Source organism: Eublepharis macularius, chromosome 9 (genome assembly GCF_028583425.1).
Source record: "Eublepharis macularius isolate TG4126 chromosome 9, MPM_Emac_v1.0, whole genome shotgun sequence".
Taxonomy (NCBI): Eukaryota; Metazoa; Chordata; class Lepidosauria; order Squamata; family Eublepharidae; genus Eublepharis; species Eublepharis macularius.
The window spans coordinates 2,019,003-2,124,366 of NC_072798.1; the positions used below are offsets into that span (position 1 = coordinate 2,019,003).

General features: G+C 46.8%; 8 protein-coding genes across 8 annotated transcripts; all 8 read left to right on the top strand.

The window, feature by feature from the left end:
• The first annotated feature begins 23,539 nt into the window (after positions 1-23,539).
• Positions 23,540-24,475, top strand: LOC129335743 (olfactory receptor 5V1-like). Its single transcript, XM_054988536.1, has one exon. The coding sequence runs from the start codon at positions 23,540-23,542 to the stop codon at positions 24,473-24,475; it is 936 nt and encodes a 311-aa protein (XP_054844511.1).
• Positions 24,476-33,527: 9,052 nt separating this feature from the next.
• LOC129335744 (olfactory receptor 5V1-like) lies at positions 33,528-34,463 on the top strand. The gene has a single exon (XM_054988537.1). It carries the CDS (start codon positions 33,528-33,530, stop codon positions 34,461-34,463), a length of 936 nt encoding a protein of 311 aa, XP_054844512.1.
• Positions 34,464-41,549: 7,086 nt separating this feature from the next.
• LOC129335746 (olfactory receptor 5V1-like) lies at positions 41,550-42,557 on the top strand. The gene has a single exon (XM_054988540.1). The coding sequence runs from the start codon at positions 41,550-41,552 to the stop codon at positions 42,555-42,557; it is 1,008 nt and encodes a 335-aa protein (XP_054844515.1).
• Positions 42,558-55,236: 12,679 nt separating this feature from the next.
• Positions 55,237-56,172, top strand: LOC129335747 (olfactory receptor 5V1-like). Its single transcript, XM_054988541.1, has one exon. The coding sequence runs from the start codon at positions 55,237-55,239 to the stop codon at positions 56,170-56,172; it is 936 nt and encodes a 311-aa protein (XP_054844516.1).
• A 12,108-nt stretch (positions 56,173-68,280) lies between these two features.
• On the top strand, positions 68,281-69,237 carry LOC129335748 (olfactory receptor 5V1-like). The gene has a single exon (XM_054988542.1). The coding sequence runs from the start codon at positions 68,281-68,283 to the stop codon at positions 69,235-69,237; it is 957 nt and encodes a 318-aa protein (XP_054844517.1).
• A 9,902-nt stretch (positions 69,238-79,139) lies between these two features.
• LOC129335916 (olfactory receptor 1F1-like) lies at positions 79,140-80,081 on the top strand. Its single transcript, XM_054988792.1, has one exon. It carries the CDS (start codon positions 79,140-79,142, stop codon positions 80,079-80,081), a length of 942 nt encoding a protein of 313 aa, XP_054844767.1.
• A 9,954-nt stretch (positions 80,082-90,035) lies between these two features.
• On the top strand, positions 90,036-90,986 carry LOC129335749 (olfactory receptor 5V1-like). The gene has a single exon (XM_054988543.1). It carries the CDS (start codon positions 90,036-90,038, stop codon positions 90,984-90,986), a length of 951 nt encoding a protein of 316 aa, XP_054844518.1.
• Positions 90,987-98,472: 7,486 nt separating this feature from the next.
• LOC129335750 (olfactory receptor 5V1-like) lies at positions 98,473-99,399 on the top strand. The gene has a single exon (XM_054988544.1). It carries the CDS (start codon positions 98,473-98,475, stop codon positions 99,397-99,399), a length of 927 nt encoding a protein of 308 aa, XP_054844519.1.
• The last annotated feature ends 5,965 nt before the right edge of the window (positions 99,400-105,364 follow it).

Below are 105,364 nucleotides of genomic sequence, written 5' to 3' on the forward strand. Positions count from 1 at the left end.
TTACAAGATGCGGAGGAGTGATGCAACCTAGGTTTATCGTATTTGAAGCTGCTGCATGGCTAACGTGGATGAAGGAATGGATGCTTCTGAGAAATGAGAGGCTCTTGTCTTTGGAAGGTCATGACCGGAGATTTGGATGGTATGCTTATTTATGTTATGGTAAAGCAAAGGACAATGCGGACTTTAAAAATCATTATATTAGGCCATCTTGAGAATTTGGAACAAATATAAACCGTCCCAGAAGACACCGCTTTGGATTTCAACTAGACATGGGCACGAACCAAAAATTTTTAATGAACCAGCGGATCGTGGTTCAGTGCCAATTACGAACCTGAACCAGCAAACTGCAACAAACATCTCCCGTTGCTGAATCGGTTCATGGTTTGTGGAGGCCAAAGTGGAGCGCGCCGGTGTTCCCAGCGATACAGGAATGGTGGGTGATGCCAGCGGCCGCCGGGCCTGGCAGGCACAGGGAGCGGGGGGGTCTGGTGACGAGCCACCTCCCCTTTAGGGGGCGGGGGGGTCTGGCTGCTCGCTGGTGGCACCCCCCATGTGCCTGCCCACCAGGCCAAAAAGGAGCGCTCTGGTATTCCCAGTGATAAAGGAATGGTGGGTGCTGGCGGCCGCTGCCAGGCCTGGCAGGCATGGGGAGAAGGCGACGAGCTGCCTCCCCTCAGGGGGCGGGGGGTCTGGCCGCTCACCAGCGGCACCTCCCATGTGCCCACCCGCCAGGCCAAGGAGGAGCGCGCTGGTATTCCTGGCATGGGTGGGAGAGGACCTGTCATCATGAGGAGGGGGAGGGGGAATATCCCTCAGCATCCATGGGTCCTCAACCAAAGGTCCCACTGAAGAACAGTGTGGTGGAGGCAGCTGACAGTACCCACCTTCCTGCCTTGATGGGAAGGATGGGAGTTGCGGGACACATTCCCACCCAGCTGAAAGAGGTCCCTTCAGTCCCGTTGACAGGGGAGCCACAACGTTGTCAACCGACTCTACCCCTACATGGTACAATTGGTTGTGCGAGCACAACCGAGCTGTGTAACCAAGGAGGAACAGTAACAGGATAGTCCCTCATGAAGCAGGGGCTAATCTGATCCACTGTCCTGCCTTTGCGGAAAGTAGGGGAAGGGCAGGACAGGAGGCATTGTTTGGATGGGTCAGAGTGGTTCTTGAGAGGGGGAGACGGAAATGGGACAGCAGCAGCAGCAGTTGACATCGGCCACGGCAGGAAGGACATCAGTCGAGCGACCCATTCCCCCCTGCTCAGAGGGCTCTGTGTTTGCGATGGATAGGGGCACTGTGTGGCTTAACTATATGTGAAACAGTTCCTGAGCTGCTGCGCAAGTGCCCAAAGAAGGCTCCCATCAGCAGCATCACCCAGCTTCCTACCTTGCCGGAAAGGATGGGAGGGAGAGGACCTGTCATGTGGGGGGTAAGTGGGAAGATCCCCCCACAACCGCCAGGCCTAAGAAGAGCACACTGGTATTCCTGGTATGGGAGGAAGAGGATGTATCATTTGGACCAGGGGCCTGATACCACAGCCACCACGGGTCCTCACCCGAGGGTCCCACTGAGGAAGAGTGCAGCAGCAGCCCTGGCACCAGAGGGAGGGAGGGACTAGAGCCCTAGCCCACCACTCTCACAGCCCTGACCCAATCAGGCTCTGATCAATAATCAAAGTGAGCCCTCAGCCGAGGTGCCCAATGAGCTTGGCCCCAGAGCCAGGCAGCAGCCCTGGAACCAGAGGAGATAGATCCCTATCCCCCAAAGCCAAGCTCAATTGTACTCTCAGTCTCTCTCCCCAAAGGCTAGCAAGTGGCAAGCAAGAGCTCTGTCCCACTCCACTGCTCGCAGAAAGTGAAACACAGCCTGGGAGACCACGGCTATTTATACGCATGGATCCCATTAAGCAACACAGGAGGTCTGTGTTTGCTTGTCAGAGCTGCCTATCAGGATTTGCAGGGATGAGATTGGAGTGCCCATTGCTACAGAACACCCCCTTCCCCCGCCCTCCCCTGGGTGTCTTCTCCCAACTTGTAACTGCTTTGCTGCTCCGTGGTTGGAAGGAAGCCCTGCTGAACAAGGAACCCGGGCTTCCATTTGGGTTACCAGGGCGACAGAAGGAGGGCAGACAGAGCTCAGGCAGTCCCCTGGCTCCGTTGCCAGGGGAATAGATTGCTGGTGCCTGAGTGTCTGGCTTCCCGAACCGCTACTGGTATTGGTATTGCTACTGGTAGTGATGTCATTACATTGCTGGTACATGTGCTCATGTGTGTACCCCAACATCTGCCATCTCCCCCCTCCCCCGCCACCACTGGTTGCTGGAGCAAACTGACAACCCTGGCAAAAATGCCACCCACAATATTTTTTGGCTGTGGCAATGCAGGTGGTTTTCTTTCATGCCAACAAGTAATAGGATTCATAATTCCCTGGATTATCAGAGAAAACTGTAGCTTCTGAACGCAATGAACCAGGCCTCTCCCAACCGCTGGTTCGTTGGCTGTGGACAATCACGAACCGCTGGGTCCCGATTGCGCGATTACTATTTTCGTGGGTTTTTGAGGTTTGTAATGTGGTTCGTACCCATCTCTAATTTCAACACCGGAAGTGTTTTATAGAGGTGAAATGACAACTTAACGGGGATGGTTGACTTACAGAGATTTATTAGTGTTCTCACAAGGAGACTGTAGATTGAAGACAGTCTCACAGCTAAAGGTTATGGTACTTCTATGCACAGTTGCTAGAAAGGTTTAAAGAGCTTTGTACAAATGAGGACATGTTATTTCCAAAATGCATAAACTTTTGTTGAAATTTGATATGGAAGAAGAATGTGTGAAAGACTATGATTAAATGGGCTAAAAATTCTGGGTATAATCTACAACTGGACCAGTGGGAAAATACGTGGGTAAAGGGGCTCAAATTTACTTTGAGTTCCACACTTAATGAAAACTTTTATGAAATGATGTATCGGTGGTATATGTCTCCAGATAAATTAGCAAAAATGAGTAAAGGTTTGTCAAACAAATGCTGGAAATGTGAGCAACATGCAGGAACATTTTATTACCTTCAGTGGACTTGTCTTAAAGCAAAAAAAATGGTCACAAATTCATATGATAATACAGAAAATGTGAACGATCAACATACAATTTAAACCAAAGCCATTTTGTTGGGACCAATGGACAAAAAGTTGGAAAATAAACATGTGCAAAAATTGAAAAGTACAGTATTGCTTTCAGTGGATGACTGGATTATGAAAATGATGGAGTTAGCAGAGGTGGCTAAATTTACAGCTCTGATCAGAGATAAAACATTGTCTACTTTTATAGTACATTGGAAACCCCTTAATTGACTTTCTGCATGAGATGAGAAAAAATGAACTAATGGTTTGTGGATTTGATTTCTAAGAAAATAAATTTGGGAAAAATAAATAGAAGGGGGGCAGTATTGAAAAGGTAAATTTTGGAGGTATCAAAACTACAAGTATAATGTTTGTAAAGATATGAGACGTTGTAGAGAAAAATGGAACTTGGAAATATGTATTATTTTTTTCTTTGTTCTCTTTAACTTTTGTTCTCTTTTTCTCTTTGCTTTTTTATTTCTTTTTCTTTTTCTCCTCTTCCCTTTTTATTGGGTTTTTAAACTTATCAATAAAATAACAAGTATTAAAAAAAAAGAGGATATAACGAGATTAAAATCCAAGCATGACCTCTATATTCCGCCAGGCATACGGTTGACACTGGCTAATGACTCCCTGCTGGCTGAATAGGGGGAAATGCGCCCTCCCGCCCAGACGCATCTTCCACCCAGCCTTCTGTTAAACATCTGTGGAGAGGACCGGGTGGTGGATCCTCTCGAGAAGTGTTGCTACATTGTTTTAAATATTTATGTGATTATATCTGATTCTAAAGTATATATTTATATTAGGTGTATTATATTGTATGTAATCCATCCTGAGCCTGCTATTGCGGGAGGGTGGAATATAAATCGAATTAAATAAATAAATTGTTACACTGAGAAAGGCAACTAATCCAAATGGAATTTCCTCCACTCTTTACTTTGGATTCATCTAGGTCACATCTTATCATTGTTTTGACAGCTCCATCATATCTCTACCTGCCTTCTCCTTTAGTCTCCCTCTTCCCCACTGTCTTTAGAATTTCCCTTTCTTGGGGCTGGGCAGCAGGAGGGGAGAGGCATGTCTGACAGAGCCCTCCTCCAGCCAGAACCCTTAGCACATTCCAGTAGGCCTTCCTGTGCTCAACGAGCATTTCCTTGAATTGCTGCACCTGCTGAAGGCACTGGGAGGGCTTTCTTGAGGAGTGGGCTTCAGAGATGTGCACATCCTAGGATGAGAGGGGTTAAGGGGTGTCCCCTTATAGTACAAGGTAACCTAAGAACAAACACACACACAGAGAAGAAAGAGCAGTGATGAAGAAGCCCGATCGTGGGGAGGGTGGATTATAAATGTAATAAATCAAAATCACTTCCTTTAAAAAAAATTTTTTTTAATAGATGAGTTAACATACACAGTAATTTAAAATTTTATCTTTCTACCCCTTACTCCTTTGTTTCACCCACCTGCTCCCTTCCCCCTTTTCATACAAGACTTCCAACAACGTTGTAACCCCTTGGTTAACGTTTACATAACTAGTTCTTATCTGTTATTAATTAATACTGGTAAAGAATCTTTCTCCCCCCCTCTTATCTTATTAGTCAATAGTGATCAAAAGACCATAGCTTCCCCTTTACGTCCCATTTTTTTTCTAAATAAGTCTTCAATTTCCGCCAGTCCATTATATATTCTTTCGGATCTTGTTCTCTCAAGTTCCTTGTTAGTTTGTCCATTTCAGCCATGTACAACAGTTTTTGCAACCAATCTTCCACTTTCGGGATTTCTTCTTTTTTCCAATATTGAGCATATAATATTCTTGCTGCTGTTGTCATGTAAAAAAGTCAATAGTCGATCCTTAGGTTCCAACGTTTCTACATTCAAGCTTAACAATAACATTCCCGGATTATTTATAAAATTTTTTTGCAATATATCTGACATAACAGCCACTATTCCAGACCAATATTCTTTAGCTTTTCCACATGTCCACCACATATGATAAAAAGAACCTTCATGCATTTTACACTTCCAACACTTATCTGACATTTGGTTATTATTAAATGCTAATTTCTTAGGTGTCAAATACCATCTATACATCATTTTATACACATTTTCTTTTATATTAATATATGCTGGTATTCTCAAAGTGGTCTTCGAAAGATATTCCCAGGCCCCCATCGTAATTTCTTTGTTACAATTTTTTGCCCACTTAACCATTTGCACTTTGATCGTTTTGTCTTCTGTATACCATTTTAGTAACAAATTATATACTTTAGAAATCATTTTTTTTGAGTCCCCCAATAGTAACTCTTCTAGTTCAGAATTTTTAAGTCTAAACCCTAACTTTCTACTGTCTAAATCATACAAATCTTTAATTTGCATATATTGAAACCAACCATAGTTAAATGGTAACTCATCATTTGATTTAATTCTAAATGTTTTTTGCTCGACTCGTAATACTTCTCTATATGTTATCCAATCGTCTCCCTTATATTCCGACTTAGAATTCACTACTTCCGCTGGTACAATCCACATTGGTGTTTCTTCCTTTAAATATCTCTTATACTTTTGCCAAACCTTGAAGAGACTTTGTCTCAAATAATGATGTTGAAACCTTGCATCTGCCTTTATCTTGTCGTACCATAAGTATGCATGCCATCCAAAAATGTTATTGTGTCCTTCTAATGCTAATAACTTATGATTCGATAATGTCATCCAGTCACTCAGCCAGACTAACTGCGCAATCCTATGGCTGGCCCCAATGCCGGCATGGCTGCACAGGCGGAGCAGCGCCAGCGCCAGGCCGTATCCTGTGCCAGCAAAGCGCAGCGGTGCCGGCGCCGGCAGCGGCGCAGAGATGCAAGTTGGGAGAACCAGAAAGCATTGTGGGCGGGCCTGATGCACGGCCACCACCGGGCGCAGCCAAAGGGCGCTGTTCCCGACAAGCAGCAGGGGGAGGGGCCAGGATAGGTGCAGCCAATGGGCAGCATGCGATCCTGGTCAGGCCCCAGAGCAACAGGCAAACCATGCCCATGCCAGCAGACCGCCCCAGCTCGTGCATTGGGCGGGGCTCGCAGTTGGGAAGGAGAGGGGTGGATATGGTCCGAGGAGCCCCTCCCTCGTTTGCCCAATGCAGCGCCAAGTCCGTGGCGGCCATATCCAGAGATGTTGGCATGGGACTGGCAGGCGCCCTGCCATGAGGATCCCAGGGCAGCAGCCGGTCCCGGCAGCAGGGAACAGCCACCAAGTGGCGCTGAAGGGGAGGGTTGTCCTGAGGCTGCCACCAAGAGGCAGACACAGCAGGCCCGCCCCTGTTCCCATCCCAAGGCAAAGACCACAGACACCCGTCGCACAGAAATCAGTCTTTATTATTATACCATCCCACCTCCTCCAGCAGATGTGAGGAAGGGGAGGCGTGTAGGAGGGGTAGGGTGTTGAGGGACCATGGGAAGGCACAGCCCCATTCGGAAGGACTGGCAGCCAGAGGCCTGTCAATGGCCTGGATGCTGCTTCGCCAGCCCTCCTCCCCGCTCTCCCCCTGCTCTGTCTGGCATGCTACTCTGAGCTGCGGTGCTCACGCAACTTGCCAGTGGGGGGAGCCCTCCCGGGGTCTGGGGTGGCCACCCAGCCTGCATGACCCGGGAGGGGGGGTGCACAGTGGCTGCCAGCCGGGGGACCTCGGGCTCCCGCATTTCGGCCACTTTACGCAGATGGCGTGCTCTCCCGCTGCCCCTGTGGGTGGGGCCTGTGGCCTCCCCTGCAGGATTGGTGGGGCTGCCGGCCTAGGAATGGCCCCCACGCCCCAGCAGGGCAATGCAAGCGGATGCTGAAAGCAGGAGACGGCGCCAGGCCAGGACGGAGCCACTCGCAGCCTCGGACACACCCCTTCCCTCCCAACAACCACGCTGTGTTGGCGCTGGAGCCTCGCAACTGCCCCGCAGGATTGGATGTGAGGCGGGATGCCGCAGGGTGGAGGGTGTTGGAATGACCAATGGGGCTGCCGCACACACCCAAGGGGCTAGACCCACTCTGGGAGGCGGCCGCTCATGGGACTGTGTTGCTGCGGCTGCGGCTGCAACGGGAGTGACCCTCCCCAGGTGCGCGAGACCTCCTGCCCGGGATACGGAATCCGCCTGCCGCTACCCTAGTTTCTTCACTGATGGGGCTCGGGTTCGAGTGAGCAGACCATTTGCCCTGCCGTCTCCTGCCCCCTTGCAGCACCCCCCCCCGGCAACCCTCTCCCTGGCTTATCAGATGCCAGCTGCTTTTCCGACCAGGGATTGAATGCCCTCGGTGGCTCCCCCCTCCCTGCAGACATGCCCTGCCCCAACCCTCTGCCTGAGTTTACCATGAGGGGAGGGAGGGGGCGGGGAGGCAGAACGGGGTCTGTCAGATACATTTGTAGTGATGTGCAGGTGGAGATATGTGACAGGAGTGTTGGGGGAGGGGCTGAGGACGAAGTCAAGCTCGCAGACACAGAAGGTAGTTGTTTTACAATTCGTTTTATTGCACTGGGAAAAGTGGGCTTGTTTTTAGGCTAGCAAGGTTGCCAGAGCATTCCACACGGCTCTCCTCCCCGCCCGGAGGGGCGGAGCTGAGATGCAGGCCGCGGCGCGAAACTGCTTCCTGGGCTGCAGCCAACCGTCTGTCACGGATGTTTGGGGAGGGCGGGACGCGGAAGAGCAGCCATGCCCTGGACATGCCTGCGGGAGAAAAAGACACATGTGTGCTTTGCCTCGTTCCACTGGCGAGGCAAGCCCCGCACTCCGCCATCTGGGAGGGTGCACATAGTCGAGGGCAGCAGCAACCCGCTGATGCACGACAGTCTGGCGAGGATGCACCTGGCCTTGGCATGCCTTTACCTTTACGGGAGGGAATGAGCTGGTCATTACAAACACCTGGTCACAAGTGGTTTTCGGGGCGCCTGCCTTTGAGGTGGCCAGGGGTGGCCATTATCACCCCCCACCCCTGCTTGGCCTCACCTGAAGCGGCAAGTGAGCGAGTGGGTTCATGTGAATGGGCAGTTTGCACTAATCTGTGGAACGGGGCCCCCCTCCCCTACCTCCTCCTCACCTGTCAGCGCTCCGTCACTCATCACCAGGCGGGAACTCCGGAGTCCGGATTCCTGTAAGGAAACAGGAGAGGCTGCAGTTAGTTCGCCAAGTGTCACTCCCTTCTGTCACGGAAGGGTTAATTTGTTTGTGCTTAGTTAGAGGCAACTGGTTTTCATGAGTCCAGTTAGATGTTGAGTTGTTCTTCCTGCCAGGGTGAAAAGGGAGTTAGCCAGACATTTACACTTCTTCCCTTTGACGGGAAGTTTCCCCACTTTTTCACAAATTCCCCCAAGTGCATTCCATGCCTGCCACCGTGAATGCCCTCTTCCCACTTGGTGTTCAAAGAGGCCATGCCACGCAGCACACAGAGAGAGGGACAGAGCCTCCGGCCAAGTGCTCACTTACCTGACGGGTTTGGGCAGCACTGGCCAGATGTTTTGTAGGGCGCGGTTGCGGATGATTGGGTGTGGGGAGGGGGGCTCGTCCACACTGGGCGCGCACGCTGATTGGTCCCTGGGATAGTTCTCATCCTATCCTCCTTTGAGCCACGGGGGCGGGGCTGGGCGCTCGGAGAGGGGGCAGGTTTTTCGCCGTTCCATGGGCGCCTATGGGCTACGCCTAGGGGTGTGCAAGCCAAAAATTTTCGGCTATAGCCGAAAGTAGAAAGCCGAAAGAAGATTCTCTATCGTTAAAGCCGAAAGCCGAAACAAGAATCTCTTTCGGCTTTCGACTTTCGGGATTCTTTCGGCATTATTTTGGCATTCTTTCGGCTTTTTTCTATGGGAAAATGCCTCCGTCTTCCAGGATGCCTGGAGGAGGCATTTTCCCACCAAATAAGCCCAAAATTGGTGGGGACCTTCCTCTAACCCTTCTCTAACAACCACCCAGGTTTCAGACAGATTGGACTTTGGGGGGCCATGTTATGGCCCCCCAAAGCAGGTCCCCCCATCCTCCCATAAGAAAGCGAAGGAGCAGCATATTGTTAGCATGCTGCTGCTGATCTTTCTTCATTATTTCCTATGGGGGAAAAATGAAGAGGCAGGCTTCCTTTGCCAGGGGTGGCATTTTGCATGCAAAATGCCCCCCAGCCCTCAGGGGCCCTTCTCCCACCCCTCCTCCCACCCCCCACCAAGGCTCAGCCTGCTCCCACTTGGGGGGGCCATTTCATGGCCTCCCCAAGTAGGTGCTCTAATCTCTACCACTGACAGCTGGGGGAGGCCTGTGTTGCCAGGCGTGGCATTTTGCATGCAAAATGCCCCCCAACCCTCTGGGGCCCGTCTCCCACCCCTCCTCCCACCCCCCACCAAGGCTCAGCCTGCTCCCACTTGGGGGGGCATTTCATGGCCTCCCCAAGTAGGTGCTCTGCTCTCATCTCTACCACTGACAGCTGGGGGAGGCTTGTGTTGCCAGGGGTGGCATTTTGCATGCAAAATGCCCCCCAGCCCTCTGGGGCCCTTCTCCCACCCTTCCTCCCACCCCCCACCAAGGCTCAGACTGCTCCCACTTGGGGGGGCCATTTCATGGCATCCCCAAGTAGGTCCTCTCAGCCCCTAAAGTCCACCCCTTACAGCCCCACACAAACCCAATTCCCCCCCAGCTGCCACACACAGACCCAAATCCCCACATTAGCCCCTCACAGACCCAAATCCACCCCCACCTGCCCTACACCCATAACCCCAGGAACAGGCTGGCAAAGGCCAGCCCTCTCCCTTTGTTCCCTATGCTGGGAACTTCTAAACTCTCTTTCCCTGGGCAATTCTGCACAGCCCAGGGGTGCCACAATGGTGGGCACACTTCTGAGTGCCAGCTGGTCCCTGTGAAAGAGCACCTGAACCACAGACACCCTCCCTCAAATTCCCCCACCACCTACAGAGATGGCTGGCCAGCCAGCCCCATTGTTCCCTATGATGGGAACCAACTGCACAACAAAGAATAAAACAAGAACAACACAAAATAAAGTTTTAAATTTTTTTTTCTCCCTTCCAAAGTACAAGTAGGCAAAGCATTATGACACATTACACCAGCAGTCCCCCACACAGAAAAATAACACAACTCACTTAACATCAGAGAATCACAAAGCATGATACCTGTCAAAAACACTTTATTTCTTGAACAGCTTTAGGTTACACAGCAGGGGGGAACACCAAAGGGCATGGCAGCACTATCTTACACAAAAATAACACAACTCACTTAACATCAGAGAATCACAAAGCACAATTCCTGTCAAAAACACTTTATTTCTTGAACAGCTTTAGGCTACACAGCAGGGGGGGGGACACCAAAGGGCATGGCAGCACTATCTTACACAAAAATAACACAACTCACTTAACATCAGAGAATCACAAAAACACAATTCCTGTCAAAAACACTTTATTTCTTGAACAGCTTGAGGTTACACAGTAGGAGGGCACAACAGGGCATGATAGCAATGTACTACAAAAAATAATACAACCCACTTCACCGTTTTTGACAGCAATTGTGTTTGTGTGATTCTCTGATGTGAAGTGAGTTGTGTTATTTTTACGTAGTACACTGCTTTCCTGCTCTGCGGTGCCTTCCTACTGTGTAACCTAAAGCAGTTACAGAAATAAAGTGCTTTTGACAGCTATTTTTTGGGGTGATTCTTTAATGTGAAGTGAGTTGTGTTATTTTTGTGTAAGATACTGCTTCCATGCCCTTTGGTGTCCCCCCCCTGCTGTGTAGCCTAAAGCTGTTCAAGAAATAAAGTGTTTTTGACAGGAATTGTGCTTTTGTGATTCTCTGATGTTAAGTGAGTTGTGTTATTTTTGTGTAAGATAGTGCTGCCATGCCCTTTGGTGTTCCCCCCTGCTGTGTAACCTCAAGCTGTTCAAGAAATAAAGTGTTTTTGACAGGAATTGTGTTTTTGTGATTCTCTGATGTTAAGTGAGTTGTGTTATTTTTGTGTAAGATAGTGCTGCCATGCCCTTTGGTGTTCCCCCCTGCTGTGTAACCTAAAGCTGTTCAAGAAATAAAGTGTTTTTGACAGGAATCATGCTTTGTGATTCTCTGATGTTAAGTGAGTTGTGTTATTTTTGTGTAAGATAGTGCTGCCATGCCCTTTGGTGTTCCCCCCTGCTGTGTAACCTAAAGCTGTTCAAGAAATAAAGTGTTTTTGACAGGTATCATGCTTTGTGATTCTCTGATGTTAAGTGAGTTGTGTTATTTTTCTGCGTGGGGGACTGCTGGTGTAATGTGTCATAATGCTTTGCCTACTTGTACTTTGGAAGGGAGAAAAAAAATTTAAAACTTTATTTTGTGTTGTTCTTGTTTTATTCTTTGTTGTGCAGTTGGTTCCCATCATAGGGAACAATGGGGCTGGCTGGCCAGCCATCTCTGTAGGTGGTGGGGGAATTTGAGGGAGGGTGTCTGTGGTTCAGGTGCTCTTTCACAGGGACCAGCTGGCACTCAGAAGTGTGCCCACCATTGTGGCACCCCTGGGCTGTGCAGAATTGCCTAGGGAAAGAGTGTTTAGAAGTTCCCAGCATAGGGAACAAAGGGAGAGGGCTGGCCTTTGCCAGCCTGTTCCTGGGGTTATGGGTGTGGGGCAGGTGGGGGTGGATTTGGGTCTGTGAGGGGCTAATGTGGGGATTTGGGTCTGTGTGTGGCAGCTGGGGGGGAATTGGGTTTGTGTGGGGCTGTAAGGGGTGGACTTTAGGGGCTGAGAGGACCTACTTGGGGATGCCATGAAATGGCCCCCCCAAGTGGGAGCAGTCTGAGCCTTGGTGGGGGGTGGGAGGAAGGGTGGGAGAAGGGCCCCAGAGGGCTGGGGGGCATTTTGCATGCAAAATGCCACCCCTGGCAACACAAGCCTCCCCCAGCTGTCAGTGGTAGAGATGAGAGCAGAGCACCTACTTGGGGAGGCCATGAAATGCCCCCCCAAGTGGGAGCAGGCTGAGCCTTGGTGGGGGGTGGGAGGAGGGGTGGGAGAAGGGCCCCAGAGGGTTGGGGGGCATTTTGCATGCAAAATGCCACCCCTGGCAACACAAGCCTCCCCCAGCTGTCAGTGGTAGAGATTAGAGCACCTACTTGGGGAGGCCATGAAATGCCCCCCCCAAGTGGGAGCAGGCTGAGCCTTGGTGGGGGGTGGGAGGAGGGGTGGGAGAAGGGCCCCTGAGGGTGAGGGGGCATTTTGCATGCAAAATGCCACCCCTGGCAAAGGAAGCCTGCCTCTTCATTTTTTCCCCATAGGAAATAATGAAGAAAGATCAGCAGCAGCATGCTAACAATATGCTGCTCCTTCGCTTTCTTATGGGAGGATGGGGGACCTGCTTTGGGGGGGCCATAACATGGCCCCCCAAGGTCCAATCTGTCTGAAACTTGGGTGGTTGTTAGAGAAGGGTTAGAGGAAGGTCCCCACCAATTTTTGGCTTATTCGGTGGGAAAATGCCTCCTCCAGGCGTCCTGGAAGACGGAGGCATTTTCCCATAGGAAAGCCGAAAGAATCCCGAAACGTTTTGGCTTTTTTCTTTCGGCTACCCGAAACGTTTCGGCATTCCCCGAAACGTTTCGGCATTCCCCGAAAGAAGCCGAAACACTTTTGTTTCGGCATTCTTTCGGCATTCTGAATGCCGAAACGCACATCCCTAGCTACGCCTTCTTCCGTGGCGTAGCTTTTTTGCGCCGCTGTGGGCGTTCCCGTTTCTGGAGGGGCTTAGGGAGCAGACTAACTCTGCCCCCCTCCTCGCTGCCCCCCCACGCCGCGCAGGGCTCTACGCCGCTCCTCCGCCTCCGCCCAGCCGCCTGAGGCTTGCGCCGGTGCCGGCCCGCCGGCGGGCCAGCGCCGCGTCCCAGCACGGGCGGAGGGCCACTTACGTGGGCGTAAGGACCAGATACGCCGTCGCAAGCCTTAGGTCGGTTCCTATTCACTTTCTCCGCCCCTCTTAGGATTGGGCTGTAAACATATTGCCTCATGATATAATTGCAAATTTGGTAATTGTAGTCCACCTCTTTCCTTGGCATCGCATAAGACTTTCATTTTCACTCTAGGTTTCTTTCCTGCCCATACAAATTCAGATATCTTCTTTTGCCATTTGTCAAATTGTTTTTTGTCTTTTACTATTGGAATCATTTGTAGCAAAAAGATCATTCTTGGTAGCACGTTCATTTTTATCACTGCTATCCTACCCAACCATGACAAATTTAGTTTATTCCATTTGATCATGTCTCTTTCTATTTGTGACCAAAGATTTTCATAGTTATTCTTGAATAAGTCTATATTTTTAGTTGTTAATTCTATTCCTAAATATTTTGTTTTCTGAACCACTTCACATTCTGTTAATTCCATTAATTCTTGTTGTTTCTTCTTGTTCATGTTTTTACATAACAATTTCGATTTCTTTTTATTTATGTAAAAACCTGCCAGATCTCCAAATTCTTTTATCTTATGTAACAACTTTGGCATATGCTGAATTCGGTCTTCCACTATAAACATTGCATCGTCTGCGAATGCCCTTAATTTATATGAGAAACCTTGAGTTTTAATTCCTCTAATATCATCATCTTGTCTTATCTGCCTTAATAGTACTTCCAATACCATAACAAATAGCAGTGGTGACAATGGGCATCCTTGTCTTGTTCCTTTTCTTATTTCAAATTTATTTGTTAATTCATTGTTGACACATATTGTCGCTCTTTGCTCTTTGTAAATTGTTTTAACTGCCTCTATAAACTCTTTGCCCATATCCATCTTTTCCATTATAGCAAACATAAAGTCCCAGTTTAAATTGTCAAATGCCTTCTCCACATTCGCGAAAAAGAAACCAACTTCTTTCCCAGGGTGCTTATTGTAGTATTCTATCGCGTTTATTACCACTCTTAAATTGTCTTTTATTTGTCTGTTAGGTAAGAAACCTGCTTGTTCTTTTGCTACAAAGTCTATCAACCAATTCTTAAGTCTTTCTGCTAATATTTTGGCAAACATTTTATAGTCATTGTTTATTAAAGAGAATGGTCTGTAATTTTTCACATTTGTTGATTCCTGTGATTCTTTTGGTATCAGTGAAATGTTAGCTTCATTCCATGTATCTGGTAAACCTTCACCTTTCAATATTCCATTCATCACCTTTTGTAGAGTTAGCAACAGGTCTTTCTTCAATATTTTATAAAATTTAGCCGATATTCCATCTGGGTCTGGTGCCTTCCCTATCTTTGTTGCTTCTATAGCTTTAATAATTTCTTCTTCTGTTATCATGGCATTTAGTTTTTCTCTTATCTTGTTTGGAATGGTTGGTAAATTTATATTTGACATATAGTTGTTAATTGTTTTATCTCAATGGTCTTTTTCTGATAAAATTTTGCATAGTGTTTATAAAAAGCTTGCTTTATCAATTGCTGTTCTATCAATTCTTTTCCTTCTTCTACTATCTTAGTAATTACTTTATTCTCTCTCTCTTTTTCAATTGCCAAGCTAAATATTTCCCTGGCTTATTTGCACCTTCAAACGATTTTTGTCTTAACATCTTTAGTTTCCACTCTCTTTATTTTCCTAAACTTTTATCTGTTCTTGTAATATTTTTATTTCTTGTTGTAGTTTCTTTTTCCCTGGTCTTTTCTTTAGTTGTTGCTCTTTTTCAGGTATTTTTTCTTGTATCTCTCGTAGTTTCCATTCTTTGTACTTCTTGTCTGTAGTACTTAAATCAATAAGTACACCTCTTATAACTGCTTTGTATGCGTCCCATACCTTCTGGATTGAGACTTCTTGGTCTACATTATACTGAATAAAGTACTTTGTTTCTCTTTGGAGGTACTCCACATACTTCTGATTTTGTAAGAGATCCTCATTTAATCTCCACCTCAATTTTTTGTATGTCGTTCCCACTTTCCATAATATAGGATTAAGGTCTGAGCTAATCCTTGGCATAATTTCTGTAACTTTAGTCTACACTAGGGGTGTGCAAAGGCACCCTGATTCGTTTTTTTCCGAATCTGCTAAATCCGAATCGAGAGGCCGATTTGAGTTTAGCAGAAATCCGAATCGCCCAGCCGATTCGGGTTTACCGATTCGGACTGATTCGGATTGATTCGGGTTTTTTTTTAATGGGAAAAAGCCTCCTCAGACTTCTCTGAAGCCTGGGGGAGGCATTTTCCCACCGAAACACCCCAAATTTGGTGAGGGCCTTCCTCTAACTCCCCTCTAACAACTCCCCAAGTTTCAGAACGATTAGACTTTGGGGGCCTTGTTATGGCCCCCCAAACCAGGTCCCCCTATCCTCTCCTTAAAAAAAGCCATAGCTTTAGGTTGCTGCTGCTGATCTTCATTCATTTTTTCCTATGGGGAAAAAATGAAGAGGAAGGCTTCCTTTGCCAGGGGTGGCATTTCGCATGCAAAATCCCCCCCTACCCTCAGGGGCTCTTCTCCCACCTTTCCTCCCACCCCCCACCAAGGCTCATCCTGCTCCCACTTGGAGGGGCCATTTCATGGCCTCCCCAAGTAGGTGCTCTTATCTCTACCACTTACAGCTGGGGGAGGCTTGTCTTGCCAGGGGTGGCATTTTGCATGCAAAATGCCCCACTACCCTCAGGGGCCCTTCTCCCACCTTTCCTCCCACCCCCCACCAAGGCTCAGCCTGCTCCCACTTGGGGGGGCCATTTCATGGCCTCCCCAAGTAGGTGCTCTCAGCCCCCAAAGTCCACCCCTTACAGCCCCACACAAACCCAATTCCCCCCCAGCTGCCACACACAGACCCAAATCCCCACATTAGCCCCTCACAGACCCAAATCCACCCCCAGCAGCCCCACACCCGTAACCCCAGGAACAGGCTGGCAAAGGCCAGCCCTCTCCCTTTGCTCCCTATGCTGGGAACTTCTAAACTCTCTTTCCCTGGGCAATTCTGCACAGCCCAGGGGTGCCACAATGGTGGGCACACTTCTGAGTGCCAGCTGGTCCCTGTGAAAGAGCACCTGAACCACAGACACCCTCCCTCAAATTCCCCCACCACCTACAGAGGTGGCTGGCCAGCCAGCCCCATTGTTCCCTATGATGGGAACCAACTGCACAACGAAGAATAAAACATGAACAACACAAAATAAAGTTTTTTAAAAATTATTTTCTCCCTTTCAAAGTACAAGTAGGCAAAGCATTATGACACATTACACCAGCAGTCCCCCACGCAGAAAAATAACACAACTCACTTAACATCAGAGAATCACAAAAGCACAATTCCTGTCAAAAACACTTTATTTCTTGAACAGCTTTAGGTTACACAGCAGGGGGGCACACCAAAGGGCATGGCAACATTCCACCTCACAAAAATAACACAACTCACTTCACATCAGAGAATCACAAAAGCACAATTCCTGTCAAAAACACTTTATTTCTTGAACTGCTTTAGGTTACACAGTAGGAGGGCACAACAGGGCATGATAGCAGTGTATTACACAAAATAATACAACTCACTTCACCGTTTTTGACAGCAATTGTGTTTGGGTGATTCTCTGATGTGAAGTGAGTTGTGTTATTTTTGTGTAGTACACTGCTTTCATTCCCTGTTGTGCCTTCCTACTTTGTAATCTAAAGCAGTTAAAGAAATAAAGTGCTTTTGACAGCAATTTTTGGGGGTGATTCTTTAATGTGAAGTGAGTTGTGTTATTTTTGTGTAAGATACTGCTGCCATGCCCTTTGGTGTGCCCCCCTTCTGTGTTACCTAAAGCTGTTCAAGAAATAAAGTGTTTTTGACAGGAACTGTGTTTTTGTGATTCTCTGATGTTAAGTGAGTTGTGTTATTTTTGTGAGGTGGAATGCTGGAATGCCCTTTGGTGTGCCCCCTGCTTTGTAACCTAAAGCTGTTCGAGAAATAAAGTGTTTTTGACAGGAATTGTGCTTTTGTGATTCTCTGATGTTAAGTGAGTTGTGTTATTTTTCTGCGTGGGGGACTGCTGGTGTAATGTGTCATAATGCTTTGCCTACTTGTACTTTGAAAGGGAGAAAATAATTTTTAAAAAACTTTATTTTGTGTTGTTCGTGTTTTATTCTTTGTTGTGCAGTTGGTTCCCATCATAGGGAACAATGGGGCTGGCTGGCCAGCCATCTCTGTAGGTGGTGGGGGAATTTGAGGGAGGGTGTCTGTGGTTCAGGTACTCTTTCACAGGGACCAGCTGGCACTCAGAAGTGTGCCCACCATTGTGGCACCCCTGGGCTGTGCAGAATTGCCCAGGGAAAGAGAGTTTAGAAGTTCCCAGCATAGGGAACAAAGGGAGAGGGCTGGCCTTTGCCAGCCTGTTCCTGGGGTTATGGGTGTGTGGCAGCTGGGGGGGAATTGGGTTTGTGTGGGGCTGTAAGGGGTGGACTTTGGGGGCTGAGAGCACCTACTTGGGGAGGCCATGAAATGGCCCCCCCAAGTGGGAGCAGGCTGAGCCTTGGTGGGGGGTGGGAGGAAAGGTGGGAGAAGGGCCCCTGAGGGTAGGGGGGCATTTTGCATGCAAAATGCAACCCCTGGCAAGACAAGCCTCCCCCAGCTGTAAGTGGTAGAGAAAAGAGCACCTACTTGGGGAGGCCATGAAATGCCCCCCCAGTGGGAGCAGGCTGAGCCTTGGTGGGGGGTGGGAGGAAAGGTGGGAGAAGGGCCCCTGAGGGTTGGGGGGCATTTTGCATGCGAAATGCCACCCCTGGCAAAGGAAGCCTTCCTCTTCATTTTTTCCCCATAGGAAAAAAAGAATGAAGATCAGCAGCAGCAACCTAAAGCTATGCCCTTTTTTAGGCAAGGATAGGGGGACCTGGTTTGGGGGGCCATAACATGGCCCCCCAAAGTCTAATCGTTCTGAAACTTGGGGGGTTGTTAGAGGGGAGTAAGAGGAAGGTCGCCACCAATTTTGGCTTGATTTGGTGGGAAAATGCCTCCCCCAGGCGTCTGGGAAGATGGAGGCATTTTCCCATTGAAAAACCCGAATCAATCTGAATCAATTCGGGTTATGGTGATTCGGAAAACCCGAATCAACCCGAATCTGGGTGATTCGGGTTTTTTCGGGTTTTCCAAAACCCGAACTACACACCCCTAATCTGCACTGCTAAATCTTTGGATGTTCATATCATATCAATTCTCGAGAATGACTGATGCCTCACTGAAAAATGCGCATATTCTCTATTTTTTGGATAGCAATTTCTCCAAGTATCTTCTAATCTTTCCTGTTTAACTGGTTTACCAGGAGCAAGATCTTCTTCCTGTGGGACTGGGGAGTAAAACTCTCTCCTGCCCTGGGCCTCACAGATGGGATGCTTTTGCACAGTGTGCTTGACCCACTTCCTAGGGAGAACAGGATTGAAGATGGCCCAAGCCATGTGAAGCTGAGAGGGGGTGGGATTTTGAGTCAGAAGGAATGGGGCTTTCCTTCCAATTAGTTCCCCAATCTACTCTTCCTCAGTAGCAGATATGGAGGGACTGAAACCTGGCCAGCTGAGACAGAGGACAGAAGGGAGCCATGTGGTATCTCCTGTGATTCCACCAGGCACCCCACCGAAGGCTAGCAGGAATATCTAACAGGACTGAAGAGCCTCTTACCCCCAGCCAGTGTAGGGTGCACCAGTTTAATGGAGGCTGCAGTCATTGGACTGCCATGGAGGTATGTAAAGGGACCCAGTGAGGAGCAAACAGTGGCCATCCCTTGTGTTTGGTTCCATCTTGAACCTTCTCTGACTTCTTCCCCTACCCGCCTTGCTCCCTGTGGGCTGAGAGCACAGCAGCATCCCCAGGGCCCACTTACTGAGTAAAATGTTGTCTCCTCCAAGCAGCCTCACAAAGCATGAGCCAAATGTGAGCCAGACAGCAGACACCCTCCTCTGGGTCTTAGAGTGAGAGAAATAGGACCTCCCTTGGAGTTGTGTTTGGAGACTCAGGGAGGTCTGAGATCCTGCAAGTGTTGCCTTGGGCTGTGCTCTACTCTTCTAAAACCCTGCCTCCCAACAGATAGAAGAGATATTGGCCACATAAATAGACATAAATCTCTACAGTGATGGACCAAGACTGAATGTCACCATTTCCTTTTGTGGGGAGAAGGAATCCAGACATGACCACCCCTGTGTGACTTTTATTGCAAGGAAAGGTGAGTCACATTAGGGTCTGAGGACGACCAAGTTTTTATCTTCTCCTTTGATGGGGTCATTTATTCTTGTGAGGGGGGGGGAGATGTCAGCTGTGGAGGCCTGAAGCTGGAGGCAGTAGTCTAGGAGGGAAAATTGCTTAGGAACACACAAAGCTGCCTCGTTGGAGCCATCTGTTCCAGTGCTGGTAGTGATAATAGAAAATGCCATGAAGTCAGAGCTGAGTTACGGTGACCCCTAGTGAGCTTTTCAAGGCAAGAGGCTATCAGAGGTGGTTTGCGATTGCCTGCCCCTACAACCCTGATCCATTTGGAAGTCTCCCATACAATTACTAACCAAGGCTGACCCTGCTTAGCTTCCGTGATCTGATGAGACCAGGCTTGCCTGTGCTATCCCGGTCTGGGTGTGCCAATATTACCTTTTCTAACTGGCACCATGTCTCCAGGATCTCAAGATTACTGTTGCCAGCATGGAGTAGGGGTCAGAATGTTAGACTAGGGTGCAAGTTACTGTCCCCACTAGAGCACAGAGCTCCCTGGGTGACCCTGGACCAGTTATGCTGTCTCTCACCTCAACTACTATCTACAATGATTGTGAGGACACAGTAGCAGACACAATGAAAAACCCTAAACTCCTTGGGCAAGAGGAGGGATAAAACATTCTTGACAGACCTTTTGAAGATGAGCTACGCAAGATCTTTTCATACTGGAGATGCTAACAAAGGACTTAAAGAATGCCAAACCTTTGCTCTGCGCTGAGCCATGTCTCTTCACCACAGGAAATACGAAAGCCACTTCAGGGCCAGATCTAGGGGGGCAGGGGGGTTGCCTGCCCCTGGAACCGACAAAGAGAGGGTGCTGAGTGTGGCTGCCAGCTGGGAGCGCACACCCTGGAGCTGATGGCGGCAGCACTGGTGGCTGAGCGGGTGGGCTGGGAGGTTGCCCGTGCGCCGCCCTGGCCTCCTGCTGTGCCGATGGCCGTGCCTGGCCCGCAGCTGCTGTACCCAGCCAGGAGTGTGCACTGGTGGTGGCAGCGCGTGGCAACTGAGCAGGCAGCCTCCCAGCCGTCCCGCTCAGTTGTCCTGTGCTGCTGCTGCCATTGTGTGCTCCCAGCTGGGCACAACAGCTGTGGACCAGACACAGCTGTTGGCATGACAGGCAGCCAGGGCAGCACATGGGGCATCTAAGCAGGAGGGCTGGGAGGTTGCCCACGCACCACCCCAGCTGCCTGCTGTGCTGATGGGGCAGCCAGCTCGCAGCTGCTGGCCGGGGAGCACATGGAATTGTGGGTGCACTCTTGGGGGAGCCAGCGTGCTCTGTGTGATGACATCACACACAGTGATACGCAGTATGGGTAGGCACGAGCGCGCGCTTTGCAGGCGTGCACTAGTGGTCACAGGGTGGCAACAGTCCTGGAGCTGCCCCCGGGTGCCAGTGAGCATTGCTATGGCCTGGGGCCTTTTAGGCCCACAATAACAGAGGCTCAAACAACAGCCATACTACAAATTAGAAGGGGTGCAAATGTGTCTGAAAGGGATATATTCCTTCAGGACAGGACAGCTGCTCTAGTCCGCTGCAGCCCAAATCAGAAGAGTGTTTTGTGGCAACTTTAGGGTGTCCGAAGACTTGCTTTAGCAAGGAGGGCCCAAGAAGTTTTTCTTTAGAAAGCAGAAGAATTCCCTAATGAAGATATTTTTTTAAAGAATCATCATCTTGCATTAACCTATTTTTTCTCAGGAATTATTTGTATGGTGAATCTACAGTGACCAAGAGTTACAGAAAGATTTAGAGAAATGTAATGAAATTAATTATTTGCATTGGTCTCCATGGGTGTGGAAGCCACCTGTCTGTGCTGGATCCGTTGTTTTCAGGGAGTGGTTGCATCTTGTAGAAAGGACGGCCTTTTAGAACAGGCTGGCTGCGGGTTAATCTAGTCACTACTAGACCTGCAGGTAGCATGAGCTTCTGGAGACAAATGTTGGAAATTCAGGGAGGCAGGGAGCCCAAAAGGAAAGTGTTGCCTCATCAGCCATTTTTTTAAAAAAATATTTTTACTAGGAGCTTTCTAGGAAAGAAAAAAACAAAATACAAATTGCATGAATAAGTCACTTTCTCACAAAAATTGTAATTTATGCATGCAAACACTAAGCTTATAGTTATGATTATAATAACCTCACTCTAAAACATTCGTCTCCTTTTAAAATGCTGGAGATTTCCAATTGACCTGCAATAATGTTTACACCAAAACAGCACAATTTGACTTCTGTAGCACCTTAAAGACCCACAAGGTTTTCAGAGTATAAGCTCCCAAGAGTCAAAGCTCCATCAGATACGACGTTCTGACTCTCGAAAGCTTATACACTAGAAATCTTGTTCTTTAAGGGGCTCCTGGACTCCAATCTTGTTGTCGTACTGCAGACCAACTCGAAACTATGCCCCGAAACAATTCACCCTGGAGGCTGGTCTAATAACATCCATACAGGCTTCCGATAACTATGGGAGTTCTTAAAGAGTAGCATTAAACATGTCGCTGGAACAGAGATGAGCATACTTAGATTTTCAAAATACTAAAATAATTTTAGAACAAATAGGAAGGTTTTATATTGGTACAGATATTTCAGAACAAAAGCTAACATTCAGGTATATCATTAGTCCGTAGTTTGGTGGCATTCAGTAAATTATACTATCAATAAATAGTAATATGAAACAGGAGAAAAAACAGGTGAGACAAAGTTTGGCACTAGATGAAACCATCAGACGGGTGCAGAAGTGCCCTGAGTGCAGCCTGAACAGGGTGTGGTATTGCCTTCTATCCTGCAAGCCATGGTTTGTGTACCAGGTTGCAGGCCAAGCTTGGGAAAGAAAGAAAACCAAGATTTATCTTGAGCCTCTAATTGCACCCCAAAAAGACCACACACAGTTTGCCCTGGAAATTTACATTTTGTGAGGGGGAGAAACCCTAATATGCAGATCGAGGGACTTCAAGGTATTTGCATTCATTGGAGTTTTGATGGAGGGGGAGTTGGGGGTCATGCCACCCCTCACCCCCCAGTCCCAGCTGCACTGTTTCTTTTGGGCAGGCTTGTTTGTTGTTTCTTCCTCTACATAACTCAAGAGAAGGTGCAAAGTTCACCCCTACTCTCCAGTTCTATGTTCACAACAATCCTGTGGAGTAAGTTAGTCTGAGACAGTGGGTATCCTAAGGCCACCCACTGAGGATCATGGCGGGGTGGTAATTTGTACCCAGGTATAGCAGGTGGGTAAGACCCCACCTCACAGGCAGACAGACAAGCCTTTCACATTCCTGCCACTCGGGCAGGTAAAGGCCAGGAGTCCCCCCGCCACTCAGAGAGTCCTCCTGACCCAAACCCTCATAGGGTCCCCTCTCTCCTCTTCCAGAGGCTCCTCCAGACAGGCAGCCACTCCCTGTTTTCGCCTCCCCTCACCCAGCTACAGCCCAGGGCTATCAGCGAAAAGGGAACTCAGAAGTTCCTTATATATACGCTGCTCTTCCGTTTACTTCCACACGGTCAGAGCCTTTGCATGAGTGTGTGTCTTATTTCCCTCTCAGCTAACAACTTCAGGCCAGCCAGGGTTAAACCAAGAAAAAATAAACTTTATTGATAAGGAGGAACATAGGAGTGAATGGGTTTTAAACTAAAACACATACTGGGGTTAAACAGGAAAGGGATCAAAATAAAAGAACAGATTAACAACCAGCTAACTTTCTGCTGCCTCTCTGAACAGCGTCTCAAACCCTTCTCTCCCTCAGTCTATGAGCTAAGCTACAAGTGATGCCAGATATGTGTTTTTTTTAATGCACCAGGGACATAATTTTACCTGGGAACTGTAGTTGAAAACGCTGTTATGTCCCTAGCGTGGGGAGGCAGTGGAGGGGAAGAGCTTTTCAAAGATAGTTTTCAATGACAGAGCCACGTGGGATCACTGGGGGAGAGGAACTTTGCAATGGTTTTCTTGCAATCTCAACAGAGTGCTGAGCTACCAGCACTAGGGACATAATGCTATTTTCAACTACAGTTCCCAGGTAAAATTGTGTCCCCGATACATTAAAAAGACACGTCTGCCATCACTTCTTGCTTAGTTGTATTGCTAAAGCCTTCTTTTCCCTCCAACGGACTCTAACTCTGAATGGCCCAACATTCCACCCACTCCCACTGGCTGTCTCTTAGGAGAGCCGGAGCTGGAGCCACTCCTGTCTGTCACACCAGGTTTTTCTAATCCAAGACATGCACTCTAACCACTACACAATACTGTATCTCATGGAGCATATTTTCTTTCCCCACAGAGGCATCTCCTCTTTGCTATGGCTGTAGAAAATCACACGCAGGTGAAAGAGTTTATCTTCTTGGGCTTCTCTGGCCTCCCAGCCAACCCAACCTTCCTCTTTGTCCTCTTCCTGGCTGCCTATTTGGCCATTGTGGCGGGCAATCTCATGATATTAATTCTGGTCCTAGTGGATTCCTGCCTTCACAGCCCCATGTACTTCTTCCTCAGTCACCTCTCCTGCTTGGACATTTGCCTCTCCACTGTTGTCATCCCAAAGATCCTTGACAACTTCCTGCGCCAACAAAACACTATTTCATACAGGCAATGCCTGGCGCAGACTTTCTTCCTGATTGGCTTTGCTGGCTGTGAGCCCACGCTGCTGGCTGTCATGGCCTATGACCGCTATGCCGCCATCTGCAGGCCCCTGCACTACCCTCTCCTCATGAGCAAGAGGGTGTGTATCCAGCTAGCATCTGCCTCCTGGGTCTGGGGCTTCCTGGACTCGGCCATTCATGCTGCCTTGGCTGCAAATCTGTCTTTCTGTGGAGTCAATCAGATTCCACACATTTTTTGTGATGTCCCGCCATTGCTAAAAATTGCCTGCAGCGACACGCATATCAACAAACTAGTCAATCACATCACAAGCCTCTTTGTGGGCCTGGGCCCTTTCCTTTTCATCATCTTCTCCTACATATACATCTTGGCCTCTATTCTGAGGATTCGCTCTGAAGGTGGCAGGAGCAAAGCCTTCTCCACATGTGCTTCTCACATAATCGTCGTCACTCTCTGTGTTGGAAACGGGTTCCTGAACTACAACAGGCCAAGCACTGGGTCTTCCCTGGAAATGGACACTCTGGTCTCCACCATGTTTTGCATAGTCACTCCTATGCTGAACCCTCTTATTTACAGCCTCCGGAACAAGGAGGTGAAGGGGGCCCTCCGGAAGGTTCTGGACTGCAAGTGGAGAGATTAGGTATCATTTTTGGTAGCAAACTTCACTGAGCTCTACGTTCCTCGGTATGGATGCTCATTCAGAAGGGATTTAACCATGCTGTTTTTGTTCCAGACATTACCTGTTTTAACTTCAGAGGCACCATTTAAACAGTGGCAAAAGGATATCTCAACATTTTCATGGTAAGGGAAAAAACCAAGAGTTAAATACAAAATTTTATAAGATGCGAAGAAGAGAGGCAACCTAGGTTTATCGTATTTGAAGTTGTATTTCACTGCTGCATGGCTAACATGGGTGAAGGAATGGATGCTTCGGAGAAATGATAGGCTCTTGTCTTTGGAAGGTCATGACCTGAGATTTGGATGGTATGCTTATTTATGGTATGGTAAAGGGCAATGTGGACTTTAAAAATCATTATATTAGGCCATCTTGAGAATTTGGAACAAATATAAACCGTCCCAGAAGACACCGCTTTGGATTTCAACACCGGAAGTGTTTTATAGAGGTGAAATGACAACTTAACGGGGATGGTTGACTTACAGAGATTTATTAGTGTTCTCACAAGGAGACTGTAGATTGAAGACAGTCTCACAGCTAAAGGTTATGGTACTTCTATGCACAGTTGCTAGAAAGGTTTAAAGAGCTTTGTACAAATGAGGACATGTTATTTCCAAAATGCATAAACTTTTGTTGAAATTTGATACGGAAGAAGAATGTGTAAAAGACTGTATGATTAAATGGGCTAAAAATTCTGGGTATTATATACAACTGGACCAGTGGGAAAATATGTAGGTAAAGGGGCTCAAATTTACTTTGAGTTCCACACTTAATGAAAACTTTTATGAAATGATGTATCGGTGGTATATGTCTCCAGATAAATTAGCAAAAATGAGTAAAGGTATGTCAAACAAATGCTGGAAATGTGAGCAACATGCAGGAACATTTTATCACCTTCAGTGGATTTGTCTTAAAGCAAAAAAAAAAATGGTCACAAATTCATATGAGAATACAGAAAATGTGGACAATCCAAAGCCATTTGGTGGGACCAGAAGCCATTTTGTTGGGACCAATGAACAAAAAGTTGGAAAATAAACATGGTTGGTATCCCACTTTTATATATGACAATGGCGGCTAGGCTTTTATATGCGCAAAAACGGAGAAGTACAATACTGCCTTCAGTTGGTTGTTGTGGGTTTTTCGGGCTGTATTGCCGTGGTCTTGGCATTGTAGTTCCTGACGTTTCGCCAGCAGCTGTGGCTGGCATCTTGGAAGATGCCAGCCACAGCTGCTGGCGAAACATCAGGAACTACAATGCCAAGACCACGGCAATACAGCCCGGAAAACCCACAACAACCATCGTTCTCCGGCCGTGAAAGCCTTCGACAATACATCACTGCCTTCAGTTGATTACTGGATTGTGAAAATGATGGCATTAGCAGAGATGGCTAAATTTACAGGTCTGATCAGAGATAAAACATTGTCTGCTTTTATAGTAAATTGGAAACCCCTTGTTGACTTTCTGCATTAGATTAGAAAAAACGAACTAATGGTTTGTGGATTTGATTTCTAAGAAAATAAATTTGGGAAAACTAAATAGAAGGGGGGCAGTATTGAAAAGGTAAATTTTGGAGGAATCAAAACTACAAGTATAATGTTTGTAAAGATAAGATACGTGTTGTAGAGAAAAATGGAAAATGGAAATATGTATTATTTTTTCTTTGTTCTCTTTCTTTAACTTTTGTTCTTCTCTTTTTCTCTCTTTGCTTTTTTATTTCTTTTTCTTTTTTTCTCTTCTCTTTTTATTGGGTTTTTAAACTTATCAATAAAATAACAAGTATTTTTAAAAAAGGATATAACGAGATTAAAATCCAAGCATGACCTATATATTCCACCAGGCATACGGTTGACACTGGCTAAGGCCTCCCTGCTGGCTGAATAGGGGGAAATTCTGTTAAACATCTGTGGAGAGGACCGGGTGGTGGATCCTCTCGAGAAGTGTTGCTACATTGTTTTAAATATTTATGTGATTTTATCTGATTCTAAAGTATATATTTAAATTTTAACGTATTATATTGTATGTAATCCATCCTGAGCCTGCTATTGCGGGGAATATAAATCGAATTAAATAAATAAATTGTTACACTGAGAAAGGCAACTAATCCAAATGGAATTTCCTCCACTCTTTACTTTGGATTCATCTAGGTCACATCTTATCATTGTTTTGACAGCTCCATCATATCTGTACCTGCCTTCTCCTTTAGTCTCCCTCTTCCCCACTGTCTTTAGAATTTCCCTTTCTTGGGGCTGGGCAGCAGGAGGGGAGAGGCATGTCTGACAGAGCCCTCCTCCAGCCAGAACCCTTAGCACATTCCAGTAGGCCTTCCTGTGCTCAACGAGCATTTCCTTGAATTGCTGCACCTGCTGAAGGCACTGGGAGGGCTTTCTTGAGGAGTGGGCTTCAGAGATGTGCACATCCTAGGATGAGAGGGGTTAGGGGGTGTCCCCTTATAGTACAAGGTAACCTAAGAACAAACACACACACAGAGAAGAAAGAGCAGTGATGAAGAAGCTCGATCGTGGGGAGGGCGGATTATAAATGTAATAAATCAAATCAAAATCACTTCCTCATATTGTCGTGCTATCCTGTTCTGGCTGCTGCTGATTAATGCCAAGTACCGGTTTACCAGGAGCAAGATCTTCTTCCTGCAGGACTGGGGAGGAAAGCTCTCTCCTGCCCTGGGCCTCACAGACGGGATGCTTTTGCATAGTGTGCTTGACCCACTTCCTAGGGAGAACAGGATTGAAGATGGCCCAAGCCATGTGAAGCTGAGAGGGGGTGGGATTTTGAGTCAGAAGGAACGGGGCTTTCCTCCCAATTAGTCCCCCAATCTACTCCTCCTCAGTAGCAGATGTGGAGGGACTGAAACCTGGCCAGCTGAGACAGAGGACAGAAGGGAGCCATGTGGTATCTCCTGTGATTCCACCGGGCACCCCACCGAAGGCTAGCAGGAATATCTAACAGGACTGAAGAGCCTCTTACCCCCAGCCAGTGTAGGGTACACCAGTATAATGGAGGCTGCAGTCATTGGACTGCCATGGAGGTATGCAAAGGGACCCAGTGAGGAGCAAACAGTGGCCATCCCTTGTGTTTGGTTCCATCTTGAACCTTCTCTGAGCTTTTCCGCCCACCCGCCTTGCTCCCTGTGGGCTGAGAGCACAGCAGCATCCCCAGGGCCCACTTACTGAGTAAAACGTTGTCTCCTCCAAGCAGCCTCTCAAAGCATGAGCCGAACGTGAGCCAGACAGCAGGCACCCTCCTCTGGGTCTTAGAGTGAGAGCAATAGGACCTCTCTTGGAGTTGTGTCTGGAGGCTTAGGGGGGTCTGAGATCCTGCAAGCGTTGCCTTGAGCTGTGCTCTGCTCTCCTCTAAAACCCTGCCTCCCATCAGGTAGGGGAGATATCAGCCACATAAAGAGCCATAAATCTCTACAGTGATGGACCAGGACTGAATGTCACCATTTCCTTCTATGGAGAGAAGGAATCCAGCCATGACCATCCCTGTGTGACTTGTATGGCAAGGAAAGGTGAGTCACGTTAGGGTCTGAGGATGACCAAGTTTTTATCTTCTCCTTTGATGGGGCCCTTTATTCTTGTGAGAAGGGGGGAGATGTCAGCTGTGGAGGCCTGACGCTAAAGACTGTAAGGCAAGAGACTAATAGAGGTGGTTTACCGTTGCCTGTTCTGCAGCCTTGGTCTCCTTTGGGAGGTTCCTGTACAATTACTAACCAAGGCTGACCCTGCTTAGCTTCCATGATCTGACGAGACCAAGCTTGCCTGGGCTATCCAGGTCAGAATCAGCATAAATTTTACTGTATTTAGCCATTGGCCATTACAAATTTATAGAACCATGTAATACCTTAAGTAATAAAAACTTTAAAATCTAGTGATAAAAAATAGTTCATAAAATAAAATAGATTGATAAGAACATAATGAAGCTACGCCAGTCACTGCCACCCTAGATGTAACCTTCCTAGCTGTAAGGGCAAACTAAGAGACTCTGTAAGATACATAAATATCATTGTTTGATAACAGGAACATGATCTTCTCAAATTCAGACTAGGCATTTATGGCAGATAAAATTCCAGCCAAAAATCTATCTCTGGGCACCCTATATAACGGACAAGATATAATGTAATGGGGGAAATTCTCAACTGCAAGCGATCCATAAGTACAGACACAGTGCTCCATTGGCGTGTGAGAATAAAGACCAGCCAGAAGAGCTGTTTGCATAGCTTAAAAATGCATGACGGTAAAAGACAATCTAAGATTGTAGTTGGAAATGTTAGCTAGATAAGTTGATCTCAAATGGTTGGACCATTCTTACGCGAGCTGCATTGGTTGCCAGTGGAGTACCGGATCAGATTCAAGGTTCTGGTATTGACCTATAAGGCCCTGTGCAGACTGGGACCAGTGTATCTATGGGACCGTCTCTCCCCATATATTCCCTGGAGGATACTCCGATCCACAGCTGTTAGTGGTCCCTGGCCCCAAGGAGGCTCGCCTAGCCTCGACTAGAGCCAGGGCCTTTTTGGTCCTGGCTCCCACCTGGTGGAACGCTCTGTCTGCTGAAATCAGGGCCCAGCAGGACCTACTATCCTTCCGCCGGGCCTACAAGACAGAGTTGTTCCGCCAGGCTTATGGCTGAGGCTGGGTCTCCGCTGGCCTGAAAAAAGGGGTGTATAAAATCTTAACCCTCCCTGTGAAGGCTGTCCACCATCCTGTTTTAAATGTGTATTAATACACTGTGGTTTTAATGTTTTAATGTAGATGATTTTTTTATTGTATTTTAATATGTTGTTATCCACCCTGAGCCCACTCGTGGGGAGGGCGGAATAGAAATTTGAAATAAATAAATAAAATAAATAAATTGATTTGTACCAAGGAGCTACCTTAGATTTTAATATTGAAGATCGATCAATCAGTGAGTCAACTGTAAATCCAGTCCCTGAGTTGAAAATTGTTGCCAGAAGCCCCTAAGAGATCACCAGGCTATCCAGGTCAGGGTGTGCCAATATTACCAGTTCTAACTGGCAGCATCTTTCCCAGGTCTCAAGATTACTGTGGCCCGCATGGAGAAGGGTCAGAATGTTAGACTAGGATGCAAGTTACAGTCCCCACTAGAGCACTGAGCTCCCTGGGTAACCCCGGACCGGGTATGCTGTCTCTCACCTCAACTACCATGTAGGATTATTGTGAGAGCAGAATGGAAACCAAATGGAAACCAAACCTTCTACACCCTGGGCAAAAGGCATGGTAAACGGTACATAACAGACGAAAGGTCTTTTCCAGATAAGCTACCTAAGATCTTTTCCTACTGGAGATGCTAACAAAGGACTCTCTACATGGCAATCTCATGCTCTATGCTGAGCCATGGCTCTTCACCACTGCAAGCTTGGAAGCTACTTAGACCCACAGTAACAGAGGCTCCAACAAAGGCCATACCACAAATTAGAAAGAATGCAAATGTGTCAAAAAGGGATGATCGTAGGACTTATTACTCCTGGGAGGGGTAGTTGTTCCGGTCTGTTGCAGTAAAAATTAGAAGAGTGTTTTGTGGCAACTTCAAGACTTGCTTTGGCAGCAGTACCAAAGAGGGTCCATGAAGGTTTCCCTTAGGAAGTGGGAGTCTTCCCCAAATTAGGTCATTTTTTAAAAGGTTCGTCATCTTGCTTTAACCTATTTTCTCAGGAAGTTTTTGGCAATAGTTGAAACTATCAAATTGGTGCAGAGGTGCTCTGAGTTCAGCCTGAACAAGGTGTGGTGTTGCCTTCTGTCCTGAATGCAACTGTTTGTGTCTTAGGATGCAGGACAAGCTCGGGAAAAGAAGAACACCAGAATTTAAAATGCTTGGCATTTCCAATTAACCTGAAACAGTGTGTGCCACAAAACAGCAAGATTTGAGTCCAGTAGCACCTTAAAGACCAACAAGGTTTTCAGAGTGTGGGAAGTAGATTTAATGAAAGAGATTTTATGTACCTTTATTTGCCTTTTACTATTGTTATGCACTTCTATTATTCTCAGGAGGGAATGTAGTATTTGTAACACAACTTGCAAGAAAATGAGACTTGAAACAAAAAGACCAGAGCAGAATGTATGTTATACATGTGAATCACTGTGAGAAGTGAGATCAGACACTGTGAAGCTTGCTACCAGGTAGATTGCGCTTGCCAAACACTTGTTTATGACTTGACACCTGTTCATGACTTGATACAGAAACCCCTTTGTAAAACAGCTTAGGCAAAATGTTGCAATGAAAGCTAGCTGCAAATTAGCTGCAAGCTAATTAGATTAGCAGAACCTTTCAATGCTGAGAGGAAACCACAAAGCCGAGGAATGGGTGCTGAATGTAACTTTAAGTACATTCCTTGGGAAGGGAGAGCGCTCCCCTCCCATGGAACCCAGAGAAATATTCTCCACTTGAAACCCACAAGGTTGCCAAAGCGACAGTGGGGCGCTTTTACTAAATGTTACATGGACCAAAGGAATGGGCATGAATGAAAAGCCTACGAAAGAGATGTGTGGGAAAGGAAGGGAGGAGTTCTTTCTAGAGATAGAACAAGGGCATATAAGATAAGCAATGGCAATCAGGTAATATTGTAATTGTGCTGTTGACCTAAGTTGTTTCTTCCAATACGAATGCCCCAGGACACTTGTATCATGAGAGGTGGTCGCCCACTTGAGCCAATGGGGGCCACTGTATTTTCTGAGCCAACAGAATAACAAATATTATAATTAACCAAAAGGTATTAATTGCTTTGTACTGCTATTGTAGCTTTGATGAGTGTTGAACACGAGGAGACCTTTTATTCTCTGTGTAACCATCGTTCCTCCATCGTTTAATAAACGGCTATAGATTGCTTCATCCGCAGGACTCCGCATCTGTCTCTTATTATGATCGGCTGAGGGACATTTGGACCACAAGTTGTGTGGAACAAGAGTATGAGCTCCCAAGAGTCAAAGCTCCCTTTATCAGATACGGAGTTCTGACTCTCAACAGCTCATACCCTGGAAACCTTGTTAGTCTTTAAGGTGCTCCTGGACTCAAATCTTGCTGTCGTACTGCAGACCAACCTGAAACTATGTCCCGAAACAATTCACCCTGGAGGCTGGTCTAACAACATCCATAGAGACTTCCATTAACTGGGGGAGTTCTTAAAGAGTGGTATTAAACATGTAGATGGAACAGGGATAAGCATACGTAGACTTTCAAAGCACTAAAATCATTTTAGAACAAATAGAATAATATCACTGACTTTCTAGGAAGGCTTTTTATTAATGCAGATGTTTCAGAGCAAAAGCTAATGTTCAGGCATCATTAGGCAGTCGTTTGGTGGCACTAAGGAAATTATTGGTTGTAATTGCATACTATCAGTAAATAATAATATAAAACTGTAGGAAAAATAGGTGGTAAGTTTGGCAGAAGATGAAACCATCAAATTGCTGCAGAAGTGCCCTGAGTTCAGCCTGAATGGGGTGAGGTATTCCCTTCTGTCCTGAAAGCAACTGTTGGTGTACCAGGGTGCAGGCCAAGCTCAGGAAAAGGGGAACACCAGGGTTTATCTTGAGCCTGCAGCTGCACCCAAAAAATCACACACAGCTTGACCTGGAAATGTCATTTTATATTTTGTGAGGGGGAGAAACCCTAATATGCAGATCAAGGGACCTCAAGTGTTTGCATCCTTCTAACTACTGGCTTTGGGTGTGGAGGGAGCCGGGGGTCATGCTGCCCCAGGTCCCAGCTGCAGTGTTTCCTTTTAGAAGCATAGGGTCTGAATGGACCTCTGGGGTAATCTAGTCCAACCCCCGGCACAATGCAGGGAATTACCAACTCCTTCCATCTAGCCCTTTCTCCACAGAACTCAGGACAGAGTATGTGGAATTCCGGACCAGATTCAAGGTTTGGGTGTTGGCCTACAAAGCCCTTAGTGGACTGGAACCAGCATACCTGCGGGACTGCCTCTTGCCGTATGTATGCCTGGGGAGTGTTTAGATCAGCTGATAAACAACTACTGGTGGCCCCTGGCCCCAGGGAGGCTCGACTGACCTCAACCAGAGCCAGGGCCTTTTCGGTTCTGGCTCCAAGCTGGTGGAACTCTCTGTAGATACTCAAGCCTGCCAAGATCTTTTATCCTCTTGGCAGGCCTGTAAGACAGAGATGTTCCACCAGGCATATGGTTGAGGCCAGTCGTGTATCCATCCAGTGAGCCTCCCTACCGGTCTCCTGACATCAGGGGGGCTGTATAGTGATCTCAGCCCCCCCATGAGTCACAGAGTTATCAAAACGGCTGTTCCTCTGCCCGCCCTCCCTCCCTGTGCATCATGGGCCGCTATCTCAAGAACTGTATTTTATTGTAGTGTATGTTTGCGATCATGATGTGGTTTTATTCTGGTTTTAAATGTATTTTAGATTCTGTTCTATCTGGCCTTGAGCCTGCTTGTGGGGAGGGTGGACTAGAAATGGAATAGATAAAATAAATACATGTTTCTCCCCACACCCCAATTTTATGTTCGCAACAACCCTGTGGAGTAAGTTAGTCTCTAGCCCCACCACTGAGTATCATGGCAAAGCGGTAATTCAAACCCAGGTTTTCCTAATCCTAGCATTGCACTCTAACCACTGCACAATACTGCACCTCATGGCACTCATTCTTGTTTTTCCACCTTTCTCTCCCCACAGAGGCATCTCCTCTTTGCTATGGCTGCGGAAAATCACACACTGGTGAAAGAGTTTATCTTCTTGGGCTCCTCCGGCCTCCCAAGCAACAAAACCTTCCTCTTTGTCCTGTTCCTGGCTGCCTATTTGGCTATTTGCCCTCCAACAGAATCTAATTCTGATAGGCCTAGCATTCCACCTGTTCTCATTAGCGGTCTTTTAGGAAAGCTGGAGCCACTCCTGTCTGTCACACCAGGTTTTCCTAAACACGGACTCTAACCACTGCACCATACTGTATCTTATGGAGCATATTTTTGAGTTTCCACCTTTCTCTCCTTACACAGGCATCTTCTACTCGCCATGGCTGTGGAAAATCACACACAGGCGAAAGAGTTTATCTTCTTGGGCTTTTCCGGCCTCCCAGCCAACCCAACCTTCCTCTTTGTCCTCTTCCTGGCTGCCTACATGGCCATTGTGGTGGGCAATCTCATGATACTAATTCTGGTCCTAGCGGATTCCTGCCTCCACAGCCCCATGTACTTCTTCCTCAGTCACCTCTCCTGCTTGGACATTTGCCTCTCCACTGTTGTCATCCCAAAGATCCTTGACAACTTCCTGCACCAACAAAACACAATTTCGTACAGGCAATGCCTGGCACAGACTTTCTTCCTGATTGGCTTTGCTAGCTGTGAGCCTGTACTGCTGGCCGTCATGGCCTATGACCGCTATGCTGCCATCTGCAGGCCCCTGCATTACTCTCTCCTCATGAGCAAGAGGGTGTGTACCCAGCTAGCATCGGCCACTTGGGTCTGGGGCTTCCTACACTCGACCATTCATGCTGCCTTGGCTGCAAATCTGTCCTTCTGTGGAGTCAACCAGATTCCACACATCTTTTGTGATGTCCCGCCATTGTTAAAAATTGCCTGCAGTGACACACGTGTCAATGAACTGACCAATCATATCACAAGCCTCTTTGTTGGCCTGGGCCCTTTCCTCTTTATCATCCTCTCCTACATATACATCTTGGCCTCCGTTCTGCGGATTCGCTCCGAAGGTGGCAGGAGCAAAGCCCTCTCCACGTGTGCTTCTCACGTAATTGTGGTCACTCTATTTATTGGAAATGGGTCCCTGAACTACAACAGGCCAAGCGCTGGGTATTCCCTGGAAATGGACACTCTGGTCTCCACCATGTTTTGCATAGTCACTCCTATGCTGAACCCCCTCATCTACAGCCTCCGGAACAAGGAGGTGAAGGGGGCCCTCCGGAAGGTTCTGGACTGCAAGTGGAGAGATTAAATTTCATTGTTGGTGGCAAACTTCACTGAGCTCTGTACGGATGTGCATTCAGAAAGGATCTAATCAGACTCAACTCCAACCTTGACCTATATATTCTTACTCTGAGAAGGGCAACTAATCGACAGGGAATTTCCTCCAATTTTTTCTTTCGAATCAGGTAGTTCACAGATTACTGTTTTTGACAGCCCCATCATATCTGTATCTATATTCTCCTTTACTTTCCCTTTCCCCCACTATCTATAGAATTTCTCTTTCTTGGGGTTGGGCAACAAGACAGAAGATACTTGTTTGAAAGAGCCCTCATCCAGCCAGCAACAACAACAACAACAACAACAACAACAACAACAACAACAACAACAACAACAACAACAACAACAACAACATAACATTTGATTTATATACCACCCTTTAGGACAACTTAACACCCACTCAGAGCGTTTTACAAAATATTTTAGAATACTTAGCCCATTTCTGTACCAGAAAAGATAATTCAAGTTGGCATTCCTGTGTTCAGTGAGCGTATTCTTCAATTGCTGGACCTGCCAAGTACTTGGGAGGACTCTCTTATTTCTTGCTGGAAATATTCTGTTATTCAGAGACGTGCAAATCCTAAGATGAGAGTGGTTCAGGGATGTCCCCTTACAGTACAAGGTAACCTAAGAACAAACAGATAGAGAGGGAAGAACGACTAACGATGCAGAAGGATAAGGTTATCTCTTTGTTAGGAGAACTCCTAATTGAGGATCTGAGATCTCCAAGATATTTTCAAAAATTTTAGTTAATACAAACAGCTATGGGAGGCACAATAAAAAAACACAGAGTAGTAAAATGGCTCAGAGGCTGATCTGGGGAGCAATCCAAACTCTGTTTACTCAGATGCAAGTCTCATTTTATTCAATAGCGTTTACTCCCAGGAAATAGAATCACCACCTATGATTTAAGCCTGCACATTCCCCCTTCCAAAAGTTTCCAAAGCCAATAGGCAGGGAGGGGGTCTCCCCTTGTGAGGACTAGTCTGACTGGCAGGGAGACAATGCCATTGTGTGGACAGCGATGGGGAAAAAAGATTGCACACATTTCCACTTCCCAGCAACAGAGTTAATTAAGACAGTGAGGGCTCTCTCCCTGTGGGATCCGATTGGTGAATGCCATTAAGGAAAACACAATGCTGCCCTGCAAAGTGAGCCCAGTGCAGGCCTGCTGCTGCTGAAAGGTATGTGCCGAAACGAAATACACACACTTTTTGGTGAGAGGGACTCCTTACAGTTTAGTTTCTTGGGTTTGGTTCAGTACTTGGGAATCTCTTTAAGAAAACAAAACAGCAATTTCCAGGTGTATTTATTTATTTATTAAATTTGATTTCTATTCCGCTCTGCCTGCAAGCAAGCTCAGAGCGGATCACAACATTTTAAAATAGACAAATAGACAATAAAAAGAATAAAATTTTGTAGCAATATAAACATTAAGAAATCATTGAATATACATATTTCTGGCTCAGTTGTTTCATTTTGCACACTCTTATTAGAGGTTTTGACTTAAAGAAATTTATTAACTTAACATTTGTCTTGGAAGTTTTCTTCCTAGCCCTGTAGAAGCCATACAAAGTTTCTAGCTATCTGTGAGCCCTGTCCAGCCCTCACTGCAAACAAAGAGAGTGGGTGAGGTAACCAGAAGGAAGGAGTCCTATGAATAGTATTCTGGGTAACAAAGTGGACAGAAGGAAAGGTACAGGCAGTGCCCTGTCTCACTGTACTGACTCTACAGCCTTCCTCTGAAGTCCTGAGGTCTGCTCTAGCATTAAGCAACATTGGACATTCCATTATTTCTAAAAGATACTCCCCTAAGTGAACTATAAGTGCTTTTCCTGGAGAGGGCACGGAGAAGCACTGGAAAGGTGCCATAACTGAGCTGTGATTCTAGACCTGCCTCCTGGAGTTCCTTCTGTAGGATTGCCAGAGTCCCCATGAGGTCAATTCATTGGCAACAGCAGAATGATGTGCACAATGAAGAAGTGGGGAAGGGGCAATTTCTCCCATCGCTGGAAAGCCGTCACAGGAGGAAACGTCTCTTCCACACAAGTAAAGGCTTTCCCAAGGGGTAACAGAGGCCACTGCCAAGGATCGGTGTTTCTCTCCCTCTCTTGCCTCTTCTAATCTTTTCTTTTTGCTCTCCAGATGAGTGGGGCAGCCATTCTGTGGTGGTGCCCACTGACTCTTCTCAAAATGCCAAAGGAGCTCACAGATTTAACAAGGTTGGGGGACCTGAACTAGATGTATCACCGAGGCAATGAGCAGAAATGTGGTTGTAGGAAATGTTGCATACAGAAACGTCAGTCAGGAATGACAGCGATTCAAACAGGGGCTAAGTTGTAACAGGAATATTTATTAGACCACAATATACTCTAGTTATATACATGTATTCTAGTGAGCTTTTTCAACAGGTTGTATATAGACACACAGATGTTCCTTTTATCTTTGGGCCAAGCTAGAAGTGACGAATGACACTTGAATGGCAAGTGAAGAGACTCACGTGTATTCCTCCCTGTTCACTTGCCATTCAAGTGTAATTTGTCACTTCTAGCTTGGCCCTATGACAGCCAATTAAAACTAGTGGACAATGGTAGGCATATAGTTCTTTAATTTCTAGAATAGACCATGATCTGGTCACTTCACTTTGTATCTACTCCTAATGACTTATGAAGTTTATCTTTCACCAGCAACAAGGCATCACTTTTGGCTTTGGTAAAATGTCACATGACTGAAACTATGAAGAATCCGCTAAATCAAAAACCAATCATATTTTCATTTTGTTGCCATGTGTGGAAGATCTTAGATTCCTTAGTAAAACAGCACATGCCAGTTAGTATAAAAGATGCCAGCCCAGGAGATTAGAGTTTTAACAAAAGAAATCTCATGAAGACCCAGGTGAGAAATATATTGGTATATGTGTGCTTATTGTAAACGCAAAGCATTTCATATCATTCCTACATTTATTTTAGAGATGTTAGGATAGTTAAACCTTGTTGCATGTATTTCTTTATTTCTTATATATTTCATTTTAATATGCTTTTATATTTTAATATCTAGAAATTAGAAAGGATAGAGTTTACTTGAATAAAGAATAAAGACTAAACTCTAAAAGAAGTCTCTGTGCCTTCTTGGAAAGAGTTGAAACAAGGAAAACCCATACAAATTATTTGTACTAAGTAACAGGTTCTTCTGTTTTTAGGCCTCATTGTCTAAATCCTTTGGAGCTGTTCAGAGTAGGGATATAAATCTCAGAACTGGACAGTTTAGAAGCTTTAATGAGTCACGGATTAAACAATCTGTTGCACAGCTTTTTACTTGGACCACTTGCCAGTTATGCACATGGGTGCAGAGGCCCTTCTTCACATTGTTGCCCTGTCCTACTTTGGCTGTCCTTGAATGCCAAGTACCAGTTTACCAGGAGCAAGATCTTCTTCCTGGGGGATGGGGCAATAACGCTTCCTCTTGCCCTTGGTCTCACAGACGGGATGTCTTTGCACAGTGTGGTTGACCCACTTCCTAGGGGTGGGATTATAATTTATGAGTCTGAAGGAATGGGGCTTCACTCCCATTTAGTTCACCAGTCTACTCCACCTCAGTAGCAGGCGTGGAAGGACTGGAGCCTGGCCAGCTGAGACAGAGGACAGAAGGAAGCCATGTTGGGTCTCTTGTGATGCCACCCGGCACCCGGTCAACTCTGAGAGCCAAGGCTAGCAGGAATATCCTGGGCATCTAACAGAACTGGAGAACTTCTTACCCCTAACCACTTTAATGGAGTCTGTAGTCATTGGGCTGCCATGGAGGTATACGTAGGGAGCCAGTGAGGAGTGAACAGCTGCTATCCCTTGTGTTTGGTTCCATCATGCACCTCACATGGGATGCAACATTTCAGAGCTGTTCCCCCACCCGCCTAGCTCCCTGTGGGCTGAGAGCACAGAAGCATCCCCAGGGCCCACTTACTGAAACAACATTGTCTCTTCCAAGCAGTCTCACAAAGCATGAGCCAAACGTGAGCCAGACAGCAGGCACACTTCTCTTTATCTTGCAGTGAGCACATTAGGACCTCCCTTGGAGTTGTGTTTGGGGTCTGAGAGTTGTGCAGGGTCTGAGAGCCTGCAAGCGTTGCCTTGAGCTGTGCTCTGCTCTCCTAAAACCCTGCCTCGTAACAGGTAGAGGAGATATCAGCCAGCCACATAAAGAGCCATAGATTTCTACAGAGATAGACCAGGACTGAAAGTCACCATTTCCTTCTGTGGGGAGAAGGAATCCAGCCATGACCACCCCTGTGTGACTTGTATGGCAAGGAAAGGTGAGTCACGTTAGGGTAGGGTAGGAGGGTAGGAGGACGACCAAGTTTTTATCTTCTCCTTTGATGGGGTCATTTATTATTCTGAGCTAAAGGCTGTAGTCTGGGAGGGCAAAGAGTTTAGGAACATACAAAGCTGCTTTATTGCATCCACTTGGCCAGTATTGGTAGTGGTAACAGAAAATGCCATGAAGTCAGAGCTGCATCACGGTGACTCCTAGTGAGCTTTTCAAGGCAAGAGGCTATCAGAGGTGGTTTGCGATTGCCTGCCCCTACAACCCTGATCCATTTGGAAGTCTCCCATACAATTACTAACCAAGGCTGACCCTGCTTAGCTTCCGTGATCTGATGAGACCAGGCTTGCCTGGGCTATCCCGGTCTGGGTGTGCCAATATTATCTTTTCTAACTGGCACCGTGTCTCCGGGATCTCAAGATTACTGTGGCCCGCATGGAGTAGGGTCAGAATGTTAGACTAGGGTGCAAGTTACAGTCCCCACAAGAGCACAGAGCTCCCTGGGTGACCCCGGACCTGGTATGCTGTCTCTCACCTCAACTACTATGTACAATGATTGTGAGGACAGATGACCAAATGGAAAACCCTGACCTCCTTGGGAAAAAGGATTGGTAAAATGTACTTGATAGACCTTTTGAAGATGAGCTATGCAAGATCTTTTCATACTGGAGATGCTAACAAAGGACTTTAAGAATGCCAAACCTTTGCTCTGTGCTGAGCCATGGCTCTTCACCACAGGAAACTTGGAAGCTACTTAGGCCCACAAAAACAGAGGCTCAAACAAAGGCCATACCTTGGGTCAGTCACAGCTTCTCGGAGTTCTCTCAGCACCACCCACCTCACAGGTTGTTTTGTTGTGGGGATAATAATGACATACTTTGTAAACCGCTTAAGTCATCCTGGAGGGCGGTATATAAATTGAATGTTGTTGTTGTTGTTGTTGTTGTTATAATAATATCAATACCTTGTAGAGAGACTCTCAGTCACCAACCAATCACCTCACTCACTCATCCCCCTCCTTTGTTCCCTTTGTTCTTCTGCAACATACCAAGCATTTAAAGAAACATGCTCTTAAAACTTTAAATCATTACAAACCCCTTACCTTCAAAATCCTTGACCTTTCCCATCAGTCTGTACCCCAAAACACCAAGATTCGAGTCCAGTGGCACCTTAAAGACCAGCCAGATTTTCAGAGTATGAGCTCTTAAGGATCAGAAACGGAGCTCTGACTCTCGAAAGCTTGTACGCTGGAAATCTTGTTGGTCTTTAAGGTGGACTCGAATCTTGGTGTTCTGGTACCAAATAATTCAAGAGGAACTTTTTTTTTTTTTTAAAGAAAAGGCTTCAAAAGGATGTAACAGGGAACATGGGTGAAAAATGTTAAACTGGGTTTATTCGTATAACGGTGCACGTTGGGTCTGTGTGGCTTTCTTCTTTCTGCCTGAACTTCATGTATCTATTGACAGGGCTTGACTATGCCCAGAAAAGTAAATTTGACACTGTACTGGAAAGCTCCATTACTTCATCTTTTCAACTGGAAATGCAGCCAGGTGTTGAACCTGGGGCAAAGCGGATGCGCTGGTCTACAGCCCCTCCCTATTACCAAAACATGCCTTTTTAATCAGGCTTTTAACTAATGGGTTTTATTTTTAAAACATTTTATGGTCTTCTTTGGGCCAGAGGATCATTTTATTTATATCACATTTGGCTGCTCAGTGTGTATCTTATGCACAGGGGTGTTTTAATGGGTTACCCAGGTTTTTTATGGTTTTGTTTATTAGTGGTGTTGGCCTGGTTTTTATAGTTGTGTTTTAATGAGTATGCATTATTATCTTAGCTGTAAGCCACCCTGAGCAGATTTTCTGGAGAGACGGCATATAAATTTTCTAAATAAATGAATAAATTAGACTATTGTTGCTGAGTTTCTGGGAAGTCTTTATATTAATACAGATGTTTCAGAATAAAACCTAATGTTCAGACATGATTAGGCAGCAGTTTGATGCCATTAAGCAAATTATTAATTGCAATCCCATAACATAAGTAAAACCATAACATTAAACAGGAGATGAAACGATGCGATATAAGGTTTGTAGGGTTGCCAATCCCCAGGAGGGGCCTGGAAATCTCATGGCATTACAACAGATCTCCAGACTATAGACATCAATTCCCCTGTTGAAAACAGCAGCTTCAAAGGATGGACTGTATGGCATTAGATCCCTGCTGATCTCCCCCCCACCCCAGATTCCACCATCTCCAGGTTCCATTCCCCCAAACTCCAGGAATTTCCCTACCCGGGGTTGGCAACCTGAAAATTTTGACAGTAGATGAAACCATCAAATTGGTGCAGAAGTGCCCTGATTCCAGCCTGAACAGGGTGTGGTGTTGCATTCTGTCCTGAAAGCAACTGACTTTGGGTGGAGAGAGGGTTTGAGGTCATGTTCTCTTGCATTCCCAGCTGCACTGTTTCTTTTGGGCAGGTTGTTTGTGACATTTCTTCCTCCACAAAATTCAGGAGAAGATACAAAGTTCTCCCTCACTCCCCAGTTTTTATGTTCACAGCAACCTTGCGGAGTAAGTTAGTCTCGAGCTCACCCACTGAGGATCATGGCGGAGTGGTAATTTGAACCCAGGTTTTCCTAATCCTAGAGTTGCACTCTAACCACTGCACCATACTGCACCTCATGGAGCTCACTCTTGTGTTTCCACCTTTCTCTCCTGACACAGGCATCTCCTCTTTGCTATGGCTGCGGAAAATCACACACAGGCGAAAGAGTTTATCTTCTTGGGCTTCTCCGGCCTCCCAGCCAACCCAACCTTCCTCTTTGTCCTGTTCCTGGCTGCCTACATGGCCATTGTGGTGGGCAATCTCATGATACTAATTCTGGTCCTAGCGGATTCCTGCCTTCACAGCCCCATGTACTTCTTCCTCAGTCACCTCTCCTGCTTGGACATTTGCCTCTCCACCGTCGTCATCCCAAAGATGCTTGTCAACTTCCTGCACCAACAAAACACAATTTCGTACAGGCAATGCCTGGCACAGACTTTCTTCCTGATTGGCTTTGCTGGCTGTGAGCCCACACTGTTGGCCGTCATGGCCTATGATCGCTATGCTGCCATCTGCAGGCCCCTGCATTACTCTCTCCTCATGAGCAAGAGGGTGTGTGTCCAACTAGCATCGGCCACTTGGGTCTGGGGATTCCTGGACTCAGCCATTCATACTGCCTTGGCCGCAAATCTGTCCTTCTGCGGAGTCAACCAGATTCCACACATCTTTTGTGATGTCCCACCTCTGTTAAAAATTGCCTGCAGTGACACACGTGTCAATGAACTGGCCACTCATATCACAAGCCTCTTTGTGGGCCTGGTCCCTATCCTCATCATCATACTGTCGTACATCTACATCTTGGCCTCTGTTCTGAGGATCCGATCTGGAGGTGACAGGAGGAAAGCCTTCTCCACGTGTGCTTCTCACCTCATCGTTCTATTTCTCTGTCTTGGAAATGCATTCCTGAATTACAACAGGCCAAGCGCTGGATATTCCCTGGAAATAGACACTCTGATCTCCACCATGTTCTGTATAGTCAATCCTATGCTGAACCCCCTCATCTACAGCCTCCGGAACAACGAAGTGAAGGAAGCCCTCAGGAAACTTCTGAACTGCAAATGGACACGCACATGCACAAATGCACACAGTTCTTTTCAGGGAGGGTGGGGAAATGAGGTCTGGTGCAGCTGTTGTCACGCTTAACCAAAAATCGCATCAACCATCGTTCTAAACAATTGATCCACTGACTTTTTCCTCATGCACACACACACAACAACAGCAGCAGCAGCAGCAGCAACAACAATGGACTCGTAGAAATCAAGTGTAGGCAGGTGGAGTGAGGGGGCGTTTCCAAGTGCGAGGGTGTGGCAATAAGTGCAAAGAACAATCCTGCTTCATGTTCACTTTCTTTTTCTATTGTCTCAATATCATATTACCTTTACTACAATATTAGCAGAAAGACCTAAAAGATTTCTATAAGATTGTATTCATGAAGATCAATGTATTTTTTTTAACCAAAGAGACAGTTGAAAGATAATGTAAGAATTGTACTTGATATTCTGGAATATTTTGAAAAAATAATGAAAAACAGATCGCTTTGATTTTTTTGGATGCAGAGAAGGCATTTGATAATTTGAACTGGGATTTTATGTTTAAGCTGTTTGAAAATATGAATTTTGGAGAGAACTTCATGAAAAGGGTAAAATAGATTTATACTTTACAAACAGCAAAAATAATTGTTAATAGGGATTTAATAAAAGCATGTGAAATTCAAAAAGGTACAAGAGGGGGTTGCCCTCTGTCTCTGCTTCTGTTTATTTTGGTCTTGGAAGTTTTGAATAGAGATATAAGAGAAGAAGAAAAGATTGGGGGAGTGAGAGATAAGAAAGAAAATTATAAATTGAGAGCCTTTGCGGATGAACTAGTCTTAATGTTAGAAGAACCGATAAAAGGAGTGGATATTTTCAGCTCAATCCTAAACTGTGGGGAAGCACCTTCGCACACACATAGACATAAATGGGGCGCCGCTCCACTCCTCCCTATGGACTTTTGCTGGACAGTCCTGCCGGCGGCCGAGCTCAGCGAGGCAAGGCGCAGTTGCTGCTAAGAGCGCTCGCCTGCCGTTCCCCTGACAACCCCACCCACACCAGTCAATGGCTGCACCACTCCCCTGACAGGCAGGTGAGGGGCAAGCAGAGGTACAGCCAATGGGGAGGGCACAATCTCCACTGCCCACCAACACCCCCCCCCAATCAAGGAACAGATATCCCTGCCAGAGCAAAGGTAACACTGAAGGTGCGGATCAGACACCCACCCTCTTGCTCATCCAGCACCCATTTCTGATGAGAGCCAAGCTGATGGCTGCAGCTCAGCGTGCCAGCAAATCCCCCCATCGCCACCGCCGCCGCCACCACCACAACCACAAGAAACAGGTTCCCCCTCCCTGAAAAGTAGGGCCAGGTAGTAGGGAATTGATCTCTGTTGCCTGTAGATGAGTTGTAATTCTGGGAGATCTCCAGCTACCACCTGGAGGCTGGCAACCCTAATCAACCCCCAAGTTCCGGAGAGGCAGGTTCTTCAAGGAGTGACAGGAATGCCCATTGGAAACCACATGGGAGGCCAGAAGGCCAATTCGAGGCGAGGGGAGTGAAAAGCACCCAGAAACTTACAGCGATGCCACTTGAACACATCACTGCATCTCTACGATGCGAGAACACGGGTTGGACCTCAACAGCCATGCCTCAGTCCTGGGGTGATGCCCCCCAGCATGGACGGACAGCCCTCTCAATGCCAGATTTCCCAAGTCCATCCGTTTCTGCAAACGGCGAAAAGGAGGGGGATGCCCAGAAATTCCAAAATGTAACTCCACATCCCCCTCCCCCTGGCAGCAGCTTCCTACCTGCGGCGACCCTCTTCCTGGCTTACCAGATGCCAGCAGCTCAGGCTGTCAGAGAATGAAAGTCCTCAAGTGCCCCTCCCCCCCCGCCAGACATTCATGGGCCACACTTCAATTCCCACCCCACTGCCTGAAGTTCCATTGAGGGGAGGAAAGGGACAGGGAAGCTGGACAGGGCACCACTTGACACCTGCTCCTCTTGGCAGCAGAGCCCCCCCCCATCCATCCCAGCTCTGAGCAGGGAAACATTTGCGGGGATGTGTGAGAGGACATTCCGACAGGGAGTTGGGGGGCATGTGAGAAGATGTGTGAGAAGACGACCCAACGGGGAGTTGGGGGTGGGGGTGGCAGCTACTGTCAATGTTAAGGGAGCGAGCAAACAAACAGCAGTTTCTTGTTTTCCAACACATACTTTATTAAACTGGAAAAGGTGCAGAAGTTCTCTGGAAGTTTTTCCTGCCAATGTGGCCAAGCTGTGGGCTGCCTTGGTCAATTGCTCCCTGGGCAGGACCTGAATGGCACTCGCGGAGGCTTACGGTGGGGGGCTCAGACAGCCATGCTCCTTGGTCTCCCGGATGAGAGGCAATCTGTCCGCAAGGGGAAAAGACACGTGTTGCACATGACCCAGGCTGGTGCGCGGCCGAGGCCAAGCCCAATCTGCAATGTCTGGGAAGGTATCCATTGGTTGAAAGGTGTGACGGCAGCTCCACAAGTGCAGCTCGCAACCACATGATGCATGACCCTCTGGCGAGACAGCGGTCTGCCTTGGGACGATCTTATCCCATGAGGGAGAAAGTCAAGTGGCTGAGCACCCTCCAGCAACAGGGTGTTGTGAACACCCAGTCAACCCAACCACTGGCCGCATTTCCTCCTCTGCTGGGAGGAGCCCCAGCTGAGGGAATCTGAACAGAGCACCCACATGGGTGGCCGCCCAAATCCCCCCTCCCAATTGGCTGTGTCATGAGTAGTTTTCTGGGCAACTGCCTCTGGGGCAGGCAGGGGCTGCCGCCACCGCCCCTCCCCCTCCAAGCCTCACCTGAAGAGGCTGGCAGTCAGGCATGTTCAGGTGAGGGGGGGGGCAGCTGGCACAAATCAGTGAGCCGGGTAAGCCACCACCCCAGCTCCTTCTTATCTGTTAGTGCTCCCACACTTCTTACTGAGCTGGAACTTCAGAATAAGAGCCAAGCTACAAGTGACGCCTTACACAGGTTGGACACTTGTCAGCTTCCCTCAAGTTTTGATGGGAAATGTAGGCGTCCTGGTTTTACAGTTTGGCTCTCCATTAGGGATGTGCGTTTCGGCATTCAGAATGCCGAAAGAATGCCGAAATAAAAGTGTTTCGGCTTCTTTCGGGGAATGCCGAAACGTTTCGGGGAATGCCGAAACGTTTCGGGTAGCCGAAAGAAAAAAGCCGAAACGTTTCGGGATTCTTTCGGCTTTCTTTCGGCTTTTCAATGGGAAAATGCCTCCGTCTTCCCGGACGTCTGGGGGAGGCATTTTCCCACCGAATAAGCCCAAAATTGGTGGGGACCTTCCTCTAACCCTTCTCTAACAACCACCCAAGTTTCAGACAGATTGGACTTTGGGGGGCCATGTTATGGCCCCCCAAAGCAGGTCCCCCCATCCTCCCATAAGAAAGCGAAGGAGCAGCATATTGTTAGCATGCTGCTGCTAATCTTCTTCATTATTTCCTATGGGGAAAAAATGAAGAGGCAGGCTTCCTTTGCCAGGGGTGGCATTTTGCATGCAAAATGCCCCCAAGCCCTCAGGGGCCCTTCTCCCACCCTTCCCCCCACCCCCCACCCAGGCTCAGACTGCTCCCACTTGGGGGGGCCATTTCATGGCCTCCCCAAGTAGGTGCTCTTTTCTCTACCACTGACAGCTGGAAAAGGCTTGTCTTGCCAGGGGTGGCATTTTGCATGCAAAATGCCCCCCAGCCCTCTGGGGCCCTTCTCTCACCCTTCCTCCCACCCCCCACCAAGGCTCAGACTGCTCCTACTTGGGGGGGCATTTCATGGCCTCCCCAAGTAGGTCCTCTCAGCCCCTAAAGTCCACCCCTTACAGCCCCACACAAACCCAATTCCCCCCCAGCTGCCACACACAGACCCAAATCCCCACATTAGCCCCTCACAGACCCAAATCCACCCCCACCTGCCCCACACCCATAACCCCAGGAACAGGCTGGCAAAGGCCAGCCCTCTCCCTTTGTTCCCTATGCTGGGAACTTCTAAACTCTCTTTCCCTGGGCAATTCTGCACAGCCCAGGGGTGCCACAATGGTGGGCACACTTCTGAGTGCCAGCTGGTCCCTGTGAAAGAGCACCTGAACCACAGACACCCTCCCTCAAATTCCCCCACCACCTACAGAGATGGCTGGCCAGCCAGCCCCATTGTTCCCTATGATGGGAACCAACTGCACAACAAAGAATAAAACAAGAACAACACAAAATAAAGTTTTTAAAAAATTATTTTCTCCCTTCCAAAGTACAAGTAGGCAAAGCATTATGACACATTACACCAGCAGTCCCCCACACAGAAAAATAACACAACTCACTTAACATCAGAGAATCACAAAACACGATTCCTGTCAAAAACACTTTATTTCTTGAACAGCTTTAGGTTACACAGCAGGGGGGAACACCAAAGGGCATGGCAGCACTATCTTACACAAAAATAACACAACTCACTTAACATCAGAGAATCACAAAAACACAATTCCTGGCAAAAACACTTTATTTCTTGAACAGCTTTAGGTTACACAGCAGGGGGGGAACACCAAAGGGCATGGAAGCAGTATCTTACACAAAAATAACACAACTCACTTCACATTAAAGAATCACCCCAAAAAATTGCTGTCAAAAGAACTTTATTTCTGTAACTGCTTTAGGTCACACAGTAGGAAGGCACAACAGAGCAGGAAAGCAGTGTACTACACAAAAATAACACAACTCACTTCACATCAGAGAATCACACAAACACAATTGCTGCCAAAAACGGTGAAGTGGGTTGTATTATTTTTTGTAGTACGTTGCTATCATGCCCTGTTGTGCCCTCCTACTGTGTAACCTAAAGCTGTTCAAGAAATAAAGTGTTTTTGCCAGGAATTGTGTTTTTGTGATTCTCTGATGTTAAGTGAGTTGTGTTATTTTTGTGTAAGATAGTGCTGCCATGCCCTTTGGTGTTCCCCCCTGCTGTGTAACCTAAAGCTGTTCAAGAAATAAAGTGTTTTTGACAGGAATCGTGTTTTGTGATTCTCTGATGTTAAGTGAGTTGTGTTATTTTTGTGTAAGATACTGCTGCCATGCCCTTTGGTGTGCCCCCCTTCTGTGTAACCTAAAGCTGTTCAAGAAATAAAGTGTTTTTGACAGGAATCGTGTTTTGTGATTCTCTGATGTTAAGTGAGTTGTGTTAATTTTTCTGTGTGGGGGACTGCTGGTGTAATGTGTCATAATGCTTTGCCTACTTGTACTTTGGAAGGGAGAAAATAATTTTTTAAAAACTTTATTTTGTGTTGTTCTTGTTTTATTCTTTGTTGTGCAGTTGGTTCCCATCATAGGGAACAATGGGGCTGGCTGGCCAGCCATCTCTGTAGGTGGTGGGGGAATTTGAGGGAGGGTGTCTGTGGTTCAGGTGCTCTTTCACAGGGACCAGCTGGCACTCAGAAGTGTGCCCACCATTGTGGCACCCCTGGGCTGTGCAGAATTGCCCAGGGAAAGAGAGTTTAGAAGTTCCCAGCATAGGGAACAAAGGGAGAGGGCTGGCCTTTGCCAGCCTGTTCCTGGGGTTATGGGTGTGGGGCAGGTGGGGGTGGATTTGGGTCTGTGAGGGGCTAATGTGGGGATTTGGGTCTGTGTGTGGCAGCTGGGGGGGAATTGGGTTTGTGTGGGGCTGTAAGGGGTGGACTTTAGGGGCTGAGAGGACCTACTTGGGGAGGCCATGAAATGGCCCCCCCAAGTGGGAGCAGGCTGAGCCTTGGTGGGGGGTGGGAGGAGGGGTGGGAGAAGGGCCCCTGAGGGCTTGGGGGCATTTTGCATGCAAAATGCCACCCCTGGCAAAGGAAGCCTGCCTCTTCATTTTTTCCCCATAGGAAATAATGAAGAAAGATTAGCAGCAGCATGCTAACAATATGCTGCTCCTTCGCTTTCTTATGGGAGGATGGGGGGACCTGCTTTGGGGGGCCATAACATGGCCCCCCAAAGTTCAATATGTCTGAAACTTGGGTGGTTGTTAGAGAAGGGTTAGAGGAAGGTCCCCACCAATTTTGGGCTTATTCGGTGGGAAAATGCCTCCTCCAGGCGTCCTGGAAGACGGAGGCATTTTCCCTTAGAAAAAAGCGGAAAGAATGCCGAAATAATGCCGAAAGAATCCCGAAAGCCGAAAGCCGAAAGAGATTCTTGTTTCGGCTTTCGGCTTTAACGATAGAGAATCTTTGGCTTGCACACCCCTACTCTCCATTACAGTTGCAAGACCAGGATGCCTACATTTCCCATCAAAACTTGAGGGATGCTGACAAGTGTCCAACCTGTGTCAGGCACCACTTGTAGCTTGGCTCTCAGATAACTTGCAAGGGGACTTGGGTGGTTATTGTTAGTTAGGCAGACATTCTGGGCTTTGCCCTTCTTCCCTAGAGTGAGTGAAAAGTTCTCCCAGTTTTCCCGCTACGTCCCCCCAGTGCACTCAGGGCCCACCACAGTAAATACCCACTCTCCTGCCTCATACACAAAGTCCCCGTGGAAGGAGGCTATTGGCCAGAGCCTCCAGCCGCCACCCACTTACCTGAGTTCATGGGTGGCGCAGCCAGAGGTTTTGTAAGGTGCTCGGGCAGGTGATCGGGCACAGGGAGGGGGGCTTGTCCACCCTGGAAGCGCACGCGGATTGGTCCTCCCCGTAGTCGCCATCCTATGCCCCGTTCGGGCCGTGGGGATGAGGCTGGGCACAGGAAGAGGGGCCCGAGTTTTCCCGTTCAATTAGCGCCTATGGGCTACACCTGCTTTTTCATGGCATAACTTTCTGCCGCTTCAAGGGGGTGTTTTGGGGCCTTGGGAAGCTTAGAAAGCCGACTAACTTGTGGCCTGCCCCCCTGCCCCCTCCAGGGCTGGCGCAGGGTCTTGCGCCTCACTTATGTGTTTGTATGGCTGCCGGGCATGGCCACAGGCAGTGGCTCTCCCACAGTAACATGCCATGAACATATTACCATTGCATTCTGCATTCTGCTGTTCCCTCTTGGTTTCATGTTTTCTTGTTCTTTGCAGTTTTCTTCCAAACTTTCCCCAATGAGGGGTGAATGCAAATCCGGGAAGTACCAAAATGCACGAGAAGAAAGCTCATTGAAAACAATCGGAGAGGCTTGAAGGCCCATTGGATATAATGGGAATGCCAGGAATGCCGATTGACTTGCATTGGCTCCATTGAAATACATAACAGTTCCAAAAAGTTGCAATGAAAATGTGGGACGGAGTTAGAGAATTGTGCTCTGGGGCTGCAATGACGACCACCAGAGTGGAATGACGGTCCCTGTGACCAGAAAAAGGACTCTGGGGCTAGAATGATGATGCCTTGAACCATCATTCCACTACGAAGTGTGTCTTTCCAGAGCAGTCCCTCTTCTAATCATTTCCAAAGCTGATAGGAGGGTAGGGGAGGTGGCTCCCCTTATAAGGACCGAAAATGCCATTCCCCAGTTAGCAACTGGGTGGAGTGGGGGGGGGGATGCATTCGTGTGCATTGGTCTCATTCCCTCTTCCCAGCTAGAGAATTAATTAATAACGTAAGGTCTTGGGATGTGATTGGGGCTATTCAGGAAAACAAGCTGAGGCCAGCGCCTGCCTTCCACTGGAAGGTATGAACTGAACCAAAACACACAAACTTTAGTGGGAGGGACTCGTTTTAGTTTAGCCTCCCAGTTTTGGTTCAGCATTCCAGAAGCTGCTTTAAGGAGCTGAACCAGTGAGTTCTATTGGTATTTTTGGCTCATGTTTTCCATTATGCACACCCTTATTATGCGTTCAGAAATGATCTAATCAGATTCAAGCATGCCTGATATATTGTTTATGTAAATCCATTTGGCATTCCGGTGCTTAGATAGCATTTCCTTGAATTGCGGCACCTCCTGAGGACTTTGGGAGGACATTCTTGAGGAGTGGGGTTTGCTGGAAATATTCTGTTATTCAGAGATGTGCACATCCTAGGAGGAGAGGGGTTGAGGGCTGTTCCTTTACCGTACAAGGCAACATAAGAAGTAAGAACAAACACAGAGAGAGAAGAAAGACCAGTGATGAAGAAGGATAAGGTTATCTCTTTGTATTCAGGATCCGAGATCTCTAATAGGTTTTCAAAAATTTTAGTTACTACACACAGCTATGCGGGGAGGGGGGGCAATAACAGGGAGATTTAGTATAATTTTCTCTTTCATACTTATTCTACCAGAAGAGTAAGAGCAACCGACCCTTTGGACCAAAAGGTATCCTCCTAATGCTCCTCACAAGCTCTGCAGCAAGTGGAGCATCCATTGTTATGATAAAGAAATGCAGGATGCAGCAGCTCCTATTAATGCACACAAATGCACCTCATGCCTCTGACAATTTTGGAACACCACGTCCAACCCTAGAAAAACCTGAACCAGAAGTGGCTTGATTTGGGGGAGGGTCAGGGCCTCGGATGAAAAGGAATAAAGTTCACACGAGGCTGGATGCTTCGGAGTAAAAAAACAGCAGTCCTTTATTAAAAGGAACTTTTAATAAAAAGAACTTCATACCACCTGGTACCCTGCCAACTCTGAGAGCCAAGGATAGCAGGAGCATCCAGTGCATCTCAGAGGACTGAAGAGCCTCTTACCCCCAGCCAGTGTGGGATACACCTGTTTAATGGGGGCTACAGTCATTGGACTGCCGTGGAGGTATGCGTAGGGACCCAGTGAGGACAGAACAGCTGCTATCCCTTGTGTTTGGTTTCATCTTGCACCCCACATAGAAGGGGGCATTTCTCTGACCTTTTCCGCCCACCCGCCTTGCTCCCTGTGGGCTGAGAGCACAGCAGCATCCCCAGGGACCACTTACTGAGTAAAACGTTGTCTCCTCCAAGCAGCCTCACAAAGCATGAGCCAAACATGAGCCAGACAGCAGACACCCTCCTCTGGGTCTTAGAGTGAGAGCAATAGGACCTCCCTTGGAGTTGTGTTTGGAGGCTCAGGGAGGTCTGAGATCCTGCAAGCGTTGCCTTGAGCTGAGCTCTGCTCTCCTAAAACCCTGCCGCCCATCAGGTAGGGGAGATATCAGCCACATAAAGAGCCATAAATCTCTACAGTGATGGACCAGGACTGAATGTCACCATTTCCTTCTATGGAGAGAAGGAATCCAGCCATGACCATCCATGTGTGACTTGCATTGCAAGGAAAGGTGAGTTACGTTAGGGATTGAGGACGACCAAGTGTTTTATCTTCTCTTTTGATGAGGTCATTTATTCTTGTGAGAAGGGGGAGATGTCAGCTGTGGAGGCCTGAAGCTAGAGGCAGTAGTCTAGGAGGGCAAAGAGCTTAGGAACACACCAAGCTGCCTCGTTGGATCCATCTGTTCCAGCATTGGCAGTCATAGTTGACTGCTAACAACATAATAATAATAACATTCGATTTCTCTACTGCCCTCCAGGACAACTTAACATCTACTCAGAGCGGTTTACAAAGTATGTTATCATTATCCCCACAACAATTGCCCTGTGAGGTGGGTGGGGCTGAGAGAGCTCTGAGAGAGCTGTGACTGACCCAAGGTCACCCAGCTGGCTTCAAGTGGCGGAGTGGGGAATCAAACCCGGCTCTCCAGATTAGAGTCTCGCCACTCTTAACCACTTCACCAAACTGGCAGGACTCCTGAGGGAATTTTCAAGGCAAGAAACTAACAGAGGTGGTTTACCATTGCCTGTTCTTCAGCCCTGGTCTCCTTTCAAAGTCTCCCGTACAATTACTAACCCAAGCTGACCATGCTTAGCTTTCATGATCTCATGAGAACAGAGACTATCCAGGTCAGATAGTGACGGTATTACCTTTTTTAACTGGCAGCATCTCTCCAAGGTCTCAAGATTACTGTGGTCAGCTTGAAGTAGGGGTCTAGAATGCAAAGTACAGTCCCCAGTAGAACACTGACCACAGCAATACCGGACCAGCATTACAAAACCAGTAATGCTGTCTCTCGCCTCAACTATCATGTAGAATTATTGTGAAATCAGAATCACAGACCAAATGGAAAATTCTGAACTTCTTGAGCAAAAGGAGGGGTAAAACATACTCGATACATCAAAGACCTTTTGAAGGTGAGCTAGCTAAGATCTTTGTGTACAGGAGATGCTAACAAAGGGCTTTCCGCATGGCAATCTCATGCTCTGAGCTGAGCTATGGCTCTTCACCACAGCAGGCTTGGAAGCTACTTAGACCCACTGGCTCCAACAAAGGCCGGACCACAAATTAGAAAAGGGCGCAAATGTGTCAAAAAGGGATGCCAGTAGGATTTATTCCTCCTGGGAGGGGTAGGTGTTCCGGTCTGTTGCAGTCGAACTCAGGGCCAAGCTACACATGACGAATGACACTTGAACGGCAAGTGTATTTCTCCCTGTTCACTTGCCCTCCACTCAATCCACTTGCCGTTCACGTGTCATTCGTCATGTGTAGCTTGGCCCTCAGAAGAGTGTTTTGTGGCAACTTCAGGGGGTCCCAAGAAAGACTTGCTTTGGCAGCAGTACCAAAGAGGGTCCATGAAGGTTTCCCTTAGGACGTGGGAGTCTTCCCCAAATAAAAGATTCATCATCTTGCTTTAACCTATTTTCTCAGGATTTTTTTGGCAACGGTTGAAACCATCAAATTGGTGCAGAGGCGCTCTGAGTTCAGCCTGAACAGGGTGCAGTGTTGCCTTCTGTCCTGAATGCAACTGTTTGCGTATCAGGCCAAGCTCAGGAAAGGAGGGACACCAGGGTTTAAAATGCTTGGTATTTCCAATTAACCTGCAACAGTGTGTGCCACAAAACAGCAAGATTTGAGTCCAGTAGCACCTTAAAGGTCAACTAGATTTTTGGAGAATAAACTCCCAAGAGTCAAAGCTCCCTTCATCAGATATGAAGTTCTGACTCTTGAAAGCTTATACACTAGAAATCTTGTTCTTTAAGGTGCTCCTGGACTCAAATCTTGCTGTCGTACTGCAGACCAACCTGAAACTATGTCCCGAAACAATTCACCCTGGAGGCTGGTCTAACAACATCCATAGAGACTTCCATTAACTGGGGGAGTTCTTAAAGAGTGGTGTTAAACATGTAGATGGAGCTTACTTAGATTTTCAAAGTACTAAACTTTTTACAACAAATAGAACAATATTGCTGACTTTCTAGGAAGGCATTATATTAATACAGATGTTTCAAAACAAAAGCTAACGTTCAGGTATCGTTAGGCAGTAGTTATGGTAACATCTAGACTTGACTATTGTTATTCACTATACATAGGTCTCCCATCTAAGTTAACTAGGAAACTCCAATTGATGCAAAATGCTGCAGCTTGACTGTTATTGGGAGCGAGCAGGAGCAGGAACATCACTCCCATCCTATAGTCACTCCATTGGCTACCTGTCAGTTACTACACTCAGTTCAAGGTATTGGTTATTACATACAAAGCTCTACACGGCCTTGGTCTGGCATACCTACGAGACCGCCTCCCTCCCTATGTCTCTCCATGGCAGCTTTGCTCTTCTGAACAGGGTCTCCTGCAGGTGCCAGCCTGCACATTGGCGAAATCAACAGCAGCCTATACACAGGCTTTCTCTGTGGTGGCCCCCACCCTGTGGAACAACCTGCCTGAGGAGGTCAGGAGAGCCCCCACCCTCCTGGCTTTCCACAAATGATGCAAAACTGAATTATTCAAAAAGGCGTTTGTATTGTAGGGAGGGGCTCTCAGATGCTTCGTTAATGAATTAGGGACCTTAGCCTTCACCACTATGTTGCCTTATGTAGTACCTGTTGTTTTGAATATGTGGTCCCACAATCTACCTGTGCTTCATGTTGTCTAACGTCAGCCCTAAAATTGCTTATCTTCTGTTTCAGCATTTCTTCAACTCTGTATTGGATTCTTACTAATACTCTGTCTTTGTAAGCTTGTATTTATTTACCCTATGGAATTATTTATGAAAATGTCCTTGATATTGAGTGACTGTCCTAATCTCACACTGTGTCATCCGCCTTGAGTCTCAGTGAGAAAGGCAGACTATAAATGACAAAAAAGTAAATAAATATATTACATAGTATCAATAAATAGTAATATAAAATAGGAGAAAAGTAGGCAATACAAAGTTGAACAGTAGATGAAACCATCAAATTGGTGTAGAACCTGAGCCTGTCTGACGGGGACGGCAATCTAGAAGTGTAATAAAATAAATAACGTAAATAAGTGCCCTGAGTTCAACAGGGTGTGGTATTGCCTTCAGTCCTGAAAGCAACTGTTGGTGTACCAGGGTGTAGGCCAAGCTCGGGAAAAGGGGAACACCAGGGTTTATCTTGAGCCTCCAGCTGCACCCAAAAAATCACACGCAGCTTGACCTGGAAATGTCATTTTACATTTTGTGAGGGGGAGAAACCCTAATATTCAGATCAAGGGACCTCAAGATATTTGCACTCGTCTGACCACTGGCTTTGGGTGTAGGGGGAGTTGGGGGTCATGCTGCCCCCACTGGTCCCAGCTGCACTTTTTCCTTTTGCAGGTTGGTTATATTTCTGTCCAGCGTTTCCTCCACAGAACTCACGATAGGGTACATGGTTCTCCCCACTCCCACAAATTCACCACAACCTTGTGGAGAAAGTTAGTCTCAAGCCCACCCTCTGAGGTTAATGGCAGAGTGGTGATTTGAACCCAGGGTTTCCTAATCCTAGACTTGCACTCTAACCATTTCACCATACTGCACCGTATGGAACTCATTCTTCTGTTTCTACATTTCTCCCCCCACAGAGGCATCTCCTCTTTGCTATGGCTGTGGAAAATCACACGCAGGTGAAAGAGTTTATCTTCTTGGGCTTCTCCGGCCTCCCAGCCAACCCAACCTTCCTCTTTGTCCTGTTCCTGGCTGCCTATTTGGCTATTTTGATGGGCAACTTTATGATATTAATTCTGGTCCTAGCGGATTCCTGCCTTCACAGCCCCATGTACTTCTTCCTCAGTCACCTCTCCTGCTTGGACATTTGCCTCTCCACCGTCGTCATCCCAAAGATGCTTGCCAACTTCTTGCGCCAACAAAACTCAATTTCGTACAGGCAATGCCTGGCACAGACTTTCTTCCTGATTGGCTTTGCTAGCTGTGAGCCTGCCCTGTTGGCCATCATGGCCTATGACCGCTATGCTGCCATCTGCAGGCCACTGCACTACTCTCTCCTCATGAGCAAGAGGGTGTGTACCCAGCTAGCATCGGCCACTTGGGTCTGGGGCTTCCTGGACTCAGCCATTCATACTGCCTTGGCTGCAAATCTGTCCTTCTGTGGAGTCAACCAGATTCCACACATCTTTTGTGATGTCCCACCTCTGTTAACAATTGCCTGCAGTGACACACGTGTCAATGAACTGGCCACTCATATCACAACCTTCTTTATGGGCCTGGGACCTTTCTTCTTCATCATCCTCTCCTACATATACATCTTGGCCTCTATTCTGCGGATTCGATCTCAAGGTGGCAGGAGCAAAGCTTTCTCCACGTGTGCTTCTCACGTAATTGTGGTCTCTATATTTATTGGAAATGGGTCCCTGAACTACAACAGGCCAAGCGCTGGGTATTCCCTGGCAATGGACACTCTGGTCTCCACCATGTTTTGCATAGTCACTCCTATGCTGAACCCCCTCATTTACAGCCTCCGGAACAAGGAGGTGAAGGGGGCCCTCCGGAAGGTTCTGGACTGCAAGTGGAGAGCTTAAATTTCATTGTTGGTGGCAAACTTCACTGAGCTCTACTGATACCATATTCTTCAATAGGGTGGTACACTCACAAAGAAACTAATCAGACTCAACTCCAACCTTGACCTGTATATTCTTACACTGGGAAGGGCAACTAATCTAAAGGGAATTCCCTCCACTTTTTACTTTGGAATCAGTTAGGTCACCTCCTCTCATTATTTTTGATAGCCCTATCATATCTGTACTTGTATTCTCCTTTAGTTTCCATTTTCCCCTCCATCTTTAGAATTTCTCTTTCTTTGGGTTTGGCAGCAATGGGGGAAATGGGTCAGCAGGTACATGCTTGACAGAAACCTCATCCAACCAGAACACTTAGCCCGTTTATATTGAAGAAGATTGTTCCTGTTGGTACTCCTGTGCTCAGAGAGTATTTCCTTGAATTGCTGCACCTGTTGATGAGTTTGGGTGGAAATACACATTGCTAAGTATCTAGGGATGCTCAAGTGAACCTTGACACGTCCCCCCTCCAACATTCCATGCACTCGCTCGCACCATCACACTTCAATTTGCTCCATGTGAATACATGCACGTGTTCGTATGCACGTGTTCGTTTGTTCTACATGAATACATTCACACATTCCTTCTCACTTCCTCCTCAACTGCTAAAAGTATCCCCGTTTCTCCCACCTCCCTCTTCAACTCATTGAAATGCAGCACTTGACACTTTCTTGCACCTTAAAGAAATGCAAGTTGGCAAGTCAAAGGAGACTGCAGTATTTGTTCTCACAGTGATCTCACTTGCAGATTCAATCACACGAAGGGAGCTCCCGTGGAAGCAACATGCACGTGTGCCAAGCAAGAACAGCCTGCACGTGAACTGAGGACCACACACAAAATCCTGCACTTGAGCGTCCCCAGGAAAATGGCAACATGTATTTCCACTCTTTGCTAGGGCTTTATTGAGATGTGTTTGCCTGGAATATTATGTTATTTATGGATGTGAACATGGTTGGATTTTAGCAGAGTAAATAAAGCACAGAAGAATAATGCAGCATCAATTAGGGGGAAAGGGTTACAAGGAAAGAAAACAACAACGGTCTAACTAGCTCTGAGATGCTCCATCTTATCTCTTTGTTTCCTCTCTCTTTCTGCATATGGTGCAGGGTACCACGGGCTATTCCCAATATATTGATCAACAAACAGTCAATCTTAGAATCACCTCATTAAGAATAAAACCTGCCCTTCTTTGGCAGGTGTCGTGAGATATTTCACTGCTGCTGGGGGGGGGGGGCCATCAAGCCCTCCAGTTCCCCCTCGGTTCGCCGCCCAAGTTACCCTTCTACCAAGGCAACCCTGTGTGGTGCAGATTGAACACCCTAGCTGTCCCTACCTTAAGAAGATTCACTCTGTACAAAAGGGTATAATGCTTAACCAAAATTCAAAAGTTTATTGAGTATCTATCAAAGAGTATAATGCAAACCAAAACAAAAAAGGAAAAACCAACTTAACACTAACGCTTAAAATATATATATGTATATAGTCTTAAAGCTGAAGGCTAAAGGTACCAACACTAATTGCAAAGGCTCTATATTCAATGTTCAATGTCCCATCCCTTCTCCTAAATCAAAAGCTTTCGGGCTACCCCAGCCAACAGCTTTGGAGAGCTTCCTAAAGGTGGAAGTCCCCTTGCCGTTTGGCAAGTGTAGCAACGATGGGACCTCAGCTCCTCCCTTTTGTGGACCCGAGTCGGCATGTTGTGTGCAAAAAACTGCTACCAGTAGGACCATTCTGTTCCTGCTCGAGGGCCAAATGGACCCCTACCTCTAAAACGACCTCTACCAGTTAGAGAAAGGAACCTCACACTCTGCCAGCCCAGGCTCTGTTTATGGTTCTTAAAACATGGGGGAAAGGGACCTGAAATCCATTTATCTGACTGGCTCACTATAATTTAGAGGCAAGGCTAAACACCTTGCGTACCACTTGATGCCAACTGGCGCCAATTAACGTAGTGTCCTCCTCCCTTTTCCCAGGAAGTGAAACTCCGGCCAGCCTTGGAGGGTGGGGGTGGGGAATACAGAAATGAAAGTTAGAAGCCTCCACTTACGGCTTTTGGGAGCTTCTTCACAGAAAGCCTGGGCTGAATTCATGTTACTAATGGCCTGGTCTCAGATCCAAACTACGAAATTCCTACCTCAGTGGGAAGAGTCTACTCTACACCTAATTGGCTCTATGCTAAACTTGCTATCATTAGCTAACAGACACTTCAGCTTAACCTTTTCATGACAAAAGAGATGACCCTTGCAAAACCTCTTGGATGAGAGGGATGGATGTCATGTCTGAGCCCCATCCATGCCAATGCTAATACTGAACCAATGTTTCATACTGCAACTTGATGTCATATTGCCAATGCCATAACTGTTTCTTTCACAGGCTGCTTGCAGGTGCTTATCTAACGGACTGTAGAAACTTTTAGTGTTCCTGACCTCATGTACTACATTGCGACGTCTTGCTTTACACAGTGACTCAACTTGATAGTACAGCTATGCGAGATGTTCTCAGGGCAAATTCGCACCAAAATCCTGTTTACTATTGGGAGGGGGAAGGAGCAAATGTGTGTTAAGAGGAAGATTTTTCCCAAGAGTTACTATTTCTGTCAATCTTGCTCATACTGCTTAGATACTTACCTTGCTTCTGAGTAATCCTATGGACATATATATGGGAATCATTTGATTTCTGAATAAAACCATTTAACCGAGAGCTTGGACTTCTTGTTGCAATGGTACAGGGATCTGTCTGCCATATCCTGTCCCCCATAGCCTGACAGCAGAGGGCTGTCCCTTTACAGTACAAAGAACCTAAGCACATCCGCATAGAGGGAGAAAATGACCCATGATAAGAAGGATAAGATTATCTCATTACGAGAATTTCAGGTGAGTGGCTGTGTTGGTAGAAGAGCAAAATTTAGGTCCAGTAGCACCTTAGAAATGAAGTAGGGAACCCCTGATTTAGGATCTCAGATCTCTGTCTGAAAAATTATAGTTCATACCAGGGCATTTTTTCTGGGAAAAGAAGTGGTGGAACTCAGTAGGTTGCTCTCGAAGAAAATGGTCACATGGCTGGTGGCCCCGCCCCCTGATCTCCAGACAGAGGGGAGTTTAGATTGCCCTCTGCGCCGCTCCAGAAATCTAAACTCCCCTCTGTCCGGAGATCAGGGGGCGGGGCCACCAGCCATGTGGCCATTTTCAAGAGGTTCCGGAACTCCGTTCCCCCGCGTTCCTGCTGAAAAAAAGCCCTGGTTCATACAAACAGCTATGGAGACACATTAACTGGGAGGTTTAGTATACATTTCTGTTTCGTACTGATTCTCCCTGAGTAGTAAGAGGAACCAACCCTTCTGACGGAAATGCAAGAGGAAGCATCTCCTCTCCTAATAACGCACCCTAATGCAGCTCAACCCTGCTGATGACAGGCAGACAATTTGGAACACCGCATCCAACCCTAGAAAAATCTTAACCCACAGAGGCGTGATTTGGGGTAGGAAAAATAATTAAGTTCACACGAGGCTGGATGCTTCAGAATAAAAAATAGTAGTCCGTTATTAAAGGAATTTTTAAGAAACTTTTAATAAGTTAATATTGGAAAGAGTGGAGAGAGCACTCTAAAACATCTGCCTATGCTAAGATGGGCAGAGATTGAGCCCGTCTTGCTCCAATAGCAGATAGAGAAAGAAGAGGGACGTGGGGAGGCCAGTTGGTAGGAGGGTTGGCAGCGGGGACACGATGGGGGTGGAACTGTAGGTATGATGACGGCACTTCTGGGGGCAACCCATAAGTGACAGCAGAAAGTGTTTCCTGCGATTCCTAGAGCTTTCCACCATCACGTCCATGGCATTTCTTTTCCCTGGAAGTGACATAACAGCACACACAAAGCCAGTGGCTTTTTAATTCCCCCCCCCCCAAGTGGGTGGTGTTAACACAAGCAAAGGAAGGCAGTTTCCCTGAGAATAGCAATCTAAGGTTAAAGGGACAGCAACAGGGCAAATCAAAATAGAATCATAGAATCATAGAGTTGGAAGGGGCCATACAGACCATCTAGTCCAACCCCCTGCCCAGTGCAGGATCAGCCTAAAGCATCTCTGACAAGTATTCATCCAGCCTCTTCTTGAAAACTGCCAGTGAAGGGGAGCTCAGCACCTCCCTAGGCAGCTGATTCCACTTTTGAACTACTCTGACCGTGAAAAAGTTTTTCCTAATATCCAGCCGGTACCTTTGTGCATGTAGTTTTAGCCCAAATAAAAATGGTGTAGATAATCCTGACCTCCCTGTCTTTCTAGCTCCATTGTCTCCTCTGAAGACTATGTGTATGTGTGCCAAGAGATGTGGTACCGCCCATCCTTCCAACAAAAACAGCCCTGTGGGGCTGTTTACAATAACCATTATTGTTGGAACACCACAGAGTCTCTGGACTTAATCTAACAGGGGCAGGAGCGACACGACAGGAAACATGTGGACCTTCCCATGCTGTTGCCGCCTTGGATCCATCGAGCAACGCCCTCCCTGCAAGAGGCTCCCTTTACAGGGCTTGTTAGCTGCTTCAGTTGCAATCAGCTGTCAAGAGGAATTCTGAAGCCCAGAACACAACCCACAGCACACAACCTTTTATTAGGTTCAAATGACACATAACAGGGATTAAGGACAGGTAGCAGTTCAGGTGATAAAGCTGTGGATAAAACTGCTAGGCCAACCCACTGATTGTTTATCCCTGGGTACAAATTGTGTATCTATCCCCTGGCATTGTGAGACGTGTTCCATGCCAATCCTCTGAGCTTCCAGCCATTACCCCTCCCTCCCTGGGGGCTTCTAGCCCTGAAGCATCCTCAAGGCCCCCAGGCCAAGTCAAGGATTCTCCCCGCCAGGCAGCATCAGCTGCACAGAGACCTGCTCGAGGGCATCAGAGATTTCATGCTGGAGGCAAAGAGGGGCTTTCCAGACCTATTGTGGGTCTCACATTTCGGGGCCAGCATGCAGCAGCATCCTGAAAACTTTAGGCTGAGCCACTCTCGCAGACAGGATGAACAGGAGCTGGAAGCCTAGAGGAGCAGGAATCCAACCTTGACTGTGCCCAGGTGAGTAGGGTTTTTGGGGCTAGCAGCACTTCCAGTTGCTGGGCAATCCCCCTCTCAGTGTCACACTGAACTACTCATTCTCAGGGTTTGTTCAGATCTGAAAACCTCCCCTTAGAATGGAATAGAGACTGCGCTTATTTTTCCCAGGATGGTGAAGTATACTGGAAGGAAGTTTGTGTCTTTGCCACTTGGGCAGCTTGAGCAAATGTAACCAGTGTTGTGCCCCAATAAAATACCAACGAAATACACAGTTATTAGTTGCTTGTAATCCCACGGTGCTTTCCAAAGTAAAGTAAGCCGTGAATTCTGCTCCAAGGACGGTGCAATGAAAATAAAAGCAGTGGGGAAGATGAGGGAAGGGAGCAGAGGGAAGGGAGGAGAGGGAGAGGCGAGAAACAAGCTCATTTGCCAGAATATTTAGATCCGGAGGAGTTAGCTGTGTTAGTCTGTATTTGCAAAATAGTAGAGTCCAGTAGCACCTTTAAGACTAACAAACTTTATTGTAGCATAAGCTTTCGAGAACCACAGCTCTCTGTCAGATGCATTGTCTTCTGACGAAGAGAGCTGTGGTTCTCAAAAGCTGACAATGTATCAGACGAAGAGAGCTGTGGTTCTCAAAAGCTGATGATGCCTCTGATTAAGAGAGCTGTGGTTCTCGAAAGCTTATGCTACAATGAAGTTGATTAGTCTTAAAGTTGCTACTGGACTCTTTACTATAATGAATATTTAGGATCTATTGTACAGTTTTCCAAGTAACCTTTAAAATAACCTCAGGCACAACAGAGGTTCTCTTTGTGTCCCACGATACTGTAAAAGGCTGAACTGCTGCTAGTCGTCCTGAAAACAGGTGAATGAAACATGTGTGTTGACTGGTGTGCTCTTCGGAGAGCCAGGCTTAGCTGCAGCCTCCCAGCAAGCTCACGCTCTGTGATGTCAAGTATAACAGCCCTGTGGAATCTGGATCCGTGTGGTCACTAAGAGTAGGACCAGTGACCACAGGGAGTTCTTCCCTGCTCCAAATCTCAGCTGAGCTGCAAACTTGAGCAAGCCACTCCCTTACAGCCTAAGTAGCCCCCATCTGGAGTATGGGGAGAATGGGTCCTTACCAGGCCCTTGTTGGGATTGCAACATGCAAAATATCTAGCTCTCTGAAAGCAGATGATAACAGCAAGCTATTATTGTTGCCTGTGAAGATCCTGACCAGACAAGCAAAGGGCCAAGCTACAAGTGACTAGTGACACTTGAACAGCAAGTGAACAGACTCACGTCATGTGTATTCCTCCCTGTTCACTTGTGCTCCACTCGCTCCACTCACGTCATGTGTATTCAAATTCTGGCGGAATAGCATTCTCATCACAGTCTAAAGTTTCTATTAACGTCATTGTACTATTGTCCCGTTCCTCATCACTGCTATTAGGAGTTTGTGCCAGCAAATATACATTCCTTGACTGGCAAATGGCTTTACATTCTGCTTGAGATATTAAGTCTATACTTTCAGCATCAGGCTTGGTTCTTGTTATCAAATCAGCTACTCTTTCCAAGAATTTTTGTGCCTCTTTATCATCCACTATAGGTTCATGAGGTCGACGTGACAACCCATCTGTATCACAGTTTAATCTTCCAGCTTTGTAACTAATCTCAGAGTCATATGAAGCTAAAGCAGCTAGACATCTATGAGAAGTGGCATCCAATTTTGCAGTAGTTAAAACATAAGTGAGGGGATTATTGTCAGTGACTACTCTGAACTTTGCACCATATAATCATGAAACTTTTCTGCTATGGCCTATTTGAGGGCCAAAAATTCAAGCTTATGGCTCCTCTCACTAGGACTCAGACCCCTACTTGCATAGGCTATGACTCGATTTTTTCCTTCTTGGACCTGATAAAGAGCTGCCCCAAGTCCTGTAATGCTAGCATCAGTATGTAAAACATATGGTAACTTCCAGTTTGCAAATCCCAATACTGGAGCTGTTGTCAATTTACTTTTAAGATCATAAAAACTCTCTGACAATCATTTGTCCACTGGTCTTCCAGACGAGGTGAAAACCTACCCTTTAGTTTTTTTCCTGATAGGAGTGCGTTTAGGGGCTTAGCCAATGTTGCATACTGTTTTACAAATCTTCTATAGTACCCAGAGAAACCCAGAAAAGACTTAATTTCTGTAATGGTTTGTGGTCTTGGCCAGTCTTTTATTGTTGAGATCTTCTCTGGATCTGGACCAATTCCATCTTTTGAAATGATATGACCTAAATACTCGACAGAAGTTTAAGAGAATTTGCATTTTGAAGGTGATAACTTGAGCCCATTGTTCACAAGTCTCTGTAGTACAGCTATAAGTCTCTCCTCATGTTCTTCCACTGTTTTAGAGAAAACAATGATGTCATCCAAAAAAGCTATTGCTCCTGTCAAGTTTATGCCACTCATAATTTTTTCCATCATACGCTGGAATGTTGCTGGAGCATTAGTGAGACCTTGGGGCATCATACGGAACTGCCAGTTGCCTAGTGGAGTAGTGAAAGCTGTTTTGGGTCTATCTTGTTCTTCTAATTCAACCTGATAATATCCACTTTTAAGGTCCAGTGTAGAAAACCACTCAGCTCCCGCAAGTAATGAAAATGTCTCCTCTATCCTAGGGAGAGGGTAAGCATCTTTACATGTCATATTATTTAGCTTGCGATAATCTACTACCATTCTTAGGGCTCCAGTTTTTTTTCTCACTAAGACAACAGGTGAAGCATAGGGGCTATTTGTTTCCTCAATTAATCCCATAGCTAACAGTTCTATCAGATGATTCCTCAAATCCTGTAAATCTGAAGGTGAAACTGGTCTAGTCCTTTCTTTAAAAGGTGTATCAGACAAGTGAATAGTATGAGTGACTCCACTCACATGACCTACATCCAGATCATGTTTTGAAAAAAGCTTCACCTACTTCTTTAGATATCCTCTCCCGTACTCAAACACAAAGTTCCTGAACTATAGGAGAATCACCAAAATCTAGAAAGAATCCACAATCTCTCACTTTTAAAGCATCAGGCACTGGTCTAACCCAGTCTATCACTTCCCCTTTGGCCAGGATACATTTCTGAGGCAAAGTTATGCAGTGAGAACTCTCATTACTGAGATGAACCCTGGTACGGTTGCAGGAAGCTGAGGTCACTTTAGCAAATTGTGATTTTACTACCAACCCCGCAGGTAGAGCTCTGTAATTTGGATTGGTCACCATTACTTCAATTTCTTCCTCACTGGGAATAACTCTCATCCACCCTTTCAGTTCTTTTGTTTCTCCTGGCTTCGTGGTAATAGGTTTCTTTTCAGCTACCTTAATAGCTCTCTCCGCAGCTTGCTGCTGCATTCTTTTTGTTGCATTAAATTCAGCATAATCTGTGGCCCACTCAACAGCTACTGTCAACTTCTTAGGGAAATACCACCTCATATTCTGACAGTCTTCTACTCCCCGACTTAAAACATTGGTCCCTACAATTACTGGTACAGCTGCTTTAGGCTCTTGGTCAGCTCAGACCAGGGCAAGAATCTGATGTGTCTTGTCACTTCCACAGTGCTGTTTATCAAATTTTACAGATACACACACATATCCTAAATAAGGAACCGCCTGCCCATCTGCTCCTGTGACCTGGAGTACATTCTGCAAGGGCTGCAGCAAAACGTGAGAGAGATGTTGGGAATAAAATTCTTTTGTTATGCAAGTAACTTGAGATCCCGTGTCAACAAGACATTCACACCGCACTCCTTCCACATAAATAGGAGAATAACATGGATCTCCTACTAATTCCTTTAATATCTGGTCCACACCCAGCTCAGTTGATGTACTGGCTACATCCTCTTTTGAGTCTCAGCCTGTTTGACATCTCTTTTCCTCCTATTTCTGGAAAGTAGTTTGCTTGCATTAATTCTGGATCAGATGGGGAAGTACACTCAACTTGAGAATGTCCATCCTGACCACACTAATAGCAAAAATGCCATTCATTGAATTGCTTCTTCATTGGAGCCTGAGAAGAGCAATGGGATAAAGAAGCCGTATTTTTCAGAGGACAGTTAGCTTCCATTTTAGTATCCTTTATTTGACTGTCCACTCATTTGACAAATGCACTCTCAAGACAAGCTAATCTGCCACATAGGGAGGCAACATTTTCTTTCTCTTCCATACTATGTTCCTCAGTGATCTTAGGCTCCACTGATTGGCAGAAATTATTATATACCTTAGAGGATGATCTACCCAACTGCTTTGCCTTCCTGCATGCCTTAGCTTCATTTTCTTCTTCCATAGAACGAATTTTATACAATATCTTTGAATAAGTGATAGAGGTTTTATCTCCATTACTTAAACAATCCCTCAAATTGAGTTGCATAGTAAGAACTTCATCCCAGCATCCACGGATAAATTGTTTTATCAGGGGCAAATCACTCTTGTCCCGCCAATCCTCTCCCTATTTTCCTCCAGCAGCAATTCAGTTTATATAAATTCATAAATATAAATATTCTGAGGACTTTTCTGCATTCTTTTGATAAGTCTCCAAAAACTGTGCGTATAAATCATCTGCAGTTGCAGTACACCCAAAAGCGTTCTCTAGTTCTGCTAAGCAATCCTGTGCTGTGGCACAATTTCCTGCATGTAAAGCTACATTCAGAGCAGGAGGCAAGAGGCTCGCCAACAATTTGCACTTCTTCCCAGTGGCAGATATCTCAGAATCTTCTAATAATTGTTGTATTTGCCATCTCCGTGTATCAAAATCTAGTTTTCCTACAGGTTTTGGCATTTTCCCAGAAAAAACATTTTAATCTATAAGAAGCATGATTATAACTACTTTCTTCTGCTGCTAATGATTTTATAACATGCTTCACAACCATTTTATGTACTCCTTCAGGTACCTGCACAGCCACAGTGGGTGGAATAAGAAAGAGCTCTTTGCTAGGATTTTCCTCCACTATTAAATCTCTACTAACTGTTGTAGAGCCAAATGCCCTTTCTGCTGTCTCCCCTGACTTGGACAGGTTACTTGTACACTTCTCATTCTTTTGTGGAGTACTATGCTTTAAGCTTTGCTTAATGGGTGTTATTACCCACTGATTTTCTAACTTACAGGTATTACAGGCTTTTGCCAATAACTGGGCAGAGAATTTCTCTTCAAACTCACACAATACCATTCCTACTTTGGCACCAGGCATCCTTTTATATTTGCTGACGGTACCATAGTTACTTAAGGAACATTCCACATCTGTATCAGACACAGTTGACAATACTCCACTCAGCCTAACAGAGCGATCTGGATCCAATTTGTACAGTTTACACAGTTCCATTTTAGCTGAGATAATACCGCGTTGCTTAAGAATAGTAAAATATATAAATGCTAAGATCACAAGGCAGCACTGTCCCTGTTCGGGCGCCAAAATATTTCGTAACCCATTTTGTTCAAGGAACAACATCAAATGAATAGATATATCTAATTTTTTTATTAATAAATTTTATTAAACAATAACAACATTTTAATACATATAACAACTTGATATAAGTAATGACTTGGTACATGGAGAATAAATTACAATCATATTGTCGGGCTAACATGTAAATATTATTTATAGCATAACATTTTTATAAGTATAGCACAATACAGCGATAAGTTTCAGTTTGAATGTATTGTTGTGGCATTAAAGAGTTTTGAAATATCAATCTTTACTGGTCCAAGATATTGCGATATAGAGAACTTAAAGGCTGCATATCGTTCTTTTCAATGAATTCGAAAAAGGGCATCCATTTCTCATAAAAATATGTATTTACATTAATTGAATTGGAAGATTTAATCCTATCAGTAATTTTTTCAATAATAAATTGGTCCCAAACCCGAGAGTACCACTGTGACACTGACGGAGGGAAATGGTTTTTCCAATTGAGGGCTATTAGCGATTTTGCTGCGTTTAAAAGACTTGTAATAAGTTGTCGATAAATGTTTGGGATTTGAACCTCATGCCATAGGTCAAGAAATATTAATTTTGGATCCATTGGAATTTTGTATGATGTTATATTTTTTATTTGTTCTATGATATCTCCCCAAAATTTATATATAACGTCACAGATATATCTAATTTGAGAACTGGGAGAGTTCATGTCTATGACAGTGTGATCCCACCTTGTGACACTTGCATTTATAAAAGATTACAATGAACAAACTTGAAAAGAGAAAACATCTTATTTGGAACAACACAATAATAGAGCATATGCAACAATCATGTAACAAAACAGGCCAGTTTTGCTCAAACAGACCCAGGTCTCAGTCATTCTGACATCTTCTAGCCAGTCCCTTGAAATGCAGCCACTTGTAGTTGTGCTCTGCGTAGAGATGCCTTCTGTTCTTCACAGGAGTCGACAACATTAATAGAGAGTTCATAGAAAGGAGTGCTTCTGAGGCGAGAGGGCTTCTCCCTGCAGTTTCAGGCCCTCCAGTCTCTCAGGGAAAATTGCGCCTTTTTTTCCTTATAAGGAATACCCCAACTCTTTATCTCCCTCTAGTAGACAAGGGTTACACAAGCACTGAAAAGGGCCACAGGAATATCTCTGGAAGTACCATGCAAATAAACAAAATGGAAACAACTGAGGAATACCGCCCCCACTTTCTAACAGTGGATTTGGGTTACAGACAGGAGGACAACCAAGTGAGGAGAGGGTCATAAAAAGCACAGGCAGGGGAGGGGTCAGCCCTTACAAGTGGAGGAGACAGTCCCGGGTCAGGGAGGTCAGAGCAGAGACCTGGCCTTTGGCCCTTAGGAGATCATCAGGGATTTTGCTGAGGGGGATTTCAGAGGAGTGCAGAGGGCCAGAACCAGAAGCCCCATATCAATATCCATTTGGGGCACTATTCCAAGAACCCCACTTCTTCCACATGACTTCAGTGGGCATCAGGCCATCTGGAGGGATGCCAAATACCCTTTCCATGCAAGGCATCTTCTCTCAGTTGATTATTTTCTCCTTACAGGTGGGTTCAGAGCTCTCGATGGGAGTGTGGAATCAGACACGAGTGGTGGAATTCGTCTTCCTGGGATTCTCTGGCATTCCATACGGCCACATCTACCTCTTCCTGGTATTCTTAGCCATTTACACGGTCACTGTGCTGGGGAACCTCATGATTTTTACTCTGATTCAACTGGATTCCAGCCTTCATAGCCCCATGTATTACTTCCTCAGCCACCTCTCCTGCTTAGATATTTGCCTCTCCTCCGTCACAGTCCCTAAGATCCTGGTGAACTTCTTGTGCCAGCGACAGACCATCACCTACAACCAGTGCATGGCACAGATGTTCTTTGTGATGTCTTTCACGGGGACGGAGGCTGCGCTGCTGGCTGTCATGGCCTATGACCGCTATGCTGCCATCTGCAAACCTTTGCATTACTCCCACCTAATGAAATCCAAGGTGTGTACCGTACTGGCCTTTGCCACTTGGGTGTGGGGCTTCGTAGACTCCGCTTTCCATACAGCTCTGAGCTCTAACTTATACTTCTGTGGAGTCAACCAGATTCATCACATCTTCTGTGATCTCCCCCCATTGATGAAAATTTCTTGCAGTGATACACACATCAATGAAATGGCCATCCGCATAGCAAGCCTATTTGTGGGTGGGGGACCCTTCCTCTTCATCATCTTCTCATATTTCTTCATCCTGTCCTCCATCTTGCACATCCGTTCTACCCATGGCAAACGCAAAGCTTTTTCCACCTGCGCTTCTCACATCGTTGTCGTTATCATTTATTATGGAAATGCATTAATTAACTATAACAGGCCAAGCGCTGGGTACTCCTTAGAGATTGACAGTCTTGTTTCCACCCTCTTCTGCATTATGACCCCTATGCTCAACCCCCTCATCTACAGCCTTCGGAACAAGGAAGTAAAAGGAGCCTTGAAGAAGGTTGTAGAAAGACAGAAGGAGTCTAAACATCACCGCGCTCTAAGTTAGGGCAAGTGGGAGACATTTTGTCGTACCTGTCAGTATTGTTCCCCTTGGGAGCTACTGGCTGCCGGTTTTTGTGATCTCTGGTGTTAACTTTACTTTTAATTTTGCTGTAATGGGACATATTGAAGCACCAAGGAAGACACAACTTCTATAGGTAAATGGAAACAAATGAAACAATGTACTGAAACGTGAGTAACACACATACAACATGCTAAGGTCAAGAGCTGAAAAAATAAGCGTCCGATTACACATTCACTGTTCTTCTGGTTCCATTGCCCCCTCTGAGGTTGGTGTGTTCATGATGTGCTATGAAACGCGGCACTGCCCATCTTTCTAACAAAAACAACCCCATGGGAAGGCGAAAAGCTGTTTTGTTTTATGTGCACAACAACCATTATTGTTGGAACACCACAGAGTCTCTGGATTTAATCCAGGAAGAGTTATGCCCTCTGCAGTCCTCCCAGTAAGTGGCTCCTTTTGCAGGCCTGGTTAGCTGCCTCATAGAATCATAGACTCATAGGGTTGGAAGGTATCTCTAGAGTCATCTAGTCCAACCCCCTTGCACAATGCAGGAAATTCACAACTACCCCCCACTCCGACTGTCCCAGTGCCCCTTGCTCCATCCCCAGAAGATGGCAAAACACCACCAGGATCCCTAGCCAAACTGGCCAGGGGAAAATTACTACCTGATCCCAAGGTGGTGATTGGACTTACTCTAGGCATGTAAGAAGGGGCCACAAAAACCAAGCACTGACGTAACCCTTCCTGCCCTCCCCCACAAGATCTACCCAGGTTCACAGAATCAGCATTGCTGTCAGATGGCCTTCTAGCCTCTGCTTGCAAACCTCCAAAGAAGGAGAGCTCACCACCTCCCGAGGAAGCCTGTTCCACTGAGGGACTCCTCTAACAGTCAGGAAGTTCTTCCTGATGTTTAGCTGAAAACTCTTTTAATTTCAAGCCGTTGGTTCTGGTCTGACCTTCTAGGGCAATGAAAACAACTCCAAACCATTCTCTATATGACAGCCTTTTAAGTACTTGAAGATGGTTATCATATCACCTCTCAGTCTTCTCCTCTCCAGGCTAAAGCTTCCGAGCTCTTTCAACCTTTCCTCATAGGACTTGGTCTCCAGGCACCTCACCATCTTCATTGCCCTCCTCTGGACACGTTCCACCTTGTCTATATCCTTCTTAAATTGTGGTGCCCAAAACTGAACACAGTACTCTAGGTGAAGTCTGACCAGAGCAGAGTAGAGCGATACCATCACTTCTAATGATCTGATACAGCCCCAAACCGCATTTGCCTTTTTAGCTGCCACATCACACTGCTGACTCATGTTCAGTGTGTGGTCTACTAAGACCCCTAGATCCTTTTCGCACATACTACTACCAAGACAAGTCTCCCCCATCTTATAATTATGCCTTTGATTTTTCTTACCTAAATGCAGAAATTTGCATTTATCTCTGTTGAAATTAATTTCACTTGCAGTCAGCTGTCAACAGGCTTTCTGAAAACCAGAACACAACCCACAGCACACAACCTTTATTAGGGCCAATCAAATGACACATTTCAGGGATTCAGGACAGGTTGCAAATTGGGGGAGAAAACTAAGGACAAAACTCCTAGGCCAACCCACTGATTGTTAATGCATTCTGGACAGCTCCCTGGGTATAACTTATGCGTCTATCCCCTGGCATGGTGAGACGTGTTCAATGCCAATCCTCTGAGCTCCCAACCATTACCCCTCCCTCCCTGGGGGGTTCCAGCCCAGGAGCACCTCCAAGGCCCCCAGGCCAAGTCAAGGATTCTCCCTTCCAGGCAGCATCAGCTGCACAGAGACCTGCTCGAGGGCATCAGAGATTTCATGCTGGAGGCAAAGAGGGGCTTTCCAGACCTATTGTAGGTCTCACATTTTGGGGCCAGCATGCAGCAGCATCCTGAAAACTTTAGGCTGAGCCACTCTCTTCTTGAAGGCAGGATGAACAGGAGCTGGAAGCCTAGAGGAGCAGGGATCCAACCTTGACTGTGCCCAGGTGAGTAGGGTTTTTGGGCCAGCTGCACTTCCAGTTGCTGGGCAATCCCCCTCTCAGTGTCACACTGAACTACTCATTCTCAGGGTTTGTTCCGATCTGAAAATCTCCCCTTAGAATGGAATAGAGACTGCGCTTATTTTTCCCAGGATGGTGAAATATACTGGAAGGAAGTTTGTGTCTTTGCCACTTGGGCAGCTTGAGCAAATGTAACCAGTGTTGTGCCCCAATAAAATACCAACGAAATACACAGTTATTAGTTGCTTGTAATCCCACGGTGCTTTCCAAAGTAAAGTAAGCCGTGAATTCTGCTCCAAGGATGGTGCAATGAAAATAAAAGCAGTGGGGAAGATGAGGGAAGGGAGCAGAGGGAAGGGAGGAGAGGGAGAGGCGAGAAACAAGCTCATTTGCCAGAATATTTAGATCCGGAGGAGTTAGCTGTGTTAGTCTGTATTTGCAAAATAGTAGAGTCCAGTAGCACCTTTAAGACTAACAAACTTTATTGTAGCATAAGCTTTCGAGAACCACAGCTCTCTTCATCAGATGCATTGTTATCTGATGAAGACAGCTGTGGTTCTCGAAAGCTGACAATGCCTCTGACGAAGAGAGCTGTGGATTTCAAAAGTTTATGCTATAATAAAGTTGATTAGTCTAAAATTTGCTACTGGACTCTTTACTATAATGAATATTTAGGATCTATTGTACAGTTTTCCAAGTAACCATTAAAATAATCTCAGGCACAACAGAGGTCCTCTTTGTGTCCCACGATACTGTAAAAGGCTGAACTGCTGCTAGTCGTCCTGAAAACAGGTGAATGAAACATGTGTGTTGACTGGTGTGCTCTTTGGAGCGCCAGGCTTAGCTGCAACCTCCCAGCAAGCTCACGCTCTGTGATGTCAAGTATAATAACCCTATGGAATCTGGATCCGTGTGGTCACTAAGAGTAGGACCAGTGACCACAGGGAGTTCTTCCCTGCTCCAAATCTCAACTGAGCTGCAAACTTGAGCAAACCACTCCCTTGCAGCCTTTGTAGCCCCCCTGCACATCTGGAGTAGGGGGAGAATGGGTCCTTACCAGGCCCTTGTTGGGATTGCAACATGCAAAACATTTAGCTCTCCTCTCATTGCTAGGACTCAAGGAAAAAGAGCAGAAACTTTCTGCTTCTTTTCAGTGATGCTCAAGAAAAGCCCTTTGGTGCCTGGCCAGCCCGTGTAGGATGTGGTCCTGGGAGGTGTCTCCGGATCTGGAACCAGAGACTCAAAAGGACATGGACGGGGAGAGCTTTGTGCTTCATCTAAGAGTGGCAAGCGAGGCAGTGCAGGAATACAGGGAGGGTAATCTCAGAGTCAGCAGCACAGGAGAGGAGAGGGGTTGGCTAGGAGCATGCTGGACGGAAGCAAGGTTGTTGAGGTGCAGCCAGGACATCCCAGACAAATGGAGGCAGCCATCATCAAGGTGGCCAGAGCCTGAGCCAGATTTTTATCCATAGTGGTTGAAAGGGTCGTTTTATTTGGCAATGTAAAGAAAGGAGGAACGGGAATCAGAATCAAACTAAATCTGAGCAGCCAAAGTGAGAAGAGTTATTAGTCGTTGGGTTTAGAAGACAGACTTGTCCCTCGCTTTGTACTATTTGATAAAGCCAGTGATTCAAGCCTGTTTTATGGTGAGACCAGTCATGTATATGGAGTAAATACAGAACAGAAAGCTCGTGGGGGGACAGAGGAGAAGCCCAGTCCAGGGCACCAGCCTACGAAGCCTGAGGGGCAATCTCAGACTGGCAAGTGGAGGGGCAGGACCGGAGGAAGGGAGGGAGGGAGTGCCTGGGTGCTGCTGGGTGTCTTCGGGGTGCAGGTGGTGCTGGAAGTCGTGGCCAGAGTGTCGGACTACGATCTTCGATCCAGAGGAGCTGGCCGTGTTAGTCTGTAGCTGCAAACGAGTAAAGAGTCCAGCAGCAACTTTAAGACTAGCCAACTTTAGTGTAGCACTAGTTTGATACCCGTGCTTCACTACAGTATTTAACTACTTTTAATCCAGTTATAATATTTATGGGTAAGTAACGTTTTTGGCTTGTTGGGGGGGGGGCAGGTTGAGTTGGTTTTGTAGTATAATAGCACAGTACCCGAGCATCACAAAAGTGTTTGAATAAAGCGAAGCATGTTGATGCCTAAAACTGATGAAGTGAATTTCAAAATGTAACATTTATTGAAGAGATTTTTAAAAGGAAAAGATTGTAGTGCAGTAAATAAAGTGAAAAATATGTACAACCTTATTTTTCTACTGAAGGACCTCTTTGTAGACCTCATTGGTGATTTCCCCCCACTTTGGAGCCCCCACCTTGAAGAGAACCTTGTGGGCTGGGAAGCCAGGAGGGTTGAGCATGTTGAGGAACTCCAGAGGGTAGTGGACTGCATCATCCATTTGCACCACTGAGTCCTCAGATCTGTACTCCATTCCTACCCCTTCAAGGGAGTTAAGTTGTGTTTCATTAATTATGGCAGCCTTGTCTTTCTGGGGGGGGTCAGAATGGCACGCTTGCACAGCCCGTCCATGGACTACTCCCTGATAGTGGTGATATCAGGGTATATCGTGGCTGTTAGGTCTGCTAGGGTTGTCACTACTGTGCCCAGGCCTGCAGGGATGGTCACCTTTCCCTTGTACTTGGGACTTGCTGGTACTTGCCCGCTGCTGCTCAGTGCACTCCAGGAGTATGATGTGCATACTTCTTTGCCGCATCTCTAAGTTGCTCCCTCCTTTTAGCATCGGTATATCTTGTACAACGTCTGCCAGGAGGCTTCTTGGGGGCAGTAAGAGGTGATGGCTGCAAGAGGTGTGAGGTGGAGTTGGACTGAGGGAGGGGTGGTGTGGAGGGCCCTTCAGCAGGTTCATGTAAGAGGTTCATATTGAAATGGCCCCTAGAAAGGCTGTGCACCATCTCCCCATGAACATTTAAAAACTCCGCTGCCGTACTAACTTTTATATAAAATCCCTTTTCAGAAATCTTGTACTGTCTTTCTTCAACTGTCTGCAGTTTCCTTGACCTAATTTTTATCTCAACACACAGTTTCACAGCTGACCCATCAGCCTCCCAGACACACAGGAAAGCCAGGCCCCACAGGGAGATTGGAAACCCTAAAGGGGAGGTGTATTTTTACCTCAGGACACGTTCAATTACTGGGAGTCATTGAATGGGTCCTGAGTACTGCGTGTGTCCTGCATACTGTTTAGAATGTTGGGATGATGACCAATCAAGGCTGCATATGCAAATGACCTCAGGGCAGATTCGGTTTCGTTTTCACAGCCATGTCGGACGCTCCTCTTCGCTGGCTCGAGAGGAAGCGCCCGAGCACCCTGTCCGGGCGGCTGATCTGCGAAGATTAGCCCCCAAAACTCCCAGTGAGGGAGGCTGGGTCCGGGACGCTGCGGGAAGAGCCCCCCGGAATCAATGCGGGGGGTTAATTGCCCGTTTGTCCCTACGGAGGCCGGCGGACGTGCGCGGTGCCTCGAGTGCTGCCGGGCCATGGAAAACGGCAAAGAGCAGAACTAGGCGAGAGCCTACAAGTAAGCGAATTCCTTCTGTTATTACAAGCGTACGTGAAGGAGAGGTGGGATCTGAAGCTAAGAAGGCTCATTCTTCCCCTTTGCTGAGTTTCAAAATTCAATTGGCGCCCCCCCCCCTAAAATGGCAACAAAAAAACAAAGTCCTGCCCTTGGCAAGCCAGTTTCGGCTGCCCTAAAGGGAGAATCGCTGGAGGAAGTAGTACGGAGGGCGGTTGGTGAAGCTATAAAACCCTTTGTTGACAAGCTGAATGAAACAGATCAAAGGGTGGGCTTAATTGAGAGCGAAGTGAAAACCATCAAGGAAGCAGCGGGGGGGCAGAGAAGTCTGCTCGGGAAAGTGCGTCACTCGTGAAGGCTACGAATAAAGAGCTTAAACTGGTGGAGAATCAGTTGATCGGGCTACAAGTGGAACGAACACAGACAATTTTGCGCCTCCAGAATGTGAAAGAGGAGGAAAACGAGGATTTACGGGGTCTTGTCTCGGAACTACTGGCGACACCCACGAGGGCAACTAAAGAAGAAGTAAAAAGCGTCATTTTGGAAGCCCGTCGGGCTACTTCAAAATATGCAATGAAGCGTCAGTTGCCGCGCGAGATCATCATCAATTTTTCATCTAAGAGGATCCGGGACACTATCCTATATAATTCATACAATGCGGATTTGGACTGTTTGGGTAATAAAGTTAAGATATTGAAAGACGTCCCATTTCTAGTTCGGAAAAGACGTTTTAAGTATAAAAAGTTCGCAGCTCTTCTGAGAGAACGTGGAATAAAGTACAAATGGTTATTCCCGGAAGGAATCTGGTTCAGTCACAAAGATCAAGCCTTTAAGATATTATCAGAAGATCAACTAAGGGATTTTGAGGACAGAAATCCAGGATTCCAGTGCACCAAGCAAGACGAAAAGGAGAAGTCTGAGGGGGAGGGGGAGGAAACGAGCACTGCGGCTGCAGCTGCTCAGAAAGAACTGCGTCCGGGACCCAGGAGGGGAAGAAAAATTTAATTTGAAATTAAACTGTAATTTGCATTTAGTAAGGTCAACCACTCCATCAATATAACATAAAGCTTTAACTTTTGAATAATGGCAGTATGAAGGGAAAACATTTTGTGTAGTATAGCTGTTGCATGTTGTAGTTGTTGTGGTTTTTTTCCTTTTTCCCCTTGATCCCTTTCTTCCCTTTGTATTGTTAGTTAATGTAGTTAATAAAAAATAAAAAATGTCAAAAAAAAAAAGCAAATGACCTCAGGGCAGAGTGGCTGAGTTGGCAGTTGGCGGGGGGGGGGGAGGGAATGAGCAGCCACCCAGCCACACAGGGAAGCTGTATCCCTATGGGAAAACACTTTTTACCCCCTTAGAGGGTGAATTTCTGAAAATCTCTTCTTAGTGAGCCTCTATACCACAAAAGGAACGTCCTCCCCAAATTTCAAGTTTCTAGTTTCAGGGGTTTGGGCTGGGCATTGATGAGTCAGTCAGGACACTTGTCTTTATATATATAGATAGGCCTTCGAGAACCATAGCTATCTTCTGCATCTGATGAAAGGAGCTGTGGTTCTCGAAAGCCTATGCTACAGTAAAGTTAATTAGTCTTAAAGGTGCTACTGGACTGTGATCTGGAAGACTTGCATTCAGATCCTCAGACATGAAGTCTTGTGGGTGGCCTTGGGCCACTCATCTCCATCTCATTATGTGCATTTACTCAGCATTTTCTGTTCAACATACTAAAAATTTAACTTTACAACTGATCCACTCCAACAGTAGCCATTCTTATCTGTTGTGAGGGTGAAAGAGGGAGGATAGAGTCATATAAGTAACTCTGAGCTCCTTGGAGAAAGCGTGGCATAAAATGTTCCCGACAGGAAGGCAGATGGAATTTAAATTACTCTTTTAGAGAGAGGGTGTAATGAAAGCACTGAAAAGGGCCAGAGGAATATCTCTGGAAGTACCATGCAAATAAACAAAACGGATGGTTGTTGTGGATTTTCTGGGCTGTATAGCCGTGGTCTTGGCATTGTAGTTCCTGACATTTCGCCAGCAGCTGTGGCTGGCATCTTCAGAGGTGTAGCACCAAAAGACAGAGATCTCTCAAAAAGAGTCCAGTAGCGATTCGGTTTCGTTTTCTCGGCCATGTCGGACGCTCCTCCTCGCAGGTCTGAGAGGAAGCGTCCAAGCAGCCTGACCGGGTGGCTGATCTGCAAAGATTAGCCCCCAGGACTCCCAGGGAGGGAGTCAGGGTCCGGGACACTGCGGGAAGAACCCTCTGGCAAATCCATGCAGGGGGTAAATTGCCCGTTTGTCCCCAAGGAGGCCGGCAGACGTGCGCGGCACCTTGCGTGCTGCCGGGCCAAGGAAAACGGCAAAGAACAGGACTAGGCGGAAGCCTGTAACTAAGCGAATCCCTTCTGTTATTACAAGCGTATGTGAAGGAGTGGTGGGATCTGAAGTTAAGAAGACTCGGATTTCTTCCCCCTCTCTGAGTTTCAGAAGGTTGGCGGTCCCCCCGCCCTAAAATGGCAGCGAGAAAGCAGAGTCCCACTTTGGGCAAGTCAATCTCGGCTGCCCTGCAGGGAAAAGCGGAGTCGCTCGAGGACTTGGTCAAAAGGTCGGTTATCGAAGCCATAAAACCCTTCGTTGACAAGCTGAATGAAACAGATCAAAGGGTGGGCTTAATTGAGAGCGATGTGAAAGCCATTAAGGAAGTAGTGGGGGGGGGCAGAGAAGTCTGCTCAGGAAAATGCGTCACTCATGAGAGCAATGAACAAGGAGCTAAAGCTGGTGGAAAACCAGCTGATCGGGCTGCAAGTGGAACGAACACAGACTGTTTTGCATCTCCAGAATGTTAAAGAGGAGGAAAACGAGGATCTAAGGGAGCTTGCCTCGGAATTATTGGCGTCACCCGCGAGGGCAACTAAGGAAGAGGTAAAAAGCGCCATTTTGGAAGTCCGTCGGGCTTCTTCAAAATATGCAATGAAGCGGCAGCTGCCTCGTGAGATTTTTATTGAGTTTTCATCTAGGGTCCGAGACACTATCCTATTTAACTCATATAATGCGGACTTGGACTTTCTGGGAAATAAAGTCAAGATACTGAAGGACGTTCCATTTCTAGTTCGGAAAAGAAGATTTAAGTACAAAAAGCTCGCAGCTCTCCTGAGGGAACGGGGGATAAAGTATAAATGGCTATTTCCGGAAGGAATTTGGTTTAATTATAAAGATCAAGCTTACAAGATAAACTCAGAGGATCAGCTAAGGGATTTTGTGGACAAAAATCAAGAATTCGGGCAAGATACCATGCAAAATGAAGAAGACTCGAAGCCTGAAGGGAGGGGGGAGGCAGCGAGCGCAGTGGCTGTAGCTGCTCAGAGAGAACTGCGTCCGAGGCCTAGGAGGGGGAAGAAGAAGATTTAATATGGGTTGTATTTTGTATTTTGTAAGGTCAACCACTCCTTCATTACTTTATGAAGGTTTAAATTTTTAACTATGGCAGTATGAAGGGAAAACATTGTAGTGTAGTGTATATTGTTTGTATGTTACCTCCCCCCCTTTTCCAGCCCTCCTTCCCCTTTTCTTTCTTCTTTCCCTTTTCCCCTTTCCTAGTACTTTTGTAGGTTTTTTTGTAGGTTTTTGTCTTAGATATTAAAAAAAAAAAAAAAGAGTCCAGTAGCACCTTTAAGACTAACCAATTTTATTGTAGCATAAGCTTTTGAGAATCACAGTTCTCTTCGTCAGATGCATGGAGGGCCAAGAGAAACTGTTGGCCCTCCATGCATCTGACGAAGAGAACTGTGATTCTCGAAAGCTTATGCTACAATAAAATTGGTTAATCTTAAAGGTGCTACTGGACTCTTTTTGATTTCGCTACTACAGACTAACACGGCTAACTCCTCTGGATCAGAGATCTCTCAGTGTCACAAAACGGAAACAACTGAGGAATAGCCCCCCCCCTTCTAACAGTGGATTCCAGTTACGGACAGGAGGACAGCCAAGTGAAGAGAGGGTCATAAAAACCTCAGGCAGGGGAGGGGTCAGCCCTTACAAGTGGAGGAGACAGTCCCGGGTCAGGGAGGTCAGAGCAGAGACCTGGCCTTTGGCACTTAGGAGATCATCAGGGATTTTGCTGAGGGGGATTTCAGAGGAGTGCAGAGGGCCAGAACCAGAAGCCCCGTATCAATATCCATTTGGGGCACTATTCCAAGAACCCCACTTCTTCCACATGACTTCAGTGGGCATCAGGCCATCTGGAGGGATGCCAAATACCCTTTCCATGCAAGGTGTCTTCTCTCAGTTGATTATTTTCTCCTTACAGGTGGGTTCAGAGCTCTCGATGGGAGTGTGGAATCAGACACGAGTGGTGGAATTCGTCTTCCTGGGATTCTCTGGCATTCCATACGGCCACATCTACCTCTTCCTGGTATTCTTAGCCATTTACATGGTCACTGTGCTGGGGAACCTCATGATTTTTACTCTGATTCAGCTGGATTCCAGCCTTCATAGCCCCATGTATTACTTCCTCAGCCACCTCTCCTGCTTAGATATTTGCTTCTCTTCCGTCACAGTCCCTAAGATCCTGGTGAACTTCTTGTGCCAGCGACAGACCATCTCCTACAACCAGTGCATGGCACAGATGTTCTTTGTGATGTCTTTCACGGGGACGGAGGCTGCGCTGCTGGCTGTCATGGCCTATGACCGCTATGCTGCCATTTGCAAACCTTTGCATTACCCCCACCTAATGAACTCCAAGGTGTGCACCGTACTGGCCTTTGCCACTTGGATTTGGGGCTTCCTAGATTCCGCTGTCCATACAGCTCTGAGCTCCAACTTCGACTTCTGTGGAGTCAACCAGATTCATCACATCTTCTGTGATCTCCCCCCACTGATGAAAATGTCTTGCAGTGATACACACATCAATGAAATGGCTGCCCGCATAGCAAGCTTGTTTGTGGGTGGGGGACCCTTCCTCTTTATCATTTCTTCATATTTCTTCATCCTGTCCTCCATCTTACACATCCATTCTACCCATGGCAAATGCAAAGCTTTTTCCACTTGTGCTTCTCACATCATTGCGGTTATCATTTATTATGCAAATGCACTAACAAACTATAACAGACCAAGCGCTGGTTTCTCCTTGGAGACTGACATTCTTGTTTCCACCCTCTTCTGCATTATCACCCCTATGCTCAACCCCCTTATTTACAGCCTTCGGAACAAGGAAGTAAAAGGAGCCTTGAAGAAGGTTGTAGAAAGCCTAAACATCACCACACCATAAGTTAGGGCAAGTGGGAGACACTTTGTCGCACAAAGCCTCTTCTACCTCTGCATGCACTAAGAAGCCCATCCCCTCCACACCTCATTTTGAAGGTGATTGTGGTCACACCACGTTAAACACATGCATTTAATGTTCATGTTAGCAGACCCTCAAAAAGGCCAAGAAATAAAAGAATGATCCAAAAGAATGGCGCAAGACATTCCAGCCTACACATCATTTGCTGAAAGCCCAGTCCTAAGCATCTCTCAGCAGAGGGAAATTAAATAGCTATGCTGCAATAAAATCTTGTTAATCTTTAAGGTGCCACAAGGCTCCTGTTTATTTCTGCTTCAGCCAGGTATCACAGCCACCCCTCCAGAAGAAGGAGCACAGAACGCATCATAGTCATCAGGTCTGCAATATTCTTCATGTTTACCAGAAGTGGGTTCAAAGGATGCGAGATTGGGGCAAGTGTGACAGAGGCTCAGGGACTGCAGGTACCAGGGAGAGCAATGCAGCCTCCTGCTCAGGCTGGTTAAGAGAAACAAGAAAAGGCCTCCCAAGATGGAGGGAGGGAGAGAACAAGAGGCGGTGGGGGGAAAGGGGCAGCAGGAGGGCTCTCCCTCCACACACAACCCTCCCACTCCTGCTGCTGGCAATGGGGTGGAAACAACCAGTTAACAATTGTCTGAGCCATAGAAACCATAGAGGATGTTGGTGCCTACCGGGATGGGCAAGCACTGGGAAAACCACCCCTACGTGGTCAGCCAAGTGGCCAAGTACCCGCTCATCCTGGGCAGTAGATGGCTGTGGGATCACAACCCCGACATCAACTGGGAAAAAGGGATGATAGTCTTTGACCGAGAATACTGTCAGAAGCATCACTGGAGATCTGAATGGGGTGAGGAAGAGCAATTTGCGCAAAACCCTCGATGAATGGTCTGTAGAAATGCGCAAAGCCCAGGAAGGATTGCAATTGCGTCCGCGTTGAGGGCGTCTGCCAATCCTGTACAGCTTTAACTTTGGCAGGATCCATTCTCAGCCCTTCCCCCGAGACATGATAGCCTAGATAATCCAGTTCCTTCTTACGGAATTCACATTTAGACAACTTGATGGGCAGTTGATGGCGCATAAGGGCTGCCAACACTTTCCAGACCGATTTTACATGAGATTCTTTATTTTCTGAATAAATTAAAATGTCATCAAGGTAAACGGCTAACTTGGAGGCCGGTCTCCTTACCACTGACGAGCTAAACTTAATTCCACCGGAATACTGAGATACGGCCCGAGCTTTTAGTGAGGAGGCGGCGCACAGACTGTGCCATTGAACTAGTTCTGGGCGAGAAGCTCCCCAAAAGAAAGTTATATTCCATGAGTCCAGCAGAACGGCAAGAACTCAGAAAGTTTATAGATAAGAATTTGGAAAGAGGCTTCATTCGCCTTGCCAGCTCCCCGCATGCGGCACCAGTGTTATTTGTGAAGAAGAAGGATGGGGGACTCAGACTTTGCACAGATTTTCGGGGCAGTAATGCTGTGTCTATGTCCAACGCCTACCCCATTCCTTTGATTCGAGACCTACTCAGTGTGGTGGTGCAGGATAAGATCTTTTCAAAATTGGATCTCAAAGATGCTTATTTTCAAGTCAGAATAAGGGAAGGGGATGAATGGAAAATCAACACCCCCTTAGGCCAATATGAATATCTCATAATGCCTTTCGGCTTAAAAGGGCCCCCCCTTCAGTTTACATGACGATGATCAATGAAGTTTTGCATGAATTTCTCTATAAGGGAGTAGTTGTTTACCTTGGTGACATTTTAATTTATTCAGAAAATAAAGAATCTCATCTCAGTCTGGTGGGGGCCAGACTGTCAACTAGCGTTTGAAAAACTGAAGGACCAATTTACTACAGAGCCGGTCCTACAGCACCCCAATGAGAATCGAGCCCTCATAGTGCAAGTAGATGCCAGTGACTCAGCCACTGGGGGGGGTCCTAATGCAAAAGGGGGAAGATAACAAAATGCGGCCATGCGCATATTTGTCCAGAAAATTTACAGACGCAGAAAGGAACTGGAGTGTGTGGGAAAAGGAGGCGTTTGCAGTAAAAGTAGCTCTCACCACTTTTTAAACTGCTCCTGGTGCTGCTTGCAAGCAGTGCCGGGTGTGCTTTAAAACCCCTTGCTCCTGGCAGGGAAGTCCCTGCCCGTCAGCTGGAGCAAGGAGGGATAAAGCACTCCCTAATTTAATTTAATTTAATTTATTGGATTTATACTCCGCTCTTCCCACATCAGCGGGCTCCTGGCGCCACTTGCAAGCAGCACCGGGAGTGCTTTAGCACCCCCCTTGCTCAAGATCCTGGAAGTGGCCCCATAGACCCATGAACCTGTCCACAGTTCGTGGAAGTTCATGGTCCGCCTGGTCCGTGAAACTCCACAGACCATGGATTGACAGCCCATGATCTTTTCCTGGTCCATGCCTACTTCTAGCTTCAGCCCTCCAAGCTGGACAGAAAACTCATCACATGCAGCAACGCTTGCAACAACACTTTTACTTCAGGTGTGTGGAAGTCCAACTTTTGTGCTGGTGAATGAGCCCAGCTGCTTCAGGCTGCCTCTGAATATGAAGGCTCCTTTTAGTCACCATGGCTAGCATCGATGGACCTCTCCTCCTTGAACCCCCTTTTAAATCCATCTATGCCTGCACCCATCCCTGCATACACTGGCAGTGAATTCCACAATGTAATTGCTCGTTGAGAAAAGAAGTATTTCTTTTTGTCTGTCCCGAACCTATTGCTCACCAACTTCATTGGCGTAATGAATGCATAATTTTATACACCTCTGTTGTGTCCCCACCCCAGACAACTTTTTTTGAGACTACAGCCTTCCCGTAACAATTCTCTCTTTAATAACAGTTTCTTTTATTTACCTGGGACAGATGTTAGGCTAAACTGGTCTGTAATTCCCTGGACCCTTTCTGGGCCTTTTTAAAAAAAAAATCGGTGTGACATTTGCTAGTTTCCAGTCATCTGGCATGGAGGCTGATTTTAGCAACAAGTTTTCATTTTGCCTACAAGTAGTATGCAGAGACTTCATTCATCTCCCCATCTTCCCTAAGCAATCCTTTTATTCTTTTATCATCCAAAGGCCCAACTGCCTTCCTAGCCCATTTCCTGTTCCTGATATATTTCTAAAAATGATTACTGTTTGCATTTAGTTTTTTGTTTATTTAAAACATTTATTAGCCTCCTTTCTACCCTGCAGGAAGTCAAGGCGGATTAATGTTTTTGTCCATGTATTCCTCAAATTCTCTTTGTGCTTGCTTTATTATCAGCTTACATTTGTTTTGCCAGATCTTATCCTCTTTTCTTTTCACCAGTTTGGGGGGACCTTTCACTCTCAAAACAAAGTTCCAGGCAGCCACTCCTGCCCCCAGTACCACGGCAGGCCAGTCCCAGACACCATACCTACTTGAAGTTCTTGCACTAATCCAACGACAATGGGTGAGAGCATGCATGCACCAGTTTGTCCCTTGCCCCACTGGCCTCTGTAGCAGGGTTTTCACACTGCTAGTAACTGCTAGGCCCTTTACAGCTTTCCCCCCAATTAGGCCCATACCACCACTCCAGCCATCATGCTCCCAACCCCACTGTATCTCTAGACTGGAGCAGTCTATACACAGGTAGGTGTCCCTTTTGCTCACAGAGGTCACACGACTCAGCACCTTCATCCCTCCCTAGAAGAGCCAGCTGAGGGGATATTCGGTCCCTTCAGGGTGGCTTGGCAGGCAGTTGTTCTGGGGCCAGGTGGCTCTCTTTGGCCACGTGACTCCTTCCGTGTCTGGGGGGGGCCTGGGGGGCCAATTGCTGCTCTTTCCTGGCTTCACAAGGAACCTTGATTTTCAGCTAAGCCAGGAATTCTTGTTCCTATGATCATACAGGAATGCAGGGCTGACTTTTCACTCTGCCAGATAAGCCTCTTTTTATAAAAAAAATTAATTCAAGTGAAAAAGTACACAAACATAAACACAACTAAACCCCCGGAGCCTCTTGTGAGCCACCGGGCATGCCTTCCCATCACTTGTCTCTCCAACTTTCCCACCGTGGCCTTGGGGTGAGAGGTTGGTATTGGAGTCTTGATAAAGCCACTTTGAATAATCTGTACTAGGACGTAGGATATATATTATTGAAAGTAAACAATAGGTCCAGTCTTTGGCAGCAACTAGTTTGCTAGAGATGATGGGATGGTGCATACTGTGCTCTCGGGCACCATTCCCAAATCCCAAGGTTCCTGGGACACTCTCCTAAAAAGCCTCCCTCAATGACACTGGGAAGCGTTCTTTCATGACCTTCCCTCCACAAAGAGAGGTGTGGATGGGACTGGAGGGCAGAGGGGTCTTGTAGTGGGACCATTTCTGCAGACCTCTTTCCCTATTGATTAATGCTGATGAGCAGGATGAGATCAACAATGGGTCAGAACCTGACCCCAAAGCAAAGTGTCATCGATAAGGCAGGACTGGGTCTGGAATCTCAGGACAGGCAGTTGGAGTCAAAAAGAAGTAGGGACAGACCTCAGACCGCCTAAGAGAGACTTATCTTGCAGGCCTGAATTCTTCTTAGCACATGCAGAATGCACTGGCAAGGAGAATTGAGGACAGGCAGGACTTCGTGGGAGAACTTTGAGAACCCGTTTGTGTTTTTCCTAGGCCATCAGGCTAAAGTACACTTTACACATTCTGGACACTTCTGTGGGTAAATTGTGTATCCCCTGAGAGGATGAGGCAACACCCGTTCAGTATAGCTCCACCAAGTCTGCTAAAAAGCCCCATGTGAGCCACCAATTCTCTGAGCTTCTGGCAATTACTCCTCTGTGGATTTCCAGTTGAGCTGCATCTCCAAGGCTCCAAGGCCAAGTAAAGCGTTCTCACTCCCAATCAACCTCAGCCTTGTGTAGCACTGGCTGCAGAGACTTGCTCTTCATGTTGGAGATGGAGGGGAACTTTCCAGTCCTGTTGTAGAGTCCACATTTGGGGACCAGCATTCACTACCACCCTGCAGGCTTCAGCCTAAGCAACTCCACTCTGACTTTGCAATCTGGCAGCTAAACAGCAAAAGACTGTGATTCCTCTAAACTGAAGAAGGAGCTGGACTGGAGAAGGCATCCATCCATCCATCCATGTTCACAGGTGAGTAGCCTTCTAGCAGAACCTTCTCATGTTTTTCTTAGCCCCACCAAAGAATTCTTCTCCGAGGACACTGCAGTCTAGGTTGAGAGTGAGGAACAAGAGAAAAAGGATGGAGAGAAGGGATGAATGGGAGGGACAGGCACTACGGGGAATGAACATGGACAAAAGTAATTGTGAAGGACGAAGCTTCATTCGGGTAGGCGTTGGATTTTTAGCAAAGAAAGCACAACTTGACCCAGATAGCTCAAGTGAACCTGATCTGGTCTGATCTCTAAAGCTAAGCAGGGTCAGCCTGGGTTAGACCTCCAACAAAGACCAGGTTTGCAGAGGCAGGCACTGGCAAACCACCTCTGTTAGTCTCTTACCATGAAAACCCCACTGGGGGGGGGGGGGTCACCATAAGTCAGCTATGACTTGAGGGTACTCTCCACCAACACCAAATAAAGCACAGCAGAATATGCTGCATAGACACACGTATGTTTAACTTCTAAGAAAAAGTTTACTTCAAAAAAATTAGGGGAAAGGTTTACAGTTTGGTGTAGTAGTTAAGAGCGGCAGGACTCTAATCTGGAGAGCCGGGTTTGATTCCCCACTCCTCCACTTGAAGCCAGCTGGGTGACCTTGGGTCAGTCACAGCCCTCTCAGAGCTCTCTCAGCCCCACCCACCTCACAGGGTGTTTGTTATGGGGATAATAATAACATATTTGGTAAACCACTCTGAGTGGGTCTTAAGTTGCCCTGAAGGGTGGTATATAAATCGAATGTCATTATTACATGGAAAGAAAACAAGAACAATTTAACTACCTCTAATATACTCCATCTTGTTCCTTTGTTCCTTCTCTTTTCTCTCTCTTTTTGACCCCTTTGCGTACGTGCAGGACAGCACTAACTATCTCCAATATATTGATTAGCCAATAGTCAATCTTAAGGTCACCTCATTAAGAATAAAACCTCTCCCACCCCCCAAGTTCTTTGGTGGGAAGAGTCTACTCTACAACTAATTGGCTCTGTGCTAAACTTGCTAATTTAGCTTACAGAAACTTCAGCTTAACCTTTTCGTGACAGAAGGAATGCCACTTGCAATGTAGGCAACAGTAGGCAAATGCTAAGGGGCCTCCTGTCCTATATCCCAAGTCCATGTAAAATAATTACAACCTGAGTGGAATGGAGGATGCCAGATTGCACAAACGTTGTTCAAACGCTCATAAACGATGAAGTGGGAACATGGACTGGAATGGAAAAAGATGGACAGAGGAAATATACAAGGCAGTCGTAGTATTTTTCCAGGAGAAGTCATGAGGGAAAAGGTACCCTTCCATCTGGTCAACTCATTACATTCAGGGAAAGAATGCAGAACCTTTGACCTTGTCAGAAATTTAAAACGGGCAGGTTGAATTATGCCTGTTTTCCCGCATGCCTAGTGTATGAAGCTGGCGTCAGACTCGCATCAGGCTGCATCTCAGCTATAGAAATAACAGGGTGACTCTGATCTTTGTCAAAATGAATCCATCAGCTGTTCAAGCATCAGGTATTCTTTGGTGCCGCAGTTCACCCCGTCACTCCTCTCTGGATATACTAGCACGCAGGAAGTTAATGGGGCACCTGATAAGAGGCTTGTAGAATTCTGCAGGGTGCAGAAAGTGGATGGAGATGATCTTTCTCCCTTCCTCATAATACTAACACTCAGAGGCCCTCGTTGAAGATGATAGGCAATCTTACTACGTAATTCTGCCAGTGTGTTCCCGATGACTCACCGGTTATCCCAGAGCCAAACTACAAGTGACGTCTTACACAGGTTGGACACTAGTTGGCTTCCCTCAAGTTTTGATGGGAAATGTAGGCATCCTGGTCTAGCAGCTGTAATGGAGAGCCAAGCTGTAAAACCAGGGCGCCTACATTTCCCATCAAAACCTGAGGGAAGCTGACAAGTGTCCAACCTGTGTAAGGCGTCACTTGTAGTTTGGCTCCCAGTGTGCAGGCATGATAGTGCGCCCCTAGCAGGGATAAGAGGCGAGTCTCCATGGCTGGCTTGCTGGCTGGCTTCCTCCCCACTGTATCTCCCATGCCTCCAGGCACCCGGTGCAGGAACACATCAGCCTGCCGGCTGCCCTCCTCCCTGCCGCACTCCCTGTGCCTCTTTCCCCAGTGAGTACTTGAGCCAGGCAAGGGGTGGAAAGGGAAAGCCTGCCTGCTCCACGCTCAGCAGCCCTGCTTGAGAAGGGGACGGGCGAGACGAGCGGGAAGGGCAAGGCGCCTGCTGCCCTCCAAAGCCCTGCTTGAGCCAGGGAGGGGGAGGGGAGGGCAAGTCCCCTGCTGACCGCTGAAGCCCTGATCCCCAGCTCCCCCTCCCATCAGCCCTCCCCAGCCCCACTTGAGCTGGGCAAGGGGGGGAGAGGTGAGCTGCCAGCCACCCTCCACAGCCCCATTTGAGCTGTCAAAGGGAGAGAAGGGTGAGCCACCTGCCAGCCTCCAAAGGCACAATCCCCAGTTTCCCCTCTGTCAACCTTCCCCAGCCTGCCCCACCTGCCAGCCCTCTCCTGCCTGTCAGTGCTCCCCAGCCCCAGCTTTCTAGAGCCCATTGTATTTTTTCCTACAATGGGCTTTGTTGCTAGTAGATTCAGAACATACAAAAGGAAATTGTGAACTTGCTGCAGGTGGACGTAGCGATGGCCACAAGCTTTTAAAAGGGGCTAGACAGACTCAAGGAGGAGAGATCCACCAGTGGCTACTAGCCAAGGGACCCTGCAGCTACCGAGGCAGCAAACCTCTGACTGCCTGTGCTGGGGGGCAGCACGAGGGGATGGCCTCAGCCTCTTCTGTCACTGGCCCTCCAGGGAAACTGGGCGGCTTCTGTACGAGATGGGACGCTGGATTAGGTTGACTGCTGCTCTGATCCAGCAGAGCGCCTCTTCTGTTCTACGTTCATGAACAGGCCAGTAACATCACATATGTTCGTCATGACCTCTGGATATTATTCAATACCATCTTAAACTTTGACCCACTGACATAACCTACCATGCCATGAACTTCATTTGCTTTCTCCACGATTTTTTACAGCCCAAAGCCATTCTAGATGCTAAATTCATTCTTTGCATTCATTCATTGACTTCAACAACTGTTTTTGGGCCCGTGCTGAGGTCACCTAACTGGAAGAACCCCCAGGTGGACTCGTGGCCTTTCCATCAGCAAGAGGTAAGTGTTCGTGGAACTTTTCAGGCTCTTTAGCTCTTCCCTGTGTGCTGAGCACCTGGGCTGATCCAGCCCTGTGAAACAACTCTCCTTACGGTACCTTCTTTTTGTTGTTCTTGTATTTTATCGCTACCGATTCCCTTGACTTGTTATCTTTGGGCTTTGAAAACGGCACTCTTGGTCGCAATCTCTGCTTCGTCTCTGACATTACTAAGGGAGGGCTACTGGTGCTCGATTCTCAGCAGCTGAGAGCTTTCTTGGCATTCCTGCGGTTGGACTATCACACTGATCTTTGGATGACCATCCTCAAGCTGCCCTTCGTCCCTTATCATGATGATCATCATCTTAATCAACAACAATAATGTTACAGGACCATTAATATTCATGGCCTTTTACAGGGTGGAAGATGGAAGGTCTCTTGACCAGAGACCCTCCAATCTAAAGCTGAAACAAAGAAAGTAGAAAAGGATTCCTGGAAGGTGAAGACCAGGGGAGGGGGAATGTGTAGGGCTTCCAGTTTCAAATGCTTCATTTCCATAAACAAGGGAGGTTAAAGTTTTGTGCTCAAGGCTTCATGGGAAAGGTGTTTTTTTTTTAGGGATTTGACCTTGTGCTTATATACCATCCTTCAGGACAACTTAATGTCACACTCAGAGCAGTTTACATAGTGTGTTATTATTATCCTCACAACAATCACCCTATGAGGTGGGTGAGGCAGAGAGAGCTCTGAAAAAGCTGCGACTGACTGAAAGTCACCCAGCTGGCTTCAAGTGGAGGAGTGGGGAATCATACCTGGCTCTCCAGATTAGAGTCCTGCCGCTCTTAACCACTGCACCAAACTGGTGGAAATGAGAGCGGTGGAGGCATGCCAACATGCTAGGAGCAGGTCTAGATACAAGTAGCAGCAAGGGGGAAAGGGGGGTGACTCTCTGGAGGAAGCAGTTCTCTGCACTGAGGAGGGTGGTGGCTCTGGAGGAGCAAAGGTTATGGGCAGAGAAAGGGGTCAATGCCAGAGAGGGAATTTGAGGAAGATGAGATCATGCTCCAGCAGTGAGAACAGAGCTGCCTAGGGGTTTATGGAGTAGCATCAAACAATGTGCACTTCTGGATAGAGCAGAGGAGATTGAGGCGTGGCCATGGAAGGCCAGAGACGGGGGTGCACCAGAGTGATCAAGAATGGAAATGAATGCGAATGTGAATAACAAAGTATCATGACTTGGAGAAAGACTCAATATGAGGAGCAAAGTCTTAGATAAAGCTAAGGCTTCATGCCTGTTCTGTGAGGAGGAGGGCGACACAGGCAATGTCTACTGAGTCAATGCGGAGAGGAGGGCTTAGGAGGAAAGAGGAAATGTTCAATGTGGGAGGGAGGGAGGGATGTGGGAGAGAGAGAGAGAGAGAGAGAGGTAGACTGCTTGAGACGGCAGTGTAAACATCCAAGTGGAAATGTCATATTCATGGAGGGCAACACTTCTTTCTCATGAAAACACACAGCTTTAGTCCACTCGAGGAATGCTACATCGACATACAGAGCTGTTGCCCATTACAGGATATAATGTGTTTTGTGCACCTATTTGTCTCTCCTTACAGGTGAATTCTGAGCGCTCGATGGGAGTGAGGAATCAGACGCGAGTGGTGGAATTCGTCTTCCTGGGCTTCTCTGGCATTCCACATGGCCACACCTACCTCTTCCTGGTATTCTTAGCCATTTACACGGTCACCGTGCTGGGGAACCTCATGATATTTACTCTGATTCAACTGGATTCCCAACTCCACAGCCCCATGTATTACTTCCTCAGCCACCTCTCCTGCTTAGACATTTTCCTCTCCTCCGTCACTGTCCCAAAAATCCTGGTGAACTTCCTATGCCAACAGCAGACCATTTCCTACAATCAGTGCATGGCACAGATGTTCTTCCTAATCTCTTTCACAGGGACAGAGGCTGTGCTACTGGCTGTCATGGCCTATGACCGCTATGCTGCCATCTGCAAACCTTTGCATTACTCCCTTCTCATGAATACCAAGGTGTGCACCATTCTCGCCTTTTCCACTTGGGTCTGGGGCTTCTTAGATTCTGCTCTCCATACAGCTCTTGGCTCAAACTTGTATTTCTGCGGAACCAACCAGATTCGTACCATTTTCTGCAATCTTCCTCCACTGATGAAAATTTCCTGCAGTGACACACAGACAAATGAAGTGGCACTAGGCATAGCAAGCCTTTTTGTGGGTGCAATTCCTTTCCTATTCACTATTCTCTCATACGCCTTCATCTTGTCCTCCATCTTGAAGATTCATTCCACCACTGGCAAGCGCAAAGCCTTTTCCACCTGCGCTTCTCATGTCATTGTGGTCATAATTTACTTTGGAAATGGATTACTGAACTACAATAGACCAAGCACGGGGTACTCCTTGGAGATAGACACTCTCATCTCTACCATGTTCTGCATAATTCCCCCGATGCTGAACCCCCTCATCTATAGCCTCCGCAACAAGGAGGTAAAGGGGGCCCTGAAGAAGGTTCTGGAAGCCAGAGGAAGTCTACACGTCACCACACTATAAGTTAGGCCAAGTGGGAGACACTTGGTGTGTCTGTCAGTATTGTTCTCCTTCGGAAATACTGATTGCAGAATTCTGATGTTAACTGTTCTCTTATTTGCTATAGCAGCAGTAGAAACGAGCAAGAGTCTAGTAGCACCTATAAGACTAACACAGTCTCTGAACAAGTGAGGTGTGACTCATGAAAACTCATACCCTACCACCAATTTTGTTAGCCTTATAGGTGCTACTACCTGACTTGGATAGGCCAGGAGAGCCTGATCTCGTCAGATCTCAGAAGCTAATAAGGGTCGGCCTTGGTTAGTAATTGGATGGGAGACCTCCAACAAAGACCAAGTTTGCAGAGGTAGGCAATGGCAAACCACCTCTGTTAGTCTTTTGCCATGAAAACCCCACCAGGGGTTGCCATAAGTCAACTCTAATTTGAGGGCTGCATTTCATTTTTTTCATAGGTGCTACTAGACTCTTGCTCTTTTCTACTGCTACTGACAGACTAACACGGCTACCTATCTTGCTATAGCAAGACATATTGAAGTTGTTAAGGAACACACAGTCAATAATTAGAAAATAAGAAAGGCAAAGGAATATAAAAAATGAAAAAATAAAAATAAAATTCTCATATGGCCATAAGAGAGAGCACAGACCGCATATCATTTGCTTGAATGCCAGTTCTAAGCTTCATGCTGAGATTCGATTATTCATATGGGCAGGGCTTTTTTTCAGCGGGAACGCGGTGGAAAGGAGTTCCGGCACCTCTTGAAAATGGTCACATGGCCAGTGGCCCCGCCCCCTGATCTCCAGACAGAGGGGAGTTTAGACTGCTCGAGGGCCATCTCAACTCCCCTCTGTCTGGAGATCAGGGGGCAGGGCCACCAGCCATGTGACCATTTTCTCCAAGGGCAACCCACTGAGTTCCACCACCTCTTTTCCCAGAAAAAGAGCCCTGCATATGGGTGGTTTTATTAAGTGACTGAATTTGAACTGCCATGGATATTTAATGCTTCTATTTTCCTACCTTTTCCATCCACTAGTTAGTCAATAAAGTTTACTTGCACTTGCTAGAGGTCTCTCTTTCTCTCCCTCTTTCTAACTCCATTGCAGAAGGAGCACACACACCATCAGTAGCCATATGGGTCAGTGGCAGGACACTTAGGGCCAAACTACAAGTGATGCCTGACAGTAGTTGGACACTTGCCAGCTTCCCTCAAGTTTTGATGGGAAATGTAGGCAGCTTGGTGGAATGTTGGACAAGTGACTGTTGAAAAGTCCATTGGACAGCAGTCGGAGAGCCAACCTGCAAGACCACAAGGCCTACATTTCCCATCAAAACTTGAGGGAAGCTGACAAGTGTCCAACCTGTGTCAGGTGTCACTTGTAGCTTGGCTCTTAGACATGTATATGATAGGTTCCTGGTAACAGCTAACCACTGACCATGCACAGAGAACTAATTAGACAATTCTCTTCTGAAACTCTCCATCCGGGCTTCTAGGCCCTGTGGGGTAAGGTGTCCTTCCAAGACACCACCCAACTCTAAGAGTATATTACACTTTTCTATATACATTATGTCTGTGAAGGAATGGACTAAAAAGCCTCTTCCACCTATTTCTTTGGGTTTATCCCTGGGAGGTTGGCAAACCCTGTGGCTGTCCCACGTCTCTGTTCAGTGCTGCCACCCCTTCATTCCTTGTGGGTGCCAAAAACAAACTTGGCCACTCCCGATGCCACCAGGGACTCTGACAATATCTCCTGCAAAAAGGAGTCTTAAATCTAGAAGCTGGTACGTGCATGGCTGATTAGAGGCTCTGCCTACGTGCTGCATCTCCTACTTTGTTCCGACAAGTTAGTGTGGGGGTGCTCTGTTGCAACTGTGCAATTTTGAGCTCTTGCACTCCAAGAATGGCAAACATACCCGCTGCCCCTCCCTGTTATTGCGCTTCAGATAGGAAGACTGAATCGGCATAGTGTGCTTCCAGAGATCAGGCCTGGAGCATTCAAAATATAAGTAAGTTTAATAAATGAATAAAAAGAATGCACATGGTCTGTTAAGACCTTCAGGCTGAACAAGGGAACAAAGAAAAGGTGAAAATGCATGGAAAAAACATCATGGCTGATAGGGGATTAGCTCCATGTCTCCCAGCTCCTAGGCCAACATTCTAACCACACTAGCTGTCAAGTATTTTAGATAAGGACTAAGAGAGAATGGTTTGCCTAAGGCCACCCAATGTGAGTGTCGTCAGAGAAGAATTGGTTACCTTGCAAACAAATGTAAGATGCTAGAACCGGCTGTTTGGTTTCTATTTAAAACTCAAATATAGCCAATTGATAATCATATTTTAAGTTTTATAGGGAAGTAGTCGGGAAGGTGCCATGGTATAGCTCTATCTTGTCAGATCTCAGAAGCAAGGTCAGTACTTGCACTCCAAGAATGGCAAACATACCCGCTGCCCCGTCCTGTTATGGCACTTCAGAAAGTGGGAGACCACTAAGGAAGACTCTGCAGAGAAATAATAATAACATTCGATTTATATACCGCCCTTCAGGACAACTTAACACACGCTCAGAGTGGTTTACAAAGTATGTCATTATTATTCCCACAACAATATTCACCCTATGAGGTGGGTGGGGCTGAGAGAGCTCCAGAGAGCTGTGACTAGCCCAAGGTCACCCAGCTGGCTTCAAGTGGAGGAGAGGGGAATCAAACCCTGCTCTCCAGATTAGAGTCCTGCACTCTTAACCACTACACCAGGCAATGGCAAACCCCCTCTGCTTCTATCTTGCCTTGAAAGCTGCCATAAATCAGGTGTGACTTGAGGGCACTTTATACACACACAAACACACACACACACAGGGTCACAGAGTTTTCGTGCAGAGAACATCAGTGCAGCTTTGATGCTAAAACATAAGCGCATTTTTTACTGAGGAAAGATTCTACTACATATCAATGAATTCTAGTCCCAGTAGATGTATTTAAAAGAATTAATGAATATACAAAACAGCTGCACAATAGAGAAATTGCTCCTTGGTGTATCTGGTGACTCTCTGCAATGTCTGTGGCCCAATAAACAGAATTTTGCATTCAAAAGAAGACTCCTCTAATTATACACTAATAAGCTATCAGCGCCTTTGGAGACAAAATGGGCTATATCTAGTCACCAAAAGTTTATGCTGGAATAAAAATTTGTTCATCTTTAAAATGCCGGAAGTATCCTATTTGCTGCAAAACTACTACTCTCAAGTTATCACCAGTTTTGGGATACTATATAAAAAGGAAGTCAACAGAGATTGAGGACGTAGCATTTGGACACTGCACAATTCTGAGTCTTTTTAACATCATTTTTCTGTAAGACATTACCCCCTCCACAGCTTTGTGTAGCTAAGGGCTCCCCCTTGCCCACATACCTCTCAAGCCTCGACTACTTATTTTCAGCAGGCTCGGGCAAACTCATCCGACACAAGAGATATCCCCTTATTACTATGCAGAATAAAACTCCCAGCTCCAGGTCTGTTGCTTGAACTGGTAGGGTTGCCCAGGTGGGGCCTAAGTTCTCCCAGAATTACAACTGATCTCCAAACCACAGAGATCAGGGTGACCCCAAGCTAATTACACCCTCTAAGCCTGACCTACCTCACAGGATTGTTGTGCATATAAAATGGAGGAGAGGAGAATGATGTGAGCTGAGTTGGGTCTCCATTGTGGAGAAAGGTGGGGGGATAAATGAAGTAAAAATAATAAATATAGCTGAAAGGAGGGCAGATAAAAGGTGGGTGGGCGGGACAGAGAAAAGTGAGCATGAAAAGGTGAGGATATGGCATTAACAGGAGGAAGAAGAGAGGATGTTTACTTTATTTATACTCAATTTATATTCTGCGCTCCCCGCATCAGCAGGCTCAGGGCGGATAGAGTGCAGAAAGGGGAATACAGGGGAAAGCCAAGTGCCTGCTGCAAGTCCTCGCAGGTTCCCCACCATGCAACTGCGACCGCAGCCAGCATTGCCCAGTTGGTGCAACCGTGCAGACTTTCCCCAGGGAAAGAATAACAGGGGTAGGGAAGGAGGGGAAAGTGGAAGATGGGGGAGGGAATTAAGATAGGTGGGAAGGATAGAGGGAAGCAAAAAAAGGGGAGAGGCTTTGGGGGCTTTCAGGAAAGGGAAATAGGAAATAGGTGTGTGGGGGGGGGGTGAGGTGCCCCCCATAAGTCCTCACAGGTTCCGCACGTGTATTTTACTTTAAATCTCAGAGTTCTTCTCCCCTGAGTCTGCAGAAAAGTCCACCAGAGGCGCTTCAGTTTGTGAGGGGCTGAAACTTGGCTTCTAAAGCCCTTCTCCCCACCAACCGACCCCCCCCCCACTGGAGTGCAGAGAAGTGAAAGAGGGAGGAGGGAGGTATTTGCTTGCTTTGGCTTCTGAATACAGCCCACCCCCAAGATGGAAGGACACTCCTTTTATCCCCTGCAGAGGCAGTTCTGTGCACCTGCTATGGCTGGGATGGGGACACGGGTGGGGCTGGTGATGTTGGCGCCGTCACTGACCCTGCTACATCACTTCCAGGAAACCTCAGAAGTGGCGTGGGTCACCTAGGAATCACCTTCGAAACCCCACAGGAACATGTTAGCAACTCCGTGAGCTGCCAGCAGGAGACCTCCTGCCATATCAGAAGGCCGAGCAGCCCTAGTTGTCACTATTGGGTTTTAGTTAAGGCACGTTAACTAAACAAACTGCACGCAGAAAGCTCTCGTCCAAGTTAGAGAACCAATAACTGTTTATTTATCAAAAGAAATATATTTACATAAGTTTAGTGGAGAGAAATAACTAGTAACTGATCTAACTAGCTAGGATGCCTTTAGATAGAAAGTAGGCCATCTCTCTCACGAGGAGACACCATGCTGCCTCTCCTGGTGCATGCAGGGAAGAAGAGAGAGAGGAGGGGGAGAGAAGGGAAGGAAGGAAGGAAGGAAGCTTCTCTGACAGGAAGGAAACTGATAGCAGCCTATCTATCTAACTGACTATGGTTGTTGCCTTCCGGTTGCTCCGCTTGCAGTCCAGAAGGTCTGGGCAAGAGACATTGCCAGTCCCTTCTTCTAACAGTTACCAGGGAGTAAAGTCTATTGGCCTCAAGGGGAATTAGTTCCAAGTAAACCTGCATTAAGCACTGGCTACACAACATGCTCACTAGAGAAGTGGCTATGGGATTGCCTTACAAACAATGGGTTTCTGTCCAAGAACCCTGGCTAGGGGGCAGCTGCCAGAGATGGCCAGTGTAACTAGAGTTGCCAGCCTCCTGGTGTGGCCTGGAGATCCCCTAGAATTATAATGACAGTGTCCAGGTGACAGAGGTTCCCTCTAAGAAAACGGCTGCTTTGGAGTAGAGCTGTCTTTGTAGTGGGACCATTTCTCCAGAACTCTCTCAACATTGGTTAATGCTGATGAACAGTATTGACCAACAATGGGTCAGAACCTGACTCCCAAGCAAGGTAAGGCAGGATTGGGTGTGGAATCTCAGGACAGGCAGCTGGAGACAAAAAGAAACAGGGAGGGACAGATTTCAGACAGCCTGAGAGGCTTATCTTGCAGGCCTGAATTCTTCTTACGACTTGAGGCTGCAAACTGAGCCAGCAAGACGAATTAAGGACAGGTAGGACTTCATGGGAGAAAGTTGAGAACTCACTTCTGTTTTTCCTAGGCCATCGGGCTAGGCTACACTTCACATGTTTCGCACATCTCTGTGGGTATAAATTTTGAATCCCCTGAGAGGATGAGGCAACACCCATTCTGTACGGCTTCACCGAATCTGCTTAAAAGCCCCAATGTGAGCCACCAATTCTCTGAGCTTCTACCAATTACTCCTCATTCCCTGTGGCCTTCCAGTTGAGCTACGTCTCCAAGGCTCCAAGGCCAAGTAAAGCGTTCTCACTCCCAAGCAACCTCAGCTTTGCGTAGCACTGGCTGCAGAGACTTGCTCTTCATGTTGGAGATGGAGAGAGAGACCTTGTAGAGCCATTGTAGGGGGTACTTTGAGGGCCAGCGTTCACTACCACCCCGCAGGCTTCCACTTAAGCACTATCTGCGCTCTGACCTTGGAATCTGGCAGCGGAAACTGCACACAAAAGACCATGTGATTCACCTTTGCAAGGTGAACGGGATCTAAATGCTTGGAGGACAAGGAAACCATTCTGGTCTAGTCATACATCTGCAAAGGTAAGTAATTGATAAAGTGTTTGGAACCCTGAAAGAATGGTATAAATACCGGCTATTATCACTGTTCATGGAAACAGAAAAAGCATTGTCCACTTCCAAGTAGGGTTTGTATTATGTACAGGAACCTGGAAAATGTGCATCATAAACTGTCTGAGGTATTGAGACATCTCCCCATAAAATTCACACAGCAGCAAGACATTCCAGATGCTGAAATCCCTGGAAGAATGCTAAAGCCAGTAACTGGGTTTCTGTCCAAGTCAGTAACTAACAGCTGTATTTTGGCTCTTGCTGAGGTTAACCAGAAGAACTTCCGGGTGGACTCGTGGCCTTTGCATCAGCAAGAGGTAAGTGTTCGTGGAACTTTTCAGGCTCTTTAGCTCTTCCCTGTGTGCTGAGCACCTGGGCTGATCCAGCCCTGTGAAACAACTCTCCTTACGGTACCTTCTTTTTGTTGCTCTTGTATTTTATCGCTACCGATTCCCTTGACTTGTTATCTTTGGGCTTTGAAAACGGCACTCTTGGTCGCAATCTCTGCTTCGTCTCTGACATTACTAAGGGAGGGCTACTGGTGCTCGATTCTCAGCAGCTGAGAGCTTTCTTGGCATTCCTGCGGTTGGACTATCACACTGATCTTTGGATGACCATCCTCAAGCTGCCCTTCATCCCTTATCATGATGATCATCATCTTCATCACCAACAATAATGTTATAGGACCATTAATATGCATGGCCTTTTACAGGGTGGAAGATGGAAGGTCTCTTGACCAGAGACCCTCCAATCTAAAGCTGAAACAAAGAAAGTAGAAAAGGATTCCTGGAAGGTGAAGACCAGGGGAGGGGGAATGTGCGCGGCTTCCAGTTTCAATTGGCTCTGCCTCCATAGAGGAGGGAGGCTGAAGTTTTGTGCTTCATGGGAAAGGTGTGTTTTCTCGAGCGATTTGAAGGAGGGGGAAGTTGGGCTCAAGGCCAGCTCAGAGTCAGTATCGGCAAGAAAGAGAGAACCACCAGGTATCAAGGTGAGAGGCTGTCCCAGTGAAAGAAGGCGCTCCCTCAGTGGCGGACAAGAAAGAGACAGATTACATCCAGCAGCTCCCATTTCCTCTGCCATGCATCCATTGCACAACCTATATCAGTGGAGGGAGTCTACCGTCTCAGGAACTTCACTTTGTTCATATGAGTACAGAGAGGTTCCAGTTTGCCTGGAGGCACTCAAAATCAGGACACACAACTCTCAGTATCTAAGGTGAATTCTCTTAACCCATTTTTCTCTCCTTACAGGTATGTTCTGAGCTGTCAATGGGCATAAGGAATCAGACACGAGTGGTGGAATTCGTCTTCCTGGGATTCTCTGGCATTCCATACGGCCACACCTACCTCTTCCTGGTATTCTTAGCCATTTACTTGGTGACCGTGCTGGGGAACCTGATGATTTTTACTATGATTCAACTGGATTCCAGCCTTCATAGCCCCATGTATTACTTCCTCAGCCACCTCTCCTGCTTAGACATTTGCCTCTCCTCCGTCACAGTCCCTAAGATCCTGGTGAACTTCTTGTGCCAGCGACAGACCATCACCTACAACCAGTGCTTGGCACAGATGTTCTTCCTGATGTCTTTCACGGGGACGGAGGCTGCGCTGCTGGCTGTCATGGCCTATGACCGCTATGCTGCCATCTGCAAACCTTTGCATTACTCCCTTCTCATGAACTCCAAGGTGTGCACCGTACTGGCCTTTGCCACTTGGATCTGGGGCTTCCTGGATTCTGCTTTTCACGCTATTCTGAGCTCAAAGATGTACTTTTGTGGAGCCAATCAGATTCACCACATCTACTGCGATCTCCCTCCATTGATAAAAATTTCTTGCAGTGATACACACATCAATGAAATATCAATCCACATAGCAAGTTTTATTGTGGGTGGGGGCCCCTTTGTGTTCATCATTTTCTCATACGTCTTTATCCTGTCTTCTATCTTGAAGATCCGTTCCACCACTGGCAAGCGCAAAGCCTTTTCCACCTGTGCTTCTCACATCACTGTCGTCATCATTTACTATGGAAATGGGTTACTTAACTATGAGAGGCCAAGTGCTGGTTACTCCTTAGAGATTGACACTTTAGTCTCCACCATGTACTGCGTAATAACCCCTATGCTCAACCCCCTCATCTACAGCCTCCGGAACAAGGAAGTGAAAGGGGCCTTGAAGAAGGTTTTGGAGAGCTTTTGAAGACTCAGGTGGGGAACTTTTATTGGTACTCAAATTTATCTGCTGGATTTGAGTCCAGTGGCACTTTACAGATCAACAAGATGTTCAGGGTATAACCTTTTGAGAGTCAAAGCTCTCTTCTTCAGATATCTGAAGAAGGGAACTTTGACTCCTCTTGAGAGCTTTCACTCTAAAAATCTTGTTGGTCTCTAAGTGAGATGAATTTAAGGTGCCACAGACTCAAAATCCTGTTGTTCCACTGCAAACCATGATGGCTACCAACCTGAAACTATGAAATTTATCTGTTACTAAAATCAGATTTTTGCAGCCTTGGCCAAGAGACCTGTAGTGGCTGATCTTCCTCCTCCTCTCTGCTGCCACCATTAGATGTGCCAAGTTCGAATAGAGTGGGGCTTTCCCACATGCAGGCAACTAGGGGGCTCTTATAGATCCAGCTTTGTGGTGGGATACTGGGGGAGGGGTGGGATTCAGTGGCATGCATGCCTTCATTATTTATTTGCCGCACTAAATTGAGACACTGTTGCCGATATAGTCCCTGCACTGTAACCTGCAATGCACTTTGTTTGGAGTTGGTGTTGATGCTTTAGTTGGTCCAGAATGCAGCAGCCCCATTATTAGTCTGGGCTGTTCATAAGAATCCATCCCCTCCCCTCCAGTTTTGCAAGAATATCTTTGACTTGCGGGCTCAATGACAAGTGTTGCTATTGATGAACACAATCTGTGAGTTAGGTATCCTAAGGACAGCAGAGGTCTTTCTCAGAATTTAAGTGGGTGGTTATTCTAGCGGGGTCACTGTTATTAGACTATTGTAGAAGGATGGTTTCGAGAGACATGGGGTTTTTTCTCTGTCGGCCCCCTCCAGCTATAAGAACTCCACATTTAGAGGCACCTGGTTCCTATATCAGCCTCTTTTAGGCACCAGGAAGCATTATGCTTTTACTCACACAGAGGATTTTTTCCCTCTCTCCTGTTTTTTTTTTTAAATCACTATTGTATTTTAAATCGTGCTGTAGTTTTATACTGGATGTCAACAAATCTATAACAATAAAGTAAATTGGTAAGCTTCTCTGGATGCCTCTAAGGAAGAAGTGAGATGTAATTTTCAAAATAAACAATATGTCTAGCCCTTTGGGAAACTTCTTTGACTGGAACCCATGGACAAGATGGAGTGCCGCACACAGATCTGGCTGCAGATAACCTATTAAGAGTCCATTCCTGAGGCTCCGGAAATGTCTCATGGAACGGCGTTAGGGCTGCACAAACACCGGCCTCTTCTGCTCAAGACCTGTCCTCCATTTCTGGTCTGGGGGCTGACAAATTGGCCACCTATCCAGGTGTGGGTAACCTGTTTATGCCGTTCAGCTGAGGTAAAATTCAGAACATGTACAGACTTTAGTTCTTACGCTCTTCACTATTATACATGTTGAATTTTACCTCAGAAATGTTCGAATCCCGACTTCGCTTGACTTCCCCCCTCTAACGTAAACAAACCAATCAGTTGGTTTTGGAAGTTTCAAAATGCCTCCGGTGCCATTTCTGTGGTTTAAGGATGAGGGAAGCGCGTAGCAGCATTCTTCGGGGAGCAGTGGGTCACCTTCTCTCCTTCATAAATAAAACTCAAAATACCAACAGGATTTCTTCAACAAGGAGGGATAGGTAATTAAATTAGGACACACACTCACACATACATAGTGTTGTTGTTGTTTTTAAAGTGCTGGTAGTAGAGGTCCCAGGGGCCTGCTGGTTTGAGAGATTTGAGGCTGCCCCGCAATCGCCCATCATTGGTAGACACCCTGGGCACAAGAATGGCATGTACACTCCCGCCATGTCCTGCTGGGAATGACGTCATCTTGCCAGCCACAGGAGCGCTCCTGTGCTTCATTTGGGGCTGATTTTCACCCCAAAGGAGCCAATTCTCAAAGAATCAGCCCTACAAAGAGCACAGGAGTGCTCCTGCAGCCATCACGATGCTGTCACTTCTGGAGATCCATCGCCTCCCAAAACTACCCCCCAAATCTCCAGGTAGTTCCCAAACTGCAGTTGGTAACCCAACTTTCAGCAGATGTTACCAACATCCAGGTGGGGCCTGGGGATCTCCCAGAATTACAACTGATCTCCAGATCTGTTTCCCAGGAAAAAATGGCGGCTTTGGAGGATAGTTCTACGGCTTCATAACCCACCGACTCCCTCCCCTCGCCAAACCTGCTAGGGCTGCCAGTTCCAGACTGGGAGATTCCTTGAGATTTGGGTGAGGTAGAGTTTGGGGAAGGTGGGACTTGGGGAAGGGAGGGACCTCAGTGGGGCATAATTCCAAAGGGGCCACCTTCCCTCAACAGGCTCCACTCCCAAGTCTCCAGGAATTTCCCAACCTGGAGTTGACAACACTACTTCCACCTCACATTCTTCTCAGGAATGAATAGGTGTAGCAGGATTTGGGTCTGGAATCTCAGGATAGGCCTTTGGACAAAAGAGAGGCAGAAAAGCAGGAAAAGACTCACAGTGTAGTTACTGCCTGAGTGGCCCCAGGGGCTGCTAAAGAAGCTACTAAAGGGGACAGTGAAAAGGGAGGTAATCACAGGTGTGACTAGTGCCAGCTGTCACCTCCTGTCCTAGTGCCATTCCTGTCCTTCTTTGCAACCCATTCTGAATGCTGCCCGGGGAGCAGCAAGAGGAGACATGCCCCTTCCAGGCACACCCTCTGCAGAGCTCGCCGGATCCAGCACAGGAGGAGGTGCTTGAGCACATCTTTATCGTGAGCCCCAAGAAAACTTCGGTCTAAACGAGGTTCCATTTGCAGCTCAAGGCAGCAGTTTGGGGGAGAAAACTGAGGACAAAACTGCTAGGCCAGCCCTTGGCTTGTTCACTTGTTCTGGGCAGCTCCCTGGGAATAAATTATGTATCCATCTCCTGGGATTGTGAGATATGATCGAAAACAATTCTCTGAGCTTCCAGCCATTACAACTCCCTCCCTGGGGGGTTCCAGCCCTGAAGCATCCTCAAGGCCCCCAGGCCAAGTCAAGTATTCTTCCCACCAGGCACAGAGACCTGCTCGGGGGCATCAGAGATTTCATGCTGGAGGCAGAGAGAGGCTTGCCAGTTCCATTGTAGGTCTCGCATTTTGGGGCCAGCATGCAGCAGCATCCTGAAAACTTTAGGCTGAGCCACTCTCTTCTTGCAGACAGGATGAACAGGAGCTGAAAACCTAGAGGAGCAGGGATCCAACCTTGACTGTGCCCAGGTGAGTAGGGTTTTTGGGCCAGCTGCACTTCCAATTGCTGGGCATTCCCCTCTCAAATGGCAGGCAGGGAAGGTGGCATCTTCTCAGGCCCCTTGGCAGGCAACAGCCTCTCCAGCAGAGCCTCCCTGAGCTAGTCATTCTTACGGTTTGTTCAGGTCTGAAAATCTCCCCTTAGAATGGAATGGAGCCTGCATTTATTTTTCCCAGGATGGTGAAATATTGTGGAATGAAGGACAACAGTTAAGGCTCTTTGCCACTTGGGCCGCTTGAACGAATGCAATAAAGATGATGAATCAATACTAATAATTTTAAAAGGCTGGAGAAGTAGGGAGCCCACCTGTCTGTGCTGGATCAGTGCCTCCCTTTGCTCAGAAGCTTTCTGGGACTCGAATTCAGAACAGCTTTTAAGTTTAGCAGTTTGCTCCCTTTGATCTTCTCTCTACTGGCTTTGTTGCTAGCTCTGATGCTTTAACCTCAGCTGTGCTTGCTCTAGGAGTGTCTGGTTCTCCATCCTGGCTCAGTCACACACACCCCCGCCCCACTATTCCTCTCCACAGTCTCATTTCTGACACCAGCATTGCATGCTCCCTATTTTCTGAATGGTGAGAAGTTCTAGAGTCTAGTCTAGCGCTTATCCAGTTTGTTTCTTCGGAGGAAGAAAGCACTGCCGACTTCTGGTGCCTTTGCAATATTGATTCATTTGCAAATGTACCGTTTCCAGACGACTAAGCAGAAGGCGCTGCATGCCGCCATGTTCCAGATCGCGACGGGGAAAATGCAAAATATCGCGTTTTCTCGCGCGAGCTTGGCGCAACGTCGCGCCAAATTCACGCGAGAAAACACGGTATTTCGCGTTTTCCCCATCGCGATCCAGAACATGGCAGCATGCAGCGCCTTCTGCTTAGTCGTCTGGAAACGGCCCAGGTATAGCACCGTTCGAGGCCTGAGGCCCTCCCACACTGCAACAGATTTTCCACCCCATTTCATAACCCCAGAAAGGCAGTTTATGCCCCCCACCCCAGCGTTCCAGCCCCTCCAGCAGCAGCAGCCTCCCTCCCATAGCATCTAAAAATTCTGCACTTTCTTTTCACACAGACCCACCTGCAGCCTCCAGCTAGGCAGAAAGCGTCCCTCCTTTAGCATAGACAGGCACTTGTCCCGTACCATTTTCCCAGTTAAGGGCCGTTGAATGAAACCCACAGCTAGTAAGACACATCTCATTCATTTTGTCATGCGGGACAGATTTATCTACAGTAGTTAGGGAAGAGTTCAAAGTATATAAGCAACAACCATTCCTGCATGCCGTGCTCATTGCTATAGATTTGTGTGTGTGTACTATCAAGTTGCAATCAACTTATGGTGACTCCAGCAAGGGGTTTTTAAGGTAAGTGAGGTGCAGAGGGGGGTTGCCATTTGCCTTCCTCTACAGAGCAATCCTCATCGTTCCTGGGAGTCTCCCATCCAAATACTGGCCAAGGCTGGCCCTGCTTAACTTCCAAGATCTGAGACACTGGGCTAGACCTTGCCACCTTATTCATTTATAGTGACAAGTACACGAGGTGAAAGAGGTTCCTGGCTCAGGAGTCAAAAGGAAGCCCGGGAGGGGTGGATTTCTGGGAGGGGGGAGGTTAGAAAGGAGGACCTGGAATTAATGGACCCAGTTCCAGGTAGTTTCAGGATTGGAAAACAAACGGGGTAAACAGCTGACCGTCTAATGGGGATTCAAGCAGGTGGTATCTTACTGTCATTCAGGGTGTGGGAGGAAGATCTGACTAGGAGAGTTTGGGAAAATGTGAGGCTCCATGTGATTTAGGAATGGGCAAATTTTAATTAATAGAGCCCTAGAGTGGGAAGGGGCTTTACAGACCATCTTGTCTAATCCCCACCCAATGCGGGAACACCCTAAAGCATCCCCAACAAGGATTCGTCCACCTGCTCCTTGAAGACTGCCAATGAAGCGGAACCCGCCACATCGCTAGGCAGTCACTTCCACAGCTGGATCACTCTTAATTCATGTGTGCAAAAAGAAATTGAGCCTGTGGATTACCTCGTTGCCACTTTATACTTACTCGTTGTGGATTGTGAATGTGGATCCCTATATGAGGCACCTCAGATGGTCTGACAAGCTACTAGATGAAGATCTCAGCCATGTGCGGCTGCAGGAATGTGTTCGGGCAACAATTAGTCCCCCATGACAGCAGCAGCAGCACCCCCAGAGTTCATATTCAGAGAGAAACGGTGAGGGTCCAGCGAATGCATGCAACAACAGTAGCCCAGAATGTGAACACACAACTTCATGAGGAAAAAGTACCAGTGGTACAATGGAAAGAAAGACCAAAAGATGACCAGCAAAAGAATCGGAATCCCATAACCTTAAGAAAAGGCCACTTTGCAAAGGCCTCGATGGCAAGTGTAGCAGGAATACAAACTGCAACGAATCCAACTTGAGCTCTGCGACAGCGAGTCCAGCAAGGGGAACAAGGATGTGAACAGCAGAAATCAAGATTAACGGGCTACTAGTGGAACTCAAGCTGGGCAGATGTTACAGCTATTCCGTTATCTGTAGCCAGAAGATAGCCAAAACAGTACCCGCTAGAATCAGAGGAGAACCTGAAAGGACCTTCAGGGGAACTCTTAGGCACAGCTGGAAGGTTCAAAGCAAACATGCAGTATAAGGGGAAAGAAATCAGTGAAATTGTTTGTGGTAAAGAGATTCCTGAGGTGACT

Coding starts and splice junctions, on each gene's coding strand:
- LOC129335749 (XM_054988543.1), top strand. CDS start 90,036: ATGGGAGTGAGGAATCAGACGCGAGTGGTGGAATTCGTCTTCCTGGGC.
- LOC129335747 (XM_054988541.1), top strand. CDS start 55,237: ATGGCTGTGGAAAATCACACGCAGGTGAAAGAGTTTATCTTCTTGGGC.
- LOC129335916 (XM_054988792.1), top strand. CDS start 79,140: ATGGGAGTGTGGAATCAGACACGAGTGGTGGAATTCGTCTTCCTGGGA.
- LOC129335743 (XM_054988536.1), top strand. CDS start 23,540: ATGGCTGTAGAAAATCACACGCAGGTGAAAGAGTTTATCTTCTTGGGC.
- LOC129335744 (XM_054988537.1), top strand. CDS start 33,528: ATGGCTGTGGAAAATCACACACAGGCGAAAGAGTTTATCTTCTTGGGC.
- LOC129335746 (XM_054988540.1), top strand. CDS start 41,550: ATGGCTGCGGAAAATCACACACAGGCGAAAGAGTTTATCTTCTTGGGC.
- LOC129335750 (XM_054988544.1), top strand. CDS start 98,473: ATGGGCATAAGGAATCAGACACGAGTGGTGGAATTCGTCTTCCTGGGA.
- LOC129335748 (XM_054988542.1), top strand. CDS start 68,281: ATGGGAGTGTGGAATCAGACACGAGTGGTGGAATTCGTCTTCCTGGGA.